Source organism: Vitis vinifera, chromosome 12 (assembly GCF_030704535.1).
Source record: "Vitis vinifera cultivar Pinot Noir 40024 chromosome 12, ASM3070453v1".
NCBI lineage: Eukaryota > Viridiplantae > Streptophyta > Magnoliopsida > Vitales > Vitaceae > Vitis > Vitis vinifera.
Genome location: NC_081816.1, coordinates 3,584,143 through 3,728,321, shown reverse-complemented (window position 1 = coordinate 3,728,321; position 144,179 = coordinate 3,584,143). Strand labels below are relative to the sequence as shown.

The following is a 144,179-nucleotide window of genomic DNA, read 5'->3' as shown; positions in this document are numbered from 1 at the left end:
CAAGACGTCACTGCACCTATTGGCATTCTTTTTCTTCATATATGTTTGTTTTCCTTTAATGCATTCTATACAGACTTGAAAGTCTGAGAAATCAAGTGGATCGAGAATTCCATCTGACACAAGTCTTTGTATTCGTTGATTTGAAATATGACCCAAACGTTTGTGCCATAACATTGATGAATTCTCATTCATTAATTTTCGCTTAATGCCATAATTACTTGAATGCAAGGTTTCATTTCCATTAGTGGCCTTTATGTTCAATTTATATAGTTTGTCTGTTAGACTACCTGTACCAATAATATTTGAATTTAGATAAAGACTAACCATTCCATTTCCAAATGAACAACAATATCCAAATTTGTCCAAACATGAAACATAAATTAAATTCCGTCTAAACGACGGTACTACAAAAGTCTCTTCCAAATCCAATGTACATCCAGAGTCTAACTGTAATCTGAAAAGACCAATAGCCTTGACTGCAACCTTGTTGCCATTTCCCACATAGATGTATCTTTCACCATCAGTTGGCATTCGGCTCCTTAGGCAACCTTGCATAGTGACACTTATGTGAGTAGTTGCACCCGTATCTATCCACCAAGTGTCAGTAGGCACTACAGCTAAATTAATTTCTGAACAAACAAAGTTGAGAAGTGTACCTTTCTTTTCACGCCAAGCAGCGTATTTGGTACATGTCTTCTTCATATGACCAGCCTTTTTGCAAAAGAAACAAGTGATCTCCTTATCTTGTTTCTTTTGCTCCTTTTGCTTTGATGTCCCAGAAACTGCAGTTTGTTTTCCTTTATTGTCCTTCTTTCTTTTCTTGTTGGTACCAAATCCCTGAGATGTGGAAGCCAAGTGAGCACTTTCTATCTTTTCTTGCTTCAATCTCTCTTCCTCTTGCACACATTGAGCAATAAGCTCATTCAAAGTCCATTTTTCCTTTTGTGTATTGTAACTGATTTTGAATGGATTGAATTGTGTAGGCAGAGAGATCAAGACCAAGTGCATGAGTATGTCTTCCGACAACTCTAACTTTAGTGCCTTGAGTCTCGTCACAAGATTAGACATTTCCATAATGTACTCCCTGATATTCTCTTTCCCTTTATACCGCATAGAGACAAGCTTACTAAGAATAGTGCTTGTCTCAACCTTTTCGTTTGCAGCGAATCGGTTTGCTATCTGGTCCAAGAATGCCTTGGCTTGGGTTTCCTCAGGTATTGCACCCCTTATTGCTTCTGGAATTGAGTGCTTCATAATCATTAGACTCATGTGATTGGATCGTTCCCATTTTTCCATAGTAGACCTTTGCTCAGCAGTGCTGGCACTAGTAAGATCTGATGGGCGATCGTCCCTTAATGCAAAGTCTAAATCCATGCACCCGAGCACAATTATAACGTGCTCTTTCCATTTCTTGAAATTTGTGCCGTTAAGCACAGGAATGTTATTAACATTTGCAGATATAGAAGATGTTGATTCATAATAATAAAGCTCACAATTAGTCACATAAGCATCATACATACATGAATAAATATACATCATGCAAGATACCTAGCACAAACATTAATATTCAGTCTTTGGACAAAAATATTAACTTGTAATTGGTATCCTTATACAAAATTAATACATAAATATTGACAATAAAATCAAACACAAAATGTTTGTCTTTGGACTAACATATCAATGCAAGATAAACAGTATATATCACATATTTATGACTACTTTATCTATTATTATTTCAAAATAATCTTCCTTTGGGCCGATTATTTTAAATAACAATAATATGTTTACATATTATAAAATAAATAAATTATATAATACAAGTCACTTTGGCAATTGACATACACAATTCATTTATTTTAAAATATAAAACACAAATGTAATAAGAAATGGTAAATTCTCTATATTTAACATGGTATAGAGAAGAGAATACAAAAATTTATCAAAATCATGATCATTTATGGTATAAAATCATATATAAACACAAAGTTCTCATAGCTTAGTTGGTTGAGCACAAGGCTTCCAACCATGTGGTCGTGGGTTCGAGCCCATTGGTGGCCTTACTCATTTTTCCACTTTTTTTTTTTTATTTTATATATATATATATTTTAAACGCCATTCATGGCGTTGGGAGCCTGCAACTGCACGCCACCTAAAGTGCGCCCTAAACGGCGCTTAAGAAGGCTTCTTAATGGCACCGGAGACTACGCCTTAACGGCACCGGCGACTGCGCCTTAACGGCACCGAGAATGGTGCCCAGAGAACACTCCGTCGGCGCTGCAGATGGCGCCTCAACGGCGCCTGGAAAAGCGCCCTAATGGCGCCAGAGTGGGTCGCCTGAACCGCACCTCAACGGCGCTGGAGACGATGCCGGAAGTGGCGCCTCAGAGCACGACCCCGGAATGGCGTCAAAGGCCACCCCTGCAGCGCGCACCAATAGCCACCAGCGCGCCTGAAGCGCCCCCTCGGAACGGCATCGGAGGCCACGCTTGCAGCGCGCACAGGCCACGCCTGAAGCACGCGGCCTGAAGTGCGCCGCCTGAAGCGCCTAAACGGCACTGCAATGACGCCATAACGGCGCCTCCGTTGGTGCCTTAACGGCGTCAGAAACGACGCCTAAAGTAGCGCCCTGAACCGCACCGGAGACGGCGCCTTAATGGTACTGGAGTGGCTCTTGAACTGCGCCTGAAACGCACTTGAACCACGCCTCAATGGCGCTGGCTGAAGCGCGCCCTAACGGCGTCTAAACAGGCGTCTGAGTGGCGCCTCTAAAAGTGCCTGAAGTGCGCCTTCAAGGGCGCTGCAAATTGACGCTTGAAATGGTGTCTGAATCCAATTAGAAGGAAAAACAAGCCACTGCAAATTGACGCTTGAAATGGCGTCTGAATCCAATTAAAAGGAAAAAACAAGCCAGTACAATTTTATTGCCCTTATATGCCAATTCTAAGTGATTCAACATTGGGCTCTGATACCAATTGTGAGATTTCATATTCTATTTATTCAATGATCATACAGGATCATATGTTGAATCACATGAAGAAATTATGTCATAAATACTATTAAAATTGTACCAACCTAATTCCATTTGTGTGTTTGATGAAGACGGTATGAATCTTCTAAGACTGATGGAGGGCACCACCTCTGGATTCTCTCAGGCAATGGGAGCGGGAGAGAGAGCGGTTAAGTTCTTTTCAAAAGATGTGATTGTGACAAAAGACACAAGCCAAAGCCCTTTTATACCCTCTTGCCTTAGGGACCATACCCATTGGTTATTGGGCCTCATGGGCCTCAGGCCCATCATCTAAAGCCCGTGATGGCATTGGGCTCTACACATTAGGTGGCCCATACTCAAGATTAAATCATAAATTGCATGTGAAAAGATAGCTTAATCCTAGACAATGTTTAATATATTGTCGGTCCACATTTATTCTATCAGAAGAATTTACAAGGCAGGAAGACATGTACTAATGATCGAAATCAGTTTCCAAATCAGGGTCATTTTCTTCTAGCATTGAAATGGTGTCCCCAGGTACTTTTGCTAATTTACTGGACTTTCCAGGTGCTAGCAAAAGAGATCTCACCGTCATAGCTTCCTCTGGTGATGATCTTGGACTGCACTTCCACTTCAGTGATTTCTGGATTAGTTGAGAAGCTTGTCTCAGCTGGGGGAGGGGGGGTGTCGGGCTGTACAGTTTCTTCTGAGATTTCAGGGCTTGCAAGAGAACTCGTGGCTGCTGAGGAATGGAGGTGGTCATGCTGGGGCAAGTATAAGGTTTGTCCATCTGAAAAAGAAGTCCTCGGTGAGGGTCTGGTTGAAGTGGATCTATCCCTTGAAAGGTTTTTCCTTGCAGTGCTGTGCCAGTGTCTGAGACCCTTAGCTACTCTCTCTGTGAACACCTCTCGTTTCATTTGAGAACCCATCTGTTACAATCATTGACCACAACAAACAGGGACAATCCTTACTTCAAAATTTTATCAGCATTATTAAATTTTGGCCTAAAATAAATACAGCATATGGGGGAGTATGTAGCAGATAGGGAAAGGATCCTCTCTTATGGATACAGGTGATATGTGCATTTTCTATACTGTAAATGTGTTTACCTGTGTGACAAGCGCATAAAGAGGGAGGGTCACATAACCGCATAGGAACTGAACAACCACGCCCATAGCAATCCTTAATGCAATGTCCTCGGTCCCTCGGTTGAAGCAAGATCTTAGGCCATACTCATACTGTTGCCAACATGGTCAGCTCATGATGAAATAATATATCCCATGCTTACCCAACTTAAGATACATACCCATGTCCACGCGAAGAATGCCAGCTGAAATGAGTTCTGCAATTATCAAACACTTTTCCTCAGAATCTCATTTCTTATATGCTGATAACAAGCACATATATGCATTCTGAAAGACATGGAATATAAGAAAATTTTTGTGAATGTGATATTCTTTACCTGGAATAGGACAAATTGGAGGAGATGGAGAAGCCACTTAGGTCTTCCAAACCAGAATAAATCATCATGAGGCTTCACAAGAAAGGTCCCTCGAATCACATCATTCTCATTAGAACTCGCCAAACACATTGTGGTTATCACAACTCCCAGCTTTGTCCCCACAACCAGAATAATCTTCAGTAGAAAAACATGGAAGCATGTAATGGAAGAATGTAATAAAACATCTCAGTACTTCAATTATTGTATGTAAATTAAAGATATCAGACAGGTTGGGCTGCAACCTTACCAGCAGAGGAATAAAAGGTAGCCAATAGTAGTTATAGAACCCTGCATAGTCACAAGGTTATACTTTGTGAAGCAATGAACATTAATTTTCTCTGCATATGATAGAAAATGACACGATGTTGTGTTTGTTTCTAGGGAAACCTAGAGATTGTCTTACCATGTGCACTGAAAAATATGAAAAGTATGGAGTAGATCCATATCCAAAAGCTGCAAAACCAAGTACCAAAGAGTTTTAGAGTCCAAAATTATTGTTCTATGACTTTGTTCTTTCTTTCCAATGAGGAATTGATTCTATCAAATTTATTTTTCATGAGTTCTCTAAGTGTTTATATGATTTTCTACCTATAATCTTATATGAACTCTGTGTCTGCATTAAGTGATCTTTACCTGAATCCAACCACCTGCTCAAAATCTTTGTCAAAAGCTCTGGAAAGGAACTTTTGGAAGTTGAAATTGCTTCCTTGGGCCAAGTGGGCCTATAAACCAAGCAAAAAAAATCTCAGATTTGAGTGATGAGGAAACAAAATTGTGCATGGTTTGAATAATGGGTAGAAGAGGTCCAGCTCAACCTTGGGCTGAACTTCAACCGGGCCCATTCATTTATGGGCTAGACCTGCCCAATCTACGGCCTTTCAAGTCCAGGCACAGACACAGGAAATGTGACCTAGATTATATATCTTGCTTACCATGATGAATCCATTTCTGAGAGTGAAGTAATCAGCTTTCAAAACTGGGCCAGTGAATTGTCTAACCAAACAAACCTAAACAAAAAGAATATGAAAATTTTAATGGGGGGTTAGAGAAAGAGAAGCATTTTTCGAGAATTAAATTCCCAGGAACTCTTAATTTGACTCTTAACTAATCTCCAATTAACAAAGCTTTTCTCCTTATGGTCCTTGTTTCCAGGGAACCCTGAAAACAAGGCATATGCTTCAAATAACCCTAGCAAAATTATCCTCCCAAACCACTGGACTCATTTTGAGTAGTTCAACTGTCACTAGTGACCATGTCATGGAGTTTAACACACTTACAGGCCAAATTAAGAGAGGATAATCACTCCAGAACTTCAAGTGTCGTCGCCCAAATGACGTTTGGCGCGTGAACCTGAACCTCATTGGATCTGCTTAAACAAATTTTCCAAATGAATTAGGTCTGCAAGCTTGTAGGAAATAATACATGGGTAGTAGATTCTATTAGTACTTTGCTGAACCAGTTGGCTATATTCAAAGTCTATCATGTTAAAACAAACAACACAACATGAATCAGATGTACCATTGGCAATCTGATACTCAAGAGTTTGTGTCTCCTTCTCCCATGCTTTCCATTTCCTCATCTGTTTGCAGGAAAATTTCAAATCAACCCATTGAAATTAAACAGCATATACTAAATGTGCGGCCATGTGTAGTAATGACACAGCTAGTTGTTTTACTTTTGTGTCATCGAAATTGAAATTTAGAATCAAACCTTACATGTCTATGTTACTTGAGGGAGAAGGGTTGTTTTGGTCAAGGATTTTAATTCAAATGAATGAAATAAATCGAGGGCTGCCTTCCATATATTCATATTCTTTTGACAGTGAGGAAATAAAAATTCAAGACCGGGATCGCTGGAGTCATGACTTTTGACAATATTGCAAATAAAGATGGCTCCAAATGCATTATTATGAGGTTGCCAAGATTTTGAACCGTTCCAGAATTTATGGAATGGTCAAACAGTCTAGCCCCATTAGACCTAATCCAACGATATGGCATAGTGGAAACGAGATTAAATTAAGATGGAAAATGATTTGAGGTAGAAAATTCTGAAAGAGCCCAGAGCCCTAGTGTTTGATATTGGTTATGCAGTAGTTGGACCTTTTGAAAAAATCCCAGATTGGTATGTAGTTAATAAAACCAAGCTGTAGTTTTCGAGAGAATCAGAGAGTATAGATTATATATGTTGGTTGATTCTTGGGTATACCTTGGCTATCCCAAGACACATTGTGAGTACACAGTAGAGAACATGGAAGACAGCCAACACTGAGATAAAGATATTGAGCTGCTCGATCCCTTCTCTTGACACCAGAGAAACCTTTCCCTGAATGATCAGACCCAAAGAAAACAAAATTGTTAGTAGTACTGGAACTTAAATTATCTGATAGCATACTTGGAATTAATACTGAGATTGATTGACTGTAAACAACTGAATATTGTCCTTACTTTTGCCTCACAGTAGGAATCATCATCTGGGGTTTCATGTGTAGGAGGGGTAGTAGTGTTGGATGTCGATCCTGAGACTTCTGTGTCCGATGAAACAGCTGATCCTACCATCTCAGGTGCATCCTTGCAGGGAAGAAAAGAGTTTGCCATGGATTGGGGGACACAGATTTTAGATATGGGTGTTTCTTCGGATATTGTAAGAAGCAAGGATATGAAGCCCAGTATCATCATTTCTGAGGAGGAAGCTAGTATCATGAATATCTAACTCTTGCTACAAGAGACAGAAAACAAAAACAAAACAAAACAAAACTCGCAGCATACTCTTCAGGCTTGTACCCACCTATTTTGATCCTTCCCAAGGCCCTATTGAGGGCTTTCCTTTTCCTTTTCTTTAGAAACTGAAACATGAAAAATCAAAACACTTAATTTGTTGCCTCGAAACATATATATCTATATATATCTATATATATATATATACACACACACATATATGCATAAAACTTAAATCACTTCCACCTTGGTTAATCTATGAAGACCAGCATCGATGGTGCCCGAGATAACAAAGAATGCCAAACAAAAAATTGAAACAGCCCATGTTGGTGTTTCTTCGAGTGAAGCTGGTTCTGGGTTCATCTTCAAGAAAGTGGTTAATGCTATACCTCCCTCACTTTCTTTCTTCTTCTGTGTCTATACGTGAGGAGAAGAAAGGCATAGTCATGTATTTAAAGATGCCTTTTTTTTTTCTTCCTTTTTTGTGTGTGAATGATTAGTCCATGGGAAAGGGTAAGGATTTCTCAAACACATCTCCATTTGACCGTGCTATCTCCGTACATCATGGGCTATTTCTTTTTCCTCCTTGGAAATTTCTCTGGTCATCGTCAGCTTTCCCCATTTGATGCTAATAGATACGCAACTTCTAAACAGTGATATCATCATGGACTAATCACTGTATTTTTTAAAAATGGTCCAAGATCTCATATTTACATCATCTAATTACTCGATCAAGTGTTTGTTTTTAAAGAAATATGGAAATCCAATCTTTCAATGGAGTCAGTATCAAAATAATGATAAAGTCATTTGCTTTGATGGTGACAATGGTTAAGTGTCTTTAGTCTTGGACAAGTTGTGATCATTTTTCCTTCAAATTTTCCAATTTCGGATCATAGTTTTTGGAAAGTTATCATCTCCATGTGGAAATTATTATCACACCCATTTCCTAAAGTCAACATTCTCATCAAAAGCTATTTTGTGTTAGGCATCCAATCTCATGGTGCACCCTCTTCAATTAACTTCACACAAATTTCTTTTTTTTTTTTTCATATTAAGGACTTTCACAATCAACTTATTAGCTTAGTTTGGAAGTAATTATTGAAAGAAAAAAAATAACTCCATGAAAATACTTTTATTAGTAAGATTTTTATTAAAATTAATATTTGTAAAATAAAATATGATTTTTGACCAAAAAAAAATCATTTTACATAGTTTTAAAAAATTTTTAAAGTAATTAATTTTTTAAATTTTGTCAAATACAAACATCACTTCCAAAATTCAGCTCCTTTCGGAGTAAAGATTAAATAATTATTATTTTATTTTAAACTATAAATAATCATAAATCATCGTGATCATAAATATAAACGAGTTTGAATGGGCTTATGCCTACAAAATTGAAATCATAATCTTTATGCATAATCTTGAAAAATAGTTTTCATTTCCATTTATTTGAATTTAAGCATACACATCGTTCAATGCATAATTATGAATGTTGGTCTTTTGACTCTTCCCGTGCAATAAATACCATCTAAATCTAAGTATAAATGCATCTTGTTTAGTCTAAAACTTATGTATCATGCCTATGGTATCATTTCAAAAAAATGTCTTCAAAGATGGCTTTGACCAGCACGAAGGCGTTTTACATTAACTACTTCAATTGTTAATATATATATATATAACTCTAATTTATTTCACTAATTGGTGAGATATATCACATTTACCTAGAAATGATAATAGCGAGATTTGGGGGTGGATCACCCCATCCCAAACCCATCCTATTTCTTTAAATCAATTCTCATCTCCATTAATTAAAAAAATTTAAGCAAGGTAGAGCAAGTAAAGAAATTCTCGTACTTATCTCGCCCCACCTTACTTCATTTTTTAATTCTTTTCAATTTTTTTACTTTTAAAATATCAAAATCTATTAAAAATAAACATAATTTACAACTCAATAAATACTATACATATTCATTATTTATTTTTATAAAATAAATATTATATATATATTAAAAAAGTTGAAAAAAACCAATTAAAATAAATTTTTATTTAATATTATATGTAATTGGAGTATGATGGGATGGCTTTGTACTTGAATATCGAGTTTAAAAAAAAAATTCAAATCCGTTCTAAATTTATTTATTTTTATCTTAATCTCTTCATAATGAATCTCCGAATAAAATCTATTTCATTGTCATCTTTATATTTACTCATAGAGTAGATATATGCATAAATTTATGATCACTTTAAGGATAGATTTTTCAAATACCAATTTTTTATTTTATCAAATATTGGTTGGATGGCGGTGTTAATACTTAAAACTTTGAGAACATTTCAGAGTCCCATGGCTTTACAATATGATATTCATAACTTGTATCATCAATTTCATCACTGATTATAATAAAGAAAGGATATCGGATAGAGACAATGAGGAATGACCCAACAATGGGTGAGATGATAGGATGAGGAGCGGCCGACTCGTTGCGTGAAATAACCAAAAACCCAAGTCAACGCCGTACACCTTCATTTTTTTAAAAGTTCCGTACTTGACTTCAATTGTCAATACATGTGCCTCACCTAATCCATTAGGTGCAACATGGACCGTAAAAGTTTTTTTATTTTTAAAGGTTGCATGTCGCTGCATGAATTAGATTCCTCTTTTTAATTAATTCATAGAAAAATATCAACAAAAATATATATATTAATTTTTTGGTGTTATATTAGTTGGATACGATGAATATGGGTTATATCAATTACTGAAACTTAGTCAAGCCGACGTGGAAATTACGTATGCCACGATCACTTTCTTCGATTTACAACTTTGGAATATGTTTCATTTTTTTTTCCTAACATGGGATAGAGGAGATGTGGTGTTTGTTTTTTTACTTAATTCTAAATAGAATATTAATGCTTAATAGTATTAAATATTAGATTATTTGTTTTTGTAGTATTTTATTTTTATTAAGTATTAAAAAAATAAAAAAAATTAATATGTTATTTTTTTTATTTAGAAAAAGCTATATATTTTGGTTTTTTTTATTTAGTAAAAAGTTTATAATAAGTCATGAAAAAGTAAAAAAACAAACAATCTAAATTTTAAAACTAAATTACTTTCAGTAAAAAGCCAAAAAAACAAACACCATCTAAATATAAGGTGTTATTTGTACAAAAGATCAACATCAGTGGGTATAATGTAAAGGTTGAATGTAGCATGAAGACAAAATGATTGCTTTTTTGCATCAACTCTTAGATTTGATTCGTAAACAAAGGCAATACATGATATGTAGGACGTGAGATGTTTTCTTCTCTTTTAAGTGTTATGTTTAAGTTCTTTTGAATGATTTTTCTTTGGACTTATTAAAAGAAAGAAAAGAAAAAAAATGGTTAAAATATGTATTAATATGCTTATTATTATTTATTATTTAAATTTTCATAACTAGAATGTAATGTATCTATTGTACTTAATATAAATGGAAAGATATGTAAATATGGGGAAAAAAAAAAAAGACATGAAACATTAGGCTTTATTTGAGAAGTATTTTAAAAAATAGGTTTGAAAAATAATTTTTGAGAATAGTTTTTTAAAATTATTTTTTGATGTTTTTTTGAATTTAGAAACCAAAATATTCTTTATATGTATTTTAAAAACAACTTTTATATATAAAACTCTATTTTTAATCATTTTTCATATTTGAGTAATTATTTTTTAAAATAGTCATTAAAAAATGAATAAAATAAATAAAAATAATAATTGCTTTAAAAAACATTTTTGAAAACAGTTTTTGAAAAAAATTGTTCTTAATGTTTTGTAAAACAAAAATTTATTTCTAAACCTAAAATATTTTTAACTTGTTTTAAATATTTTAAATATGTTTTAAAAATAATTTTTTTATCTAATGTTTTATTTTAAATTATTTTACATGTTTGTTTAATTATTTTTTAAAACAACTACTAGAAAATAAGTGAAAATAAAGAAAAAAATTAAAAGATGTTATCTGAAAATATTATAAAAAGTTTTTGGTTACCAAATATGTTTTCCTGATTTTTTTTTCTAGCAAATAAAAAATTGTTTTCGACAACAATTGACAAACAAACCCGTAATGTAAAACACACTATGTTTTATGTTTTTAAACATAAAAAATTGCTTTATATTTTTTTATTTATAATCAACTAGATTGGACCAGCCGTTGGTCAGTCACAGTTCTGATCCGGTCTGACCAATTGGATTGGAAAATGATTGAATTGGAATTGGACTGCTTGAACTGGCGAACCAGACAAATCAACTAGTTCCATTCGAACCTAGCAGCTCATTTTCCTTTCCTCTTCCCCATGCAGTTGGTACCTCCATTTTCTCTTGGAGTGTCGTCCTATTGGCAACAATACCTCCATTGTCGCCTGGAGCATCGTCCCACCGATAGCACCCCTCGGCATTGGGAACCCTGGCCAACCCCCCCCCCCCCCCCCCCCCCCCCGGCGTTACGAGCTGGAAACTTCCCAACCTCACCTCAAAACACTACAAATCCCCATCACCACCCCCCGCTTGCAAAGCCCCGTTGCCCCTCACCCCCAACGGCGCATTGAAAAGCTCCCCCAGCGGGAAAGAGCCCTCCTATGACGCTGGAAACCTCCCAAAGAGCCTTGCCTTCCATTTTTGTTTTTAAAATTTTAATTTTGATGTTTTATATTTAATTTCTTAATTTTTTTTATTGATTATAATTGTAGTGATATGTTTAATATATATATTTTTTGTTTTATTTATTGCACCTTGAAATTTTAATTTATTGAAATTATTGAAAATATTTGGTTGATTGACATCTACAGATAAAAAAAATTGTGAAAAAACTCAACAAACATAATACATACTAGCAAAATTTAGATAGAATTTATTATTTTTATTTATTAAAATTTTAATAATATATAAAATATATATTTATGATATCACTAGTTTGATCACGGTTCGACCGTCGATTTGATTGCGGTTCAATAATCGATCCAACCAGTGAACCGTGAGTCAATAACTTTTTTCGATTCAATGACTGAACCGATTTTGAAAACATTCAGAATTATACCCTATGATCCATGAGCAAGGCCCATAATTGGGATTCTCTATTCCCACCGTGGGATGGGCTACGAAGGTGGGCTAGATTGAAAAGCATAGTCAACTTTGATCCACACCTTTTCTCAATGTTAGCTCACGAATCATGGCTTGTTTCATATTGGACTCTTAATTTGGGCCTATACATGGGCTTGATTTCATGATTACGGTCCATGCCATGTTTGGTTTTCATTTTGAAAATTGGTCCTAGAATCAAATTACAAATGGCTCTATATTGTTTAATCGTGATTTAATGTATTAATTAGTCTGAAACTTCAGTGATATTTCAGTACAGTAAAAGAGTCTTTGACAATAGAAAGTATTTTTAAAAAGTGAAAAAATTATTTATACACTACCAAAAAAACACTTATAATTTATTTTACGGTATTTTTAAAAGTACTTCTAATTTAAAAAGTCTAGAATTGTTTTCTATTTTTTATATTTTTAAATATATTTTAAAAATTATTTTCAAAAATTTATTTAAAAAATAGATATCAGAAAGGAAGATGTGTTTAACATATTAACTTTTCTATTGTTTGCAAACAAAAATTGAAAGAAATTTTTATCGCATGCTGTAATATAAATATTTTAATTTTATAAAAAAAAAAGAATTTATTAAATTGATTGGATAAGCAAATGGAGAATAAAAAGACGCTTATCCATTTTTATTTTAATAATAAAAAGTTCATTAATTAAAAATAAAAATAGAAAAAAATCAGGGGGCGAAATCCTGGTTTCATAGGACCAAAGGAACATATATGTTACAAGAAATGGCCAGACCGTGGTTTTGAAATCCTAGTTGCCTTTTCCTTTCGTAGTTTGTGCCTCCTCTCAACTCTCTCTCTCTTTTCCTTCGCGTCGGTGGTGGTGGATGGCAACAAGAACCAACAAATACGCCTCCATCAATTTCAATCACCTCTTCCACAACAACTCCCATTCCACCGCCGCCACCACTGCCACCTCCGCCCCTTCTTCTTCTTCATCATCTCCATCAAATTCTTACAAATCGCATCTCGCTGCCACCCGAACACATGGAGGAATGCTCGTATTAAGCCGCCCTACCCCCAAGGCCCAGCCCCAACTACCGCCGCCACAGAAGCAGCAACCGCCGCCACCTCCCATCCAGGCCCGGCCCGAGCAGGATTCCTTGGCTCCTCTACCACTGGGCCGGGCTCAGGCCGGTTCACCATCTCCCTCGTCTCCGTCGAAGCCGGATCGGTTCGTTCCGCCGCATCTGCGGCCGGGGTTCGTGGGCAGGGAGGAGAAACCTGGGCTGGAGTTCCAGATCCGGCCTAACCGGCAAGGGAATTTCGGATCGCCGAACCGGTATGGGGAAGAGCAGAGGCCCAAGTCGGGTGGGCACGAGAGGATGCGGAGAGGTGGTGAATCGGATCAGGGGGAGCTGAGTCGGCCCAGATCGAGTGGGACTCGGCCGAGTTCGAGTGGATGGTACGGTTCTTCGCAATCTTTCGACTTTATATATTGAATCTTTCGGTATTTTTTTTCCTTTATCACAATTATCGTACTTCTACAATTTGATTATTTCTTTTACGGCCATTTCCGTCTGTTTGAATCACTATTAACATTCCTAATTTAACGATTCTTGTTTTTTCTTCTTTTTTTCCAAATAATAATTTGGATTTATGTTCTTAAATTCTTTGAACTGCCATGAGAATTTCTTTCCTTCAAATGTATGATAAGAATTTGGAATATAATAAACTATCAATTTTTGGTGGGTATTGATTCCTGCCCTGAGAAAGTGGGAATTCTCTAATTTACAAAAGCTTAATTTTTTCATTTTATTGGTGTTGGGGGAAATCTCCTCTGCTATTGTTTTTTCCTTTCTATGTATACTAATTCCATCTTCCTCTGTGTGTGTTGGATATGAATACTTTTGAATGAAGTGTAACCCATCAAATGTATGGCGAGGGAGAGAATAGGAGTTGACCCACTGTCCCATTTGGTTTCAGAAAACTGGATGTAATAATTTATGGAAGGAAAATGAAAGAAGTTGGATCATTTTCTCTTTGTTTGCTATTCAATGGAATTTAGATATGATCAAGTTTTCTGACAGTTCTTATCCTTCTTATTAAAATTGAGGGTAATGTAGATTTTTTTTTTCATTGTTAAAGTAATTCCACTCAAATTATCACATTTTGGGGAACAATAAACATGTAGTCAAATTCCCTAAATCCTTCCCATTTCGTCCTGTTTTGAATTCTGATTAGAAACAACTTGATTGAAAATTTTGATCAAATCTTTTTCTTTTCCTCTATCCCCTATTCCAAAGGAAATGCTAGCACTTTGTAAAATCAAAACATTCTGAAATTCCTACTTGGCCCGGATCTGTAATTGTATCAATATTTATGTAGTTGTATCTATGTTTATGTGTGTGACATGTAGAAAACAAATGGTGATCTGACGTGGATGGATAGAAAGCAAATGGTGAGTAGAGGTGGATGTATCTTCGACCTTTCCTCATATAATCTTCATTTCTTATTATCTAAAGGGTGGCCCTACTCTTAAGTCCAACTTCTACATTCTGTCACATCTGCTCCATCTTTTGTGGTTACGCAAGTGCCATCATCTCATTTATCAAATGGACCCCTACGAGAAGTGGGGTTGGCATGATTTCCCTTAACTAACTTGGGGGCTCCATAGCTACCTTGCCCATTCTTAATCCCACTTATGCGAACTCTTTAACTTTAAGCACTTCTCTCTTTCTTTTCCTATCTCTTTCTCACACACATATACGCAAGGTAAGTGGGACCTACTATATTGGTTTGGATGTACCTCTAGTTTTGTTCAAAGTATTATATGGTGGGTGTTGTGTGTCATGCTAGTTGACTACGAGCTTATATTTAAATAAGTGTTTATGTATGCATCTATAATTGATATTTTGCATATTTATATACAAGCCATTGGTTGAATCTATTTCCATCAGAAATTGATATTTTTAATTGTGAATAAAATAAAATCAAACAATATAAGCTTTGGTTTTTATGACTGACTGTTTTGAGAATAATATATTTGCCATGTTGCAGTTTGGCAGTTTGACCCGGCAGTTGTCCAGGGTCAACACTTGTTCTCTCTATAATAACTACGCCTGCACTACCTTGATGTGCTTGAAATTAAAAAGGAAATGTAATTTGTTTTGCAAATTGTGTATCCTGAAATAATCTTCTAGTTAGCAGTATGATGATCTTATGTTTAGTAGATGAAGCCCATTCTAGGTGAATGTATATTATTCGTCTTCCAAGGATTCTTGTTGTGAATTTTAGTCTAATTGTTTAATTGCTTCTTTAATTGAATGGTCAAGACGGTGAAATTTGAGAAGGAAGATTAGGTGCTCAAAATAAATTTTTTAGGCTTGGAAAATCACAGAAATAGGAATACATTTTGCATGGGTCTCTCATTAGATAAGAAAGTTCTTTACAGTATATTTGGTTTCAAGTAATACTAAGAAAAGAGAAAAAAAAAATTAAGGAAAATGATTTTCTCATTATTGGTTTTATTATGGAAAATACAAAATATATATAATTAAATTACTTAGGGACTTGTGCATTTTCAAATTATTTAATTTTTACGTAGAAGAGTTAGAATAAGTGAAATGATTTTGAAGTATCATATAAAAATAATTTATTTATTTTAAATCTATTTTTATTTTCCTTCTACTTTTCTTCTTTATTTTCTTTCTCCCGCATTTTGAAATGAAATATGTGAGCCTATGTTGTGTTCCTTTGCTGCTGCTCTGTACTTGTGGTGGCTTTTCCTCACTCTATGGATGAGGCTGGAATATGTCTTCTGCTCAAATCTTGATGCCTTAATGTAGTTAGATGTGTTAACTACATGATGCATTGTTATATATATATATCAGAGTATATGTTAGTATAGTTCAATGGTATTGAGCAGATATATGGACTCTTCTTGTTTCTAATTTCCACCAAATGGGGCCATTTACAGATTTTTCACATGAAGTTGGGCTTCTTTACAAAGATGAGGATGGACTCTATTGACTCAAACACTCTGAACAGCTGCAATTTTTAGTTCTGGAATTGGCTTAATCTCAAGAAGTTTGATAGATCAATTTGTGGAAGTCGACACCTGAGCAGGTACCTCCTTTTCAGGTACCTCCTTTTCAGTCTTTAATAACCCCAGGTGGGGATGTTTTCTTGCAGTGTTGTAAACAAAGACGGAAGGTTTCTTTTTCCTTTTTGTAGCACTTGTTTTACTGTTCACAACAGAAGAACCAAAATGCCAGTGGAATTTGGAATATACTAGTGTTGTTGTTGTGTTTGTTTATTTATTGCAACTGTCCTGAATAGGAGTAATTTGGTTGATTGTTGCCTTTCCTCATTATCTCCATTGCTTCTACTTTCCAATCCTCTCCCCCCTTCTGGAGGAGAATAATCTGGATGTTACTCGGTCAGTTTTCATTTTGACAAATCGTCTTTGTTGTATGAAGACTTGGAAGTTCACAAGCCTTTATGCACCCGACCAACACAGCTAGATCATTACCCTGAGGCCATGTTTGATATCTTGAAATAGAGAATGAGAAATCAATTTCATTTTTTCATGTGTGTTTGGATTGTTTCTTAGAACCAGAGGAGAAATAAAAAATTGTTCTTATTGAAACCAAATCCCATTCTTATTAGAATTTTGGTTCTTTTCCTTTATAAGATGTTATGATTCATCTTCTCTTTCGTCCTATTCCACTTCCTTTTTGTATTCTCACATCATAAAGGCACCTTGAATGTGTCCTCAATCAGGACCTGACCTCGACCCCGATCTGGAGTCGTGTTATATATAGTGAGTGACTCAGGCCAACGACCATACCTATTCTTTCTCTCCTCTTTCGTTTACCTTTGCTATGAACATCAATGGCTCTCCATTTATCTCCTTGCATCCTTGTCCTCACTCAAAATATCTTGTTTAAGTTCATAGAAAAGCGTTTCTTTCAAAATTAAAAATTTAAATTATTTTATTTTAAAATTTTAATAAATTGATTGTTCAAAACTAAATGATAATTTCTTTATAAACTTATTATATCATTTGTTTAATAATTAAATAAAAAATATTTAAATTTATAAATAAAATTGTTAATAGTTTTTTAAAAAATAATTATGCATGTCTTTATTTCTTGTATCTATCAAATACATCCAAACAAAATGTATTATCATTATACTATTAAATGTCTATTATAAATTTTATCATATATATGTCGTCTTTTTAGGAAAAAAAATTTAGTACGCCTATTATTGTTTATTTGAATTTTTTTTTGAAGTTTTTTTTTTAATTTTTTTTTTCTTTTTTATGATTTTTAATCAAAAAAAAATTTTATTGATATTTTTTTGTCTGAATTATCATATAATATTTTCACTATTTCTATAGAATCTAATCGTATATATTTGTCACAATTTTTAATATTTTAATCTTTAATTAAACCAATGTTAAAGAAAACTATTGACTTTTTTTTTATATTTTTTTTCAAAAATCTAGTTAAATTAGTTTTGTCTCCCTTCTCTCCTTCTTACATTCTAATTTCAAATTTTACGGGCGAATACTTTCTATTAACAATTTAACATTTAGGGAGAAATCATTAAATTTAATGAAAGAACATTTTCATTAATATTTTTGTTTAATTAATTAATTAAACAATTTTTTGACAAAAAAAAAATGAAGATTTTTTTTTCTTAAAAATGTATTTATTTTTATGAAGGATACATGTATTTTTTGAACAATCTAATTATTTATATAAAGTATATATATGAATATAATATATGCAATGAATAAAATAGGATCTCTCATCGTAAAATGACAAAAGATATTTGGAGACTTCTAGAAATAACTCATGAAGACATTAATCTAAGTAAAAATAATTTAAGATAAACATCATTGTGCATAATTATGAATTGTTTTCAATGAAAGTTTTTGAATTTATTTGAGAGATGTTTACTAAGTTAACGAAGATTGTGAATGAATTTCAAACTTTGAGAAAAACTAAAGATGTTGTGAAAATTTCAAGGTCTTTCCCAAATAAATGAAAAGCTAAGGTGGCCACCATTCAACAAGCTAAAGATCTCTTAAAACTCTTACTTAAAGAACTCATTGGTCACTTATGACTCATGAGATAAATATGAACAATCATCAACAAGTTCAAGAAAAGAAGAAAAATGGCATGTCATTCAAAGCTTCAACTATTGATGATGAAGAAGAGGAAAGTGAAAATGGAAAACTTGATCTTATCACAAAAAAATTCATGAAGTATATTAAATTTGAGAAGATTAAGGGAAGAAGATCTCAATCAAAGATGAGTCCTCAAGTTCTAAAAATAAAGGCAATGGTGGCAACATAGAGTAAAAGTAATAAAGACTATGGAAAAAGAGTGCACAAGTGAGGGTGGCAACATGTGCTTCATAGCTTTGTTAGATTATGACATTTTGTAATGTATTGTACTTTTAATATACTTATATTATAAGTTCAATATATTAGTGTAATACCTACAATTTGCATCTTTTTCTTTTCTAATTATTATTATTATTATTATTATCATCATCATCAATAACCTATCAACTAATAATAATATTAATACTAATACATATAAATAATATAATAATTAATTATAAATTATTGTTTTATTAATTATTATTTTAAAAATATTATAAATAACTTATCCAAAATAATAATACTAATATATAATATTACATAGATTTAATAAATTTTGAAATGTTTAATTTTTCAATATAACTCTTAATAGCAACAATTTTTATAACAAAAACCATAAGCTTTTTAAAAAAATTGTTTTCTAAGATTAATTTATAATAAAGAAAATTTTAAGGAGTATAGCATAAGGCAGTTATTCATAGGTGTTTGTTTAAAAAAACTAAAATAAAATAAAGTTATGTCATAATGTATTATATATTTAAAATATTAATATTGTAAGATTAATGTATTTTGTTGTAGTGAAAAGTGGGTTTTGACTCACTAATTTGAAAAAGATATAAAAAAAGAACCCCAACTTTTATAAATCAATTTTATTTTCATCAATTTAAAAACATTTTAAAATATATATACATTTTAACAAGTCATATATTTGTTTCCAAAAATAATCTTTACTTATCAGGTTAATAATATCAATTGACAATTTTTTTTTTTTAACGTGATAATGGATTCGAGATTAATAAAATAAGAAATTTTAAAAATTAAAAATACAATTAAAACTAAAAACAACTTCAAAGATAAAAATATAAAAATAAATATTAACTTTCACTTAGCTAAATCATACTAGTAGAAAATATAGGTTCAAGAAAGAGTTGGAAATATAATGAGAGTCAATATTTCATTTTTGTTTAATTTTTTAGTTTTTTTTTTGGTTTTAATTGTATTTAATTTTAACTTTTTTTTTTGTTTTAATTGTATTTAATTTTTAAGTATTTTAATTTTTATTATATTTTAAATTTTTAAAATTTCTTATTTTATTGTTGATGCCAAATAACAAAATTTTTATTCAATTTTATTAAAAGAAAATAAGAATATGAGTGGATTTATATAATACAAGATATAAAATCATTGTTAATTAGGGAATTAGAAAGATTTTATTTATCACTTGAGGATTTAGAGATTTTTTTTTTAAAAATAATTTATATATATATGTCAGATTATATAATAAAAAATTTAGAATATATTTATTTGTAAGATACTTTTATCAAATTAAAATAATAAATTAATTTTTTGATAATTTTATTTAATATTATCAAGTAAAATGGTATTTTAGAAAATAATTATAAACGATTATGTATTTTAAAATATTTTAAAATATTTTTAAATGGATGAAGATAAACTAATTTATAAAAATTAAAGTTATATAATTTTTTTATATTTTTTTTAATTAGTGAGTTAAAATACACTTTTCTCTTTGTTATGCTTATAACTTGAATATAATATTAGTTCTATTAATAATAAAATTAATAATATAAACTAATATCATAAATAATAATATTAATGAGGTGTTAATAATAATAACAATAATAATTTAATTCCTCTTAATGTAGTACATAAAGTATAAAAAGTAAAAAACAAAGAATATTTTTTTAATAAAACTTACAAACTTTAAGAAGTAAAAAAATAGAAATCATCTTCTAGGGTTTTTTGTAGTAGTAATAATCTAAATATAGTAATATTATTTTTAATATTAATAATTAATAGTAATAATGTGTAAAAAAGAAAAAAAACAATAAAAAGGTGAAGTTAGATAAGAATAAAAGGAAAAAAAAAAGTATAATTGAAATTCTAGATTGATTACCTTTTCAAATCATTATTTGAGAATTTGGAAGGAATTCTTAAACACGCTATCCCGTTTGGTTCATTATCATCCGATTTGGTTCATTATCATCCGTAATCCATTGCTAACATGTGAAACATATCTTTCGATATAATCACATGTATAGATTTCTTATTATAGAAAATATTTCTGCCAATTGGCATAAAAAGTTTTGTCCACATCCAAAAATTTATATTTGCTTTCGGCCACGTTTCTGCCATCTGCATCTGGACCAATTTTGTTGGTCCAATACCCCACAAAAGTATAAATTAATTAGACAAGAGGAAATGGTTTTCCTAATGAAAGATGTATAAATATACTAAACAAATAAAAGCTACAGCAAAAACGTTTGGCACGAAACTTAATCTTTTCGCCCTTAAATGATAGGACGGACTCAGTCTTGCGCATAGGCTAGTACTTACCTTTTATATCCACTAAACACGATGAACTTGTTGTGGGCTGCTGTAATTAAAATATTACTGGGAATAGTATGTACATCCCTTTCCTAGTCCCATTTAGGTGATTTCAGTCAATTAACCCAATAGAGAAAATTAATGATTAATTTATAAGTGAATATTGCAAAGCACAAGGACCCAACAGGAGTGGCATGTGCTGGCGGATTTCGAGTCTGCCACAGCGTAATCTAGTGGACGGAATAACCATTTTTTTGTATACATTTGAACGACCCACCTCTAGAATTCACACATGATTTTGAAATTTATATTTTTCACGAGGTCCAATGCCCAATGCTATATAAAGAGGTTAAGGTTCCAGGTTGGAATACGAAAAAATTAGCAGCGTAAGAGGTCAGTGTGAGGTACATGGATCCGGCAAATAGTGAGATGTCAAGTGAGCTGCTTCAAGCTCAAGCTCATGTCTGGAACCACATATTCAATTTCGTCAACTCTATGTCACTGAAATGTGCTATTCAACTAGGCATCCCAGACATCATCCACAACCATGGCAAGCCCATGACTCTTCCTCAGCTGGTTGCTAAGCTCCCAGTCCACCCAAAAAAGACCCAGTATGTGTACCGTCTCATGCGTGTTCTTGTTCAATCTGACTTCTTCGCTGCGCAAAGAGCCCAACAGAGTGAGGAAGAAGAGGGGTATGTGCTTACGCATGCCTCTCGGCTTCTCCTAAAGGATGACTCCTTGAGCGTAAGGCCCTTCTTGCTTGCCATGCTCGACCCAACTTTAACTAAACCATGGCATTATGTGAGTGCTTGGTTTCAAAATGATGATCCCACTCCGTTTGACACTGCTCACGAGCGGACATTATGGGATTATGCTGGCCATGAACCTCAGCTCAACTATGTCTTCAACGAAGCCATGGCTAGTGATGCTCGCTTAGTCACTAGCGTGCTGGTTAAGGAGGGCAAGGGCGTATTTGAGGGGTTGAATTCGTTAGTTGATGTAGGGGGTGGCACGGGAACAGTGGCTAAGGCCATTGCCAACGCTTTCCCACACTTGAAATGCACTGTGTTAGATCTCCCCCATGTGGTTGCTGGCTTGCAAGGGAGCAAGAACTTGAACTACTTCGCAGGGGATATGTTTGAGGCCATTCCTCCTGCAGATGCAATTTTACTCAAGGTACGTCTAAGTTTCTCTTATCAGTTACTTAGCTTCGTCAGGATTCAAATATGCTAAAAATTATGGCTCAAAACGCTGCTTGTCTTTACCCTTTTAAATAGTCACCAGTCACCAAATCTCGTTATTGTTTTATATCTTTCTACTTTGTAAATAGCCTAAACAGTCTTCCATTAGTTTTTGTCCATGGACATAGATTGAATTAATGATGTATACTTCCATTTCTAACTGGAATTCAAATTGCAAGCAGTGGATATTGCATGACTGGAGCGATGAGGAATGCGTGAAAATACTAAAGCGATGCAGGGAAGCAATTCCGAGCAAGGAAAGGGGAGGAAAGGTGATTATCATAGACATGATGGTGAAGAACCAGAAAGGAGACTGCAAGTCCAGGGAAACACAGCTGTTCTTCGATATGCTGATGATGGTTTTGGTCACGGGTAAAGAGAGGGAGGAGAAAGAATGGGAGAAGCTATTCTTGGAAGCTGGTTTCAGTCACTACAAGATAACACCCATTTTGGGTTTGAGGTCGCTCATCGAGGTTTATCCTTGATGTTGTAATTGCAGCTAATATGGAAAATCCAAGGGGATGGAATTAATAAAATCTGCTGAAAAAGATAAAAATTAATTAGGGTGGTTCTATTCGGATTATTTGGGCAGAAGAAATCTATGTTGTATGAATTTCAGTAATAATATTTGTCAAGCTACGAATTTCTTCATACAATAGATATGTCAGACTTCCAATAAGTGGCTTGTGTTTATATTTTTAGTTGAAAAACTTATTTAAGAATGCCAAGTAACCAAATGGGATCTAAAAAGGAGGCTAAAAAAAGGTGATAACCGATGGAAAAACCTCAATAGTACTCAGTTGTGTGTCGAACAATTGACCAGTCAATAACAGCAAGAATGGAAACCAATTAGAGAACCAGCTTCGGGCCTTGCTGCAGTGAAACAAAGTTCTAGCGTGCGAATAATGAAAAGCTTAGTGCACATATAATGGATCTTTATGATTCTTCCAGTCAACATACCGAAGCATTTCCAATTCCAAACTTTCAGTCATAGAGCAAGCATACTCCATGACCTCTAATGTGGAAGAGAAATCCATGAGGAACGGCATAATATGCACAACCAGAGAGAAAGGGACTTCGTGACCTCAATTCAACGAATTAAAAGCACGACTAGATTCAAGGAAAAACTTGAGCTTTCCCATCATACAAATTTGAAATTCACTATGCATACAACTTGAAAATTCTTGACCAAGAGATTCATTAGAACAACCTGTTGATAAATGACACAAGAACATGGCAGAAATTTTATGACAGCAAAGGAAAAACAAAACTTTTTCAGTAAAGAAAAGAACTTGGTATCTAGTATATTTTTATTCACTGCATTGCTCTTTATATAGAGCTGAAACATAATAGAAAGTCAAGAGAATTTGCTAATTTCAAGCCATGTCTAACCAATTCCTAATATCAAGCCAAATATATATATATAGAAAACATTTCCTAAATACTTGGTCTATCGACCAATTATTCAACAATTTTTTGTTTGCCTAGAATTGTAGCAACCTAAGGCACATTTCCAACACTCCTCCTTGCCTTAGTAGTTGCAGAGGCCTATTTTGCTTTTTTAAGGTTTCAAATCTAGCTTTTGGTAGAGCCTTGGTTAACACATCTGCAATTTGATCCTCAGTCTTGCAATAAAGCAGTTTAACTTCACCATCCTTTTGTTCTTCTCTTAAGTGATACAACTTGATCTTGAAATGCTTAGTCTTGCCATGAAAAACAGAATCGTTTGAAATTGCAATTGCAACTTGGTTATCTACATGAATCTGTGTTGGCTCATTTTGCTTCATGTGTAGATCTGCGAGTATTTTTCTGATCCAAATTGCTTGATTTACAGTAGCATTGGCTGCTACATATTCTGCCTCTGCTCTACTTTGAGCTATCACATCTTGCTTTTTTGAGGACCATGAAAAAATTCCGGATCCAAAGCTGAAACAAAATCCTGTTGTACTTCTCATGTCATCAATAGAACCTACCCAATCACTATCAGAATAACCATGAAGCTTAAAATTCTGACAATAAGAATATTTAATGCCATAATTTGTTGTGCCTTTGATATATCTTATAATCCTTTTGGCAACTTGAAAATGCACTTCACTGGCACAATGCATGAATCTTGAAAGCAAGCTTACTGAAAACATTATGTCTGGTCTGGTGGCTGTAAGATACATCAAGTAACCAATCAGGCTCTTGTATTGGTTTTCAGCCATTTTTTCTAGTCCATCATCTTTGCTAAATTTCTCCTTCTAATTCATTGGTGTGCTGGTCCTTTTGCAATCTTCCATGTGAAATTTGTTAAGTATTTCCTTTGCATACTTCTTTTGGCTTATGAAGACTCCATCATGATCTTGCTTCACCTCTATACGCAGAAAGTAAGACATGAAGCCAAGGTCTGTCATCTCAAATACTTTGAGCATTTCAGCTTTAAACTCTTTTACCAGTTTCTCACAGATCATCAACATAAACAGAAACTACAATTAAGTTAGCATCTGTTTCTTTTACATATAATGTAGCTTTACTTGGACTTTTAACAAATCCAAGACTTTGAAGATGTTCATCAATCCTGCTGTACCAGGCCTTGGGAGCCTATTTAAGACCATCTAAGGCCTTCTTCAACAAGTTGACCTTCTCCTCCTGTCCCTTGACTTGGAATCCCTTGGGCTGCTTTACATAAATTTCCTCTTGTAGATAACAATTTAAAAAAGCAAATTTTACATCCAATTGGTAAGTCTTCCATCCCTTTTGTGTTGTCAAAGCAAGCAACATTCTGATTGTATCCAAGCGTGCTATTGGAGCAAAAGTTTTTGAGAAATCCACTCCAAACACTTGACTGTACCCCTTCACAACTAATTTGGCTTTGTATTTATTTACAGAACCATCTACATTAAGTTTGGTTCTATAAACCCATTTGACTCCAATGACATTTCTGTGTTGAGGTCTGTCCACCAACTCCCAGGTGTCATTCTTTTCAATCATTCTAAGCTCCTCTTTCATTGGTTCAATCCACTTGTCATCCTTCTGCCTCTTCAAATTCTGCAAGCTAAAAAACAGCAACATTGCTTCTTTCATAAACATCAGATAAGGACCTTGTACCTCTAACTGGGACATCATCTATGTCTTCATCAAAGTATTGCGGAACCTTTGGTAGTTGCATCTTTATTGACTCTTCCCAGTTCCATTGTCTATCCTCCATGAACTTGACATCTCCACTTACAAGAATTTTTCCATTTTGTGGTTGGAAAATTCTGTAAGCCTTGGAAGAGTTGCTATATCCAATGAAAACTTCTGGTTCTGCCTTCTTATCAAGTTTGTCTCTTTTCACCTGTGGCACATAAGAAAAATAGAGACAACCAAAAGTTCTTAGATTCTACAAATCTGGTTTATAACCAAACCAGACTTCAAATGGAGTTTTTTTTTCTGCAAAACTCTAGTTGGCAGCCTATTCAGCAAAAAAACTGCAGTGTTTGTAGCCTCTGCCCACAATTTCTTTGGCAACTCCTTCTCATGTAGCATACACCTTGTCATCTCCATAATACTTCTATTTTTTCTCTCACTTACTCCATTCTATTGTGGAGTGTAAGGTGCTATGAGTTGGTTCTCAATATCGACTTCTTCACAGATATCAAAAATTTCATTTGTGTATTCTTTCCTATTATCTGACCTTATCTTCTGCATCCTGCGACTGCTTTGATTCTTCACCCATGCTTTATATTTCCAAAATACATTAGCAACCTCAGATTTGGATTTGAGGAAATAAATCCAACAAAATCTGGTATAATCATCAATAAATGCAATGTAGTACTTACTACCATTTAAAGATGGTGTTTTCTGAGGTCCTCCAACATCTGTGTGTACCAGTTGCAGCTTATGCATTGCTCTCCATGCTGTTTGAGGGAAGGGTATTCTAGTTTGCTTACCATATTGACAAGCCACACAATCAGCTAGCTTGTCTTCCAGCAATGGCACACCTTTCACCAAATTATGTTTCTGCATATATAGAAGTCCAACATGGTGGAAATGCTCGAGCCCTTTATGCCACAATTCTGCATTGCTTATAGTGCTTGAAAATGCTATTTGCTCATCCTCCATTAGATTTAGAGAAAAACTTTTAGCTCTCATTTTCACTTTGAATATATCTCTACCTTTCACATCTTTGATCATGCACCATTTGTCTTCAAATATGACTTTGAAACCTTTTTCAATCAGCTGTCCAACACTAAGTAGGTTTTGATCAATGTCAGGCACATATAAAACATCAGTAATATACTTCAAACCTGTTAAGCTTTCTATAGCCATAGTTCATTTACCCTTAACTGAAATAAATTCACCATTTCCAATTTTTACTTTGGAAATGATAGTTTTATCAAGCTCCTTAAAGAGCTCTTGGTCATTGGTCATGTGGTTTGTGCAGCCACTATCAATCAACCAGGAATCGCTAGAGCTGTTACTTGTTGTGAAGCATGTTGCAACAAAAAGTTGCTCTTCTTGATGTTGCTTAGTAGAAGCTTTTGCCTCTTCATGTTGTTGTGACTTGCAAATCCGCTCCATGTGTCCAATCTGACCACATTTCCTGCACTTGACATCAGGCCTCCACCAACACTTCATTTGTGGGTGATTTGTCTTTTTGCAGTGTGGGTAAGGTGGATAGGTTCCATCCTTGTTTTTGTTGTTTTTGTCAGTCTTGTTGTTCTCCTTCTTATTGTTGTTTTTCTTGTCTTTGCCTCATCCTGAATTTTCTACCTTTGCTTGAAGAGCACCCTCCATCGATTATTCTTTTCTTATCATTCTCCTTTGCTCTTGTGCCTGCAATGCATTCACCAATTCTGCCAAGGATATGCTTGACAAATCCTTAGATTCTTCTAATGAAGAAATTTTAGACTCATACTTTTCAGGTAGAGTTACAAGAATTTTTTGCACAATTCGTTCATCAGAGAAGTCCTTACCAAGCAACCTCACCTTGTTTACTATGCCCAACAACTTGTCAGAGTTGTCTTTGATGGTTTCTGTCTCCTTCATTTTCAACATTTCAAACTCCCTGATCAAGTTGAGTACTTGCATATTTTTGGTTCTTTCATTGCCTCGGTATTCCTTTTTGAGGTAGTCCCAAATATCTTTTGCTGACTCCAAGTTCATGATTCTTGTAAATATAGTGCTTGAAACAACAGAGAATAAGTAGGCTTTAGCTTTGGACTTCCTGGTCTTCCTCTCTTTGTGGGTCTTAAGCTGAGTCATCGTAGGGTTCGCCGGCAATGGGGGAATATCATAGTCTTCCTCTATAGCTTCCCAAAGATCTAATGCTTCAAGATGGTCTGTCATTCTAATAGCTCAGGCTTGATAGTTATCACTATCAAAAATCGGTGGTGCAACATGAGAGAAAGTTGTTTCAGTTTCCATTTTTGGATTCACTCAACTCATAGATCCCTCAAGAAGAATTGCTCTGATACCAAATTGTTGATATATGATACAAGAACAGGGCAGAAATTTTATGACAGTAAAGGAAAAACAAAACTTTTTCAGTAAAGAAAAAAAACTTGGTATCTGGAAGTATATTTTTATTCACTGCATTGCTCTTTATATAGAGTTGAAACATAATAGAAAGTCAAGAGAATTTGCTAATTTCAAGCCATGTCTAGCCAATTCTTAATATCAAGCCAATATATATATATATATATATATGTAGAAAATATTTCCTAAAGACTTGGTCTATTGACCAATTATTCAGCAATTTTTTGTTTGCCCAGAACTGTAGCAACCTAAGGCATGTTTCCAACAGAACCAAATATGGTATCATCAATATATAAATTTACACAATAAGAATGTTATCATTTTGTTTTCATGAGAAAGGTACGTTGTATCTACTTTTCCCATTTCAAACCAAATATGATATCATCAATATATAAATTTCATAAAAGAGTATCGTCATTTATCCTTTTTATGAGCATGGTTGTATATATCTACTTTTCCCATTTCAAAATCTATTTCCCAAAGAAGTTTTCATAATCTTCACGAAGCTCTTGGACCTTGTTTTGAACCATAGAAAACTTTCTTAATTTAAAGACATGATTAGGAAATATACACTTCTTCATTTATAAAAACATTTTTCACATCCATGACATCCAAACATGATCACACAAATCTGATTCATACATGATCAATAAACAAACAAGTACTAATTAAACCAAGAATTATCATGGGTAAACCTCAATGAGGGACCTTAAACTCAATGCTGGAGTTATCTTATAGTGAGTGAAGCCTGCAGCCAAGAATAGCTTCTCCCATTCTTTCTCATTTCTCTCTTTCCCTGCAACTACAACCATCCTAAGCATGTCTATGAAGAGCGGTGTTTCCACCGCCTTATTATCGCATTTGTTGCTCTCCACTACCATGTCTATGATTATCACCTTTCCTCCCTTATTTGGAATCACCCCTTTGCACTTCTTCAGTATCTTCACACATTCTTCGTCACTCCAGTCATGTATTATCCACTGAAGATCATGTCAATCAGAATTAGGGACACAAAACATAACAAGTCCAAAGGGGGGAAAACATTTATACTTGTGACTGGTTGTTGAATATGTGCCAATATGGCCTGTTTTTTTTTTATTCATTAATAGAGGAAATATGGTAGATCGAATGAATTTAGAGATGACTTTTGGGTGTATTAAAAACCTCTTGACTAGAGAGGAGATTGCTATAGTGTTTTCTCAACAAAGGAAACAAAAGGGAGATTTAAGCCATATTCTTTTAGTAAGATTGCATCGGCCGGAGGAATTGCTTCAAATATATTCCCTCCAACAATCTCCAAGTTTTCACCAACCTCCAAGTTAGAAACAACATGTGGTTGATCAAACACAATGCACTTCAATTGTGGAAATGCTTTAGCAATGGCCTTGGGCATTATTCCTATGCCGACCTCAACATCCACCAGAGAGGTCAACCCTTCAAACACCTCCTTATATTGTCTAACAATCATGTTTGCGATCAGCCGGGGGTCGCTAACCATGGTTTAATTAAATATATCGTTGAGCTTTGGTTCATGAATTGCGTAATCCCAAAATGACTTCCTACGTGCGGTATGAAATGGGGTGGGGTCTTCATTTTGGAACCAATCGCCCAAGAAATGCCATGGAGCGGTTAATATTGGATCCAGCTGAACCAGCAAGAATGGTACTCCACTGAAAAACTCATCTTTTAGTAGGAACTGAGAAGCAAAAGTAAGTGAATACCCTTCTTCTTCCTCACTGTTATGGAGTAGTTTTTGTTGAGCAAAGAAGCCAGAGTGAACAAGAACACGCATGAGTCTGTAGAGGCGTGGAGCCTTTGTTGGTTCGAGCGAGAGTGCAGTGATCAGTTGAGAAAGAGCCATTGGTTGGCTGTGGCTGCGGATGACATCTGGAATGCCAAGTTGAATTGCACATTTCAGTGCCATTGAGTTTACAAAGTTCATTGTGTGCTTCCATGTATGGACTCGTGCTTGAAGTAGCTCAGTGGCTCTTTCTCGATTTCCCAAACATTCCATCGATCTTAATCTTTTCTAATTTCCTTCCCTTTCTTTCATCCAAACCCTTACACACTGATCCTTTTATAACAATAGCTAGAATGTTCCCATACGATAATAATAATAAAACTATACAAATAAATTAATTAATTAATGCATAAGAAAAAGAAAAAAAAAAAAAAAAGGGAAAACTACAATACGAATTTTGACTCTTAGTGTATTCCTATGGTCGTGTACATCCTATATGTTTGCATATCGGGGGAACAAGTGTTGAAAAACATCTTATGATCCAAGAATGCTATACTTGCAAATTTTTGGGTGGAGATGGCTATTAGGAGGTTCAACTTAGAAGACCCTTGAAAGATTGGGAGATAAAAAAGGTGACCCAATTTTTGGATCTTGTTTACCCTTTGAAAGTGCAAGAAGAAGAGGACACTTCACTTTGGAAAGAGGATAGCAGGGGTTTGTGTGAAGTTGTACCACAAATCACTAAGTGTTGAGACTAATATAGTGTTTCCCTTGAGAATGTGTATTTTTTCTTGGGAAGATATTTGGGGGAGATTAACTATAGATAGGTTAATAAAGAGGGGATTGTCCATGGTCAATTGATGTAGCCTTTGTAAAGACAATAAGGAATAAATTGATTACATCTTGATTCATTATGTTATGTCTTAATGTATTATATATTTAAAATATTAATATTGTAAGATTAATGTATTTTTATCATAGTGAAAAGTTGGTTTTGACTCACTAATTTGAAAAAAATATAAAAAAAGAACCCCAAATTTTATAAATTAATTTTATTTTCATCAATTTAAAAACATTTTAAAATACACCTACTTTTTCACAAGTCATATATTTGTTTCCAAAAATAATCTTTTACTTATTAGGTTAATAATACTAATTGACAATTCTTTTTAATGTGATAATGGATTTGAGATTAACAGAATTAGAAATTTTAAAAATTAAAAATATAATTAAAGCTAAAAAAACTTCAAAGTTAAAAATATAAAAATAAATATTAACTTTCACCTACCTAAATCACACTAGTAGGAAATATAAATTCAAGAAAGAGTTGGAAATACAATGAGAGTCAATATTTTAATTTTTTTTAATTTTTAATTTTTTTTTGTTTTAATTGTATTTAATTTTTAGGTATTTTAGTTTTAATTATATTTAAATTTTTAAAATTTCTTATTTTATTGTTGATTTCAATTAACAAATTTTTTATTCAATTTTTTTTTTTAAAAGAGAAGATGTGTGGATTTATATAATACAAGATATAAAATTATTATTAATTAGGAAATTAGAAAGATTTTATTTATCACTTGAGGATTGGAGATTTTTTTTTTCAAAATAATTTATATATCAAATTATATAATAAAAAATTAGAATATATTTATTTGTAAGATACTTCTATCAAATTAAAATGATAAATTAATTTTTTGATAATTTTATTTAATATTATCAAGTAAATGGGTATTTTAGGAAATGATCATAAAAGTGCATGTATTTTAAAAAAATTTTAAATGGATGAAGATAAAACTAATTTGTAAAAATTAAAGTTTTTTTTTTAAATTAGTGAGTTAAAATCCACTTTTCTCTTTGTTATACTTATAACTTGAATATAATATTAGTAATAAAATTAATAATATAAACTAATATCATAACTAATAGTATTAATGAGGTGTTAATAATAATAACAATAACAATTTAATTTGTCTTAATGTAGTATATAAAGTATAAAAAGTTAAAAAAAAAGGAATTTTTTTTAATATGGTATCTCGTTCAAGTATCGAAGTCGAGTACCGTTCAATGGCACTTGCTACAGCTGAAGTCTATTGGCTTAGAATGCTTTTCAAAGAATTGGCTATTGGTTTAGTCCACATACCGACTATATGGTGCGATAACATTGGGGCAATTGCACTCACTTCAAATCCGGTGTTCCTTGCAAGAACGAAGCAAGTAGAGATTGACTATCATTTTATTTAGGAGAAAGTATGCAACAATGATATTAAAGTCCAACATGTCTCAATCATTGATCAAATAGCGGACGTTTTCACCAAAGACTAAACTGCACAACATTTTCGGTATCTAAAGAGCAAATTAATGGTTTGTCAAAACCCCATTAATTTGAGGGGCGTGTTAAACTATCAGAATCTTTAGCAAAAAATCCAGGAGTATCTGCACCAATTCTTCACTCCATCCATTTTGTTACCAATTCAAAATAATCCAACTATTAGCGTAACTTACTCCTACAAACGTGTATTTGATTGTTTCATTATTATACGCTTGACATTTCAATTGTACAACTATAAATATAATGGAAAACTACACAGCTTAGGTGTGTTAGCCAAGCTCAAGATATCTCATGTGCTCATCAATCTGTTGAATAGTTAAGATCTTATAGAAACCAATTAGAGAACCGGTTTCGGGCCCTACTGCAGTGAAACAAAGCTCTAGCCTGCGAATAATGAAAAGCTCAGTGCACAATTAACAGAACCTTATGATTCTTCCACTTGACATACCGAAACATTTCCAATTCCAAACTTTCGGTCATAGAGCAAGCATACTCCACAACCTCTAATGTGGAAGAGAAATCCATGAGGAACGACATAATATGCACAACCAAAGAGAAAGGGACTTCGTAACTTCAACTCTACGGATTAAAAGCACCACTAGATTCAAGGAAAAACTTGAGCTTTCCCATCATACTAATTTGAAATTCACTATGCATACAACTTGAAAATTCTTGACCAAGAGATTCATTAGTAGAACCATATATGATATCATCAATATATAAATTTACACAATAAGAATGTTATCATTTTGTTTTCATGAGCAAGGTGGTATCTACTTTTCCCGTTTCAAACCAAAAATGATATCATCAATACATAAATTTCATAAAAGAGTATCATTATTATTGGAAATCAAGCCCACGTCGCCTTCCTACCTTGCATGTTCCTCCCCATATTTAGCATCCTCTGTTTACTTCCCTGAATTAGTGTAATGTACAACCTTTATTATAATTGATTTAGGAGTAATTCTAGCAAGGTAGTTTATTCACTTTCCATGTAAGAGTAGTTTATTCGTTTCCCATGTAAGAGTTTATTCACTTTCCATGTAAAAGAAATTCCGTCCGGTGATAGTGTACCATTCCGAAGTTGTCTCATATCTGTAGGCTATTTATTTATGCTTTCATTCTTTGTAAAGAAAGGTATCACAGAATGAATTGAGGTGTTCCTCCATAGTTTGTCTTCAAATTCTTCATATTTTAGTCTTCAAATTCTTCATGGTATCAGAGCAGGTTTAATCCTGTCTCATTGTCTTCATCTTTAGTCAGTTTTTTTTTCTACTCAATTCTATTCTTCTAATTTATGCCTAAATACGGTCCAGCCTTTGGAATGGCTACCAACTCATCATCCTCTACTTCTGATATCATCATCTCATCGTCTTCATCCTCTCATCAGATGGAAACCTCTCATCTTCCAATCACAGCCAATAAACTGAATGGGCAAAATTATTTGCAATGGTCTCAGTCCATATTAATGTTTATACGGGGAAAGGAGAAAGATGACTACATCACCGGAGCTTCGGCGGCACCAGAAACCATAGCATCAACCTACAAAAAGTAGATAGCAGAAAATAATATGGTCATGTCCTGGCTAGTCAACTCTATGACCGCTGACATTGGTGAAAATTTTTTGTCATTTGATACTGCCAAAGAAATTTGGGACATTGCAAAAGAAACTTTCTCAGACAAGGAAAACACATCTGAAATCATCCAGATTGAAGGCATCCTCCACGATTTGCGTCAAGGAAACCTTACGGTAACTGAATATTTCAATACTCTTACTCGTCTATGGCGTCAACTTGATACGTTTGAGGTTCATAACTGGAATTGTGTTACAAATGGTTTTTTGTATAAAAAGATTGTTCAAGGGAAACGTGTGTTTAAATTTTTGTTAGGTTTGAACAAAAATCTTGATGAAATCAGAGGAAGAATCATGGGAGTAAAACCCTTACCTAGCCTCAGAGAGGCATTCTCTGAAGTCCGTCGCGAAGAAAGTCGGAAAAATCTCATGATGGGATCCCATCAACAACTGAATATGGCAGAAAACTCGGCTCTTAAGACTCAATTCGCTCCTTTTGACAACCGTCAAAAAATTAAAGGAGGTAGACCTTGGTGTGATCATTGCAGAAAGCCGGGACACTCAAGAGAAACTTGTTGGAAGATTCATGGAAAACCAATAGATTGGAAGCCACATCAACCACTTGAGAAAGAAGGACGAGGCAATCATGTGGCTATCGATGAACAATCGCCACAACCTGAAGCTAGCCCTTTTAATAAGGAGCAAATGGAGATGCTTCAGAAACTACTGTCTCCTCTTTTGTCAGTACAGTCACAAACTGGCTCATCTTCCAACCAGGTCATTGGTTCCGGAACCTTGGCTCACAAAGGTAATTTTTTGAGTGCCTTCACTGCTGGTAAGAAACGTAAAAAAACCTTGGATAGTGGACTCAGGAGCATCTGATCATATGACTGGAGATGCGACAATTTTTGATACATATAGCTCATGTCCAAATAATTTAATAGTCCGAATAGCAGATGGTTCACTATCAAAGGTTGCCGGAACAGGTTCAGTTGTGCTATCAAGGGATCTTACTCTCAACTCTATTCTCCTTGTTCCTAACTTGGACCGTAATCTATTGTCAATTAGTAAACTCACTAAGGAAAAGAGGTGTATTACTAATTTTTCCTCCACTCACTGTGAATTTCAGGATTTGGATTCGGGGAAGACGATTGGCAATGCTGAGGAATGCTCTGGACTCTACATCCTTAAGGAGCGCCACGATCCACAAGAACAACCTCAAATGGCAGTTGGTAGTAATTCTTTTTCGGTTTCATGTCAAAATAACGATACTGCAATTAGGTTGTGGCACTATCGCTTAGGTCATCCAAATGTTATGTATCTCAAGCATTTATTTCCTTCATTATTTAATAAAAATCCAAAATCCTTTGAGTGTGAAATCTGTCAATTATCAAAGCAAATCCGGTCTCATTTTCCCATTCAACCCTATAAAGAGTCTAGTCCATTCTCAATGATTCATAGCGATATCTGGGGTCCGTCAAGAATAAAAAATGTAACTGGTACTAGGTGGTTTGTGTCATTCATAGATGATCACACTAGATTAACTTGGGTATTCCTCATGAAAGAAAAATCTGAAACGAGTCAAATTTTCAAAAATTTTAAAAATATGATTCAGACCCAATTCCAGTCAAAAATACAAATTCTAAAGTCTGATAATGCTATGGATTATTTCAACTCCATTCTAGGAGAATTTCTAGCACAAGAAGGGATAGTTCACTTAAGTTCATGTGTTGATACCCCACAACAAAACGGAATCGCTGAAAGAAAAAATAGGCATTTGTTAGAGGTGGCTAGATCACTAATGTTCTCCATGAATGTTCCAAAATTATTCTGGGGGCAAGCTGTTCTTACGGCAACCTACCTCATCAATAGGATGCCGTCTAGGGTACTAAAATTCCAAACACCTTGTCAAACACTCCTAAAATCCTTTTCGACTACTCGTCTCATCTCCACCATCCCACCCAAAATTTTCGGGTGCTCTGTCTTTGTTCATATCAATCAACAACATAGAAGTAAACTTGATCCTAGCTCACTCAAGTGCATCTTTCTTGGGTATTCTTCAAATCAAAAAGGGTATAAGTGTTACTCTCCGGTCACAAGAAAATTCTACAATTCAATGGATGTCACCTTTTTTGAAACCCAGCCTTACTATCCCAAAAACGATATTCAGGGGGAGAATTCAACTCAGGAATATCAATTTTGGGATCTTGAGTCATTCAGTGAGTCACCCATCACCACTGAAAATCACATTCCTCCAGAGTCATTTAATCAGCCCGAGTCCATTGTTGACTTGTGGGATAAGGAGCACATCCAAGAGGAAACGGAGGAAGGAGCACTTTCTCAACAAACCCATGAGACAGAACCGGGTCCTAATCCAAGCAAACTTCCAGGTAACAACGCTCTTGATGGTACTGTTGATTCCGAGTTAGAAAATGATATTCTTAATATGCCCATAGCTTAGAGGAAAGGAGTTAGATCATGCACTCAGCATCCCATTGGAAATTTTATTTCTTATGATAAGCTATCACCTACGTTTCGTGCATTCACTTCTAGCATCACAAAGATACAAGTTCCTCAGAATATTCAGGAAGCTTTCAAGTATCCTAAGTGGAAGGCGGCAGTCGATGAGGAAGTTCGGGCGCTGGAAAAGAATGGTACGTGGGAAATTACTGACCTCCCAAGAGGTAAGAAACCAGTTGGGTGTAAGTGGATTTTCACAGTAAAGTACAAGGCAGATGGTAATGTGGACAGGTATAAGGCTCGGTTGGTCACCAAAGGATTCACCCAATCCTATGGCATTGACTATCAAGAAACTTTTGCTCCAGTTGCCAAGCTCAATACTGTTCGTGTACTTTTATCCTTGGCAGCTAATCTCGATTGGTCGCTTCACCAACTTGATGTGAAGAATGCCTTCCTCAATGGTGACTTAGAGGAAGAAGTTTACATGGACATTCCTGCTGGACTTGAGATGACATCAAATTTCAACAAGGTTTGCAGACTCCGAAAATCCTTGTATGGTCTCAAACAATCTCCCAGGGCCTGGTTTGAACGGTTCACTAAGGTAGTGAAAGGGTACGGATTCGTTCAATGTCAATCCGATCACACATTATTTGTGAAACACTTCCCAGAAGGGAAACTGGCAATTATCATTGTATATGTGGATGACATAATTTTGACAGGTGATCATGAAGAGAAAATTGACTTACTTAAAAAATTACTGACAAAGGAATTTGAGATCAAGGATCTTGGAAACCTCAAGTACTTTCTCGGAATGAAGATTGCTAGGTCAAAGAAAGGTATAGCAGTCTCACAACGCAAATACGTTCTGGACTTATTGAATGAAACAGGAATGCTAGGATGCAAGCCGGCAGAAACACCTATGGATACAACTGTCAAACTGGAAGAAAGTGATGGAAGTGCGCCAGTTGATAAAGGAAGATATCAACATCTTGTGGGGAAACTCATCTATCTTTCTCATACAAGGCCAGACATCGGCTTCTCCGTTAGTGTGGTAAGTCAATTCATGAATAATCCAACCGAAAAACACATGACTGCTGTGATCAGAATATTGAGATACCTCAAGATGACACCGGGAAAGGGTCTCTTCTTTCAAAGAACAACAAAGAAAGAGATTGAGATTTTTTTCAGATGCAGATTGGGCAGGTTCAATGACTGATCGGAGATCAACTTTAGGCTATTGTTCATTTGTCTGGGGGAACTTGGTTACATGGCAAAGCAAGAAACAGTCAGTGGTAGCCCGTAGCAATGCTGAGGCAGAATTTCGTGCTATGGCACAAGGTATCTGCGAGGGAATCTGGTTGAACAGGCTGTTAGAAGAATTACGGGTTCCATTGAAGCATCCCATGGTGTTATACTGCGACAATCAAGCTGCCATCAGTATCGCTAAGAATCCGGTTCATCATGATCGAACTAAGCACGTGGAGATAGATCGACACTTTATCAAGGAAAAGATTGAAGAAGGAGTTTTCAAAGTCAGCTACACTCCGACAAACTGTCAAACGGCTGACATTCTCACAAAAGCTCTTGCTCGAGTTAACTTCGAAGATCTGATAGAAAAACTTGGAATGATCAACATCTACAACGTGGCTTGAGGGGGAGTGTTGGAAATCAAGCCCACGTCGCCTTCCTACCTTGCATGTTCCTCCCCATATTTAGCATCCTCTGTTTACTTCCCTGAATTAGTGTAATGTACATCTTTTATTATAATTGATTTAGGAGTAATTCTAGCAAGGTAGTTTATTCACTTTCCATGTAAGAGTAGTTTATTCGCTTCCCATGTAAGAGTTTATTCACTTTCCATGTAAGAGAAATTCCGTCCGGTGATAGTGTACCATTCCGGAATTGTCTCATATTTGTAGGCTATTTATTTATGCTTTCATTCTTTGTAAAGAAAGGTATCACAGAATGAATTGAGGTGTTCCTCCATAGTTTGTCTTCAAATTCTTCATATTTTAGTCTTCAAATTCTTCAATCATTTATCATTTTTATGAGCATGGTTGTATATATCTACTTTTCCCATTTCAAAAACCATTTCCCAAAGAAGTTTTCACAATCTTTCACACGTACCAACCTCTTGGACCTTGTTTTGAACCATAGAAAACTTTCTTAATTTAAAGACATGATTAGGAAATATAGTGAGTGAAGCCTGCAGCCAAAAATAGCTTCTCCCATTCTTTCTCATTTCTCTCATTCCCCGCAACTACAACCATCATAAGCATGTCTATGAATAGCTGTGTTTCTACCGCCTTATGAAATCAAGAAATTAGGATTTATATTTATTTTTACATAGAAGAGTTAGAATAAGTGAAATGATTTTGAAGTATCATATAAAAATAATTTATTTATTTTAAATTTATTTTTATTTTCCTTCTACTTTTTCTCTTTATTTTCTTTCTCCCACATTTTTCCTCAAATATTTTCTGGGAATAAAACATAACCTTAGTGTTTTGAAATGAAATATGTGAGCCTATGTTGTGTTCCTTTGCTGCAGCTCTATACTTGTGGTGGCTTTTCCTCACTCTATGGATGAGGCTGGAATATGTCTTCTGCTCAAATCTTGATGCCTTAATGTAGTTAGATGTGTTAACTACATGATGCATTGTTATAATATATATATCAGAGTATATGTTAGTATAGTTCAATGGTATTGAGCAGTTATATTGACTCTTATCGTTTCTAATTTCCACCAAATGGCCATTTACAGATTTTTCACATGAAGTTGGGCTTCTTTACAAAGATGAGGATGGACTCGATTGACTCAAACACTCTGAACAGCTGCAATTTTTAGTTCTGGAATTGGCTTAAAGTCAAGAAGTTTGATAGATTAATTTGTGGAAGTCGACACCTGAGCAGGTACCTCCTTTTCAGTCTTTAATAACCCCAGGTGGCAATGTTTTCTTGCAGTGTTGTAAACAAAGACGGAAGGTTTGTTTTTCCTTTTTGTAGCACTTGTTTTACTGTTCAGAACAGAAGAACCAAAATGCCAGTGGAATTTGGAATATACTAGTGTTATTGTTTTTGTTTATTTATTGCATCTGTCCTGAAGAGGAGTAATTTGGTTGATTGTTGCCTTTCCTCATTATCTCCATTGCTTCTACTTTCCAATCCTCTCCCCCCTTCTGGAGGAGAATAATTTTTCATTTTGATAAAATTAATGAGGTGTTAATAATAATAAAAATAATAATTTAATATAAACTAATATCATAAATAATAATATTAATGAGGTGTTAATAATAATAAAAATAATAATTTAATTCCTCTTAATGTAGTACATAAAGTATAAAAAGTAAAAAACAAAGAATGTTTTTTTAATAAAACTTACAAACTTTAAGAATTAAAAAAAATAGAAATCATCTTCTAGGATTTTTTGTAGTAGTAATAATCAAAATATAGTAATATTATTTTTAATATTAATAATTAATAGTAATAATGTGTAAAAAAGAAAAAAAAACAACAAAAAGGTGAAGTTAGATAAGAATAAAAGGAAAAAAAAAAGTATAATTGAAATTCTAGATCGATTACCTTTTCAAATCATTATTTGAGAATTTGGAAGGAATTCTTAAACACGCTATCCTGTTTGGTTCATTATTATCATCCGATTTAGGTCATTATCATCCGTAATCCATTGCTAACATGTGAAACATATCTTTCGATATAATCACATGTATAGATTTCTTGTTATAAAAAATATTTCTGCCATTGGCATAAAAAGTTTTGTCCACCTCCAAAAATTTATATTTGCTTTTGGCCAAGTTTCTGCCATCTGCATCTGGACCAATTTTGTTGGTCCAATACCCCACAAAAGTATAAATTAATTTTGTTACACTAGTTAGACAAGAGGAAATGGTTTTCCTAATGAAAGATATGTATATATATACACTAAACAAATAAAAGCTACAGCGAAAACGTTTGGCATGAAGCTTAATCTTTTCGCCTTTAAATGATGGGACGGACCCAGTCTTGCGCACGTGCTAGTACTTATCTCTTATATCCATTAAACACGATAAACTTGTTGTGGGCTGCTGTAATTAAAATATTACTGGGAATAGTATGTACATCCCTTTCCTAGTCCCATTTAGGTGATTTCAGTCAATTAACCCAATAGAGAAAATTAATGATTAATTTATAAGTGAATATTGCAAAGCACAAGGACCCAACAGGAGTGGCATGTGCTGGCGGATTTCGAGTCTGCCACAGCGTAATCTAGTGGACGGAATAACCATTTTTTTGTATACATTTGAACGACCCACCTCTAGAATTCACACATGATTTTTGAAATTTATATTTTTCACGAGGTCCAACGCCCAATGCTATATAAAGAGGTTAAGGTTCCAGGTTGGAATATGAAAAAAATTAGCAGCGTAAGAGGTCAGTGTGAGGTACATGGATCCGGCAAATGGTGAGATATCAAGTGAGCTGCTTCAAGCTCAAGCTCATGTCTGGAACCACATATTCAATTTCGTCAACTCCATGTCACTGAAATGTGCTATTCAACTAGGCATCCCAGACATCATCCACAACCATGGCAAGCCCATGACTCTTCCTGAGCTGGTTGCTAAACTCCCGGTCCACCCAAAAAAGACCCAGTACGTGTACCGTCTCATGCGTGTTCTTGTTCAATCTGACTTCTTCGCTGCGCAAAGAGCCCAACAGAGTGAGGAAGAAGAGGGGTATGTGCTTACGCATGCCTCTCGGCTCCTCCTAAAGGATGACTCCTTGAGCGTAAGGCCCTTCTTGCTTGCCATGCTCGACCCAACGTTAACTAAACCATGGCATTATGTGAGTGCTTGGTTTCAAAACGATGATCCCACTCCGTTTGACACTGCTCACGAGCGGACATTATGGGATTATGCTGGCCATGAACCTCAGCTCAACTATTTCTTCAACGAAGCCATGGCTAGTGATGCTCGCTTAGTCACTAGCGTGCTGGTTAAGGAGGGCAAGGGCGTATTTGAGGGGTTGAATTCATTAGTTGATGTAGGGGGTGGCACGGGAACAGTGGCTAAGGCCATTGCCAACGCTTTCCCACACTTGAACTGCACTGTGTTAGATCTCCCCCATGTGGTTGCTGGCTTGCAAGGGAGCAAGAACTTGAACTACTTCGCAGGGGATATGTTTGAGGCAATTCCTCCTGCAGATGCAATTTTACTCAAGGTATGTCTAAGTTTCTCTTATCAGTTACTTGGCTTCGTCAGGATTTAAAAGAATGAGAAAGATTTTTTAAAAATGTCACAAAATCATTATTTCCATTATCTTTATTTCCTATTATTCTGTTTGAGATTTAAAAAAGAAAATCAGATTCTATTTGTTGTCTGTTAGTTAGGGTTCAAATATGCTAAAAATTATGGCTCAAAACGCTGCTTGTCTTTACCCTTTTAAATAGTCACCAGTCAACAAATCTCATTATTGTTTTATATCTTTCTACTTTGTAAATAGCCTAAACAGTCTTCCATTACTTTTTGCCTAAGTCTTCCATTAGTTTTTGTCCATTTCTAACTGGAATTCAAATTGCAAGCAGTGGATATTGCATGACTGGAGCGATGAGGAATGCGTGAAAATACTAAAGCGATGCAGGGAAGCAATTCCGAGCAAGGAAAAGGGAGGAAAGGTGATTATCATAGACATGATGATGAAGAACCAGAAAGGAGACAGCAAGTCCAGGGAAACACAGCTGTTCTTCGATATGCTGATGATGGTTATGGTCACGGGTAAAGAGAGGGAGGAGAAAGAATGGGAGAAGCTTTTCTTGGATGCTGGTTTCAGTCACTACAAGATAACACCCATTTTGGGTTTGAGGTCGCTCATCGAGGTTTATCCTTGATATTGTAATTGCAGCTAATATGGAAAATCTAAGGGGATGGAATTAATAAAATCTGCTGAAAAAGATAAAAATTAATTAGGGTGGTTCTATTCGGATTATTTGGGCAGAAGAAATCTATGTTGTATGGATTTCAGTTATAATATTTGTTAAGCTATGAATATCTTCATACAATAGATATGTCAGACTTGCAATAATGCATGTCATTTTCTGTAATATTAAATTCGCCGGTCCACATGTAAGATGCGGTTTAAATCATGCACAGCTTTTTGGTCGCCTGGAGAGAGAGAGAGAGAGAGAGAGATTCTTCAAGGTTAGAATTCCTAATTATACCCTTTCTATTTAAGTGGCTTGTGTTTATATTTTTAGTTGAAAAACTTATTTAAGAATGCCAAGTAACTGGGATCTAAAAAAAAGGTGATAACCGATGGAAAAACCTCAATAGTACTCAATTGTGTGTGGAACAATTGACTAGTCAATAACAGCAAGAATGGAAACCAATTAGAGAACCACATATTCAATTTCGTCAACTCCATGTCACTGAAATGTGCTATTCAACTAGGCATCCCAGACATCATCCACAACCATGGCAAGCCCATGACTCTTCCTCAGCTGGTTGCTAAGCTCCCAGTCCACCCAAAAAAGACCCAGTATGTGTACCGTCTCATGCGTGTTCTTGTTCAATCTGACTTCTTCGCTGCGCAAAGAGCCCAACAGAGTGAGGAAGAAGAGGGGTATGTGCTTACGCATGCCTCTCGGCTTCTCCTAAAGGATGACTCCTTGAGCGTAAGGCCCTTCTTGCTTGCCATGCTCGACCCAACTTTAACTAAACCATGGCATTATGTGAGTGCTTGGTTTCAAAATGATGATCCCACTCCGTTTGACACTGCTCACGAGCGGACATTATGGGATTATGCTGGCCATGAACCTCAGCTCAACTATTTCTTCAACGAAGCCATGGCTAGTGATGCTCGCTTAGTCACTAGCGTGCTGGTTAAGGAGGGCAAGGGCGTATTTGAGGGGTTGAATTCGTTAGTTGATGTAGGGGGTGGCACGGGAACAGTGGCTAAGGCCATTGCCAACGCTTTCCCACACTTGAAATGCACTGTGTTAGATCTCCCCCATGTGGTTGCTGGCTTGCAAGGGAGCAAGAACTTGAACTACTTCGCAGGGGATATGTTTGAGGCCATTCCTCCTGCAGATGCAATTTTACTCAAGGTACGTCTAAGTTTCTCTTATCAGTTACTTAGCTTCGTCAGGATTCAAATATGCTAAAAATTATGGCTCAAAACGCTGCTTGTCTTTACCCTTTTAAATAGTCACCAGTCACCAAATCTCGTTATTGTTTTATATCTTTCTACTTTGTAAATAGCCTAAACAGTCTTCCATTAGTTTTTGTCCATGGACATAGATTGAATTAATGATGTATACTTCCATTTCTAACTGGAATTCAAATTGCAAGCAGTGGATATTGCATGACTGGAGCGATGAGGAATGCGTGAAAATACTAAAGCGATGCAGGGAAGCAATTCCGAGCAAGGAAAGGGGAGGAAAGGTGATTATCATAGACATGATGGTGAAGAACCAGAAAGGAGACTGCAAGTCCAGGGAAACACAGCTGTTCTTCGATATGCTGATGATGGTTTTGGTCACGGGTAAAGAGAGGGAGGAGAAAGAATGGGAGAAGCTATTCTTGGAAGCTGGTTTCAGTCACTACAAGATAACACCCATTTTGGGTTTGAGGTCGCTCATCGAGGTTTATCCTTGATGTTTTAATTGCAGCTAATATGGAAAATCTAAGGGGATGGAATTAATAAAATCTGCTGAAAAAGATAAAAATTAATTAGGGTGGTTCTATTCGGATTATTTGGGCAGAAGAAATCTATGTTGTATGAATTTCAGTTATAATATTTGTCAAGCTATGAATTTCTTCATACAATAGATATGTCAGACTTCCAATAAGTGGCTTGTGTTTATATTTTTAGTTGAAAAACTTATTTAAGAATGCCAAGTAACCAAATGGGATCTAAAAAGGAGGCTAAAAAAAGGTGATAACCGATGGAAAAACCTCAATAGTACTCAGTTGTGTGTCGAACAATTGACCAGTCAATAACAGCAAGAATGGAAACCAATTAGAGAACCAGCTTCGGGCCTTGCTGCAGTGAAACAAAGTTCTAGCGTGCGAATAATGAAAAGCTTAGTGCACATATAATGGATCTTTATGATTCTTCCAGTCAACATACCGAAGCATTTCCAATTCCAAACTTTCAGTCATAGAGCAAGCATACTCCATGACCTCTAATGTGGAAGAGAAATCCATGAGGAACGGCATAATATGCACAACCAGAGAGAAAGGGACTTCGTGACCTCAATTCAACGAATTAAAAGCACGACTAGATTCAAGGAAAAACTTGAGCTTTCCCATCATACAAATTTGAAATTCACTATGCATGCAACTTGAAAATTCTTGACCAAGAGATTCATTAGTAGAACCTGTTGATAAATGACACAAGAACATGGCAGAAATTTTATGACAGCAAAGGAAAAACAAAACTTTTTCAGTAAAGAAAAAAACTTGGTATCTGGAAGTATATTTTTATTCACTGCATTGCTCTTTATATAGAGCTGAAACATAATAGAAAGTCAAGAGAATTTGCTAATTTCAAGCCATGTCTAACCAATTCCTAATATCAAGCCAAATATATATATATAGAAAACATTTCCTAAATACTTGGTCTATCGACCAATTATTCAGCAATTTTTTGTTTGCCCAGAATTGTAGCAACCTAAGGCACATTTCAAACACTCCTCCTTGCCTTAGTAGTTGTAGAGGCCTATTTTGCTTTTTAAGGTTTCAAATCTAGCTTTTGGTAGAGCCTTGGTTAACACATCTGCAATTTGATCCTCAGTCTTGCAATAAAGCAGTTTAACTTCACCATCCTTTTGTTCTTCTCTTAAGTGATACAACTTGATCTTGAAATGCTTAGTCTTGCCATGAAAAACAGAATCGTTCGAAATTGCAATTGCAGCTTGGTTATCTACATGAATCTGTGTTGGCTCATTTTGCTTCATGTGTAGATCTGCAAGTATTTTTTTGATCCAAATTGCTTGATTTACAGTAGCATTGGCTGCTACATATTCTGCCTCTACTCTACTTTGAGCTATCACATCTTGCTTTTTTGAGGACCATGAAAAAATTTCGGATCCAAAGCTGAAACAAAATCCTGTTGTACTTCTCATGTCATCAATAGAACCTGCCCAATCACTATCAAAATAACCATGAAGTTTAAAATTCTGACAATAAGAATATTTAATGCCATAATTTGTTGTGCCTTTGATATATCTTATAATCCTTTTGGCAACTTGAAAATGCACTTCACTGGCACAATGCATGAATCTTGAAAGCAAGCTTACTGAAAACATTATGTTTGGTCTGGTGGCTGTAAGATACATCAAGTAACCAATCAGGCTCCTGTATTGGTTTTCATCCATTTTTTCTACTCCATCATCTTTGCTAAATTTCTCCTTCTAATTCATTGGTGTGTTGGTCCTTTTGCAATCTTCCATGTGAAATTTGTTAAGTATTTCCTTTGCATACTTCTTTTGGCTTATGAAGACTCCATCATGATCTTGCTTCACCTCCATATGCTGAAAGTAGGACATGAAGCCAAGGTCTATCATCTCAAATACCTTGAGCATTTTAGCTTTAAACTTTTTTACCAGTTTCTCATTGCTACTTGTTACAAGCAGATCATCAACATAAACAGAAACTACAATTAAGTTAGCATCTGTTTCTTTTACATATAATGTAGCTTCACTTGGACTTTTAACAAATCTAAGACTTTGAAGATGTTCATCAATCCTGCTGTACCAGGCCTTAGGAGCCTATTTAAGACCATATAAGGCCTTCCTCAGCAAATTGATCTTCTCCTCCTGTCCCTTGACTTGGAATCCCCTGGGTTGCTTTACATAAATTTCCTCTTGTAGATAACAACTTAAAAAAGTAGATTTTACATCCAATTGGTAAGTCTTCCATCCCTTTTGTGCTGTCAAAGCAAGCAACATTCTGATTGTATCCAAGTGTGCTACTGGAGCAAAAGTTTTTGAGAAATCCACTCCAAACACTTGACTGTACCCCTTCACAACTAATTTGGCTTTGTATTTATTTACAGAACCATCTACATTAAGTTTGGTTCTATAAACCCATTTGACTCCAATGACCTTTCTGTGTTGAGGTCTGTCCACCAACTCCTAGGTGTCATTCTTTTCAATCATTCTAAGCTCCTCTTTCATTGGTTCAATCCACTTGTCATCCTTCTGCCTCTTCAAATTCTGCAAGCTAAAAAACAACAACATTGCTTCTTTCATAAACATCAGATAAGGACCTTGTACTTCTAACTAGGACATCATCTAATATGTCTTCATCAAAGTATTGCGGAACCTCTGGTAGTTGCATATTTATTGACTCTTCCCAGTTCCATTGTCTATCCTCCATGAACTTGACATCTCTACTTACAAGAATTTTTCCATTTTGTGGTTGGAAAATTCTATAAGCCTTGGAAGAGTTGCTATATCCAATGAAAACTTCTGGTTCTGCCTTCTTATCAAGTTTGTCTCTTTTCACCTGTGGCACATAAGAAAAACAGAGACAACCAAAAGTTCTTAGATTCTACAAATCTGGTTTATAACCAAACTAGACTTCAAATGGAGTTTTTTTTTCTGCAAAACTCTAGTTGGCAGCCTATTCAGCAAAAAAACTGCAGTGTTTGTAGCCTCTGCCCACAATTTCTTTGGCAACTCCTTCTCATGTAGCATACACCTTGTCATCTCCATAATACTTCTATTTTTTCTCTCACTTACTCCATTCTATTGTGGATTGTAAGGTGCTATGAGTTGGTGCTCAATATCGGCTTCTTCACAGAACTTATCAAAAATTTCATTTGTGTATTCTTTCCTATTATCTGACCTTATCTTCTGCATCCTGCAATTGCTTTGATTCTTCACCCATGCTTTATATTTCCAAAATACATTAGCAACCTCAGATTTGGATTTGAGGAAATAAATCCAACAAAATCTGGTATAATCATCAATAAATGCAATGTAGTACTTACTACCATTTAAAGATGGTGTTTTCTGAGGTCCTCCAACATCTGTGTGTACCAGTTGCAGCTTATGCATTGCTCTCCATGCTGTTTGAGGGAAGGGTATTCTAGTTTGCTTACCATATTGACAAGCCACACAATTAGCTAGCTTGTCTTCCAGCAATGGCACACCTTTCACCAAATTATGTTTCTGCATATATAGAAGTCCAACATGGTGGAAATGCTCGAGCCTCCTATGCCACAATTCTGCATTGCTTATAGTGCTTGAAAATGCTATTTGCTCATCCTCCATTAGATTTAGAGAAAAACTTTTTGCTCTCATTTTCACTTTGAATATATCTCTACCTTTCACGTCTTTGATCATGCACCATTTGTCTTCAAATATGACTTTGAAACCTTTTTCAATCAGCTGTCCAACACTAAGCAGGTTTTGATCAATGTCAGGCACATATATAACATCAGTAATATACTTCAAACCTGTTAAGCTTTCTATAGCCATAGTTCATTTACCCTTAACCGAAATAAATTCACCATTTCCAATTTTTACTTTGGAAATGATAGTTTTATCAAGCTCCTTAAAGAGCGCTTGGTCATTGGTCATGTGGTTTGTGCAGCCACTATCAATCAACCAGGAATCGCTAGAGCTGTTACTTGTTGTGAAGCATGTTGCAACAAAAAGTTGTTCTTCTTGATGTTGCTCAGTAGAAGCTTTTGCCTCTTCATGTTGTTGTGACTTGCAAATCCGCTCCATGTTTCCAATTTGACCACATTTCCTGCACTTGACATCAGGTCTCCACCAACACTTCATTTGTGGGTGATTTGTCTTTTTGCAGTGTGGGCAAGGTGGATAGGTTCCATCCTTGTTTTTGTTGTTTTTGTCAGTCTTGTTGTTCTCCTTCTTATTGTTGTTTTTCTTGTCTTTGCCTCATCCTGAATTTTCTACCTTTGCTTGAAGAGCACCCTCCATCGATTATTCTTTTCTTATCATTCTCCTTTGCTCTTGTGCCTGCAATGCATTCACCAATTCTGCCAAGGATATGCTTGACAAATCCTTAGATTCTTCTAATGAAGAAATTTTAGACTCATACTTTTCAGGTAGAGTTACAAGAATTTTTTGCACAATTCGTTCATCAGAGAAGTCCTTACCAAGCAACCTCACCTTGTTTACTATGCCCAACAAGTTGTCAGAGTTGTCTTTGATGGTTTCTGTCTCCTTCATTTTCAACATTTCAAACTCCCTGATCAAGTTGATTACTTGCATATTTTTGGTTCTTTCATTGCCTCGGTATTCCTTTTTGAGGTAGTCCCAAATATCTTTTGCTGACTCCAGGTTCATGATTCTTGTAAATATAGTGCTTGAAACAGCAGAGAATAAGTAGGCTTTAACTTTGGACTTCCTGGTCTTCCTCTCTTTGTGGGTCTTAAGCTGAGTCATCGTAGGGTTCGCCGGCAATGGGGGAACATCATAGTCTTCCTCTATAGCTTCCCAAAGATCTAATGCTTCAAGATGGACTGTCATTCTAATAGCCCAGGCTTGATAGTTATCACCATCAAAAATCGGTGGTGCAACATGAGAGAAAGTTGTTTCAGTTTCCATTTTTGGATTCACTCAACTCATAGATCCCTCAAGAAGAATTGCTCTAATCCCAAATTGTTGATATATGACACAAGAACAGGGTGGAAATTTTATGACAGCAAAGGAAAAACAAAACTTTTTCAGTAAAGAAAAAAAACTTGGTATCTGGAAGTATATTTTTATTCACTGCATTACTCTTTATATAGAGTTGAAACATAACAAAAAGTCAAGAGAATTTGCTAATTTCAAGCCATGTCTAACCAATTCCTAATATCAAGCCAAATATATATATATATATATATATATATATATATATATATATATATATATATATATATATATATATATGCAGAAAATATTTCCTAAAGACTTGGTCTATTGACCAATTATTCAACAATTTTTTGTTTGCCTAGAACTGTAGCAACCTAAGCCACGTTTCCAATAGAACCAAATATGGTATCATCAATATATAAATTTACACAATAAGAATGCTCATGAGAAAGGTTGTATCTACTTTTCCCATTTCAAACCAAATATGATATCATCAATATATAAATTTCATAAAAGAGTATCATCATTTATCGTTTTTATGAGCATGGTTGTATATATCTACTTTTCCCATTTCAAAACCTATTTCCCAAAGAAGTTTTCATAATCTTCACGAAGCTCTTGGACCTTGTTTTGAACCATAGAAAACTTTCTTAATTTAAAGACATGATTAGGAAATAAACACTTCTTCATTTATAAAAACATTTTTCACATCCATGACGTCCAAATCTGATTCATACATGATCAATAAACAAACAAGTACTAATTAAACCAAGAATTATCATGGGTAAACCTCAATGAGGGACCTTAAACCCAATGCTGGAGTTATCTTATAGTGAGTGAAGCCTGCAGCCAAGAATAGCTTCTCCCATTCTTTCTCATTTCTCTCTTTCCCTGCAACTACAACCATCATAAGCATGTCCATGAAGAGCTGTGTTTCCACCTCCTTATTATCCCCTTTGTTGCTCTCCACTACCATGTCTATGATTATCACCTTTCCTCCCTTATTTGGAATCGCCCCTTTGCACTTCTTCAGTATATATCTTCACACATTCTTCGTCACTCCAGTCATGTAGTATCCACTGAAGATCATGTCAATCATAATTAGGAACACAAAACATAACAAGTCCAAAGGGGGGAAAACATTTATACTTGTGACTGGTTGTTGAATATGTGCCAATATGGCCTGTTTTTTTTTATTCATTAATAGAGGAAATATAGTAGAATGAATTTAGAGATGACTTTTGGGTGTATTAAAAACCTCTTGACTAGAGAGGAGATTGCTATAGTGTTCTCCCAACAAAGGAGACAAAAGGGAGATTTAAGCCATATACCTTTAGTAAGATTGCATCGGCCGGAGGAATTGCTTCAAATATATTCCCTCCAACAATCTCCAAGTTCTCACCAACCTCCAAGTTAGCAACATGTGGTTGATCAAACACAATGTACTTCAATTGTGGAAATGCTTTAGCAATGGCCTTGGCCATTGTTCCTGTGCCGTCCCCAACATCCACCAGAGAGGTCAACCCTTCAAACACCTCCTCATACTGTCTAACAATCATGTTTGCGATCAGCCGGGAGTCGCTAACCATGGTTTCATTAAATATATCGTTGAGCTTTGGTTCATGAACTGCTTAATCCCAAAATGACTTCCTGTGTGCGGTATGAAATAGGATGGGGTCTTCATTTAGGAACCAATCGCCCAAGAAATGCCATGGAGCGGTTAATAATGGATCTAGCTGAAGCAGCAAGAATGGTATTCCACTAAAAGGCTCATCTTTTAGTAGGAACTGAGAAGCAAAAGTAAGTGAATACCCTTCTTCCTCACTGTCATGGAGTAGTTTTTGTTGAGCAAAGAAGCCAGAGTGACCAAGAACACGCATGAGTCTGTAGAGGCATGGAGCCTTTGTTGGTTCGAGCGAGAGTGCAGTGATCAGTTGAGAAAGAGCCATGGGTTGGCCGTGGCTGCGGATGACATCTGGAATGCCAAGTTGAATTGCACATTTCAGTGCCATTGAGTTTACAAAGTTCATTGTGTGCTTCCATGTATGGACTCGTGCTTGAAGTAGCTCAGTGGCTCTTTCTCGACTTCCCAAACATTCCATGATCTTAATCTTTTCTAATTTCCTTCCCTTTCTTTCATCCAAACCCTTACACATTGATCCCAAATGATAATAATAATAAAACTATACGAATAAATTAATAAATTAATGCATAAGAAAAAGAAAAAGAAAAAGAAAAAGGGAAAACTACAATACGACTTTTGACTTGGCGTATTCCTATGGTCGTGTACATCCTATATGTTTGCATATTGGGGGAAAACAAGTGTTGAAAAGCATCTTAATCCTTTTAGGTCTATTTCTATCAATATTGATATTTATTTTCAGTTTTTTGTATTCTTTTTATTTGGATAATATTTTGTTAGAATATTCCCATCGTTATAAAGAAAATGTTCTATGATTTGATTTTATTATAAAATTAGATTTCTTTACAAAGGATATTCTTATGAAATCAAGAAATTAGGATTTATATTTATTTTTACATAGAAGAGTTAGAATAAGTGAAATGATCTTGAAGTATCATATAGAAATAATTTATTTATTTTAAATCTATTTTTATTTTCCTTCTACTTTTCCTCATTATTTTCTTTCTCCCACATTTTTCCTCAAATATTTTATGGGAATAAAACATAACCTTAGTGTTTTGAAATGAAATATGTGAGCCAGTTTTGTGTTCCTTTGCTGCTGCTCTATACTTGTGGTGGCTTTTCCTCACTCTATGGATGAGGCTGGAATATGTCTTCTGCTCAAATCTTGATGCCTTAATGTAGTTAGATGTGTTAACCACATGATGCATTGATATATATATATATATATATATATATATCAGAGTATATGTTGGTATAGTTCAATGGTGTTGAGCAGATATATTGACTCTTATTGTTTCTAATTTCCACCGAATGGCCATTTACAGATTTTTCTATGAAGTTGGGCTTCTTTACAAAGATGAGGATGGACTCTATTGACTCAAAGACTGAAGGTTTGTTTTTCCTTTTTGTAGCACTTATTTTACTGTTCACAACAGAAGAACCAAATGGCCAGTGGAATTTGGAATATACTACTAGTGTTATTGTTTTTGTTTATTTATTGCAACTGTCCTGAAGAGGAGTAATTTGGTTGATTGTTGCCTTTCCTCATTATCTCCATTGCTTCTACTTTCCAATCCTCTTCCCCCCTTCTGGAGGAGAATAATCTGGATGTTACTCGATCAACTTTTCATTTTGACAAATCGTCTTTGTTGTATGAAGACTTGGAAGTTCACAAGCCTTTATGCACCCGACCAATAGATTGAATTAATGATGTATATTTTCATTACTTTTTATTGTTTTATATCTCGTTATTGTTTTATATCTTTCTACTTTGTAAATAGCCTAAACAGTCTTCCATTACTTTTTGCCTAAGTCTTCCATTAGTTTTTGCCCATGGACATAGATTGAATTAATGATGTATACTTCCATTTCTCACTGGAATTCAAATTGCAAGCAGTGGATATTGCATGACTGGAGCGATGAGGAATGCGTGAAAATACTAAAGCGATGCAGGGAAGCAATTCCGAGCAAGGAAAAGGGAGGAAAGGTGATTATCATAGACATGATGATGAAGAACCAGAAAGAAGACTGCAAGTCCAGGGAAACACAGCTGTTCTTCGATATGCTGATGATGGTTATGGTCACGGGTAAAGAGAGGGAGGAGAAAGAATGGGAGAAGCTTTTCTTGGATGCTGGTTTCAGTCACTACAAGATAACACCCATTTTGGGTTTGAGGTCGCTCATCGAGGTTTATCCTTGATATTGTAATTGCAGCTAATATGGAAAATCTAAGGGGATGGAATTAATAAAATCTGCTGAAAAAGATAAAAATTAATTAGGGTGGTTCTATTCGGATTATTTGGGCAGAAGAAATCTATGTTGTATGAATTTCAGTTATAATATTTGTCAAGCTATGAATTTCTTCATACAGTAGATATGTCAGACTTCCAATAATGCATGTCATTTTCTGTAATATTAAATTCGGCGGTCCACATGTAAGATGCGGTTTAAATCATGCACAGCTTTTTGGTCGCCTGGAGAGAGAGAGAGAGAGAGAAAGAGATTCTTCAAGGTTAGAATTCCTAATTATACCCTTTCTATTGAAGTGGCTTGTGTTTATTTTTTTTAGTTGAAAAACTTATTTAAGAATGCCAAGTAACTAAATGGGATCTAAAAAGGAGGCTCAAACAAGGTGATAACCGATGGAAAAACCTCAATAGTACTCAATTGTGTGTGGAACAATTGACTAGTCAATAACAGCAAGAATGGAAACCAATTAGAGAACCAGCTTCGGGTCTTGCTGCAGTGAAACAAAGTTCTAGCGTGCAAATAATGAAAAGCTTAGTGCACATATAATGGATCTTTATGATTCTTCCACTCGACGTACCGAAGCATTTGCAATTCCAAACTTTCGGTCATAGAGCAAGCATACTCCATGACCTCTAATATGGAAGAGAAATCCATGAAGAACTGCATAATATGCACAACCAGAGAGAAAGGGACTTCGTGACCTCAACTCAACGAATTAAAAGCACGACTAGATTCAAGGAAAAACTTGAGCTTTTCCATCATACTAATTTGAAATTCACTATGCATACAACTTGAAAATTCTTGACCAAGAGATTCATTAGTAGAACCAAATATGGTATCATTAATATATAAATTTACACAATAAGAATGTTATCATTTTGTTTTCATGAGAAAGGTTGTATCTACTTTTCCCATTTCAAACCAAATATGATATCATCAATATATAAATTTCATAAAAGAGTATCATCATTTATCGTTTTTATGAGCATGGTTGTATATATCTACTTTTCCCATTTCAAAACCTATTTCCCAAAGAAGTTTTCATAATCTTCACGAAGCTCTTGGACCTTGTTTTGAACCATAGAAAACTTTCTTAATTAAAAGACATGGTTAGGAAATATACACTTCTTCATTTATAAAAACATTTTTCACATCCATGACATCCAAACATGATCACACAAATCTGATTCATACATGATCAATAAACAAACAAGTACTAATTAAACCAAGAATTATCATGGGTAAACCTCAATGAGGGACCTTAAACCCAATGCTGGAGTTATCTTATAGTGAGTGAAGCCTGCAGCCAAGAATAGCTTCTCCCATTCTTTCTCATTTCTCTCTTTCCCTGCAACTACAACCATCCTAAGCATGTCTATGAAGAGCGGTGTTTCCACCGCCTTATTATCGCATTTGTTGCTCTCCACTACCATGTCTATGATTATCACCTTTCCTCCCTTATTTGGAATCACCCCTTTGCACTTCTTCAGTATCTTCACACATTCTTCGTCACTCCAGTCATGTATTATCCACTGAAGATCATGTCAATCAGAATTAGGGACACAAAACATAACAAGTCCAAAGGGGGGAAAACATTTATACTTGTGACTGGTTGTTGAATATGTGCCAATATGGCCTGTTTTTTTATTTATTCAATAATAGAGGAAATAAAGTAGAATGAATTTTGAGATGACTTTTGGGTGTATTAAAAACCTCTTGACTAGAGAGGAGATTGCTATAGTGTTTTCTCAACAAAGGAGACAAAAGGGAGATTTAAGCCATATTCTTTTAGTAAGATTGCATCGGCCGGAGGAATTGCTTCAAATATATTCCCTCCAATAATCTCCAAGTTTTCACCAACCTCCAAGTTAGAAACAACATGTGGTTGATCAAACACAATGCACTTCAATTGTGGAAATGCTTTAGCAATGGCCTTGGGCATTGTTCCTATGCCGACCTCAACATCCACCAGAGAGGTCAACCCTTCAAACACCTCCTTATATTGTCTAACAAACATGTTTGCGATCAGCCGGGGGTCGCTAACCATGGTTTCATTAAATATATCGTTGAGCTTTGGTTCATGAATTGCGTAATCCAAAAATGACTTCCTACGTGCGGTATGAAATGGGGTGGGGTCTTCATTTTGGAACCAATCGCCCAAGAAATGCCATGGAGCGGCTAATATTAGATCCATCTGAAGCAGCAATAATGGTACTCCACTGAAAAACTCATCTTTTAGTAGGAACTGAGAAGCAAAAGTAAGTGAATACCCTTCTTCTTCCTCACTGTTATGGAGTAGTTTTTGTTGAGCAAAGAAGCCAGAGTGAACAAGAACACGCATGAGTCTGTCGAGGCGTGGAGCGAGAGTGCAGTGATCAGTTGAGAAAGAGCCACTGGTTGGCCGTGGCTGCGGATGACATCTGGAATGCCAAGTTGAATTGCACATTTCAGTGCCATTGAGTTTACAAAGTTCATTGTGTGCTTCCATGTATGGACTTGTGCTTGAAGTAGCTCAGTGGCTCTTTCTCGACTTCCCAAACATGCCATCGATCTTAATCTTTTCTAATTTCCTTCCCTTTCTTTCGTCCAAACCCTTACACATTGATCCTTTTATAACAATAGCTAGAATGTTCCCATACGATAATAATAATAAAACTATACAAATAAATAAATTAATTAATGCATAAGAAAAAGAAAAAGAAAAAAAGAAGAAGGGAAAACTACAATACGACTTTTGACTCTTAGTGTATTCCTATGGTCATGTACATCCTATATGTTTGCATATCGGGGGAACAAGTGTTGAAAAACATCTTATGATCCAAGAATGCTATAGTTGCAAATTTTCGGGTGGAGATGGCTATTGGGAGGTTCAACTTAGAAGACCCTTGAAAGATTGGGAGATAAAAAAGGTGACCCAATTTTTGGATCTTGTTTACCCTTTGAAAGTGCAAGAAGAAGAGGACACTTCACTTTGGAAAGAGGATAGCAGGGGTTTGTGTGAAGTTGTACCACAAATCACTAAGTGTTGAGACTAATATAGTGTTTCCCTTGAGAATGTGTATTTTTTCTTGGGAAGATATTTGGGGGAGATTAACTATAGATAGGTTAATAAAGAGGGGATTATCCATGGTCAATTGATGTAGCATTTGTAAAGACAATAAGGAATAAATTGATTACATCTTGATTCATTATGTTAAGACAAGAGTTCTATGGACTTTTCTTTAGCAATCTTTGGTTTGACATGGGTATTTACAGTTTTAGTGAGAAACCTGCTTCTTAAGTTAAAATTTAAGGGGCTAGATAAGAAGAGAAGAACTATTTGGCACCTGGCTTTAGTTCGCTTATTTTGGTGTATTGTGTAATTAAAGGATTTTTGAGAAAGAAGAGCTCTAATTAGATCAAATATTGAAGGAGTTGTTCATTTAATCACTATTAAAGTGATCCCATGCTTCATTTGAAATAGGGAGCCCCTCTATATATATTTTGGATTTTTTAAATGCTCTTTTTTATGGATAGCTTGACTTGTTTTTGTAGGCTAACCTTTTATATATTTTTTGGTGTTGTTGTTGTGATGTTTTGTGTATATTATCTTATATACATTGGGTGCACACCTTCTTGTCAACACTTCTTAATACATGCTCTTGTTGTCTATCAAAAGAAAAAAAAAAGTGGTATCAAGGCCTCTATGATATCGTAAACTAAGTGTAAGATTAAAATCAAAATATAGGAATAATTTTTCCTACAGCAAAGGTGATCAATGAAGGATCTATTATTCAATAAGAAGTTCATAAGGCCTTACAACATGTTGACAAATCTCAAATATATGACAAATGATGTATTTTAAGAGATGGATGATTAGCAGGCTAATGCAATCCATCTAGATCTTTGGGATGTGGTAATACATAATGTGAATTTAACTTATAGGTAATAACCAAATATATTTGGAACAATTTGGAGTACGTGGTTATACATAATGAAAAACTTGTCAAATAAATTATATTTGAAGGAGTTGTATGATTTACATATGACAAGAAATGCAATATACTATAAACCTTTATTACTTTAAATCAATTGAGTTCACAACCATTACAATTTGGAGCAATATTTGAAAAAAAGAAGTGATTTTGTTCAAAGACGATGACCCCTATTAGTATTTTCATATATTTTTTATAATTATATTTAATATATTACTAGTAAAGGAATTTTTTTAAGATTTGAAGGCTTAGTGTGTAGGCCATACCCTAAAGTACTTGTGGGCTAGAAAAGAAAATTTAGAAAATGTACCTAGCAATTTATTGAAATTTCTGTTCTCAAATAGGCTCACTACTAATATAAAATAGACCTTTTGCTTAAAAAAAAAATAAAATTATGTTAATATGAAAGGTCATAAAATTAACTAGGGAGTAGATTTCATTAAAACAAATATTTATGTTAATGATCCACATATATGATAATGCGGTTGATATGTTGACCAAAGTATTCTTAGGGATAAGTTTAGACATTACCTGAACATTATTCATTTCTCATTATTTTATAAATATAAGGTTGGATATTCCTACTTATAAAATGAGTACAATTTATGATCAAAGATGAGTCCTCAAGTTCTTAAAAAAAAAAAAAAAAGGCAATGGTGGCAACACGGAGTAAACGTAATAAAGACTCCATGGAAAAAGAGTGCACAAGTGAGGGTACCAACATGTACTTCATAGCTTTGACTTATTATGGCATGTTGTAATGTATTGTACTTTTAATATACTTACTTTGTAAGTTCAATATATTAGTTTAATACCTACCATTTGCCTCTTTTCTTTTCTAATTATTATTATTATCATCATCAATAACCTATCAACTAATAATAATATTAATACTAATACATATAAATAATATAATAATTAATTATAAATTATTGTTTTATTAATTATTATTTAAAAATATTATAAGTAACTTATCCAAAATAATAACAATAATATATATTATAATAGTTTTACAAATGATCATTTCATTCTAATAATTAAATATATAAAGTTATTATATTTTTTATTACATAGATTTTATAAATTTTGAAATGTTTACTTTTGCAATATAACTCTTAATAGCAACAATTTTTATAACAAAAACCATAAACTTTTTTAAAAAATTGTTTTTTATATAATAAAGAGAATTTTCAGGAGTATAGTACAAGACAACTATTCATAGGTGTTTGTTTTTTTAAAAAAATTAAATTAAGTTATGTCTTAATGTATTATATATTTAAAATATTAATATTGTAAGATAAATGTATTTTTATTATAGTGAAAAGTGGGTTTTGACTCACTAATTTGAAAAAAATATAAAAAAAGAACCCCAACTTTTATAAATTAATTTTATTTTCATCAATTTAAAAACATTTTAAAATACACCTACTTTTTCACAAGTCATATATTTGTTTCCAAAAATAATCTTTTACTTATTAGGTTAATAATACTAATTGACAATTCTTTTTAATGTGATAATGGATTTGAGATTAACAGAATTAGAAATTTTAAAAATTAAAAATATAATTAAAGCTAAAAAAACTTCAAAGTTAAAAATATAAAAATAAATATTAACTTTCACTTACCTAAATCACACTAGTAGGAAATATAAATTCAAGAAAGAGTTGGAAATACAATGAGAGTCAATATTTTAAATTTTTTTTTTTAATTTTTAAGTTTTTTTTTGTTTTAATTGTATTTAATTTTTAGGTATTTTAGTTTTAATTATATTTAAATTTTTTAAATTTCTTATTTTTATTGTTGATTTCAATTAACAAACTTTTTATTCAATTTTATTAAAAAAAAAAAGAGAAGATGTGTGGATTTATATAATACAAGATATAAAATCATTATTAATTAGGAAATTAGAAAGATTTTATTTATCACCTGAGGAATTGGAGATTTTTTTTTTCAAAATAATTTATATATCAAATTATATAATAAAAAATTAGAATATATTTATTTGTAAGATACTTTTATCAAATTAAAATGATAAATTAATTTTTTGATAATTTTATTTAATATTATCAAGTAAATGGGTATTTTAGGAAATGATTATAAAAGTGCATGTATTTTAAAATATTTTTAAATGGATGAAGATAAAACTAATTTGTAAAAATTAAAGTTTTTTTTTTTTAAATTAGTGAGTTAAAATCCACTTTTCTCTTTGTTATACTTATAACTTGAATATAATATTAGTAATAAAATTAATAATATAAACTAATATCATAACTAATAATATTAATGAGGTGTTAATAATAATAACAATAATAATTTAATTTGTCTTAATGTAGTATATAAAGTATAAAAAGTTTAAAAAAAAGATTTTTTTTTAATAAAACTTACAAACTTTAAGAATTAACAAAATAGAAATCATCTTCTTGGGTTTTTTGTAGTTGTAATAATCAAAATATAGTAATATTATTTTTAATAATAATAATTAATAGTAATAATGTGTAAAAAAAGTAAAAGGGAAAAAAAAAACAGAAGTTAGATAAGAATAAAAGGAAAAAAGAAAAGAAAAGTATAATTGAAAATCTAGATTGATTAACTTTTCAAATCATTATTTGAGAATTTGGAAGGAATTCTTAAACACGCTAACCCGTTTGGTTCATTATCATCCGGTTTGAGTCATTATCATCCGTAATCCACTGCTGACACATGAAACATATCTTTTGATATCTTCAATTGTATAGATTTCTTGTTATAAAAAATATTTCTGCCATTGCCATAAAAAGTTTTGTCCACCTCCAAAAATTTATATTTGCTTTTGGCCAAGTTTCTGCCATCTGCATCTGGACCAATTTTGTTGGTCCAATACCCCACACAAGTATAAATTAATTTTGTTACACTAGTTAGACAAGAGGAAATGGTTTTCCTAATGAAAGATATATATATACTAAACAAATAAAAGCTACAACAAAAACGTTTGGCATGAAGCTTAATCTTTTTGCCCTTAAATGATAGGACGGACCCAGTCTTGCGCATGCGCTAGTACTTATCTCTTATATCCATTAAACACGATAAACTTGTTGGGGCTGCTGTAATTAAAATATTACTGGGAATAGTATGTACATCCCTTTCCTAGTCCCATTTAGGTGATTTCAGTCAATTAACCCAATAGAGAAAATTAATGATTAATTTATAAGTGAATATTGCAAAGCACAAGGACCCAACAGGAGTGGCATGTGCTGGCGGATTTCGAGTCTGCCACAGCGTAATCTAGTGGACGGAATAACCATTTTTTTGTATACATTTGAACGACCCACCTCTAGAATTCACACATGATTTTTGAAATTTATATTTTTCAAGTGTGAGGTACATGGATCCGGCAAAGGGTGAGATATCAAGTGAGCTGCTTCAAGCTCAAGCTCATGTCTGGAACCACATATTCAATTTCGTCAACTCCATGTCACTGAAATGTGCTATTCAACTAGGCATCCCAGACATCATCCACAACCATGGCAAGCCCATGACTCTTCCTGAGCTGGTTGCTAAGCTCCCAGTCCACCCAAAAAAGACCCAGTACGTGTACCGTCTCATGCGTGTTCTTGTTCAATCTGACTTCTTTGCTGCGCAAAGAGCCCAACAGAGTGAGGAAGAAGAGGGGTATGTGCTTACGCATGCCTCTCAGCTCCTCCTAAAGGATGACTCCTTGAGCGTAAGGCCCTTCTTGCTTGCCATGCTCGACCCAACTTTAACTAAACCATGGCATTATGTGAGTGCTTGGTTTCAAAATGATGACCCCACTCCGTTTAACACTGCTCACGAGCGGACATTATGGGATTATGCTGGCCATGAACCTCAGCTCAACTATTTCATCAACGAAGCTATGGCTAGTGATGCTCGCTTAGTCACTAGCGTGCTGGTTAAGGAGGGCAAGGGCGTATTTGAGGGGTTGAATTCGTTAGTTGATGTAGGGGGTGGCACGGGAACAGTGGCTAAGGCCATTGCCAACGCTTTCCCACACTTGAACTGCACTGTGTTAGATCTCCCCCATGTGGTTGCTGGCTTGCAAGGGAGCAAGAACTTGAACTACTTCGCAGGGGATATGTTTGAGCCAATTCCTCCTGCAGATGCAATTTTACTCAAGGTACGTCTAAGTTTCTCTTATCAGTTACTTAGCTTCCTCAGGATTCAAATATGCTAAAAATTATGGCTTGAAACGCTGCTTGTCTTTACCCTTTTAAATAGTCACCAGTTACCAAATCTCGTTATTGTTTTATATCTTTCTACTTTGTAAATAGCCTAAACAGTCTTCCATTACCTTTTGCCTAAGTCTTCCATTAGTTTTTGTCCATGGACATAGATTGAATTAATGATGCATACTTCCATTTCTAACTGGAATTCAAATTGCAAGCAGTGGATATTGCATGACTGGAGCGATGAGGAATGCGTGAAAATACTAAAGCGATGCAGGGAAGCAATTCCGAGCAAGGAAAAGGGAGGAAAGGTGATTATCATAGACATGATGATGAAGAACCAGAAAGGAGACTGCAAGTCCAGGGAAACACAGCTGTTCTTCGACATGCTGATGATGGTTTTGGTCACGGGTAAAGAGAGGGAGGAGAAAGAATGGGAGAAGCTTTTCTTGGATGCTGGTTTCAGTCACTACAAGATAACACCCATTTTGGGTTTGAGGTCGCTCATCGAGGTTTATCCTTGATGTTGTAATTGCAGCTAATATGGAAAATCTAAGGGGATGGAATTAATAAAATATGCTGAAAAAGATAAAAATTAATTAGGGTGGTTCTATTCGGATTATTTGGGCAGAAGAAATATATGTTGTATGGATTTCAGTTATAATATTTGTTAAGCTATGAATTTCTTCATACAATAGATATGTCAGACTTCCAATAATGCATGTCATTTTCTGTAATATTAAATTCGCCGGTCCACATTTGGTGAATAGTTGTTATTTGTTAATTTGTTTATTTCAAAATAGATCTGAAATGGTGGTCCACTGTAAGATGCGGTTTAAAGCATGCACAGCTTTCTGGTCGCCTGGAAAGACAGACTTAAGCGCGCTGTTGGATTATATGATCACATATTGAAACACCTTAAGGTATATTTATGAAGATTGGGGCCTAGAATGAGGGAAAAATTAAATAGAAACTCCTCACACGTTATTAATAAAGAGAGAGAGAGTTGATTTTTTTTTATTTTTTTTCACAATGAAAGGAGTCTCCCAAATCAATTATGAAAGAGAGACTCTTCAAGGCTAGAATTCCTAATTTTACCCTTTCTATTTAAGTGGTTTGTGTTTATATTTTTAGTTGAAAAACTTATTTAAGAATGCCAAGTAACTAATTGGGATCTAAAAGGGAGGCTAAAAAAAGGTGATAACTGATGGAAAAACCTCAATAGTACTCAATTGTGTGTCGAACAACTGACTATACAACAAGAAGAATGGAAACCAATTAGAGAACCAGCTTAGGGCCTTGCTGTAGTGAAACAAAGCTCTAGCTTGCGAATAATGAATTAATGGATCTTTATGATTCTTCCACTCGACATACTGAAGCATTTCCAATTCCAAACTTTCGGTTATAGAGCAAGCATACTTCGCGACCTCTAATGTGGAAGAGAAATGCAAGAGGAACGGCATAGTATGCACAACCAGTGAGAAAGGGACTTCATAACTTCAACTCAACGAATTAAAAGCACGACTAGATTCAAGGAAAAATTTGAGCTTTCCCATCATACTAATTTGAAATTCACTATGCATACATCTTGAAAATTCTTGACCAAGAGATTCATTAGTACAACCAAATATGATATCAATCAATATATAAGTCATTTTGTTTTCATGAGCAAGGTGGTATCAACTTTTCCCATTTCAAACCAAATATGATATCATCAATATATAAATTTCATAAAAGAGTATCATCATTTATATGAGCATGGTTGTATATATCTACTTTTCCCATTTCAAAACCCATTTCCCAAAGAAGTTTTCACAATCTTTCACACATACCAAGCTCTTGGACCTTGTTTTGAACCATAGAAAACTTCCTTAATTTAAAGACATGATTAGGAAATATACACTTCTTCATTTATAAAAACATTTTTCACATCCATGACATCCAAACCTGATCACACAAATCTGATTCATACATGAGCAATAAACAAACAAGTACTAATTAAACCAAGAATTATCATGGGTAAACCTCAATGAGGGACCTTAAACCCAATGCTGGAGTTATCTTATAGTGAGTGAAGCCTGCAGCCAAGAATAGCTTCTCCCATTCTTTCTCATTTCTCTCTTTCCCTGCAACTACCACCATCATAAGCATGTCTATGAAGAGTTGTGTTTCCACCGCCTTATTATCCCCTTTGTTGCTCTCCACTACCATGTCTATGATTATCACCTTTCCTCCCTTATTTGGAATCGCCCCTTTGCACTTCTTCAGTATCTTCACACATTCTTCGTCACTCCAGTCATGTAGTATCCACTGAAGATCATGTCAATCAGAATTAGGAACACAAAACATAACAACTACAAAGGGGGGAAAACATTTATACTTGTGATTGGTTGTTGAATATGTGCCAATATGGCCTGTTTTTTATTTTCATTTTTTTATATTCATTAATAGAGGAAATAAAGTAGAATAAATTTAGAGATGACTTTTGGGTGTATAAAAAACCTCTTGACTAGAGAGAAGATTGTTGTAGTGTTCTCTCAACAAAGGAGACAAAAGGGAGATTTAAGCCATATACCTTTAGTAAGATTGCATCTGCTGGAGGAATTGCTTCAAATATATTGCCTCCAACAATCTCCAAGTTCTCACCAACCTCCAAGTTAGCAACAACATGTGGTTGATCAAACACAATGCACTTCAATTGTGGAAATGCTTTGGCAATGGCCTTGACCATTGTTCCTGTGCCACCCCCAACATCCACCAGAGAGGCCAACCCTTCAAACACCTCCTTATACTGTCTAACAATCATGTTTGCGATCAGCCGGGAGTCGCTAACCATGGTTTCATTAAATATATCGTTGAGCTTCGGTTCATGAACTGCGTAATCCCAAAATGACTTCCTGTGTGCGGTATGAAATGGGGTGGGGTCTTCATTTTGGAACCAATCGCCCAAGAAATGCCATGGAGCGGTTAATATTGGATCCAGCTGAAGCAGCAAGAATGGTACTCCACTGACAGGCTCATCTTTTAGTAGGAACTGAGAAGCAAAAGTAAGTGAATACCCTTCTTCTTCCTCACTGTTATGGAGTAGTTTTTGTTGAGCAAAGAAGCCAGAGTGAACAAGAACACGCATGAGTCTGTAGAGGCATGGAGCCTTTGTTGGTTCGAGCGAGAGTGCAGTGATCAGTTGAGAAAGAGCCATGGGTTGGCCGTGGCTGTGGATGACATCTGGAATGCCAAGTTGAATTGCACATTTCAGTACCATTGAGTTTACAAAGTTCGTTGTGTGCTTCCATGTATGGACTTGTGCTTGAAGTAGCTCAGTGGCTCTCTCTCGACTTCCCAAACATTCCATCTTAATCTATTCTAATTTCCTTCCCTTTCTTTCATCCAAACCCTTACACACTGATCCCTTTATAACAATAGCTAGAATGTTCCCAGATAATAATAATAATAAAACTATACAAATAAATAAATTAATTAATACATAAGAAAAAGAAAAAGAAAAGGAAAAAGGGAAAACTACAATACGACTTTTGACTCTGACATATTCCTATGGTCGTGTACATCCTATATGCTTGCATATCCGGGGAAAACAAGTGTTGAAAAACAAGTGTTAATGATCCACATATATGATAATGCAGTTGATATGTTGACCAAAGTATTCTTAGGGATAAGTTTAGACATTACCTGAACATTATTCATTTCTCATTTTGTTGTAATTGTAGGGTTGGATATTCCTACTTATAAAATGAGTACAATTTATGATCTTGGGGAAAGAGTACATGTGAAGATGTTTTCAAGTTTAGGAATTTGAGTTATGGTGAAAATTATTGAGCATTGTCTCCTACTTTCTTTAGGGTCTATTTCTAAATCTTTGATATTTTCCTATTTAGATAGCATGTTGCAACGAATTTTCCAATTGTAACAAAGAAATTGTCTTTTTATGAGATATGTTTTTATTATAAAAATAGGTTATATATGGTTATATAAACTATTTCTATATAATCATTAAATCATATAATAAGATATTTTGATTCAAATGACGAGTCATTTTGGATGTAATTGAGACCGTAAGGATTTGAAAGTTTTAGAGTTGTAATTAGTACTTTTTGAGTATAACTCACTAATTTCCTCTTTATGTGATGTAGACATATTGCCAAGTTACTTATTGCTTCCATATGTGACAAAGTAAGATAAAAAAATGAGAGACAGACTATCAAATAATAGATTATGATATTATATATATATATATATATATATATAAAGGGAGAGAGAGAGAAAGAGATCTAATGATTGTATTAGTATATCATTTCATTTAATGTCAACCCTAAATTCTTAAATCATTGTATCATAGTAGTAAATATCATATATTATAAAATAGAAAATATTATGAATACTAAATGTGTAAATTGGCTTCATGTTTGATGAGGATGACCCCTATTATTATTTCCATTTTTATATAATTATATTTAATATCTTATGGTAAAGAAAAATTTTAAAGATTCGATGATAAAGAAAAAAGATTTAGAGGGCTTAGTGTGTAGGCCATGTCTTAGAAGACTTGTATGTGAGAGAAGAAAATTTAGAAAATGTAATAGACAAGGATTAAGATATTCTCTAATTTCATCTAAATTTCGATTATTAAATAGGCTCAACACGAAATATGGTAGAACTATTTGATTAAAATAAAATATGTTGATATGAAAGGTCATTAAATTAATTATAGTGGATTTCATTAGAACATGTATTAATATCAAAGATCCATGTCTAGGATAATGTACTTGATATGTTGATCGAAGTATTCCTAAGGATGAGTTTTGTTGCTTGAACATCATTCATTTCTCATTTTGTCATCCATGGAAGTTTGGATATTCCAACCTATTAAAGGAGTACAATTTACAATATGGGGAAAGTGTACATGTGAAGATGTAGAGAATTTGAGCCAAGGTGAAAATTATTGAGAATTGGCTCAAATTTTCTTTAGACTCTATTTCTAAGTCTTCGATATTTTTCTACTTAGATAGTATTTTGAGAGATTTTTCCAATTGTTACAAAGGAAGTGTCTAATAGAGAGATAGTATATTTTGTATGGATATAGACATTTTGCCAACTCATTAATAATTTCTGCTCAATATAACTCTTTAATTTCCTCTCTCTATTGATTTAGACATTTTGCCAAGCAACTTATTTATTACTTGCTTCCATATGACATGGAGTAAGAGAAAAATGATAAAGAGACTATCAAATAATAGATTATTGTTAATTTAGAAGACCAATCCATGGTCATGAGATTATTCATATATATACACATAGAGAAAAAAAAAAAAAGAGAGAGGGAGGATAATAGTATTATATTATTTTATTTAATCCCAACTCTAAATTTTTATAGTACTGCATGATAGAAGTAAATATCTTAAATCATGAAATAGAATAGGATATGAACATTAAATATGTAAGTTGACTATGAATTCAATGAGGATGACCCTAGCCTTGTATTATTTCTATATTTTTATATAATTATATTTAATATAACATTATTGAGAAAGGAAAATTTAAAGATTCGATGATGGAGAAAGAAGATTTGGAAGGCTTAGTGCGTAGGCCATGCCCTAAAGGACCAGTCGGTGGGAGAAAAGAAAACTTAGATAATGTAATAAACAAGAATTAAAATATCCTATAATTTTACCAAAATTTTTGTTATGAGATAAGCTCAATATGAAATATGGAATAGATATCTAATGATAACAAGGAATATTATTTTATTTAACCTCAACTTTGGATTCTTAAATTATACATTATAAAAGTAAATGTCTTTAAGTCATGTAATAGAAAAGGTTGTGAATATTAAATATGTAAGTTGGCTCCGTGTACAACGAGGATGACCCCTATTATTTTTTTCATGTTTTTAATATAATTATACTTAATATATTATTTGTAAAGGAAAATATTAAAGATTCAATAATGAAAAGACAAGATTTGGAAGGCTCTTTATAGGTCATACCCTAAAGGACCTCTTTGCGGGAGAAAATAAAATTTCAAAATTGTAGTAGGTAAGGATTAAAATTTCCCCTGATTTTGGCCATAAGATAGATTCGATACAGAATGTGTCAACTTAGCCGATTGAGAGTTGGCTTTGAAAACGTTTTACAATGGTGGGGGTCTGAAACTTTAGTCCTCTTGTATGAATTTGATAGCAAAGGAGCACCAAGGAAGTGTTGCTTTTATATATCTTGATGTATCTCGCATATTTTTCACATGTAGAAACAAAAAGTAAAATATTAAAATAAAACTTTAGTAAATAAATTAAAATAAAACTCATCTTTGAAAATATAAAAATTATAATCTTCTTAATGAGTGTTTTTTATTTCTTTTATAGGAAGTAGATGCGAGAGAAATATATATAACATTATAAATAAAATTATAAATTTTTTATATAAAAATTAATGATAAAGTCACCATTTTATTATTGGATATATTTTTAAGTTTTGTATATTATTATCAAATGTCACAAATTTCATCGTATATATAATATTTTTTCTAATAAAACCACTTTAATATTTATTATTAATTATTTTATTATTTTTAGATTTTTTTTAATATCACACTATGAATTTTGATCAATTTTAATTCCACCTCTCTCTCTTTATATACATAACTACCATCATCTCTGGCTATTATGATAAGCAATGGTGGTGCAAAATAAATACTATGATATCATATGACTTTGATCCTATTGATTCAATTTTGACGTAGTTGTGTACATACCTAATATTGCTTATGTTAATGAGTGGTCTATCAGTGCCAAACATTTAAAAATTTGACACATTAATTTTAAAATGGATCGTTAGGTAACAATATTGTTTATATTATCATGTTATAATATTGATCAAATGGTCATTGATTATTTAATCTTTACAATCCACATCAATTTTATTTCTATTTTTTCTATCTCTATGTTATGTAGAAGGATTTTGGAATGACGCGACTTATATATTTCACATGTCTCTCCTTGTTGGATTTTTCTCAAGATTTTGATGGTCACCTTTTGTTTTAAATAAGAGACATCTCCACTAAAGTTTTAAAAATCATTAAAAAAAATGCATAATTAATTGAAGTGGTTATGGTCATCATGTTGAATATAGAGTAATGTGATAAAAGGTACACATAAGATACGATTAAGATAAAAATGATAAGCAAGATATAAAACATGTAATAAAGATTTGAATAATGTGATTAAAGTGCGAGAATTGTGAATCGCATAAAAAAAAATGATCAAATATATTACACAATAACGAAAATCGACAAAAAAAAAGAAAAAGAACATATAGATTTATGTAAAATAAACTTAAACCCAGGCATAGAAGAAGGAAATCCATTACATCAAACGAGCGGTTACAATGGAAGTATATATATATATATGCTATAACAAAGCAGGTCCATATTATGGGGGTGAAGCCCTGCACTTCCAATAAGATCAATGGTGATAGTGGAGGGATTGGGCCAAATGTCGTACCATGAGCTTTTCAAGTCAGACCAAATAAAATTTGGGTCATCAAACTCTAACAACCAATATATAAAAATGCAAGATTGCATTAAATTTTTTATTATTTTTTATTTTCTTTGGAATAATATATTTGATTTGAAAAATACTTCATATATCAATAATCTTATATAGTAATGTGAGGCCAATTGGCCTAAAAAGGTGGGTAAAAGGTGTGGTAAAGGCAGTGTCTCTTATGATATTTATATTTACAATGATGGATGCATGAATCATATCTCAATTGTCAATATTTTATTATCATGCTTTGAAAAGTGACCCATGATCTTGACATCCACATTAATCATTAGTATTTATTATATTCTCTCTTGAAAGAAATTGAATCAAGCGATTGCGTTAGTGACAGCCCATCATTTATTTTACATGAAATTTTAATTTATTGCATTTAAAAAATAATTACAAATCATTGTTTGACATGGCATGCACCATCATTCATGAATAGAAGTGATGATTTGGAAAATAGTAATTTTTATGTTTATTTTAAGTAAACTTTTGAATAAATTAATGACATATGTTCACTTTTTTTTTTTTCTTTTCTATGCATTGCATAATATCATTGGAGACTTTTATTTAAAAAATTATCACTAAATTCTAGAAAACAGTGGTTGCAGGTTCTTAACTTGTGAAGGGTGTTCATGGACTAGGGTGCTTCCATGGTTTGTCAGAATTAAAAATATAAAATTAAAAATTAAAGGCCCTCAATTAAGAATCACACTAATTTTTCATTCTATTGGGTATATTTGGATGGGAGTAAATTAGCGGCTTTATGAAGAAAAATAACTTAACACAAGGATTTAATAAGTCCAAGTCTACCAATCCTCTCTTAGACTATTTGAATAGTACATTCCCATTTCAATTATATATGCACTTTCTGTATAGATACACTTGGGGTCAACACCATGCTAGATCTTAGCCATTTCTTAAAGCCCAATCAAAAAGAAAATGGAATAAAGCAATAACAAGAGAAGAATCGAAGAATTAGATTAATCATCAATATTTTGTAAGAAAACCTAATTATATCTCAAAACATAGTGGATTTTCTTTGTAAACAAATAATCTTAATTTAAAAAGGATAAGGAACACAAACGGAGGTGAATGACAACTCTTATGTTTCTTTTAAATCCTAATTTGGAAATTTGGCTTTGAATAGGAGTTGGGATAAATTCAATGGCTATGATTAAATTTGAAAATTTTCAAAGGGTTTTTACGGTTTTAAGGTTAAATGTAAAATTGTAGTTGGTAATTACGTTTTTTATCATTTAAAAAAAATTCAAAATTATAATCACTAACTATGATTTTATGATGTGAATGCTTACACAGTAAAAACGCACTATATTGAGAATTATTTTACAATCAAATCTAGTTTATAGATTACTAAAAAGGGGTATTTTTTGGTCAAAACTTTGTTATTGAAGACATGGAAGGTTTGGTATCAAAAACTTGTTTTCAATGCCATAGCTAGGCTTGTCCATATAATGGAGATGATTTGCATCAATTTTTTTATTTTCTTTGGAATAATATATTCCAAATCAGATTTGGAAGATGCTTCACATATCAGTAATCTTATATATAGTAACGCAAGCCAATTGGCCGGGCAAGGTAGGTAAATGCCTCCTCTGATATTTTTATTTACAATGATAGATTATATGAATCATGTGTCCATTGTCTACATTTTATTATCATGCTTTGGAAAGTAGCGCATGATAACTTGACATCCACTTGGGTTTGAATCAATTAATTATGTTAGTGACAGCATATCATTTATTTAATATAAAATTTTAATTCATTACATTTAAAAAATAATTACAATATGTTTATCATTGTTTGACATGACATGCTCCATCATTCATGAATAGAAATGATAATTTGAAAAATAATAATTTGTATGTTTATTTTAATTAAACTTTTGAATAAATTGACATGTATTCCTCATGTGACCTTTTTTTCTTCTCCATACATTGCATAATATCATGCCCAAACAAGGTGGATCCAATAGTGGGGCCTTTCCACTAAATAAAGCGGATACAAATCAAGCATAAAACTGTTTATATATGTTATCATAGTAGCCATTTGGTCATATTCAATAAATTTACTAAAGATATGCAAACTTTATATTCAACTTTATTTTATTTTTCTTATATTTATTTATTTTTTCTTTTTGGCAATGTCTCCATTTTATCACTTTCTAGAATTAATTAAAAAAAAAATCAAGTGGGCTTAATGAATTCAGCCTCTCAATAATGTTGGCAGTAATTTTCTGGGTTTCTTAAACAGGCCCTACTCAGATCAGGTTCTTTGATGAACTAAATGAAGAATTCCATATAGAACAAAACAAATACCTTATTATTTCATATATCACAATGAAGTTACATATTAATTTAATAATGCAAGTACTCAAAAGCTTAATCTTAAATCACATAAAATTCACACTTGCGAGCTTAATCACATAATTCTTTGCATATACATGCACAATATCTTGATTCTTGTCAAGGATAAACCTCAATGAGGGACCTTGGACCCAAAGTCGAGGTTATCTTATAGTGCGCGAAGCCTGCAGCCAGGAAGAGATTCTCCCATTCTCTCTCATTTCTCTCTTTGCCTGCAACCACAACCATCATAAGTATGTCGTAAAAGAGCTGTGCTTCTACTGCCTCATCTCCCTTGTTGTTTTCCATTACTATGTCTATGATTATCACCTTCCCTCCCTTGTCCTTTCTTGGATGTATTGCTTCTTTGCATTTCTTCAGTATCTTCACACATTCTCCGTCACTCCAGTTGTGTAAAATCGACTGTTTGTCATTTTTAATCAAAATTAGAAACACCAAAATGTTAAAAACTCCAAAGATAAAAAATGTTTTCTGTATGTCACCAAATCTATTGAGATTTTAGTCTAATTTGAAAATAGAAGAGAAGAGGAGATTTAAAATGCATATATGTACCTTAAGTAAGATTGCATCTGCAGGAGGAATTGCCTCAAATATATCCCCTCCAACAAACTCCAAGTTCTCACCACCCTGCAAGTTTGCAACCACATGCGGTTGATCAAACACAGTACACTTCAAGTGTGGAAATGCTTTGGCAATGACCTTGGCCATTGTTCCGGTGCCGCCCCCAACATCAATCAAGGAGCTCAACCCTCGGAATACCTCCTTACACTCTCCAACCACCACACTGGCTATCAGCTGGGAGTCACTTGCCATGGCCTCATTAAAGAAATTGTTAAACTTTGGTTCATGAGCTGCATAATCCCAAAATGGCTTCCCATATGCAGTAACGAATGGGGTGGGATCACTATTTCGGAACCAATCACTCAAGAAATGGCAGGGGTTTGTTAAATGCGGATCAACTTGAACAAGCAAGAGCGGCGCTCCACTGGTTGGCTCATCTTTTAGCAGGAACCGAGATGCATAAGTTAGCGAATACAGTTGTTCTTGCTCATTGTGGTCGGCCTGTTGTTGAGCAAAGAAGCCAGAATGAACGAGAACGCGCATAAGACGATGGAGGCAAGGAGCTTTTATTGGATTGATTGACAAGGCAGTGACCAGTTCAGAAAGAGTAATGGGTTGGCCATGGTTGTTGATGGCATCTGGAATGCCCAGTCGAACTGCACATTTCAGTGCCATGGAGTTTACGAAGTTCATTGTATGATTCCATACATGAGCTTGTGCTTGAAGCAGCAGACTAGCTCTCTTTCCACTACCCACATCCATATTATTCGTTTCAAAGTTTCTTCTCTCACCCAACTCCTTACATACACAATGATCTTTATAGATACTTGAAGCTAGATTGTGAATTACACCCGAAAGGTAACAAGAATCTACAGTTTTGAATTGTTGCACATCTTTTTTTTTTTTTCTGCTGAACCTTGGCCTATTCAGTATGATACAGAAACGTGAAGTGATGGCACAGGGGATGATATCTTTTTCTTTCCCTTCTTTGCCCCAGTTTAACTTTACATGCAGGTGGGGTCAACTATAATTAATTAACTAATTAAATTGGATTTGATAGATCTAATGAACTGATCTTTAAAGGGAATATATATAAGGGGGTGTTTGTTATGGTAAGTAGTGGGAATAAACATCTCATTTATTTCTCTTTTATTCTTATATTTGAATAAATATTAAAAAGACAGAAATTGAATAAAAAAGTATTCAAGCAGAAATCAAATCTAACTTATAAATCGGATTTGAATTCATAAAAAATAGGTGGTATTCTGATTCATTAAACCCATTTGATAATATAAAATAACCTAAATGTACTATTTTACCCTTTTATCTTATTCTTCAAGTTCGATGCTTATCTTCTTTGCAAAACTAGAAACTCATTCATTATCCACTTCTATACAACAAGTGATTCTCCCAAACTTAATCAACCAAAGCTTCCACGATATTTAGAAAAAAAGAATTTCAATTTCTAATTTTTAGGGTTTTGACTGAAATTTGAATTCTTTTATTTCCTCTTTTAGAAATAGGAAAAACATTTGCTAGCTTTGAGAATTTAAATATTAATATATATATATATATTGGTAAAATATAATTTTATGACTACTTAAGCATGACAAATTATTCAAATTTTTAATAAAAATGATAATTGAATATTTGTACATTAGGGTTATATGATTTTTTATTTATTGAGTAGATATATTTTTTAGTCTTATTATTTAATAACAAAAAACTCTCAAAATTTATTTTTTAAAAATAAAAAAAATTATTTTAAATTAGATGGAAGGATATTATTCTAAATTTATTTCTTTTTCATTTCTATTCCTATTATTATCAAACATTGGAATGGAAATAAATAATCATTCCAATCTTACATTCCTAAGTTCATCAAACTGTTAGAAATAGAATCATTAAATTCATTTCTATCCGTTAAGAAATAGGAATGAAAACAAAATATTCATTTCCATTCCCCTTATAGTATATGAAGTGGATAAGGTGGAATAACAATTGAGAATAATGGGGGTTGTTGACAATATAAATGCTCATTATGTATGGATTATTGCCTTAAACTTGGGGAAAATTACGTTTTAGTGCCCAGTTTTAAGAAGAATGGATGTTTGGTTGTTGCAATCCGGCTAAAGGTTGTAAAAGAAAAAATATTCCTCCCAAGGTGCTCAAAAAGGGTAGCATGTCTCAAGTACTTTACAAATCAATTCAGGTTGCTAAATATACCTATCTTCTTTTTTTTCTTAGTCGTTCTATATTTTCTATTTTGCAAATTCACTCATTGCTAAATGCACCCATTTTTCAATTTTTTTTTCTCTTTTTTATTGTAAAAATTCATCCATTTTGCTAAATGCACTAATTGTCTTCTTCATCTTTCTTTCTTTTTAAATTTAAATTTTTTTTATCTCTTATAAAAAGTTCCTCAACCTTTTTCCACTAAAACCTTAATCCCACTTTTCTGAAGAAGGTTTTAACTCTGTGTCTTACCTCAAGGTGTTCTAATCCATAAGATCAAATAAATTAATTGAGTAGCAGTTGGAAGCTTCTTTTAAGACAATTGAAGGTTGTATTAAACAAAGTTCAGATAATCTTCAACCTAACCTTGTCATGAAGTCAGAACCTGCTTAGTAAAATTTGGTCCTTAACAAATCATTAAACCCTTGTTTACAAAATATACAACATATATAAAGTTCAGCGATTCATTAGTTGATATGTTGGACCACAGTTGTCTGATTCAAAACAAATGGCAACTTATATACCAATTCTTGCCAGCCAAATATGGTACGGTTTTTTTCTGCAGCTGAAATTTGCCAAACTTCCACAACCAGCTAATACAAAATAAAACAATATGACAACAAATAATACTTCTTTATTATAGAACTTAAATATCAAATTACATAACAGAGATTATTCATAGCCTCAGAGAGAGATCATTATTCCTTCAAGCACACACAAACTTGATACGGTCTACAACATTCTTACCAGAGTTTATTTAGTGGAAATATATTTGCACATACTACTACCAACATATATATTGATCATGGGTAAACCTCGATGAGAGACCTTAAACCCAGCATGGGAGTTATCTTATAGCCACTGAAACCAGCATCAAAGAAGAGCTTCTCCCAGTCTTTAATGTTCCTCTCTTGGCCCGTTAGCACAATCATCATCAGCATATCCCAAAAGAGTTGTGTTTCGATGGACTCATCATCTGCTTTCTGGTTCTCCATCATCATGTCTATGATTATCACCTTTCCTCCTTTTTCCTTGCTGGGAATCGCATCTCTGCATCGCTTGAGTATCTTCACACATTCGTCATGGTTCCAGTCATGCAATATCCACTGCTTGTTGTTTGCGACAACATAAGAGACAGTTAGAAGTTTCAATTTCCTAAATTTATGTAACAATCCCATAAATATTATCATATGTATGTAATACTGTCCAATGTTGACCAATTATAATTGTTTTTATGTTTCTTTCTCAGTGATAATATAGAGTATAATGTGACAAAATAAACCTATATATAACTAACTATATATAAATTATTTCTTTAACATTTCTTCTTTCCTATTTTTCGTCTTTCTTAGCAAAAAGGTTAAGTCAGTATACCTTGAGTAAAATAGCATCTGCAGGAGGAATTGCTTCAAACATATCCCCTGCAAGGTAGTTCAAGTTCTTACTCCCTTCCAAGCCAGCAACCACATGGGGGAGATCTAACACGGTGCAGTTCAAGTGTGGGAAAGCATTGGCAATGGCCCTAGCCACTGTCCCTGTGCCACCCCCTACATCAACTAATGAATTCAACCCCACAAATATGCCCTTGCAGTCCTTAATCAGCACGCTGGTTACTAAGCGAGCATCACTAGCCATGGCTTCATTGAAGAAATTGTTGAGCTTGGGTTCATGGCCAGCATAATCCCAAAATGTCCGCCCATGAGCAGTGTCGAATGGAGTGGGATCATCATTTTGAAACCAAGCACTCACATATTGCCATGGTGTAATTAAAACTGGGTCGAGCATGGCAAGCAAGAAGGGCCTTGCACTCAAGGGGTCGTCCTTTAGGAGGAGCCTAGAGGCATGTGTAAGCACATACCCCTCTTCTTGCCCGCTTTCTTGGACTCTTTTCCTGGTAAAGAAGCCAGACTGAACAAGAAGGCGCATGAGACGGTACACGCATTTCGTCTTCTCTGGGTTGACTGGGAGCTCAGCAACCAGCTCAGAAAGAGTCATGGGCTTCCCATGGTTGTGGATGATGTCTGGGATGCCTAGTTCAATAGCACATTTCAGTGACATGGAGTTTATGAAGTTGAATATATGATTCCAGACATGAGCATGAGCATGAAGTAGCTCAGTCGATGTCTCACCAACTGCCAAAGCCATGTATCTCGCTGTGATATCTTGAGATTGTTGTTTTTTTGCGTAATCCTACCTTGAGACTTGATCTATTCATATAGCAATCGGCCTTGGACTGTGAAGCTATAAAATTTCCAAAAATGGTACGCTCACCCACAATAGGTCACACTAAAAACGATAAGGTAATAATCATTGAGGTCGACCCTTCAATAATGCAGCAGATGATCAGCCACCCAACTATGATTTTTCCTCATGCCCCACCCAACCACCCCCACCCCCACCCCCCCATCCTATTTTGTCTTTACCAATGGTTTCATTTTTTGGGAATTGGGTTATCCCCTGAACCCATGTGATTGATACCTTCAGTAAACGAAATCTCTTCTAAATCTCATGACATCATTGGAGAAGTAGAACGGTTCAAAGACTGGAATAAGGCAATGAGATTTGCAGATTTCTTTAGTCGAGCCATGTTACTTCGAAAGAGATGTAGATGATGTCTCATAAAACAAATTTAAACGCTATACAGGTAGTTTGGAAACAGGATTACGTATTCCTGCCTAAAAAGTTGTGGAAAAATATTTTCTTAATGCTGTATTCCTGCCTAAAAAATAGTATGACATAGAATGGAAGGATACTCTCAATCTGATCAACAATGGAGGTCAATTATAGATGACTTATTTTAAGGATAAGTGGATATATCCAAATCAAGGGTCCTTTATGAACATGTCTAGCTATCAATTATTGCTTGTAATAATTCCACTTTTATATTAATCATGGTCTTAAAACATATTTATTTGTCGGATTTAATAATCAAATTTTAGATTGATTCAAAAGATGCTCACCGTGACTGGCTTGCCAAATGGATGATTACAATGATTGGATATCCCCAACTCTAAAGAGGAGCAATTCATATGAGAAGCAATGACATTAGAAGAAAACGTAATATAACTCATTCAAGGTTACAAGTTAAGTAGAGAATAAGAGTTAGAGCTTCCAAGAAGTTCAGGGTATGCTTTGCAAATGTTTTCTGATACTTTTTTTTTTTAGTAGCAAGAAAATCAACTGTTTTTAAAATCACTTCTCAGAAAACAAAAAACAAAGAGCAAAAAACTCATTTAGATAATTTTTCTATTTTGATTTTATAAATAATTTGTAAATTCAATAAATACAATATTAAATCAAGTCTTATTAAAAATAAAATAGTTTTGTAATTATGCATAAATTAGAAAATAAATAGTTTGTCGTAAAATATAAATACTAATATTATAATAAAATCATAATTTATATATTTAATAAAAAAAATGATATTATTTTAATATATATTATAAAAATATGAATATTAACATCTTCATAAAATAAAGTCATAAGTTATTATGTACATGTTTTGGTCTATTATTTATTATAGTGATTGGATGTATTTTTTAGTTCCAAATTATTTTTAAAAATTATTTAACTTAGTAATAATTAAGTTTAACTTAATTTCGAATCTCATTTTTCTAGTAAGAAAACCTATAAAAATATAGATATGTAAAAGAGTAACAACAAAGTTATTTTGGACCAATTTTAATTTGTAAATTTTCAATGGTAATTATACTTTTGTAGTATGAAATTATTTTTTAAGATTAATAAATTTGCTAACGAATCTAATATATTAAGTCTTATTTAATTTAGGATCTATTTATCAAGTGAAAAAATTTGCAAAAACTATGCCTGGTTTTGAAGCAATTTTTGTTAATAACTTTTATAGTATTAACTAAATCACTAATTTTAAGTTTTAAATTATTTTTAAAAACTATAAGGCTCGTTAATAAATCTTTCCTCTTTGAGGCTTATTTGCTTAATTTGTACTTCTTAAGGTGTAAGCTTTTCAATTTGCACCTTAGCAAGGGCTCTTTGTTTATCAAGTTGGGATTACTAGCGCTTTTGTCTCCATAAAATATAAAATTTTTCTATCTATTTTTTCTTGTATTTTCCTCTTCTTATGAATTGTGTCTTTTAATCTAACAAATATATTATGCTGGCATATCTTAGATTAATTTGCTATGACATAGTTATATGTACATCAATCCATGTTCAAATATTTACAACTAAGGCACATGACTTTGTGACTTTCTTCACATTAATGAATATCTCTAGTAATTAATGTCCAAGCCTTTGAAAATGAATGATCATTTGAACTTTTAGTTCACATTAATTAAAATAAGAATTCAAATGAGTTAAATTTGATTCATTTTAAGAAATTTTTTGTTATTTGTCTAGAATCAACTTATCCTCTCCTACAAAGGGGCAAAAATTATTTCATCAAAATAGAAATCCACAAAGCGTGCTACTTAAGACTCAAAAATTATTGATCTTTGTACTTAAAATATGACTTTTATTATGATTTAATTAGTTATTTTTTTATTACCTTGAATGTGAACTAAGTCCTAATTGGAGCTGATATATGTTTTTGAGGAGTAAAATACAACAAAGAAAAAAAAAAAAGAAAAAAGGAAATAATAGTCTTTTGAAAAGTTTTGCAAGGAAACTATGTGCAAGGTTGATGGGAAGTAAAAAGGACATGTTTGATGATTAGAGATCACCTAAAAGAGAAGGGAAATGTGTAAGAATATAAGTAGGGAATGAATGAAAGAGGTAAAAAGAAAGTGAAAGAGTGAGTGCATGGGATGACAGTGTATGGATGAAAGATGAAACAATTTTTGGAATGTTTGGAAGCATTTGCAATAAGAAAACATTTCAATTTTGACTTCAATTTACAAATCTATTTTCAAAAACATTTGGATTTTCACTTCAAATATCTATTTTGATTTTCTAAATGATTTCCCTCTCACATTTCAATTTCTATGTTGAGAGAGTGTGGAGGATATTATAAATCGATTTGGCTATAGACAAAATCAAAGCTTTCACTTTTAGGCATGTGGAATCGAAATGGCTCTATAAAGTGAACCCAATAGCTACTTTTATGTAGAGGTAGTAAATTGAAATTTCAATTCCTGGTACTGCAAAAATCGAAATGGGGAATTGTGTAATTTGTTGACTATATTTTTGTTAAGTGACTATTTCTCATTTTGCTGCTTGTAAGCTTGATAACAGGTTGCTAAGGCTAGTAAGGGATTGCAACGTATCCATTTTGATGTCTATATATAGGTTAGTTATTGTTGGAATCCATGCAATGATTAATGACGAAAAAAATAGAAAAACGAGAAAGAAGAACACGGAGATTTAACGTGGTTCTGTTAATTGCCTGTGTCCATAGGAAGAGGATATTCACTATTTCAAATTAGGGTTACATAAAAGGGTATTTATACTAACTCCTAGGAATGAAATTCCAAAAATACCCTTGAACCGTATCGTGGGAAGCGTTGCCCCCCACACCCCCCAACCTATCATTCGTCCCATAACAAAAGAAGTACAAGCCTGAATGACAAATGCCCTCGCTACGCTCTCATTTCGCTTCGCTCCAACATTTTGCCCATTTTCCTCTATATGTCTTTTCGCTCAAATATGAGTCACATACTATAACAATTATAAATACAAAGAACAACAACATACGAAGAGGGATTGAGATCATGATTAATTTAAAAGGAAGATTTGGTTTTTCTCTTGAATATCAAATATTTCTCTCGAATTCTAGAATTTTCTTATTTTCTTTGCAACCAAACAAAGTGACAAAAAGAATTTTTTTTAAAAAAATAATTTCTTTTACCATTAATGAGTTAGAGTTTTGATATGGAGAATAATGTAGCAAGGAAGATGGAGAATTCACTTTGGAAATATAGAAATATGGGAAAATTCTTACTTGATTCTCTGTTTGGAGTTGTTGATTGAGATTTTGAAATTTTCTATGTAATTCCTCTTGGTTTAGATACAATCATTGCTTAACTTGGTTCCAATTATGTTATAAATATCATTGGATAACTTGTTTTCATTTATTATTATCAAAGTTGAGATCAATCTACTAAATGAGTCTATAGTTAAAAAGCTAATATGAGAAACAAAGTAATGAATTTAATCTAATAGAAATTAATTTGGAGATCTAGTCTACATTTTCAAATCTAAGTTTAAGATTTAAATCATTTTTCATATTTGATTTATTCTTGGATTGACTTTGGATCTCCAAAACTAAGATTTTTACTTATTTTCTCTCAATAAATTCAAAGTCTATCTAATTTGTGAAATTCTCTAACTACTTTTCCATTGATTTTTTGTTTCATTCATAAATTTATTTGTCTAATAATTCACAATGATCTCAATTTTTGGCTAATTAATATGAGTATTTATAGAAATTTTTAGTCCATTAATTACTTCATCTTAAATAACAAGATACTAAGAATGTTAGTCTCGAGAACAATAATTGACATATTGTAATCCATGAGAGCCTACTTTCCTTAATTGATGCTATTATGCCTAATTGCAAATCATATTTTTATCTAAATCTAAGATAGATTGGTCAAGCAAATGGTGTCCTTGCCAGTTATTGATGCTTTTTGAGTTGTTTTAGACAAAGTAATTGATTTATTTTGAGTACATTAGTTGATTTTAGCAAAGTTAGTTATTCTTTTTCTTTAGTATTTTTGTTTTATATTCATTTAGTTTTTTTTTTTTTTTTTAGTTTTGATATATGGAATTTGTTGCAAGTTTGTGTTATGATATTTTATGCTTGGCTAGATAAGAGATCATGTAAATAGATTATACAAACTCTAAAATCCTAAGCATCCAAACCAAGTACCAATCGAGAACTAAGAAGATCGGCATAGTCAAAATAATCCTAACATCATGTTGTTCAATGCATACAAATAAATGATATTTCATATTAATCCACTAAGAGTAAGCAGGCCTTCATATTTTGTCACTCTACAAGGACATGCCATTATAAGCCCCTAGCTAGTGTCAACAATTTTTAGAGAAAATGGGAATAAGAAGCCATATACACATCAACGATGTTGAGAATATTTGTTTCACTTTTCAAGAGGTGAATGTTCTAATAGAAATTCTAAGAATGAAGTTGTTTGTTGTTTGTTTTGACTTTGAAGGACAAGCCAAAACCTGGTTGAACACTTTGAGACCGAGAAGTATTAAGGAGCTTGAATATGCTAATATGCTAACTTCGTTAGTGTTTTTACATAAGTTTTTTTCCGCCTTATAACACAAATGTTTTAAAGAGAGATTTCAAACTTCATGGCTCATGAGAATGAGAAATTCTTGCCATACTAGGAGAGATACAAGGAGGTTATTGAATCCTTTCGGTATCATGGCTCTAATAATTAGATGCTAGTGTCATGGCTCTAATAACTAGATGATAGTGTCATATTTCTACAAAGGAATGACTTCTTGGATGAAGCAACTCTTGCAACCATGTGTGGTGAAGACTTTATAAGTAAAGTGTCTTATGATTGTACGATCTTGTCGCTAAGGAAGTGCCAAGAGGAAAAAGCATAATAATAGTTAAATCTAGTGGTAGCTTTAACTTATCTAATAGGCTTGAATTTTAGAGCTAGGATGGCAACCTTGGTGTGGAGAGTGAAGGAATTAAAGACTAAGGTTATGTTTGGTCCCAAAATATTGAAGGTAAAATAGGAGGGAAAAAAATGAAATAGAAGAAAAGAAAAAATGAAGGAAAATAAAAATAATTATATAAATATGGAGAGTGATTAAAAATAGAGATAAAAAAATTATTTTCAAAAAATATAGAAAATAGGTTAAAAACAAATCAAAGAATAATTTTCAAAACTTATTTTAAAAAATTGTTTTCAAAAATAATTCTCAAACATAGCCTAAATATATAAATATATTTTTTAATATTTAAAAAAAATAGAAAATAAACTAAACAAACAGGGCCTTAACTATGTGGCATAAAAATAAGAATTGTTAGTCTTGGGTCTCCGGCCACTCTTTGGCCCATTTCAGTACTTTGCCTATTATGTAGTATGGCCTCCTAAGGTGATGTAATATTTAGTGATAAGCCTGGCTATGTTAGACTAAAGTTGAGAATCTGTCTTTTTCAGTATATGCTTATTTTGTCATAATTGAACTTTGACTATATTTACCTTATAAGGTAAATCTAATAGGCTTTAATTAACGAATGACCTTAATTAATTGTGGTTAGAGGTTTAAATTACATTTCATGTGATTGCCACTGTTAACAGTCAAACTTAATCCTCATTTTAATTAGATATTTTTGATAAAATAATAGATGTGACATAAGATGTAATGAGAAACTTCCAACTATGGCTGTTAGAGGGGCAATCAAGTGTCAAGTTATATATATATGTTATGTTTCAGAGTTAAATGGTAGTTTGTCCTGAGAGCTATATATTTGGTGCCTGTAGGGACCCGAAGATGTTGTGATCTTGTCGTTGAACATTGAGGGCTGAAAGCAATCTAGGTGGATCGGATCACAGCAAACCAGTACTTCTAGGAGCTACTGACCAAGGAGGCATGAAGATACTAAAGCCATGAAAAGAGGCAATTCAGAGCAAGGAGGATTGAGATATTGTGATCATCAAGAACCAGAAAGGAGAAAATAAGAATGTCTAAACAGGATTCTTTTTTTTTTTTTTTAATATGTTGATGGTTGCTTTAGTCAAAGGTATAGAGGGGACTATGTTTAGAAGGAAAATAAGAAAGAGAGAAAGTAAAGAGAAAAAGTAAAAGTAAAATATATAGGTTTTTAACTAGTTTTAAGTATATGTGATATTTTTTCATATTATTTATGATATAAGAAAATGATTTTTTTTTAATATTTTCAGGGAAAACCATAGTTATGAAGATAGAAGATTTTTTTGGTTGCCGATTTCCAATGCAAATAGTGGGTTTGGTTGGATCTTAAGAAAAAAAACAAAATGAATCATTTTCAATTAACAAGCAAATGTTTTTAATTTAAAAAGTGCTTTTGAAAAAAAATTAGATGTATGATAAAATTTAAAAAACATTTTTAAAAATATGAAAAATGTGTTAGTAAAATTCATTGTAGTGTTTTTTGGAGAAACACTTGAGATATGATTATTCTAAAAACATTTTCATATAAAACACTTTCACTAAAAATATTTTTAATAAAAATACTTTTAATTGCACTCTTAGAGTGTTTTTATCAATATTTTTATACAAGATGTTTTTTGTAGAAGTGTTTATCTAAAAATGGTTTTCAAATAATTTCATATCAAGTGTTTTTTCAAAAAATAGTAGAAATGATTTTTAAAATTTTTAAAAATGTTTCTTACATTTTATGAAACAAGAATTTTTTTAACTAAAAACACTTTCTAAAATCGCTATTAAACGAATTATTAATTTGATAAATTTCTACAACTGAAATTCAAGTTCATTAAAGTTCCCCCAACATTCGACACAAAGCAAAACAATATTACAGCAAACACTACTTCATTATCAGACAAGTTAAATATCAAGTTATTTAACAGAGATTCTTCATACTCCCAGAAAGATTATTAATATGCCTGCATGCGAACACAAACTTGATAGGGTCCTGATCTCCAACATTCTTGCCAGAGCACTTTATTTAGATTTAGTGCAAACATACTTGCAAATACTAGTACCACTAGATATTGATCAAGGATAAACTTCAATAAGAGACCTTAAACCCAGTATGGGGGTTATCTTATAGCCACTGAAACCAGCATCCAAGAACAGCTTCTCCCATTCTTTTTCGTTCCTCTCTTGACCCGTGACTAAAATCATCATCAGCATATCAAAAAAGAGCTGTGTTTCCATGGACTCATCATCTCCTTTCTGGTTCTCCATCATCATGTCTATTATTATCACCTTGCCTCCCTTCTCCTTGCTTGGAATCGCCTGTCTGCATTGCTGTAGTATCTTGACACATTCTTCATCGTTCCAGTCATGTAATATCCACTGCTTGTTATTTGGGTCATGATAAGAAAGGGTTAGAAGCTTTAATTTCCTTAAAACTGTATGACAATATTGCCTATACATTTGGCATGAAGATTCTTAAGGATCAAAACCATGACTTCATCCATGACGTCTTTCAGCAATAAATTATCAAATGTACGACTTCCACATGCTCGTTCCAAACATAGGTTTACAACTATAATTGCTTTTATATTTCTTTCTCAGGGTTAATACGAAATGATACCAAATTTGTTACTCTAACCTCTCCTGTGTTTTTATTTTTATTTTTTTATGTGTATATATATATATATATATATATATATATATATATATATATATATATAAATTTCCTTCAATATTTCAGTTATTTGCTTATAAGCTTTAACATAGAATTTAGGTCATGCTAATTATTTTTTAAAACATTTTTATTCCTAAGAAACTATTTAATAACTAGAAAATAGAAAATATTTTTATGTTGTTAAAAACAGAAAATATGGTCTTTTTAGAAAATAATTTTTTAGTCATTTTTACTTATTTTCTTTTTAAAAAAAATATAAACATTAAAATGATTAAAAATACACTATATATACAAGTTACTTTTAAAATATATTTAAAAATATAAAACATAAGTTAAAAATATTTTAAATTTTCAAACGAACTTTTATTTTACGAAATATTAGAAAATAATTTTTAAAAATTATTTTGGAAAACACACCTTCCAAATATAACCTTATTTTTACAAGAAAAAAATTGATGGAATTTTTGTCAAAAGTGACTATTTTTCATGAAGAAATATGGGGAATTAGATTTACAAATTGGGGTTATTTGATCTCTTTTTAATCAAACAATGGGAAGAAGAATTAAGGTGATAACTCAATATGGCTGATGCAAAATTCACTTATAAATTTTGTCTTAATATTTTTGTTCTTACTTTTCCCTCTTTCTCAAACAAAGTTCAGAAAAATGGTCAAACAAGTTAATATACCTTGAGTAAAATTGCATCTGCAGGAGGAATTCCTTTAAACATGTCGCCTCCAAGGTAGTTCAAGTTCTTGCTCCCTTCCAAGCCAGCAACCACGTGCGGGAGATCAAACACAGTGCAGTTCAAGTGTGGGAAAGCGTTAGCAATGGCCTTAGCCACTGTTCCAGTGCCACCCCCTACATCAACCAATGAGTTCAATCCCTCAAATACGCCCTTGCAGTCCTTAATCAGCACGCTAGTGACTAAGCGAGCATCACTAGCCATGGCTTCATTGAAGAAATTGTTGATCTTGGGTTCATGGCCACCATAGTCCCAAAACGTCCGCCCATGAGCAGTGTCGAAGGGGGTGGGATCATCATTTTGAAACCAAGCACTCACATAATGCCACGGTTTAGTTAAAATTGGGTCAAGCATGGCAAGCAAGAAGGGCCTTACGCTCAAGGGATCGTCCTCTAGCAGGAGCCTAGAGGCATGTGTAAGCACATACCCCTCTTCTTGCTCACTTTCTTCAACTTTTTGCCTAGCAAAGAAGCCAGATTGAACAAGAATGCGCATGAGACGGTAAACGCACCAAACCTTTTTTGGGTGGATTGGGAGCTTAGCAACCAGCTCAGGAAGAGTCATGGGCTTGCCATGGTTGTGGATGATGTCTGGGATGCCTAGTTGAATGGCACATTTCAGTGACATGGAGTTGATGAAGTTGAATATATGGTTCCAGACATGAGCTTGAGCATGAAGCAACTCACTGGATGTCTCAACACTTTCCAAATCCATGTACGTACCTCACCCTGATCGGAGAATTAAGCTGCTTATTTTTGCATATCTCAACCTTGAGATGTGTTCTCTTGATATAACAATGAGCACTGCATAGTGATAGGATAAAAAAAATTAGAATATGACTCTCGTGCACCGACAATTGCATAAATTGAAAATGACCGGGCAACGAATGCAGAGGTGGACCCTTCAATAATAAGGCAGATATGGTCATCCACCCAAGGTATGATTTCATGATCTCATGTCCCCACGACCCATTTTGGCCTTATCAATTTCTTGTTCATTTCCTTTTTCTTTTTGGGCAATACGGTTTCTCTGGAAGTACTCACATGATTGATAAATTCATCAAATGATATTCTCTCAGCCTTGTGATAACATTTGAGAATAGTACAATACTGCAAAGCTTTTTATTCCCCGCTACAGGCATAGAATTAGAGGATGCTCTTAATCTCAACGATCGAGGAGGGTTGTCTATGTTTTGGATGAATTAGGGATATGCAAATCCATTAATTGCTTGTAGACATATCATATCAATCATTGTCATAAAAAAAAGTCCTTGTATCGATTTCAATAATGTTGAAACAATATTATTTTTTTATAATCCTAATCTTCAAACAAATCTAGTTTTGGATTAATATAATCAAATTTCAGATAAATACAAAAGATGTTCCTCTATCAAATTGAATGGACATTTATTCATTTTGGCTCGCTTGTCAAAGGAGTTCAATCACCTAAACCATAGGTATCCCACCCCAAATGGAGAGCGACTAAGGAATGATATTAGAGTAGAGGACTAGAGGAAATGACAATAGAGTCCATTTTACAGTGATTTAAGGAAGCATTTTTAGTTTAAAAAATATATTTCTAAAAAAAATTAGGTATTTAACAAAGTTTAAAAACCACTTTTAAAAATTTTAAAAATAATTTATAAGGATGAAAAATCACTTATAATATTTTCTTAAATAAACTCTTAATAAATAATTATTCTAAAAACACTTAAAAAAAAAAATACTTTTATTAAAAATATTTTAAGTAAAAATACTATCAAACACATTCTAAATATAAAAGTTCTTATTAAAGAATAAGAGATTGATGAGCTTCCAAAAAATTTAATTTTTACTAGCCAATTGTTAATCCTTTATGCCTAAGGTCCTTTTTATTAAAATTCAACAATATATTTGCAAATCATAGTACAAAAGATGATGTCTTGTGACGTATATGGGCCATTCTAGGATTATGCAACATGTGCACGAACAATGAAATGTCATTATATGCACAACATGAACTCTTGTTTTTGGCAAAATATTTTTAGAGTGTATTTAATATTGATTTTAAAAAATATTTTTAGGTTTTCTAATACTTAAATGAAAAAGAGATTTAAATGTTAAAAATGATAGAAACATTTTTTAGAATCACTGTTAAACGAGCTTTTAAAAAAAGATTTTATACATAATTCATACCGAACATCTCCCTCTCTCAATCAATTGGTCAAACAAGCTCAATTAGGAGACAAGCCCTCAAACTAATTAACCTACACATTTGGAGACAAGTCCACCGTGAGGTTATATACATGTGGAGATGAAAATTTGTAATAACTTCTTTCTTCATGATGTAGATTCTCTTCCTCATCTTAGCATGTTCGGTCACTATACATATACTTTTGACTGATGTCATATATTCATATTATGATAAATTGGTAATAAGGGCAACGATCACCTTTTAGGCTTGGATTGGACTCTGTGGAACTAGTTGGGGTAATATCCCGAAAATCGTGGGATGAGGTAGGTGGAGAATATGAGGGAGCAGGAGGAGGCAGATTTTGTGACACATGTTGGAAAGAATTTTGGGAATGTAGTGATGTAAGGGAACGAGAGCACATTTTGAAAGGGTAAAATCATTGACTTTGTCACGCTCATGGAAGGGAGCCAAAAAGAGGGAAAATGATTTTGAATAAAATGAAAATGTCTGGAAAAATAAGCCTTATGATATGTGAGTTCAAAACAGAGAAAACAAGAATTGTGGATGGTTGAATAACTCAAGAAGATACAAAGTTTTGACCGCTGCTCCATGTCATCTTTCTTGATATTTTGCCGATTTATCACTAATTTAATCCGCCATTTTTTGGAAAAAAAATGGCCATAATTATTTTTATTTTATATTACTGTTTAGTTTATATTATCCTTTTTTTTCTCATAATTATCACATTAAATTTTATCTAAAAAATTATAATTATAATTTTTTTATTTTTCAAATTTAAAAAAGATAAAGTAATCACAAAATCATTAAAATATTAAAATAATAATAATAAAATATGTTTTATTTTTTATATTTCATAAAATATAAATATTAAATAAAAATTAGTTTTATAATATAAATACAATAATGTTAATAATTTAAATATATTCACAACAAAAAAAAAATCAAACAATTTTGTTAATGAAACTTTCTAAATAAAATATTTTATACAAAATCTTATTTAAAATTTTTAAATGATTTAATTTTTTAACAAAATGTAACAAAAATATTTTAATAAAATAATTTAATAGTGTCATGTTGAAGCCATGGATAATACAGACACCTGAAATTTCTCAATTTCGAATAACGTGGTGAATTGTTGAATAAACATTCAAAGGGCGATTTATTTGCAAGTATCACTATAGGAAGTCGATCTATAAGATATATCGTAGCATTGAATGCATAAAAATAAAAAGAGAGAGGGAGAGGAAGCATGATATAATACCATAAGGCCTGTCTCAACAATGTGACAGTGTTGATGTTCAGGGGAAGCTACATGATGTGGTGTACGTGTATGGTGGAGAAATCAAATGTTGAATTCCAAGATTTTCATACATGATTTTTAAACCTTGGTTCTCTTTGCCACCATACGATCAATAAATTCTATTTATGGAGTTTTTGAAAAAAATTTCAATCATGGTTTTAAGTTTTGGAAGTTAAGAAAAGACATTTGATTTAGTTTCCATAAGAGATAACCATGAATATTTCGTATAGTGATAAGTAAAAGTGACATACTAAGAATAACCCTCCATCTAATGAATAGGAAATAGACCCCTAAACAGCCGTATATTGTACTTGACACATCAAAAGGAAGTTTTTGATGACTTTTATTACAATGATAAGAATTGTATACTACAAATCTGAAGGACATTAACTTTTTATGCTTGACACTCCAAAAGGAAGTTTGTGAGTTCTGTTATAATGATAAGACTACTAGGACATTTTTGACAGATTTTGACTCCATTGCAGAGGAAGCAATTGAAAGACACAATTTTATTAAGGACTTTCGACCATGAGAAACCAATGCAGCCATGCTAATGATGATCAAGAGATGTCTTGAGACACTTGCTTTGTCACTAAATGGATCTTCCTTGTGCTTGCTTCCATGCATGTTATTCTTACTCCACCCTTGAGTGAGAGGTCTCCCTATGGCTAGATCCTTAACCCAAAAGAAGAAGGGTAAAATGAAGTATTATTTGTTTTGAAAAACTGAGATATTGAAAGTAAATTATGTTGCATGGACGAAACACAAAACATTTGAAAGTGGAAAAGAATTGGTGTGTGGTAAGAGTGGATTTGCCAGTGTTGTAATATGTAAACTCATATTGTCACTAATTATAATATTATCAGGCCCTTCATAGGGCTACCTAGTTGAGGGGTTGTTTAAGCCAGTAGTGATATGGTAAGAGCTGTTGTGTCAAGGAGCCAATTAGAGCTTAATCCACAACCCCTACCTATGGTTGTGTGGTTCACTTTAAGTGGCATGTGGTAGTTTGAGTTATCATTTCAAGGAGTAGCAGTCATAAGCAATATAACCCCCTTTTTTATATTTTATATTATTGATAGGTCATAAGTAGAGCCTTTACTGAAGTTTGTTTCCCTAATTATTAAAGTCGTAGAATTGACCACCTTGATTGTTGTGCTTTACATAGTTATTCTTTTTCTGAGATTGATTTCCTCGTTATAGATTGAAATGTGCAACTTTGGAAGTACTCATACCAATAATTTTACTCTCTTCATGCTAGAGGAATGCTTTGTATGCTATAAGCTTGTCAAGAAGCTCCTCAAAGCCTATGACAATATCTCATGCTTTTCAAGCAGTTGCCAGTTTTTTAAACTTCGGGCCAACTTCATTTCAAAGCATGAAAAATGAGTTAGAGTGTGGTATTGGTGAGTTTATAAGAGCTCGTTCATCAGAGATCTCATGAATGAAGCCAAGATATGCAACAATAGATCTTGTTCCTTAGCTTTCAGATAATTGGTCTATTGGTTTCATAACTTGAGAGCATGACAAGTTAGCATAATATTTTGAGGCAATTCCATGCCTCAGTTTTTTTATGAATTATTCGTTGATGTTACTTTATCAAATCAGTATTACTTTATCAAATGGAAATGATAGAATGCCATGAAGGAGCATTTGTCTTATCTTTTTCATAGAGCAAACTTAGGGTTAGGAGTTTCCTTTTCTTTAATTATCAGCATAGAAGTAGACAAGGCTTTGACTCATTGATATATCCAAGCAAGTCATAGCCAAGGAATAGTGAATCAAATTGAGCCTTCCATAAAGGATAGTCCCTAAACTTGACTTAATGGGTAATTGCATTGAGTTGAAAGCAATGAAATTTTGGTTGGGATAGGTGGCAACAATTGGATGGCTAGGTCTAAGATGCTTAGACATTTACCACTTCATATGAATTTGTCTTAGGGTAAATGATAATGGCAAAATGTCATATAACTAGTAATCAAGAATCGCTAAGAATCCCTAATATCAAGGAATTGACAACTGTATCATCTCCTAGTTCAAACTAATCTTGAAGGGTATCTCTATTTTCATTCATTATGCCTTGACCATTGATTCATTCCATTATTAGATTTCTTTTTATCCTTTGTTTTCTTTAGGCTTTAACCCTAGGGTTTTACGTTTTACACCCCAATAAGGCCTTTTAACGTCTCATGGGTGTGTTGTCATATGCACAATTTATTAAAGAAAGACAAAAAAACCATTTTTGAAAATTAAAGAAATGAAAAACACTATATCCATTGATAATAATGGAGGAGAAAAATAAACCAAAATCTTCTTTCTATGTTCTCTTCTTTAACAAAAATCCAAGAACCTTAAAAACACCTAAAAGTTGAGTTTTTATAGTTTAGGCAAAAACCTAATATGTGACATGTTTCTATTAGCCAACTTATTACCTGAAAAGGCTTTAAAAAATATCTTAAATTTAATAAAAATAATTTCCCTAAACATTTGGCCCCACTTTGGGTTGGAAGAGTGTCAAATCTTAAAAATTCATAGGTGAACTCAAATTGGATTGATGCATGTCGAAATTCATTTTGACATGGATTTGACCAATTGAGTTGCTACATTCTAACATCAAATTGAATTTCACCTTGGATTTCAATCGAATTCATTTTTAGTTGGTGTTTCTCCTCACATCAATTCTAGGCCTAGGTAGTTTGCTTTGAATGATTGCAACTTCTTTATTTTAGCTCTAATTTGTGCATTGTCTTAAACATTAGATTCTTGACTTCTCGGGATTTGAGTTTACATATGACTTGCTTCAAAATGAGTTTGGGAAGTTTGTCAAAATTTAGCATTAAATCTCCTTTCTATAATTTTCTTTCCTCATTCGTCTTGCTATGCATTCATCCATTTGCTTTTGTTGCATCCTTTCCCCCTCTTAAACTGAGGATTTATTTCAAATTACATGTTAAAACACATGACTAGGGTTTTAAGATTAATAATAATTCAAGTTAGGTTGGGTGAGTTCTGCCTCTACGTTGAATAATTTATTCTCCTATCATGCCTTTTGAGCACAATTTATGACTCTTATCAAGGCAAAGGATCACATAATTATAAGCTATTTTTTGTTTAAAAAAATAATCAATTTTATCCTAGTTTACTCAACTGTCTCGCTCCGTTGCTTTCAACACAATTCATCATCCTCTTTTTTCAAACATTTAAGCTAAAGAGTTCTCCCTAAAAAAATTTCATCCAACTTCCAAATATTTCCATTTTCTTTGCAAATCTTTCCAAAGCCACAACTAAATCCCTATACTTGAGGATATCACACATTTGGGAGTGGTGGACTTCCACTTGACAATGGAAGAATGATAATAAATATCATCCATTAATTATAGGAACTATTGCAAAAAGACGATCCAAAGCCTCTCATTTGGAGACATACTAACCTTCACCTCCTTTTGGCTTTTACTTAATTAAATATACATGCACACGATGAAAAAAAATTAAGGAAATAAAAATCAATCAAATTACAAAGTAATCAAATCAATTAAATAAAACAATTATCTTACTTTAACCAATCAATTTTAGTACACTTCTTAAGAAAATGACATGAATCCTATCTATTTACAATACTAGGATGCTTTTAAATCACAATAACTAATTTTTAAGAATAATAACTTTCTACCTAATAATCCTATTATTATTATTATTATTATTATTGAATTTCAAGATAATCATCAAGCCTACTAAGCAAATTGTCACTAAAAAGCCTATCACTTTCAAAAGATCTCTCCTTTCACCAACTATTCTGGGTCCTTTGTGGCGAGGGAACATCGTTTGGGAGGGAAAACTAATAAATTCACATTTATTTCTTTATGGGGTAATGATTTGGGATTTATAACTAATAAATCAATTTTAGGGACCCCTCTCTCCCTTCATCCATGCCTTTGTGATATAATTAGAGTTCATAAAATAGTTTCCCCTTGATTTAAATTACTATCTTATTTTTTGTCATTAAAATCCATGCTAATGTAATAGAGTAATAAAGTAATTTAAAGTAAATAAACTTTACCGATAAAGATAAAAATTTGAAGAAACAACAAAAAATTCAATATTATGAGACATACAAACTACAATAGAGAAAAGAAAAAACTTGGGTGAAAATGATAAAAATAAATGAAGATAAAATCATTAATATTATTGTATTATAAAGTTTGAATCAGTCTTGCTGCATTACATAGGGGCCACCTGTGCCACTAAGGTTCGAGCTTCTTGTTGAGCTCATAGGGATTGAGCTGCCCGATCAACTCACAAGGGTTTAAGGTGGTAGCACCCTTGAAAAATATTTATTTATTTATTGAATGAGGATCGAGTTTACCCTTATTATATTTTTTTTTTAACTCTTTTATGATTTAAGGTTTTATTTTAGAGAGAAAAAAAGTTATGTGTGGTCACAATTGAAAGGAGTGGAAGCACATTCATCATTGTAACTTTTAATTTTCATTTAATTAGTGGATTCTTTAGTAGTGTGCTTTGTGAACATAGGGATCGCATTAATTGCCAAATCATGTTAAAATCTCTTGTCTTTTTATATTTCTATTTGATATATATATATATATATATATATATATATATATATATATATATATATATATATATATATTGTGTTCCATTCATGTTGGATTAGGATCTTTTTAAATTGTGTCTTACTCTCCATTGAAGACTCAAGATTGCAACATGATCAATTGGAATGACACTAATAAATATTAAGGCAATTAGTGTTTATTAAGGCATGGTGTGTGGACCAAGGTCGTCTAACCTAGCTAAAAGATCTTTAAAATGGTTTTAAATATCTTCTTGAGCACTCAAGCATTGCCAATAACACTCCAACTAGTCGGGGTGGAATTCTCCATAATTCTAGAGATTCATTTTTCCAATTTAAAAAAAAATATTTTTAGGAATTTTCTAGATCCGGTCCATCAAGTTTTTAGGCCTATAAATAGCTTGTCTAAAAAGGTTTTTGGTTTTATGTAAATGTTTTGAAAAATTTTATTTTCTCATATTTGGTCTCAACATAGAAAAAAAACCAAATGTAATTAAAATTAGTTAGAAATTTATAGATTTTTAAATTATTTAATCTTTATATAGAAATGGGAAATAAATGAAATGAGTTTGAAGTAAAATATAAAATGATTTAAGGATGTTAAATCTATTTTTTATTTTTTTATTTTTTTCCTTCAACTTTTCTCCTTTACTTTCTTTTCATTGCATTTTCCCTCACATTTTCCGAGAACCAAACATAACCTTAAGTATTTCAATCTACAATCATCTCACCTCACCAAAATACCTATGCAATTTTAAAACAACATAAACATTTTCATGTGTCAATTTCTTTGAACTTGCACATGGGTTTAATAAAGTAGATAAGTAAAATTTTTCCTTTTTCTGTTCTTGATAAATTGAGGGAAAAACATAAAGAATGAGATTCAAAGATGATCTAATGTCATATTAAACAATCATTTTTTATAAAATTTTAAACTTGTAGAATTTAGGCACACAATCATGCACTCTAACACTAATCAACTATGAACCACCAAATTTAATATTACAGAAAATAATAATTCATTACTCCAAAACAAACACATAGATTATATGAAGAAATTCATTATTATTATTGAAATTCATAGAACAAAGATGAATAGTACTTCTGCCCAATCAAACAGAACAAGAACCATCTTAATTATAGCAGACTTCGTGAATTAACTACGCATAAATGTGCCATACTACAAACAAATAGAGCATCAAGGATAAACCTCAATGAGGGACCTCAAACCCAAAATGGGAGTTATCTTGTAGTGACTGAAACCAGCATCCAAGAAAAGCTTCTAGCTCCCATTCGTTCTCGTCCCTCTCTCTACCCGTGATCAAAATCATCATCATCATATCAAAGAACAGCTGTGTTTCAATGGACTTGTAGTCTCCTTGATTCTTCATCATGATCATGTCTATGATAATCACCTTCCCTCCGTTTTCCTTGCTCGGAATTGCTTCCCTGCATCGCTTTAGTATCTTCACGCATTCTTCATCGCTCCAGTCGTGCAGTATCCACTAGTCATTTGAATTCCAGTTAGACATGGAAGCATATATATATATATATCATTTCCTAGGAGTTTTATCAGCTTCGATACATTTTAATTAGGTTCGGATGGAGAAAGCTTCACCAGAAATCCAATTCAATTCATGTCCATGGATAAAAACTAACTATGAAATAGCCACACGATGAATACGACACATAGTATTTTATGATTGGTGCGACCTCATTTCAGTTAGCTTTTCCAGCCGAACCCCTATAAAATATAACTTGTATCATATTTGAACCCGGACTGACTGACAACGTAGAATGATTTTTTTTTCTTTTTGAACCTTTAAAAAAAAAAACTTTCTTATTCTTTGTGATCTAGACAACGTTATGTAACTGACAAGAGAAACATGGGGTATACCTTGAGTAAAATTGCATCTGCAGGAGGAATTGCCTCAAACATATCACCTGCAAAGTAGTTCAAGTTCTTGCTCCCTTGCAAGCCAGCAACCATGTGGGGGAGATCTAACACGGTGCAGTTCAAATGTGGGAAAGCGTTAGCAATGGCCTTGGCCAGTGTTCCGGTGCCACCCCCTACATCAACCAATGAGTTCAACCCCTCAAATACGCCCTTGCCCTCCTTAAGCAGCACGCTGGTGACTAAGCGAGCATCGCTAGCCATGGCTTCATTGAAGAAATTGTTGAGCTGAGGTTCATGGGCAGCATAATCCCAAAATGGCCGCTCATGAGCAGTTTGGAATGGAGTGGGATCATCATTTTGAAACCAAGCACTCACATAATGCCATGGTTTAGTTAAAATTGGGTCGAGCGTGGCAAGCAACAAGGGCCTTATGCTCAAGGAGTCATTCATTAGAAGGAGCCTAGAGGCATCTGTAAGCACATACCCCTCTTCTTCCTCACCTTGTTGGACTCTTTGCGCAGCAAGGAAGCCAGAATGAACAAGAATGCTACAAGTTATGTGTATAAGAGTGGGTCCTAATATTATAAACATGAACGGGCAGAGAGAGTTCTCAGACAACTGTGGTGTACTTTTGTGGGCAGATGCGGGTTTCCGGTAAAAGTAGTTTTTTTGGAAAAAAAAAAAAAAAAAAATTATCAATCTAATCTCACGTTGAAAATATTTGTCAAAATAGTCTATCCGTACAACATTAATTCAACTTTTTTTTTTTTTCTTTTAAGTGCATAAACCCATACCAATCATGTGAGAGTGAAAACTAGTTTGGTAAATATCTTAAGAGAAGAGCTGCTTTGATCATTTTTTTCTTCAAAAATACTTTCTCGGCAGATGCAGCACGAGAGTGCCATCGTACTGTCCTTGAACTGACCAGGCTGCCGATTTGGACCCGTTGTTTATAAAGCTATTTTATTTCCTTTACACGGGGGATTCGTGGGTGGGAGGAATCAGAAACCGACCTCCAGTTCAAGAGGCAAGGACAACACCACACTGCTACTCCAGCTTTTTTTTGCCTATGTTCACCCAACAACAAATTATATAGCAATAACATTTTCAAAATTTTTATAATAATAAAATTTTAAATAATATAAATAAAATAATATAATATTTTTTACTGCCATAAATAACTTTTAATATATATAGTTAGGTAAATTAAATAACTTTCAACACATTATATATTTTTTATTTAACAAAATTTTAAAATATTAATATATTTATATATATTAACTTGATAATACTAAAGATGAAAAGAAAATTAAATATTATTGATTTTTAATTTCTTATAAATATTTTTAATTTTAATAAATATAAAATACATATTATGACATCACCCATGGTTTGATCATTCATTCGACTAGTGAATTATAAACATATAACTTTTCTGATTTAGAAAACATTGAAAAATATTATAAATTTTAGTCCTGCAAATTTGGTATAATATGTAATTGAATAAAAATATTTTGTGTATTTTTATTTGTTTTTTACTTGATCTTTTATATTATAATCATTTATTTATTTTTTTATTTTGTGTATTTTTTTTAAGTTTAATCAATATATTCTTTCAAATTTTTGCTTTCATTTTTTTTATAATAACATTTTATCTTTTATTTATTTGATGATCATATAATTAAGAAATTAAATTTTGCAAAAAAAAAAAATTACCCTTTCATATTAATCTAGCAATTGATTTAGAATGTGTTTGACAATAATTCTAGGAAACATTTCTATCATTTTTAATACTTAAATGATATAAAATTTCAAATATTAAAAATATTATAAACGCTTCCTAAAATCACTATTAAACAGACTTTTTAATATACTTAAATATGTTCCTTGGGCTATTGATTTAGTAATCGAGTGAATAAGCTTCCAAGAATTATCGAATTTATTTTCAATCAAATTTGTATATTAAGTTAAAATTATCAATTATGTTATCATTAATACGTCACTATTGCAATTCGAAATCAATCTAATTAAAGTTGTTTGTTGAAATAGTAATTACAAATGTTGACTTCTTTCATTTGAAACAAATAAAAGTTGTTTGTGAAACATGAGTTGATTTAAAAAGCTAAGAATGGTACAATGATACTCACATATCTATCTTGACTTCACTGGGATAATAATTAACAATTTTAACTCGTGCAAGATTAGGTTGCAACAACCATGCATAAATTTTAACTTCAAATTTTTTTCTTGAGTTTCACCAAAATTGGCAAAATGTGTCTTCTTTAAAAACATCATACACGTGTTTGTCTAGTGAAGGGCCAGAGACAGTCAAAGACTGCCATCTTACTGTCGTTAAAACTGAGATACGGACCTTCCTATGTAGGATTCGTGGGAAGGAGGAATGAGAAACCGGCCTCCAGTTCAAGAGGCAAGGACAACACCACAATGCTTGTGCTTCCAATCCTATTAAGAAGCCTTGCATGGTATTGGAAACATGGATTGTAGTACCAGAATGAATCACTTTCCGTTGGTTTCCTTTGCAAATTTCCCAAAACCCTAAATCCTATTTTGGCAACTTTGCATAGGAGGGATTTGTAAACCATCCATTTTGTCCTCTTAGTACTTGCACTATTAAGTGCTCTTTCAAAACTCCACGGTAGTTATTGGTGGCCCATCAACGCTCATACAACTTCTTTTTCTAAGCCACCTTCAGGGACCCTTATTGTGACCTTGGCTCTCTTTCGAGCTCAATTTAGGTCTCGCTTAGATCTTTTTGGGATAGGTTCCACTTAGATATTTTAGTAAGCCTAGTTCACTTAGGTTGTTTTCTTAAGTTTAATTGTCCGATTTTAGGGTTAGGCGATCTTGGGACTTGATTTTGGTTCTTGATTACTTGAGATGGTTTTTTCATTTTTTTTTTTAGTGGTGTAAGTTCAATAGTCTGTTTTGCATTATTTTTTGTTGCATTATATTAATTTTTAGATTTGATTGCATACGTGATATTTATTTATTTATTGTTAGTCCATTCATTTATTTATTTTCACAAAATTGCATGAGTTTGACGAAATTAATTCTTTTTAAGTTGCATGAAATAATATCTTATTTTTTTCTAATGTGCATATGATTGATATTTTGGTTTTAATTACATAATTTTAATTTTTAATTATAAGATCCTACTTTCTTTTAAGTTTCTCAAATTTTATTTCTTCATTTTATTAATGAATGGTTGCTAACTTTTTATTATTTTTTTTGTTTTGCATGAGGAAAACGGGTTGCCATCTCAATGGAAGGCATGATCCACTAGACTTTTTAAAGGTAAGAAAAGTTATCATCGAAGAAAGAGAAGATGAAAAGAGTTTTGGTGGGAAATGGAGTGCATGAGGAAAGAGCAAGTTGTGATTTTCGAAGAAATAGAGAGAAGCCTTCAAGATGAAGGATTCTGATGAGGAAAAAAAACAAGGTTGTGATTTTTAGAGGAAAAATAGAGATAGGGACAAAGAGACACAGAGGAAAAAATTCAAAGAGAGCTCGGGAAGAGAGAGAGAGGGAGAGAGAGAGATACCAAAAACAAAAGGAAAATAGAAAGGAAAATAAGGGAGATGACATTTGAATGAGAGAAAAGAATGGTTGGTGTTTTTATCAGCTATAGGAGGGGATGCAACTTGCTTGAAGCTTGGTCAACATAGTTTAGAGAAGTTGTTATAGGTATGGTTGTCGTAGTTTTTCGGTTCATTTCAATTATCATGCATTCCTTCTTCTTCTTTTCTGTCAATCAGATGTCATTTGATGTTTGGTGTGGACATTAAGAGTCATAGGAAGGTTTTGCTAAAACTAGTTGTTTGCATGTTTGCTCAGTTTTTGGTTTTCCTTTTTCTTATTTTGATATGTTTGAACGGTTAAGATATGGACTCACACATATTTAACAAAGGTACATGACTAAGCTATTCGTCTTTGATTTTATTTTATATCAGTTTTCCACAGTATGAGCCACCTTATGTGTAAAGCTCAAACCTTCACGGGCCTTAGATGATGGGCCTAAGACTCATGAGGCCCAATAACCAAAGGGTATGGTCCCTAAGGCAGGAGGGTATAAATCCATATCGTGTGTCTATTCATTAATAGATGACATCAGTTTTGGAATAAGAACAGACCTGTCTCTCTTTCGCTCCCATCGTCTGAGGGAATTCAAAAAGAAGGTGGTGCCCTCCACAGCCTTAGAAGATCCATACTGTATTCATTGCCGGAAAATAATGGACTCAGGTATGGTCTTAGACAATAGTGGAAGGCATAATTTGAACGCTTGGTATAGATATATTTTCTGTTTTTATTGTTGGTGATAATGGAGATAAAAAATGTTTATCAATTGGTATCAGAGCCCCCCATTTTTCACCAAAAACTCGTATTAAATCAGAAACAACAAAAAAAAATTGGGGCAATTTCAGGCACCGTTAGGACGCCATTCAGTCGTTCAAAATGGAAGTAGTTTTGGCATCATTTCGACGGTGTTTTCAGGCATTCAAAAGGCACCATTTGAGGCACCATTCAAGTGCCATTCAAGACGCACTTCAAGCGTCATCCAAGCGTACGTTACAGGCGTTACAGGAGCCATTCAGGCGTCCATTACAAGTGCTTCAGGCGCCGTCTTTAGGCGCCATACCAGGCGCTGTTCAGACGCCATTTAAGGTTCGCCTCACCCACCATTCTGACGCCGTTCAGGCGCCTTTGGAAATGCCATTTTCAGGCGTCGTTCGAGGCACCATTGGAGGCGCCATTTGTAGCATCGTTCAGGCGCCATATGAAGTACCATTGGAGGCGTCGTTCAGACACCATTGAAGCACCATTTTGGAGGCACTGCTGAAGCGCCATTTTCAAGCAGCGTTCATACGTCGTTCAGGCGCGATTGAAGGCGTTGCAAGCCTCGTCTGCCTTGCGCCGCTGACACCGAATGGAGCAGCGCCATTTTAGGCGCCGTTTAAAGGTGATCTAGATGGCGTGCAGGCGCTGTTCTTCAGGCATTTCAGATGCCAATGAGAAGCGCCGATTTTGGGCGTTGTAGGCATCCATTCCGACGCCGTGTTGGTGCCACTAATTCCCACTATTATGGTGTCATTTCACCGTTGGCGTCGTTCGAAGATCACTCTAGCCCCACTGTCGGTTGGATGCAAAAAGGATCCCTTTTACAACGTCTAAAATTTCTAAGTTTTTAAAATTATGCCATAATAAAATATGGATTAATTAGAGGATTAAATGCCTATACTCCTATTTGTGCTGTGGGAATTTTATATTATATGCTACATGTAAAGTAATTAGGTACCTTTTAATGTCTTATGAATCATGCAAAAAAAAAAAAAAAAAAATGGGCCACTAAATCATGCATTCATGAATAAAGCCTTATGAATGGTTATGAATTGTTATCTAGGATTGCGTATATACATGGGTTTGTGCATAATTTTTTTTTTATTGAATTACTGCTTGTTGTATTTATGTTTAATATTTTAAAATAAATGAATTGTGTATATTTGTTGCCAAAGTAACTTGTATTACATAATTTTATTTATTTTGAAATGTGTAAGCATGTTATTATTGTATAAAATAATCAACCCAAAGGAGGATTATTTTTTATATAATAATAAATAAAGTAATTATGAATATGTGACATATAAGGTTTATCTTGCATTCGATATATTAGTCCAAAGACAAACATATTATTTTCGGTTTTTTTATTGTCAATATTTATGAATTAATTTGTAAAATGATGTCAATTACAAGTTGATATTTTCGTCTAAAGACTGAATATTGATGTTTGTGCTAGGTATCTTGTTGTATGTCCACATGCATATATATGTTTAAATTTTATTTATTCCTGTATGTGTGATGTTTATATGACTGATTGTGAGCTTCATTATTATTTCAGCATCTTCTATATCTGCAAATGTCAATAACATTCCTATGCTTAATGGCATAAACTTCAAGAAATGGAAGGAGCAAGTTATAATTGTGCTCGGGTGCATGGATTCAGACTATGCATTAAGAGTGGATCACCCTTCAGATCTTACTAGTGCTAGCACTACTGAGCAAAGGTCTACTATGGAAAAATGGGAGCGATCTAATCGCATGAGTCTAATGATTATGAAGCACTCAATTCCAGAAGCTATAAAGGGTGCAATACCTGAGGAAACCCAAGCCAGGCATTCTTGGACCAGATAGCAAACCGATTCGCTGCAAACGAAAAGGTTAAGACAAGCACTATTCTTAGTAAGCTTGTCTCTATGTGGTATAAAGGGAAAGAGAATATAAGGGAATACATTATAGAAATGTCTAATCTTGTGACTAGACTCAAGGCACTAAAGTTAGAGTTGTCGAAAGACATACTCATGCACTTGGTCTTGATCTTTCTGCCTACACAATTTAGTCCATTCAAAATCAGTTATAACACTCAAAAGGAAGACATTGATTATAAGGAGACCTTTTCACCAATTTCGTCAAAGGACTCCTTTAGAATCATCATGGCACTTGTAGCTCATTATGATTTAGAGCTACATCAAATGGACGTTAAAACTGTGTTTCTTAATGGTAACATTGATGAAACAATATACATGGTGCAACAGGAGAACTTTGAGTCTAATGATTCAAAGCAACTTGTATGCAGATTAAAAAGGTCCATATATGGTTTAAAGCAAGCATCCCGACAATGGTACTGAAAGTTTGATCAGGTGATTATTTCATTTGGTTTTAAGGAGAACACCGTTGATCAATGCATAAACCTCAAGTTCAGTGGGAGCAAATTCATTATCTTGGTGCTATATGTTGATGATATTTTACTTGCAAGTAGTGATGTGGGACTTTTACATGAAACCAAATGATTTCTATCTAGTAAATTTGATATGAAAGATCTTGGTGATGCATCTTCTGTGTTGGGTATACAGATCTATAGGGATCGTCCAAGAGGTATACTTGGGTTATCACAAAAGGCTTACATTGATAAAGTGTTGAATAGATTTGGCATGAGCAATTGTGCACCAGGAGACACGCTTATAGCAGAAGGCGATAAATTTAGTTTGCACCAATGTCCGAAAAATGAACTTGAGAAGAAGGATATGGAGAGGTTTCCCTATGCCTCGACCATAGGAAGTCTCATGTATGCACAAGTTTGTACGCGTACGAATATTGCGTACATTGTTGGAATGTTAGGCAGATATTTGAGTAACCCAAGTATGGATCACTAGAAAAAGGCAAAACAGGTTATGCGGTATTTACAAAGAACTAAAGACTATATGCTCACATACAGCAGATCCAGTCATTTGGAAATCGTGGGATATTCGAACTCTGATTTCACGGGATGTCTTAACAGTAGGAGATCCACTTCAGGCTACATCTTCATGTTGGCTGGAGGAACAGTTTCATGGAAAAGTGTTAAACAAACACTTATTGCCTCTTCCACCATGGAGGCAGAATTCATAGCTTGCTATGAGGCATCAAACCATGGGATATGGCTGCAGAATTTTATCACTCAATTGCGAATTATTGATGGGATTGAGAAACCATTGAGAATCAATTGTGATAATAAGGCCACAAATTGTATTCTAAGAACAATCGAAGTTCGTCAAAGTCCAAACACATTGACATCAAGTTCTTGGTTGTGAAAGAAATAGTTCAGAGTCTTCAAGTATCGATTGAACACATAAGCACAAACTCCATGATTGGGGATCCGCTCACTAAGGGTTTTCCACCCAAAGTATATCATGAGCATGTCACATATATGGGTGTTGTACACATTGATGATGTGTCAGTATAGTAGGAGTTTGTATTTAGATTTTGTGTTTGTTTTCTTGATGTGATATCATGTTGTGTTATCTATACAGACCTTGATTTTAAAAGACTATTGTGTTTGAATACTCTGAATTGAAATGATGACTTTTAGAAGTAGTTTAGCATCAAGTGTTGAAAGTGGAATTTGACTATTTTTTAGTCATAAAGTGGGACCAATTGGAAATAGACATATTAGAGATCACATTCTATGTAATTTCCATGCTACACATCCATACTTGATCCATGTTGCTAATTTTGTTAATATTGTGATCATTGATGGGTCTAGTTATAATTATGATTAACGAAGACCGCTTTAATCCTACATTAGCAATACTGGTAGACCGGATTGTTTAAAGATATTAAGATAGAATAGTAAGATGAGCTCAATAAAGTCCTATCATGAACATTGTTTTGTAATATATGTGGTCTAAGTGGGAGATTGTTAAGATATAGACTCACACATATTTAGCAATGGTACATGACTAAGCTATTCGCCTTTGATATTTATTTTATATCGGTTTTTCACAGTATGGGCCACCTATGTGTAGAACCCAAAGCCTTCACGGGCCTTAGATGATAGATCTAAGACTCGTAAGGCCCAATAGGCAAAGGGTATGGTCCCTAAGGCAGGAGGGTATAAATCCATATCGTATGTCTGTTCATTAATAGATAACATTAGTTTTGGAATAAGAACAAACCTGTCTCTCTTTGACTCCCATCATCTGAGAGAATTTAGAAAGAAGGTGGTGCCCTCCACAACCTTAGAAGATCCATACTGTATTCATCGTCGGAAAATAATGGACTCGGGTATGTTCTTAGACAACAGTGGAAGGCATAATTTGAATGCTTGGTACACATATATTTTCTGTTTGTATTGTTGGTGATAATGGAGATCAAAAATGTTTATCATGAACTTGATGCACAAGAATCACACTTTTGTCCATTGTTTCTTTTACCTGTTTCTGGCCATTTGATTAAAACATAAAGAGGGACCTCATTTAGTAGTTTGTTTGCTTGCTTGGCCCCTCTTGGGTTATAGTCTATTTTTTGTTTGTGTTTTTCTTTCTTTGTACGTGGAAGCCATGGGGTCAAAATTTAAAATCCATTAGGGGGAGAGCACACTCAAGTATGATTGCAATGGATTCACTATTATTCTTCATTATCATGTAGTTCTTCATTTTCTTTCGCCATTTTTGGGTATTGTTTCTATGGTTTGGATGTGGATATACTGCATGATCGATTTTAATGGCTACATTTGTTGAATATGGTGGTTGGATATTATGGAAATTCAAGTGGATAGTTACTGAAATTTTAATGAAGATCATGACCGAAATTCAAATGATTATTTGCTGAATTTTTAATGAAAATCACGGTTGAAATTCAAGTAGAGGTTTGCTATGTAATTGGCTAAAATTTAAGGTTGGACATGGAGATTTAAGGCTGATTTTAATGGCTGAATATGCAGCCGTTAATGGAGCTTTGCGCAGCTGAATCATGGAAAATTTAATGGCTTAAAGTGACCACAATGCATGCGATGAATTAATGCTATAATGTATGATTAGTGGCCGAAGTTTAAGTGGCTACATATAGGGGATTTCGATGGCTAGAAATTCAATAGAAATGAAGACTTTACTAGTTGCATAGCAGAGATAAGTCAAACACAACTTGGAGAACATCAAGGCATTAATTGAATTTTGGACACCTTGAGATGAATTATCTAATTGTCCTAATTCTGATTTAATTTGTCCATATCTTCTTCTTTATTTGTTTCTTTTGAATACATTAGAATAGGTTGGGTGTGGATAAATCGGGCCACACATGAGTGTTGTTAGATTTGACATTTAGAAATTTGTTTGATTGAATGTTGATTGTTTGATAAATTATAATTGAGATTGAGTTAACTTTTCTTCAAACTCTTTTATTTGAATAAGCCATTGGAAAACTACATGACAATGGGCTTTGAATAAATGCATTAATTGGGTTTCATGCCTCCTTGATTTTTCATTTTTGACTAATGCAAGTTTTCGGCTTACCTATCACAATTCACATACGTTTGACACCAATTAATGATTACTTGTTTAGGCTTGATTAGACACACTTAGGACACTTTTGTATCATAATTTAAGACCCAAATTAAGACATAATTAGTTTTAAATGTAGCTGGACCTTAGGTTAATATTTAGGACACTTGAGTTTCACCTTGGCACACTAGATAATTTACATATACACACTTACACTTTTTCTTAATAGTTTGTGTTTGAGATTCTATGTGTTTTAATATTTTTTAAAATTGTTTTCAACTTTTCCTATATAGCCAAATTAATCTTCTAACTTCATTTTAAAATTAATCTTAGATCAATTAGGTAAAGAAAGGTCAATTTTCCAAAATTCATGCAACCAAATATTTGAAAAAAGGTTTTAAAATGAATTTTGGTTTTGAATATACATGAATTAAATTTCATAACTCCAATCAATGGAGTCTTTATGAATAAATTCGTGGAAATTAAAATGGGACTTAGTAGATCCCTACATGCAAAGTTTTTTTTCAAAACATAGTTTTTCATTGAAATTGTGGATAGTTCACTGTACTTCTGCATTCATAAATTTGAATATGACAATAGACAATCTTTAAATTTTTTCTAACTATTCTATGACATTCTAGACTCCTTGAACTTGATTTTAGAATCTTACTTGGATCAAATATGATTTTTCAATTAGAAGATATAAATCAATATTTTAGAAGGTTCAGTTTTCACTCTGTTTTTTACACTCAGTTTTGTTTTGCAAAATTAAATTAATAAACGATCACTTTAACTTCTTTGAATATTTTTCTCTTAATATATATATATGCTTCTTAAATTTAATTTGTGATACATAAAATATTAATAAATGATTTCTAAAATGAGAGATATTTTTTTTTCTTCTTACATCCGCTGCACAAGTGCTCTTTTGGAGCTAAGAGATGTTTATTTATTTTTAAATATGTTATGAATGTGACATTTTCCTGTAATTATCTTTCATATAAAATAAAATATTAAGCTAGTGTATGAATTTTTTTTATGATTTTAGTACATCTTTAAGTTAATTAGAAAAATCAATTGTTGAATACCTTAAAAATATGCCATGTTCTGGACTTATTATCATCATTATGAAATCTAGTACTAAATGAGGGCTAGTTAATTGATTTGGTCACTTAGATGATAAACTAGACATATAGGAGATGTTCTCTGAAAATTTCATGATAAAACTTAACTTCTAGATTTTTAGATTTATTTTGTAGAGTTTTCTGTTTTAATCATTTGCTGATTTTTTAGTAAAGTAACCCACTTGTGAATAAATTTGATATTAATCGGAATATAATTGATTAATTTGGCCTATTGGATGTTAATCTAGACATGTTAAAGATGTTACCTACTTTTTATTTTGGTGAGATAACCTTTCTTGATATTTATTTAGAGTTTATTTTATGAATCGATATTCTTCCTATTAATGATAATTCTTTTGCTTAATAATGTTTTGGTGAGATAACACTATTATCTCACCACAGAGTTTATTTTGGTGAGATAACCTTTTCTCTCTCTTAATAATGTTTAACAAATCTTTTTTATATCACTAAAAAAAAAATTGACTTAAACATACAAAAAGTATGGAGACCAAAAAAAATATTAAGAAAAATAATTTTAATTTTTTTCATATTTGGTCTCCATATAGAAAAAATAAATAAATATAATTAAAATTAATTAAAATTTTACATATTTTTAAATTATTTAATCTTTATTCAGAAGTAGAAAAATAAATTAAATAAATTTAAAATAACATATAAAATAATTTAAAATTTTTAAATCTATTTTTATTTTTTTTCCTTCCACTTTTTCTTTCTATTTTATTTTCATTATATTTTTCCTCACATTTTTAGAGAACTAAACATAACCTTAAGTATTTCAATCTACTATCATTTCATGAGTCAACTTTCTTTGAACTTACACATGGGTTTAATAAAGTGGAAAGGTAAATTTTTTTCCTTTTTTTTTTCTTTGATAAATTGAGGAAAAAACATAAAGGATCTCTCAAAGAGGATATAATACCATATTAAACAACCAATTTTTCTAAAATTTTAAACTTATAGAATTTAGTATTACAGAAAACAATAATTCATTACTCCAAAACAAACACAGATTATATGAAGAAAGATGAACAGTACTTCTGCCCAATCAAACAGAACAAGAACCATCTTAATTATAGCAGACTTTGTGAATTAACTACGCATAAATGTGCCATACTACAAACAAATAGAGCATCAAGGATAAACCTCAATGAGGGACCTCAAACCCAAAATGGGAGTTATCTTGTAGTGACTGAAACCAGCATCCAAGAAAAGCTTCTCCCATTCGTTCTCATCCCTCTCTCTACCCGTGACCAAAATCATCATCACCATATCAAAGTACAGCTGTGTTTCTACGGACTTGTAGTCTCCTTGATTCTTCATCATGATCATGTCTATGATAATCACCTTTCCTCCGTTTTCCTTGCTCGGAATCGCTTCCCTGCATCGCTTTAGTATCTTCACGCATTCTTCATCGCTCCAGTCGTGCAGTATCCACTAGTCATTTGAATTCCAGTTAGACATGGAAGTATATATATCATTTCCTAGGAGTTTTATCCGCTTAAATACATTTTAATTAGGTTCGGATGGAGAAAGCTTCACCAGAAATCCAATTCAATTCATGTCCATGGATAAAAACTAACTATGAAAGAGCCACATGATGAATACGACACCTAGTATTTTGTGATTGGTGTGACCTTATTTCAGTTAGCCTTTCCAGCCGAACCCCTATAAAATATAACTTGTAGCATATTTGAACCCGGACTGACTGACAACGTAGAATGATTTTTTTTTAACATTTTAAAAAAATCTTTCTTATTCTTTGTGATCCAGACAACGTTATGTAACTGACAAGAGAAAATTGGGGTATACCTTGAGTAAAATTGCATCTGCAGGAGGAATTGCCTCAAACATATCACCTGCAAAGTAGTTCAAGTTCTTGCTCTCTTGCAAGCCAGCAACCACGTGGGGGAGATCTAACACGGTGCAGTTCAAATGTGGGAAAGCGTTAGCAATGGCCTTGGCCACTTTTCCGGTGCCACCCCCTACATCAACCAATGAGTTCAACCCCTCAAATAATCCCTTGCCCTCCTTAAGCAGCACGCTGATGACTAAGCGAGAATCGCTAGCCATGGCTTCATTGAAGAAATTGTTGAGCTGAGGTTCATGGCCGGCATAATCCCAAAATGGCTGCTCATGAGCAGTGTGGAACGGAGTGGGATCATCATTTTGAAACCAAGCACTCAGATAATGCCATGGTTTAGTTAAAACTGGGTCGAGCATGGCAAGCAAGAAGGGCCTTATGCTCAAGGAGTCATCCATTAGAAGGAGCCTAGAGGCATCTGTAAGCACATACCCCTCTTCTTGCTCACCTTGTTGGACTCTTTGCGCAGCAAGGAAGCCAGAATGAACAAGAATGCGCATGAGACGGTACACGCACTGACTCCTTTTGGGGTGGACTGGGAGCTTAGCAACCAGCTCAGGAAAAGTCATGGGCTTGCCATGGTTGTGGATGATGTCTGGGATGCCTAGTTGAATAGCACATTTTAGTGACATAGAGTTGATGAAGTTGAATATATGGTTCCAGACATGAGCTTGAGCATGAAGCAGCTCAGCTGATATCTCACCGTTTGCCAAATCCATGTATCTCACACCGATCTCTTACCGCTGATTTTTACATATTCCAACCCTGAACCTCGACCTCTTTATATAGCCAAGGCACGTAATATTCCAAAACCACGCCATTGAAAGAGAAACGTTGCGTTCTGTGTATAAGAGTGGGTCCTAATATTAAAAACATGAACGGGCAGATGCAGCACAGGGCCGAGAGTGCCATCGTACAGTTGTTGTACTGACCGGGCCGCCGATTTGGACCCGTTGTTTATAAAGCTATTTTATTCCCTTTACACGTGGGATTCGTGGGAGGAGGAATCAGAAACCGACCTCCAGTGAGGCAAGGACAACACTACACTACTGCTACTCCAGCTTTTTTGCCTATCTTCACACAACAACAAATTATATAGTAATAATATTTTCAAAATTTTTATAATAATAAGATAATGTAATATTTTTTACAACCATAAATAACTTTTAATATATATATATAAATTAAATAACTTTCAATAAATATCTTCACATTATATATATTTTATTTAACAAAATTTTAAAATATTATATGTTAACTTGATAATATTAAAGATGAAAAGAAAAATAAATATTATTAATTTTTAATTTCTTATATATTTAAAATTTCTTATAAATATTTTAAATTTTAATAAATATAAAATATATATTATGACGTCACTAACGATTTGATGAATGCTTCTATTAGTGAATTATAAATAGATAACTTTTTTTATTTAAAAAATATTAAAAAATATTATAAATTTTGTTGGTGTAAATTTGATATAACATATAATTGAATAAAAATATTTTGTGTATAATATATTTGTTGTTTGGACTATTGATTTAGTATATCAATTATGTTATCATTAAAACGTCACTGAAGTTGATTTGAAACCAATGTTGACTTCTTTCATTTGCAACAACTTAAAAGTTGTTTGTGAAACATGAGTTGATTTAAAAAGCTAAGAATGGTACAATGATACTCACATGTCTATCTGGACTTCACTGGGATAATAATTAACAATGCATGAATTTTAACTTCAAATTTTTTTCTTCAGTTTCACCAAAATTGGCAAAATGTGTCTTTTTTAAAATAATAATTACATAAATATAAAAAATTATTATAAATAAATGAAGTACTACTAATGAAAGTTATTTTTAAAATATATTTAAATATATAGAAAATATATTAAAAATATTTGGAATTCCTAAATAAGTTTTTGTTTAACAAGATACTAGAGAATAATTTTCAAAAATTATTTAAAAAAATATTTTTAAATTTTGATTTTGGACACAGTTCCCAAAGTCTTAAGTTTTAATTATTATTTTTGAACTTTCAAATATTGTGTTATAAAAATCTCATAAAAAGAAGAGAGAATTGTGATGTAATTTAAGTAAATATATATGGATGAAAAAAAAATAATATTAGCCCTATCATGGAGAAAATGAGAGCAAAAAGGGAGTAAAAAACTATTTCTTTATGTTGTGTTTCGCATCATTCAATGAAAACTTTTTATTTAGTTATCAAGAAATGGAGGAAAATGAAGATAAAAATAATTCCTAGTACTCTTTCATGTTATTTAGACATCCCCATTTTTTACCCACACAAAATTTAGAAATCGTCATGTGAACCCCGTATTTTTACTCATGCGTTTTCACTCAATGGCGGGTTTGTTTTTTATTTGAAAATGATTTATTTATTAAAAAATGACTTGGAGTCGCAACTTATTTTTGTTTTATTTTAAAAGGGTAAACAAAATAAGAAAGAAAACCCTAAGTGTGACTCCTTATTTGGAAATGTGATATGTGAAAAACTAAATCAAGGCTCGGGGGTCAAGTTACTTATTGGGAAGGTACGGTAAAGACCGTAGCACTCTTTTAAGCCCCTACAAACAGGTCTCTACTAATAAAATGAAGCAAACATGACAATTGATTAGTAAATCAAGAGATACCAAAAAGATCGCATGCATGAGAGTCAAGACAATGCATAGAGAACGGTCAAAGTGAGTATGTGTGCGTACCTTAGCAACAAGCACTAATACACTATCATGAAATGGGGTTAGTGCACAATAATGGACACAAAGCATGTCACACATGCCACTAAACAAAGTGAGAAATCATCAGATATCACAATTCAATCAAATTTATTTTTAGAAGAAACATCCACCGATGTTGGGCCCCTACCAAAGCCCAATTTATTTTTGCATGAATCAATTTTATAAATTTCATTGCTTGGAATTATGAAATTTAATTTTTGCTTATTTTAAAACATTTTATAAATAGAGGAGGTATGAAAATTGTTTGCCAAAAGAAAGATGGCAACAAAATTTTATTGAAAATTGAGATTTTTAAGAACTAAAAACTCTAAGGGTGAAATATAGGAGAGTTGGAATTATTTGAAAACCAGAATTTGAAAAAATATTTACAAAAAATGGGGCTTGGGGAAATTATTTCCAAAATCAAGGAATAAGGAAATGGAAGATGACACATGGCCTAAAGATGGCCATGCAAATTGGAGATATGCAACAGTGGGATCCTAAGTTTGGGGTCTTGAGCTGGTCACTGAACTACATCATTGAATCTGCAATTTCTAGCTCTATCTCACTTGGATTTTGTCTTTCATGGTCTCAGCTAAGCACATGGGATAGCATTGGGATTGGTACTTTTGGTAAATCTATTTTCTTCTTACCAACTGTTCTTGTGAATCTCACACTCATAGGAGATGCACCCACTACCAGTAAACACCAAGATATTTTTCAAATCTAACAACTGTTTGCAACAAAAATGGAGATGGTTTCCTCAGAAGCCCCGCTGTAGAAATCAAAACCAATACCATGGAGGTAACTGTCAGTTGATTGCTTACACTATGAACCATTGTTGCCCTTGTTGCTGCCAAGAGAGAACACAACCTTTGGATGAGGTTCAATGTAGTCAAAATGCAAGCTCTCTCTGAGAATCACAGGGCCCTCAACCTGCAACGTCAAGCTGCGCGCCACCTTTGAGGGCACATTCTAGGCTATTGAATTTACATTGTCTTTGGCCTCCTCTGCAATTGAGTCTGGTAGAGCCCATATCATAGCGAGTTCTCGCATTACAGTTAGCTGGTTTTCAGCTGAAACAGAGGGAGCAACAAAAATATCTACAGCCTCAATGAGAACCAATTGAAAGAACTGAAGGATGGATGATTTCTCGACTGAAATTCCCCAAGTCGGTACAGGAAGACATAGTGAACCTCCTCAAAGGTTTCTATGAGTTTTCTGGTAAGAGGCTTCCATTCTGGATACCACATTTTCACTATACTTCGCAGGTCCTCATTGCTTGGGCGCCCAAATGGAAGCCAAATGAGAATGAGGAGAAGCAGGTAACAATGAACTCCATTAAAAATTGCACTCCCTTATAGCTAGTTGTTCTTCGCAGAGCTTTCCTTCAGTTGTTCCCATCACCAAGTCATCGTGATCTTTGCTAATAAACACTCCCCCTTACAGCCACCATAAAACCCGGCTCAAGTACCATATCAGCTTAGAGAGTTCATTGATTCTGATTCCTATCCGGGTTTGAGGAAATCAGGGAAGAAGATGGATGATGGATGAGATGAATAATGCTGATAAAATGGATGATGTCATATTGCATGGCTTCAGGTTTCATCCTACAGATGAGGAGCTTGTGAGGTTCTACCTAAAGAGGAAGATTCAGCAGAGGTCTCTACCCGTTGAGCTGATTAAGCATATAGATATCTACAAATATGATCCATGGGAGTTGTTGGGCAATGTATCATCTTCACTAAAGCCATTTTTGTGCCATTCGCAAGGCTCCTTTATCAAGAATTTCCCTGTTTGACTGCTAGCAGTTAAATAATCTATCTTAAGGATCCGTTTCCCAGCAACTGTAGCAGCAAAGAACTTCTCTGTCCTACGAATTGGATCTGGAGCAATAAAGTGTGTTGCCCATAGAGAGTGTGTAGAGAACACTGTTGTGGGGCTTCACCACAGAGGTTGAAACCTATGGTGATCGATAGACAGTGAACCCAAGCTTAGATTTTTTTTTTTATTCTCTAAATAGTGGGTTGCAAGCTGATGTAAGGCACGTAAACAACTAAGGCGTACACATTCTTATGGTGTTTATGCATTGGGTGAAATGGATTCCGCGACGAAGTATAACTGCTAGCAATAGAAACAGTCAAAAGAATGGCAAGTTGGTTATCTGTGGCACTGTCCTCATGACATTGGTCACGTCAATGACTCCGATATTCTGGGTCATATAAAACCCAAACAACAGCATGGCGTAGGAAGGCCATTTAGTCTTCAAACTCAAACCTAGGCCCGTCATATGAAAAATGGAAGACACAGAGCCACAAATACTTTGCATATGGAAATGGCAGAAATAGTGTTGAATGATCTTGAAGGCTTGAGCCATACTGGGCTATTCATTCTCGGATTGGCAGTACATATTCTCAGCTTAGGGCACAATCTACAACTTACCCAGAACAAACATCACCAGGATGAAGAGTGTTTATTGAACCTTGCTATTGGCTGAAGTAGAAAGTTGACTCTGGAATTTCCTTTAAAATTTCAAACTACACTGCAACTTCATTGCTCATCATTACCATTTTAGCTTACACGCAACAAAGGACTCCGTAGACAAAGCTATCCAATGCTTTGTGGCAGTAGGTTTCATGGTGGTGTCCGAAGAATAACGAAGTAATGGGGATGTGGAGGAGAAAATGACACAACAGCGAGGCTTCCAGATGTATTCATTCATTTCGGTCCATGCTGGAAAATGGCATGTGCGCCATGCAAATAAGGTAATAGAAAAAGTGACATGGAGATCGGGTAGAAGGCGGGGTATAAGTAAATAGTCGTGTAGGGACCATTGAAGGTGGTTACGCGCAAGGGATTAAGAAAATGGGTTTGAATGGAAAAGAGATTGAAAATATAGGTGGAGGTGTAGGTATGTGATGGGTATGGGAAGGACGAAGGTTGGGTAGTGAGAGAAACGGTATTGAGGGGTATGAAAGGTGGTCATGTAAATTGCAATCATGCATGTAGGCTAGGGACGCAAGTGGGATTATTCTGTTGGTTTTGTTGAGAGTGGCTTGAAGAAAACATAGACTTTCCAGTATACTCTAGGTTCTTGCTCCCCGCGACTCGCTACCTTCCATTGCAGCAGCTAGGTGTGCAAATGATTCTAGATAAGCATGAGAAATGTCTCCTTCACAATTTTTACCTAGGCGTTGCGCGATGATATGAGTATGTCTAAAGACATTAACCCTACTGGTACCAGCAATGCAGAAATAACAGTACCAATTTCCTTCAGGAATTCTTGCAAACGAAGGATTCAAGTAATAAGTATGATATGTTAAAATAACTATGGACACACATATGGAACATAGTTTATGATTAAGTTATTCGCATTCACATATTTATTTTCTATTTGTTCTAAAGTATGGGTCACCTCATGTGTAGAGTCCGATTCCATATGTGTCTCAGATGATGGGCCTAAGACACATATGACCCAATATTTAAAGGAAATGGTCCCTAAGGCATAGAGAATATATGAGATTGGTGTCTGTTCATAATTTGAGACAGTTTTTTAAAACAGAAAGAATGCAGTTTCTCCCATTTCTCATCGCCAAAGAGATCATAAGAAATGTGGTTTCCTCTCTACAATCTTAAAAAATCCATACCTCATTCAACACAAAATGGACTCAGGTTTGTTCCCAATCCATGGACAAAAAAGGCATGTTTTTTTTCTATGTTTGATATATATATATATATATTTCTGTTTTTGGGTGATCATGGAGAATATCACGATTGGTATCAGAGCCACACATGTTGAATCATTAAGAAATGCCTGGTGATTCAAAGATACATGATTTTTCTCCCATATGGCATATTAGGGCAAGAAATCACTTGACAGAATATGGGAATTTTTGGGTTCATTTTCTGAATATATATATATATATATATATATATATATATAAACAACCAGCGATTGCACCAGCAAACCTTGGCGGTGCTTATAGTGTCGATTGCATGGTTCTCTAACTGTGTTTGAGCACATGGCTCTTGAATAGATAGGCACCACTTTTGAGGATATGATTTAATAATAGTTGAAAAGTGTGTAGAGACTATGGCTATGGAATAGGTTCATTGCATATTCTTGGAACTATAACCCATTTTACTTTTTTGACTTAAATATATTTATTATATAACCTTGGGAATAAGACAACAATTTATGTGAATTTCTTTTGTAAAGCACTTTCTCCTGTGTTGTCCAAGTTTTTTTTTTCACTTTTTCTTTTTTTGAAGTCTCCCCATGTTGTTCATTTTTCTTCCCTGTAAGAGTCTTGTGGCAGTCCACGTTCGGCATTCCCTACAACGCCTTTTTTCGGCGTCATTTAGCAAAAGGAGATGATTGTTTTAGGGCACCACTATAGGCGTCCTCCGCCTTGCGTTCTCTGAGATGCCATCTTGGCATCGTTTGGGGAGCGGAGAAATGCCGTTCTGGTGTCGTTTCAATGATGGTGCGGCTACCGATGTCCCTTAGCGTCGTTTGGCGCTTATGTAACCTCATTTTCAGTTTTAAATAAATAAATAGATTTTATATTTTGAGTTTTTTCCTTTTTTAAGGAAATAACCCATTCCATTTTTAATGGAATGCTTGGGACCAGTTAATACAATATTTGGGAATAAAAAAACATCCACCATGGGGCTCGAACCAATGACCACAAGGTTAAGAACCTTGTGCTCAACCAACTGAGCTATAGGATCCTTATGTTTATTTATGATTCTGTATCATAAAAAATTATGATTCTGATAAATTTATGTATTCTCTTTTCTATACCACATTAAATATAGGAATTTATCATTTTTTTGTTACATTTATGTTTAATATTTTTTAAATAAATGAGTTATATATATATATATATATATATATATATATATATATATATATATATATTTATTGCCAAAGTAACTTATATTATATAATTTATTTATTTTGAAATATGTAAACATGTTATTATTGTATAAAATAATCAGTCCAAAGGAAGATTATTTTAATATAATAATAAATAAAGTAGTCATAAATATGTGACTTATAAAGTCTATCTTACTTGTTGTATGTCAGTTTGAAGACAGGCATATTGCTTCGATTTTATTGTCAATATTTATGAATTAATTAAATAATAATAATAATAATAATAATAATTTAAAAAATAAATAAATAAATAAAAAATAAAAGGGATACCAATTACAAATTGATATTTTTGTTCAAATACTGAATATTAATGTTTGTGCTAGGTATCTTGTAATAGGCCCACATGCATATATATATATATATATATATATTATTTGTTCATATATGTATGATATTTTTGTGACTGATTGTGAGCTTTATTGTTATGAATTCAGCATCTTCTATATCTGCTAATGTTAATAACATTCCTGTGCTTAATGGCACAAACCTCAAGAAATGGAAGAAACATGTTATAATTGTGCTCGGGTGCATGGATTTGGACTATGTGATTCGTCCCTAGCAGCGGCAGTGGCAACGACACCATTTGATTCGGGGTTTGATCCCCGGCAACGGCGCCATTTGATTCGTGCCCAATTGGTGTCTCAGCTGATTCGTGTCCAGCTGGTGCTCCTTGATTGAGGGAGTGATCAACAAAATTTATAACCTATAACACCATATACTAGGGTAGCAAAGAAAAAGCTACTATAGTATAGTGGCTCTAGGATCGTTCACTGGGATGGATTTTCACTTCACAAACGATATCAATTCAAAGCTGAATTGGTGCCTTTTCATTTCAAGGTTAGCTTTAAAAGAAAACATAAAGATGCTTGAATGAAAAAGGGTTTGGTTTTAAACTAACCACAAATAGCAACTGATTTTACTTACAAAGAAAAGTGTTTCTTGGAGTTCAGATCACTAGGCTCAGATTCCTCATACAAAAAGGAGAGTTCCGGTCACTTGTTTCTTTTCCTCGCATTAGAGAATTAACATATAGTTCCTTCTCCAACCGGTGTTGTACAGATGCTTTCCATTAATGGGTTCAAACACTAAATCCCTCTCACTGATGCAACTTGCAATGGTTCATGCCTCTCACGAGCACTTACCATTCAAGATGATCTTTAACCTTGGATTACCCGTCAAAAGCTCGCAAGAGATAACTAATGGATGTCTCCTTGGAGTCCAAAAGCTTACCAAGTGTTGGCTATTCTAGAAAATCCTACCTTCAAGTCACCTCCCAAAGGCTCGCAAGGGGTAAACTAGTGCATTTCCATGGTTGGAAATCACTTGCCTTACCAAGTGTTGGCCCAGGTGACTCTAAGGCGTTTTAAGTTAACTAAAAACATAGAAATCACTAACGGGTCACACTTTCTCTTCATTAAAAACTAAAACAACAAAACTTCCAAATTATGCATGTGGAAACTTACCCGGCTTTCCTCACTCCAAGAGACAAAAAGCTTAGCCTCTCATCCTCTGAGGAAAAATCCTCAGAGTTTGGTTGGCTAGAAATAAAACTAATGAGAAAACAAGAATATATATGAAAAACAGAGCAAGTGCTCTGTTCTTTGATTCTATATATGATATATCTATATTACATACTTCTCCGAGCGTCTCCTGAGAGTGTTTACAAGAGAGTTTATATAGGAAGGTAATTTACCCTTCCTTGGATACTTCCTAGCTAAGGAATTACATGAGTGGCTGAATACAAGGAGAAAATGGAAATTTATACAAAAATATCTGAAGAAAAATATCCAAAAGAGTCGGTGGAAAATATCGGGGTGCTTCAGGAACCATTTCGCAGGTGAAAATGAGGTCTGCGAGATTTCGCAGACATCCAAGAGGGCTGCGAAATATTTTCGCAACAACAAGTTGAACTCGCAGGGCTGCGAAATTGGCTTCCACCTTGAGGTTCTCAGCGTTCCAGCTTGCGGCATGTATCGGGTAGCTTCAGGAGGAATTCCATAGCACTGTACAAAAAGGCTGCGAAATTCTCGCAACAAAAGGCTGATTTCGCAACACTTTGGAGTGATCTTCTTGCAGTGGCTGTAACTTATTCGTTTCAACTCTGAATCGCGCGCCGTTTGAAGCATTGGATTCTTGACTTCCTGAGCTTTGAAATGGTATATAGAATGTAGAAAATGGACTTCGGGAAGTGCTCCAAAAGTGCTCATGAAGACTGCAGCTGCTTGTCCTCTGTTTTCTTCACTCTGTTTTTCCTTTCTCCTTGCTTCTCTCCTTGCATACTTTGAACGACTTTGGCAAAGGGCTATGGAGCTCCAAAGCTTGGTTCTTCATAAATTTGAGCTTCCATAAGCTTTGCCATGGATTCCAAATAACTCTCCTCACTCTTGGATTGTTTTGGTGATCAAATTACTAACAAAAACACCAAAACTTGCATAAAGTGATTAGAATTGATTGCAAGGGTCCTTAACATGTTAATTGGGTTAAAAGGCAATAACTACTACTCAAAAGTGTTTAAAAGAGTTAATTACAAGCTATCAAATAGCACTTTTTAAGTAGTAATCACTATGCATTAAGAGAGGATCGTCCTCTAGACCTTACTAGTGCCAGCACTGCTGAGCAAAGGACTGCTATGGAAAAATGGGAGCGATCCAATCGCATGAGTCTAATGATAATGAAGCACTCAATTCTAGAAGCTATAAGGGGTGCAATACTTGAGGAAACCCGAGCCAAGACATTCTTGGACCAGATAGTAAACCAATTCACTGCAAACGAAAAGGTTGAGACAAGCACTATTCTTAGTAAGCTTATCTCCATGCAGTACAAAGGGAAAGAGAATATAAGGGAGTACATAATGGAAATGTCTAATCTTGTAACTAGACTCAAGGCACTAAAGTTAGAGTTATTAGAAGATATACTCGTGCACTTGGTCTTGATCTCTCTACCTACACAATTTAGTCCATTCAAGATCAGTTACAACACACAAAATGAAAAATGGACTCTGAATGAGTTTATTCAGTGTATACAATAGGAGGAGAGATTGAAATAAAAAAAGATAGAAAGTGCTCACTTGGCCTTCACATCTCAAGGATTTGGTACCAGCAAGAAAAAAAAGAGGGACAATAAAGGAAAATAAACTACATTTTCTAGAACATCTAAGCAAAAGGTGCAAAAGAAATAAGATAAGGAGATCACTTGTTTCTTTTGCAAGAAGGCTAGTCATATGAAGAAGACATGTACCAAATACGCTGCTTGGCGTGAAAAAAAAGGTACACTTCTCAACCTTGTTTGTTTAGAAATTAATTTAGCTATAGTGTCTATTGACACTTGGTGGATAGATACGGGTGCAACTACTCACATAAGTGTCACGATGCAGGGTTGCCTAAAGAGTCGAATGCCAACTGATGGTAAAATATACATCTATGTGGGAAATAGCAACAAGGTTGCAATGAAGGTTATTGGTCTTTTTAGGTTACAATTAGACTTTAGATGAACCTTGGATTTGGAAGAGACTTTTGTAGTACTGTCGTTTAGACGGAATTTAATTTCTATTTCATGTTTGGACAAATATGGATATTATTGTTCATATAGAAATGGAATGGTTAGTCTTTGTCTAAATTCAAATGTTATTGGTACAAGTAGTCTAATAGACAAATTATACAAATTGAACATAAAGGCCTCTAATGGAAATGAAACCTTGCATTCAAGCAATTATGGCATTAAGCAGAAATTAACAAATGAGAATTCATCAATGTTATGGCATAGACATTTGGGTCATATTTCAAATCAATGTATTCAAAGGCTTGTATCAGAAGGAATTCTTGATTCACTTGATTTCCTAGACTTTCAAGTCTGTATAGAGTGTATTAAGGGCAAACAAACAAATATAAGGGAAAAAATGCCAACAGGTGCGGTGACGTCTTGGAATTGATACATACAGACATTTGTGATCCATTTCCTACCCCTTCTTGGAATGGACAACAATATTTTATCACTTTCATTAACAATTACTCACGTTATTACTATCTTTATTTGATTCATGAGAAGTCTCAATCATTGGATGTGTTCAAGAATTTTAAAGTTGAAGTTGAGAATCAACTAAGCAAGAAAATAAAAGTCGTTAGATCTGACCGTGGAGGTGAATATTATCTTAGATATGACGGATCCGGTGAATAACGTCTAGTGCCATTCTTCAAATATTTGATGGAGTGTGATATTGTTCCTTAGTACACCATGTCGGGGACTCCAAGCCAAAATGGTGTAGTAGAGAGGCGAAACTGTACTCTTAAGGATATGATAAGAAGTATGATCAGTCATTCCACCTTACCATAATCACTTTTGGGTGAAAATGTCAAAACTGTAGTTTACATTTTGAATAGAGTCCTAAGTAAAGTAGTAACCAAAACCCCATATGAGTTATGGACTAGCAAGAAACCTAGTATTAGGCATTTGCATGTCTAGGGTTGTCCAGCTAAGCCTAGGCCTTAGAAGCCAAATGAAAAGAAATTGGACTCTAGAACAGTGAGCTGCTACTTTGTAGGGTATTATGAAAGGTTAAGAGATTTCAAGTTTTATGACCCCTCAACTAGATCTTTCTTTGAAGCGAACAATGCTAAGCTCATTGAGGATGTTGAGTTAAATGGGAGAGAGGTGGTCTTTGAAGAGGAATCTATTAGTATTCCTATTATTGCAACTGGACATGGTCATATTATGTTTGATAACACTATCCAGAATGTACAACCAATAACAGAGATTGTAGACATACCTGAAATTCTTCCTACTAAAGCTGTGGAACCAGTTCAAGTTCATGAAGAGATAACTCAAGAACCTCAAGTACAAGTGCCACTGAGAAGATCCACTAGAGAAAGAAAAAGTACAATTTCAGATGATTATGTTGTATATCTCCAGGAACATGAGTTTGACATGGGTCTAGAAGACAATCCAATTTCAGTTAGTCAAGTCAAACAAAGTTTTGACTCTGAAAAGTGGATAGAAGCCATGAAGGATGAGGTGAAATCAATGAAAGACAATGGTGTTTGGGACCTAGTAGAGTTGCCTGAAGGTGTAAATTTGATTGGTTGTAAATGGATTTTTAAGACCAAGCGAGATTCAAAAGGCAACATTGTTAGGTATAAGGCACGCCTAGTCGTAAAAGGTTTCACTAAAAAAGAAGGCATTGATTATAAGGAGACATTTTCACTAGTTTCGTCAAATGACCCCTTTAGAATCATCATGGCACTTGTGGCTCATTATGATTTAGAGCTACATCAAATGGACGTTAAAACTACTTTTCTTAATGGTAACATTGATGAGACAATATACATGGTGCAACTAGAGAACTTTGAGTCTAATGATTCAAAGCAACTTGTATGCAAATTAAAAAGGTTGATATATGGTTTAAAGCAGGCATTCCGACAATGGTACCGAAAGTTTGATCAAGTGATTACTTCATTTGGTTTTAAAGAGAACACCATTGATCAATGCATATATCTCAAGTTCAATGGGAGCAAATTCATTATCTTGGTGTTATATGTAGATGATATTCTACTTGCCAGTAGTGATGTAGAACTTTTGCATGAAACCAAGCGATTTATATCCAGTAAATTTGACATGAAGGATCTTGGTAATGCATCTTTTGTGTTGGGTATACAGATCTATAGGGATCATTCAAGAGGTATACTTGGGTTGTCACAAAAGTCCTACATCGATAAAGTGTTAAGTAGGTTTGGCATGAGCAATTGTACACTAGGAGACACGTCTGTGGCAAAGGGCAATAAATTTAGTTTGCACCAATGTCCACAAAATGAACTTGAGAATAAGGATATGGAGAGGTTTCCCTATGCCTCGGCAGTAGGAAGTCTCATGTATGCACAAGTTTGTACGCGTCCGAATATTGCGTACATTTTTGGAATGTTGGGCAGATATTTGAATAACCCAGGTATGGATCACTGGAAAAAGGCAAAACGGGTTATGTGGTATTTACAAAGAACTAAAGATTATATGCTCACATATCATAAATCCAGTCATTTAGAGATCGTGGGATATTCGGACTCCGATTTTGCGGGATGTCTTGACAACAGGAAATCCACTTCAGGCTACATCTTCATGTTAGATGGAGGAGCAGTTTCATGGAAAAGTGTTAAACAAACACTTATTGTTTCTTCCACTATGAAGGCAAAATTTATAGCCTGCTATGAGGCATCAAACCATGGGATATGGCTGCGAAATTTTATCACTCAGTTGCGAATCGTTGATGGGATTGAGAAACCATTGAGAATCAACTGTGATAATAAGGCCGTAAAATTATATTCTAAGGACAACTAAAGTTCGTCAAAGTCCAAACACATTGACATCAAGTTCTTGGTTGTGAAAGAAAGAGTTTAGAGTCTTCAAGTATCAATTGAACACATAAGCACAAACTCCATGATTGCGAATCCGCTCATTAAGGGTTTACAACCCAAAGTATATCATGAGCATGTCACACATATGGGTGTTGTACATATTAATGATGTGCTAGTATAGTGGGAGTTTGTATTTAGATTTTGTGTTTGTTTTCTTGATGTGTTATTATGTTTGTGTTATCTGTATAGACCTTGGTTTTAAAGACTATTGTGTTTGAATACTTTAAATTGAAATGATGACTTTCAGAAGCAGTTTAGCATCAAGTATTAAAAGTGAAATTTGACTATTTTTAGTCATAAAGAAAGACTAATTGGAAATAGACATATTAAAGATCACATTATATGTAATTTCCATGCTACACATTCATACTTGATCTCTGTTGCTAATTTTGTTAATGTTGTGATCATTGATGGGTCTAATTATAATTATGATTAATGAAGACCGCTTTAATCCTGTGTTAGCATAATTAGTAGACCTGATTGTTTAAGGATAATTAGATAGAATAGCAAAGATGAACTCAATAAAGTACTATCATGAACATTGTTCTGTAATATATGTGGTCCAAGTGGGAGCTTGTTAAAATAACTATGGACTCACATATGGAGCATAATTTATGATTAAGCTATTCGCATTCACGTATTTGTTTTATGTCTGTTCTAAAGTATGGGCCACCTCACGATCTTGAGTGTCCTCTGGTTGGGAGTCTTTCTAATACCATAGGTGTCCACGAAAACTAATAAGGGTTCAAGCTTGCCATTAGCATAAGATACCTGCACGATGCACCTCCTAGCAAGTCCGCTGGCCACAATGCTCTTCACAAGTTATCCAACGATGTAAGCTCCGCTCCTATCAACTTTAGTGGGGTCTTTCCAAATTTATTAAGAACAATAAGTTCATCTTTCAACAAATGTCCAAGGAAGTTCTTCATTTGCAGCTTCTCATTGGTTAGTCCAACCAGTGGAGCCATTTTTAAAACCATACTGCCACCCATCCTCTCTCTCTATTATGCAAGGGTGACCATGCAAACAGAGACCGCATGCACATGAGGTTTATGGCCAGGTCGCCCTTCCCAACTACTCAAATCTTATAACTAGAGCTTTTTCTGGTAGTAGCCAATCCATCATCCTTGCTAGTTCATTATTTTGTGGGTCTTCGACCCTACACACAAAGCCTTCTCTTGGTTTCTGGTGGAAACTCATGAATATGCCCTAAGGAGGTGTGCCAAAGAGCCTTGCGAATTCATCTCACCTAGAACTCCATGCCCATGAACACTTAGAACCTCTTAACGCTTTATATTTATCGTGTCCAGCGCTCCATAGGTAGACATCAGAAATAGAAGAAAGAAAAAAAAACATAACAAGATAACAGAGCACGAGTGAAGGAAGCAAGATAGACCAACTATAGCCTCACGTTTCGTGTTTTAGTCAACGGGCCAAGAGCGGGTAAATGAAACAGGGAGCAAGAACATGATTCCCATATGTCACACAGCAGAAATAAACCATATTCAGGATGCATATCAAAGAAAAACCAAAGGAGCATAGACAAATATAGCAAGATCTAGTCTATCAATCACTTAAAAGGCAATAAGTAATGCATGGTCATATGATATTCGCACCAAAATCAACAGATAAAACTCAAAATCCACAAACATAGAGGAAGAAAATAGTGAAATGTACAGTGGTCATACCTGGGTTTCTCAAAGCTTGGTCAGCTTCTCACATTTTCTTATAATCCTAGACCAGTAAGACTCCAGCTTCCTTACTCTTCCATGTGCTCTGCTTTCGTTCTCTTCTCCTCTTTCCTCTGTGAAAACTCTCTAAGGCTCCTCTGTAACCAGCAACCCACCTACCTCTCTTCTCCCAGCCTTTCTTTCCAAGCCACTCCAAAAAAAACCAAAACACCCTCTCAGACAACCCTTTCCTTGTAACCAACCTACAACTCCCAGAAAAACTTGTTCCCCAAGCCAGCTAAAAACTATCCCCTCTCTCAGCAACAACCTAAAAAATATCTTCTCTCTCCCTCACCAACCAACTTTCCCTCCAAGAAAACCCCCAAAAATATTCCTTTGTAACCCTAAAAATATTCCTCTATCACCCCGCAAGCTTGTCCTCCCAGAAAACCAGCCTACTCTTCTCTATCTCTCAAAAAAACACTCCCAGACAACAACTCTACCCTCTATCTTACCTCCCCAGCCCACTCCTACTCTAACAGAATATGCTCCTCCAACAGCCTGCAGCTTTTCTCCAAATATTCCATGACACATGTCAACTTCTCATAGCGTCTTCAAGCCCCTAACATGATTCTCCACTAGCCAACCATGAGTCAACACATGGCTCCTTGAGAACCCTTCACCTGGCAAGAACGAGCTGCACAAAGGTGAGAAAAAATGAGCCCCCAAAATGGGGGTCTACACGTCATAACCTATTATAAATTAAACCATCTTCTTAATACTTTATATTATTGTCCTTAAAAATAAATTAATTAAGGTTATGTTTAGTTCTCAGAAAATACTAAGGAAATAAAAATATATAAAGAAAAATGATTTTTTCATGTTTAGTTGATCAAAGAAAATCAAGTATAATTAAAATTAGTTAAAAACTTGTATATTTTTAAATTATTTAATATATATATCAATGAGTTAAAATAAGTAAAATGATGAGTTTGAAATAACAAATAAAAATAATTTATCGATTGACTTTTAATCTATTTTTTATTTTCTTTTGTTTTTTATTTGCTTCTACTTTTCCTTTATGTTTTCTCTCTCCTACATTTTCTTTCAATTTTTTTTGGAATCAAACGTTTAACATAGTTTAAAAAATCATTTTAAAAATCTAATAATCACTTGTAGTGATTATTAAAGTAATAATTGATAGATGCGCATTCCAAAAATTGAATTTTTATTATGAAACACATGACCAAAAATACCATGAGAGCATTTTTATTGATTCATATCTAAACATTATCTTTAAAAAAAAATGTTTCTAATAATAGTGTTGATAGAAGCAAATTAAAAACAATTTTATTAAAATCACTCTGGTTCTAATAATACATTTTCATAGAAGTTGCATCTCGATGAGATAACAGAAATGATTCACATAATTTAACAAAGACGCATGGATTATTTTTCCTGCAAGCAAGCACAAACTTGGGATTGGTGGTCCTAATTCTCTGGCAATTAATTTTGTCAGAGTTTATTAAACACACAAATTTGGAAATGTTACTACCAATAGATATTTATCAAGGATAAACCTCGATAAGAGACCTTAAACCCAGTATGGGCGTTATCTTATAGCCACTGAAACCAGAATCCAGGAAGAGCTTCTTCCATTCTTTCTCCTCCCTCTCTCTACCCGGGTACAAAACCATCATCAGCATATCCATGAAGAGTTGTGTCTCCACTTTGGACTCATCCTCATCTCCTTTCTTGTTTAGAATCGCCATGTCTATGATCATCACCTTTCCTCCCTTTTCTTTGCTTGGAATTGCCCCTCTGCATTGCTCGAGTATTTTCAGGCATTCTTCGTCGCTCCAGTCATGCAATATCCACTGCTTGATATAATTTGCATTAATCCAATTATTAGAAAGCGTTAGTAGTCTCATTCATAAAAGTAATCAACTGTTGGAATCTATTAGCCAGGAGCTTAGGCAGACATATTGGAGTGTGCTTAATACATCGGAAGTCCAATCCAATCAATATCCTGAACAAATATTCTTAAAAATAAATAAAGAAGAAAACTTGGGTTATACCTTCAGTAAAATGGCATCCGCAGGAGGAATTGCCTCGAACATATCCCCTGCGAGGTAGGTCAAGTTTTTGCTCCCTTGCAAGTCAGCAACCACGTGCGGGAGATCAAGCACAGTGCTGTGCAAGTGTGGGAACGCGTCGACAATGGTCTTAGCCACTGTTCCCGTACCACCGCCAACATCAACAAACGAGTTCAGCCCCTCAAAAGCGCCCTTGCACTCCTTAATGAGCACGCTGGTGACCAAGCGAGCATCACTGGCCATGGCCTCGTTGAAGAAGTTGTTAAACCTCGGTTCATGGCAACCATAATCCCAAATTGTCCGCCCATGGGCAGTGAAAAACGGGGTGGGATCATCATTTTGAAACCAAGCACTTACATAATGCCATGGTTCCGTTAAATCTGGGTCGAGCATGGCAAGCAAGAAGGGTGTTGCGCTCAAAGGATGGTCCTTCAGGAGGAGCCTAGAAGCATTTGCAAGTGCATAACCCTCTTCGTCCGCACTTTCTTGGACTCTTTGCATAGTAAAGAATCCAGAATGAACAAGAATTCGCATGAGGCGATGAACGCACAGTGTCTTATTCGGACGGACAGGGAGCTTAGCAACCAGCTCATGAAGAGTCATGGGCTGACAATGGTTGTGAATGATGTCGGGGATGCCAAGTTGAATAGCACATTTCAGTGACATGGAATTTATGAAGTTGAATATGTGGTTCCAAACGTGAGTTTGAGCTTGAAGCAGCTCACTAGATCTCCCACCATTTGCCAAATCCATGTCTCACACCCTGATCTCTAAATAAAGCCTCTGATTTATTTCATATCCATCCTCCACTCCTAACCTCTTTATATAATACTGGGTTTCGACTGTGATAACATCAAAATGAAAATGATAACCTTTTAGTGAGTCATTAGTTACATGTGATGTTTTGGGTAAGGATAAATTACACTTAAATTTGAAAGTGAGGCCAACAAGGCATCATAAGAGTGGTCCTTCTATATACAATAATATCATATCCATTCGATAAGACCCCCACGTCCCACCACACCCTCTTTTCATTTAGGAATTGATTCTTTCCTTCCCTTTTCTTTTTGGCATTTTGCTTGGCTCACGCCGGGCGGCTTTCATTCAAAGTATACAATTTTAGTTGTCTCAATCTCTGAACGTCTTTTGAGAATATAACTGCAGTTCACTGGCCAAATGAGATTACGAGATCTCTTTATTGGACAAAGATCCACCTAATATTTGAAAAAGAAACGAAGAAATTAAGATTCATGTGTAAACCTTTAAAAATGAAATGTTCATGGAAAACGTTTAGGTTGTAATTAATTATTTGTTTGGTTCAAACTTAATAGGCTTTGATTACTTATTTATTTATTAACAATATTTATGATTAAAATATTTAAAATTTATAAATAATTTTCTTATTATACTAATCAATATATAAAAAAGTTAATATATATATATATATGTTAATATTATTTTAAATATATTTTATAAATATTTTTTAGTTCTTTTTTTAATTACAAATTTAATTTTTAATCAAAAAATTTTATTTTACAAAATAAGTAATTTTAAAATTAAATTTATGATATATGGGATAGTATATCAGACTCCCTTCAAGATTAACACATCTTATGTAATAAAGATATAAAAAACATGATGAGTAATATATTTTATCATTTATCATATCTCATATTTAATTAAACATATGATAGTATTATAATCAAATATGGGATAAAATCAAGGATGAAAATATCGGTAATCACGGATATATCTGTATTTCGATTTTACGGATATATCGGAGATATATCGGCGGATATTTTGGAAAAAAATATCGATAAGCCTAAAATTAATCAAAATTTATAAAAATATAAGAAAAACTTCATAAAAATGTAATTAGAAATATAATAGATATTTTTAAGTTGTTTTGTTAAATAATTTAATATATGTATCGATAAGCCTAAAATTAATCAAAATTAAATATGAATTTTATAAGTGTACATTTATTATTAAATTACATCAAATATTATTTCATAATAATATTATGATATTTGATTATAATATGTCTAACTTAAAAGTATATATTAATATTAAAATTATGATCCATTTAATTCAATTGTATTAAATGATATAAAATAAATTATGATATATGTACGATTTTTTAATATTTAATTAATTTATATATTAAAAACATTATGAAGAAAATTATTATGATAATTTTTATATTTTTTGTAATCAATAAAAAGAATTTTTTTTATTTAATTATAAAATAATTATAATTAATTTGCTCTCTAAAATTTTCTTTTAAAATTAATTATAAACTCCAACATTTAGGACTATATAACTCCAACATTTGGTTTAACGTCCCTCATTGAGGTTTACCCATAATAATTCTTGGTTTGTCCCTGTTTGTTAATTGATCATGTATGAATCATGAAAGTTTATACATCTTGCTTATAGAATACGTGGATGAATACATGTTAAAAAAACCTAGGATCTAGTAAGGTAATACCCAAAGAGGGTGAACGAGTGTTTTTCAAAAGAATTTAATATAAGAATTGAAAATACTAACCCAATTAAACCTATGAAAAGGATTTAAACCTTTTTAATCAATTAAACCTTGATAGATTAAAGATGATGAGTAAAACATCAACACACAAGAGACATAAGATTTTTACATAAAAAAAACCACTCACATAATATGCAAATGTAAAAACCATGGGGTTAAAGACCTCAAATCAACAATCCACTATTTAAGAAGGTAGTAAACAAACTTACCTAGTAGATGCTACCCTTAGATGCCTTAGCTCCCAAGGGGATCTAGATCTCCTTAACAACCAACAAATAGACAACCAAACATATTTGAGAGTTTTTTATTAAGTATAAAGAATAATAACTTAAAGGTTTAGGGACATTCACTCTATGAGAGAACTCCCCTAATAGGCATATATAAGAGAAAACCTAGTGGATTCCAATAACCTAGTGAACTTGGAATCAATTTAGAAATCATATTTTACCAAAATAATAATTTAGAAACTAAAAAATTTTAGAAAGATTTAGAAAGATTTCATATTTTAAATTCAAAAATAATGATAAGATTTTCTTTTTTAAATTCTTTTCCAAGTCTATTTTGGAAATTCCTTAAAAGATTTGGAAAGTTTTTTTTTTTTATTCTCAATTTAAAAAATTCTTTTCCAAATTAATTTTATTATTTGGAAAGATTTTTCTTTTTAAATTCCTTTGCTAATTTTATTATTTGGAAAGATTTTTCTTTTTAAATTCTCAATTTAAAATTCTTTTCAAATTAATTTATTTCTAATTTTTATAAGTTCACTCTATGTTTTTTATGTCATTATTCTCAAATAACTTAACCATACTTACCTCTTTAATTGGAACTTGATTCTACATCAACCTTGAATCTTCAAATAAGTGTAAATTATAAGAAAGTACACATACTTCTCAACTAAGATAACAAAATTGTCAACTTATTCTAAATAGCCTAATGCACTTTTTTTAAATCTAAAATTTAATATTCATAAAAATATTTGAAAATAAGATTTAACTTAAAGAGTACATGGTAGTAAGACATCTTAAATCTATTAACTCTTACAAAAAGCCTTAAACGGCTAAAATTCGGGATTTTCATTATCAACCATTAATATTATTTATTATGAAATGATGAGATGTTATTAGACCATTTTGCACTATGGCATTAACCATAGTATCTATGTAATGTAACTAAGGTTGAGGTGCATTAAGATAAGATTTCTTGCATATCTTTCAAAAACACCTTGTCTTACAATTTTTAGAAGATCCTCTTCCCTTACAATTTTTAGAAGATCCTTGAACAATATTTTGATCTTTTAATTGCCTTAATATTTTAAAAATTATAGCCCAAAACAATATGAACATACAAAAACTTAATCTAAAAACTCAAGGGCAACCCATCAACTACCCAATCGATCGATTAAGTGGTGGAAAAGGAGGTTGTATGCAATGTATATCGATCATTCAACCAATTAAGGCGAGCCTCAACTAACTGCCTGCTTCCTCTAACAATTACCTATAAAAGTGTAATGACTAGTTGATTGGTCAACCTCTTGGTTGATCAATTAAGCTATAACTTGTGTCAAATGGCTATTATAGCGTAGAACTCCTATTTAAAGCTATTGGAATTCATTTATAGGTTAAAAAAAGAGCTCTCATTCAATCCCTTAGGTTCATTTACCCCTAAACTTTCATAATCCATTTTAATGCCCCTTGATCCTAGCTCTCATTCTAAACTAAAGTTTGTACTCTTAAAAGGTCACATTCTTATACTTTAAGAGAAAGAGGATTAGTTAAATTTGGGAGAACACTTAAAATATCCTAAAGGTCCATTGGAATTCTGAATCTAGGTGTATGAAGATTGAAGGGTTTTGGTTGAGAAAGCATTTGATTTAGTCGAAGAGCTTGACATTTAGGAAAAAACAAGGATTGGATATGTAGGCAATCATTGAATCATTATAAAATCGTGTTTATATCTCTTTCTCTATTTACTTATCTTGATATTTATCATTCTTGCGGTAAGGGTCATCATTTGCATTAAATATTTTAAAAATTAAAATTTGACTAATGACAAATTTAACATCTCCATTCCCCTTCTCCTTCTCCTTATACCCAAATTGCATTAGTTTTAACTTCAAAATTGGTATTAGAGCTAGACTTCTTATTTAGGACTTACCCATTTAATAGGATAAATATATTATAGTCATATAAATCTCCATTACACCATAGATAGAAATAAGTACAATAAGGTATGCAATGTGAATTGACTAAAGAGATACGGAGATTCCTTGAAATCACTCATTAGGAAACCGAGTAAAAAAATAAAAAAATTACATTCTAATACATAATAATGAAATTTTTAGCATGAAAATCTTTTTTAAAAATCTTATTTTTTTTGTTATATTTATTATATGTTTTTATTATTATTATTATTATTATTATGGGTCATGAATAATTAAAAAAAGGAATAAGTAAATGAATAAAAATGTTGGCATCTTTATTATTTAAAAAAACAATTTATTTTATGTTGTATTTTAAAAGGAGGATCGGATATTTTTGTTTCAATTTTATGATTAATGATAAGTTTGAACAATTATAAAAATAAAATAAAAAGAACCTTACACTACAAATTCGGAGGTTTATGTGATCACTTCAAAGTTCCGTAATTTATCTTCCAAGAAGCTCTCGAGGAAAAATTGGAGACTTCAAGTTGATGAATAACAATAATTTACTTGGATAGTAACCTATATTTGTCATGGGCAAAATGAGGGGTCTACAAAGACAAAATGTATTTCTCTTAAGGAATCCATAAATGATGATGAAGATGAAGAAGATAATGAGAAAGATAATGACATAACAATCACAGAGAGAAAATTCAAGAAATTCATCAAATTTGAAAAAGGGATGGCAAAGAAGCATTATCTAAAGGAGTCTTCAAGTTGTGACAAAGAGAGAAAATAAATAAATAAATAAACAAACACACACATCATATACTCTAGTTGCAAGAAGGTAGGGCACATAAGATATGATTGTCTACTATTCAATAACAAGTGAAGAAATTAGGAAATAAGAAGGTAATGATGAACACATAAAGTGAAAAAAAAAAAAAGAAGGAGAATTATCCGATAGGGTGGGGTGGGCTGGAATAATTATTGGAAAAGATGGTCACTTCTAATAACTCTTGGGGAGGACTTTAATAGGCTTAAATACTAAAATTGTCCTTCAATTAAAACTTTTAAAATTCAAAACATTTAAAGCACTTCACTTGATTTGTCAAGACATTTATGGTGCATGGACCCCACATTTATTGTAATTATTGACATTCAAATTTTAAATCAAAATTTTGAGTTTAACCCTTACAATTATTATATGTAATGATAATATAATTTGTTATTTAAATTTACTATTTAAAACAAAAATGCTTCTAAAAAATATTTTCAAAATATCATTTATTGTTTTCTTTTACATTTTTTTATTCTAATTTTTAATTCTATTAAGAAAAAAATAAGTTTTATAATTATATAATAAAAATGATGATTTTTTTTCATATATATTAATTTTAAATTGATAAATTATGTTTTTGTATTAAATTCAAAGAAGATAAAATGTTTAATTTTTCCTTCAAATTATCTAAAAAGAATAAGAAAATGATGGAGAATGTTTAATCATTTTTTATTTTTTATTTTTTATAATAAAATAATTTTTTAAAATTTATATGATTTTTTTTCCTTTGCATAGTGTTTTTTTTCTTAATTTTCATATATAATTTTTTTTTCTCAATGCATCGAGTGGATAATGTTAATACATTTGATATATAGAATATTAATGAGGTATAAAAAGTAATATTCAAGATTATTACTTTTATTATAAAATACATGTACAACAAAAATATGTTATAATTACAATATAAATACACTTGCATTATAATACATTACAACAAAACCTAATTAGGAAAATTTTGAAATTTTTTATAAAAATAATAATTTTGTATGATCATATCATATTTCACAACATACTTATATCATAAATAATTTTTAAAACCAAATGAAATACTAATTTGAATTCGTGAGACTCATAGTTTATATATATATATATATACAAAAATTATTAAATAATTTCAATGCACTAGATGAATGTTGTTAATATATTGATACGATGTGTTAATACTAATACGATATGAATAAGCATTTTTAGAATTATTACTTTTGTAATTAAATATAGGTATGACACAAATGCATTATACTTACAATACAAATACATTATCATTACAATATATTATAACATAATTTAATTTATTTTTGTTTAATTTTTTCATGTGCTATATCACCCAATGAATAATTGTGAGTTATTTCATTTAATAGTTGTGTGTTAGTCAATTGAATATTTATATATTATTCAATTGATGAGTGCTCGTAAAAAAGAATTATTCATTCTATTATGATAACAAAGTTTTTAATTATATGTTCTATATATAAAATGATATAATAACCTTAAGATATGACTTTTTTATGAGATATTGAAAATTATTTTTTTTACAAGGTTTTTTAAAAAATCTCAATTTTTTGAAAAAATAAAAAAAAGAAAAAATAGCAAAATTTTAAGCAATCACTTGATTGTTCAAAAGTGAACAACAATTCTTAATTTTCATATTACTTGTTTTACAAAATAAAAAAATGATTAAAAATTAAATTTATGGCTAAAAAAAGAACAAAAAATATTTATAAAATCTATTGTAAAACAATATTATTATTATTATTATATATGTGCGTATATATAATACACTTTATTTTTATATATTGAATAACATAATATAAAATAGATATATTTTAAATATTTTAATTGTGAATATTGTTAAACATAAGCGAAATTTCATATTTTTTAATAGTAAATATTGAAATATAATATAATTTTAATAAAAATAAATATCTTTGAAAAATAATAAATATTTTATTCCATTTTTTTATTTTACAAATTAACTAAATAAGCATAATAATTAAAACATATTCAATTACATATATTACCTTAAAATTTCATATCCATGGGATATAATATCACATATTCAATTATATATACTATCTTAGAATTTCATGTATATTGGATATGATATCTAAGGATATTACATCTAATTGAAAATGATACGCATATAGGATATGTTTTTTTTTATCTAATGAAATATGATATTTTAAGATAGATTTAAGGTGCCGAAAAAGTTGTACATGCTTTAAACCTCATCGTACATGTGATCCACCACTTCAGATCTATTTTCAAATAAACAAACACATCAATTGGAAAACTATGAAGCAATATTGGAAAAACTAACACATCAATTGTAAGAAGAAATTCATAGCTTAACAACTATCATTTCTGAAATTCTTAGAATAAAGATTACTAAGAATACGCATCCTAATTAATATTCTTACCAGAGTTTGTTAGTTAAATACGCATTAATTTTTCATATTAGCTGCAAATATAACATCAAGGATAAACCATGATGAGCGACCTCAAACCTAGCATGGGTGTTCTTGTAGTGACTGAAACCAGCATCCAAGAAAAGCTAATTCCCCCATTCTTTCTCCCCCCCTCTCTCTACCCGTGACCAAAACCATCATCAGCATATCAAAGAACAGCTGTGTTTCTCAGGATTTGCAGTCTCCTTTGTGGTTCTTCATCATGATCATGTCTATTGTAATCACCTTTCCTCCCTTTTCGTTGCTACGAATTGCTTCCCCACATCGCTCCAGTCATGCAATATCCACTGCTTGTCATTTGAATTCCAGTTAGAAATGGAAGTGTGTATATATATATATATCATTTCCTAAGAGTGATCTTATCTGTTGAAAATACATTTCAATTAGGTACGGATGGAGAAAGCTTAACGAGAAATCCAGTTCAATTCATGTCCATGGATAAAAACCAACTATGAAAGGCACATGATGAATGAAGAGAAGGTAAGGCCAGAAGGCCAGTGGAGTTTAGGTGTTTGATCTCATTTTCCCCAACATTTTCTCTTATTCACCATAAATTTCAGACACCTAGTATTTTGTGATGGGTGACTCCTTTTCATAGGGTACGCCTTTTGAGCCATAATGTTTAGTATATTTGAACCATAATTTACGGACAAGGAATACAAACTGATTTTGTTTTTTGAATCTCACATAGAATAATAGGAAGAAAAAGATACTGGAAATTCTTTTCAAATTGGCTCTCTTTTCTCAAATGATTCTTTACATACTTAAAAAAAACCTTTCTCATTCTTTGAGATCCTGACAAAGTTAGTAACTGATAAGAGAAACTTAGGCATACCTTGAGTAAAATTGCATCTGCGAGAGGAACTGCCTCGAACATATCCCCTGTGAAGTAGTTCAAGTTCTTGATCCCTTGCAAGCCAGGAACTACATGAGGGAGGTCTAACACGGTGCAGTTCAAGTATGGGAAAGCGTGAGCAATGACCTTAGCCATAGTTCCGGTGCCGCCCCTGACATCAACTAATGAGTTCAACCCCTCAAATACGACCTTTCCCTCCTTAACCAGCACGCTGGTGACTAAGCGAGCATCACTAACCATGGCTTCATTGAAGAAATTGTTGAGCTGAGGTTCAGGACCAGCATAATCCCATAATGTCCGCTCATGAGCAGTGTGGAACGCAGTGGGATCATCATTTTGAAACCAAGCACTCACATAATGCCAGGGTTTAGTTAAAGTTGGGTCGAGCATGGCAAGCAAGAAGGGCCTTATGCCAAAGAAGTCATCCTTTAGAAGGAGCCTAGAGGCATTTGTAACCCCTCTTCTTGCTCACTTTGTTGGACTCTTTGCGCAGAAAAGAAGCCAGATTGAACAAGAATGCGCATGAGACGATACACGCACTGAGTCTTTTTTGGGTGGACTGAGGGCTCAGTAACCAGCTCAGGAAGAGTCATGGGTTTGCCATGGTTGTGGATGATGTCTGGGATGCCTAATTGAATGGCACATTTCAGTGACATAGAGTTGCTGAAGTCGAATATATGGTTCCAGACATGAGCTTGAGCATGAAGCAGCTCACTTGATCTCTCACTGTTTGCCCAATCCATGTATCTCACACCGATCTCTGACTGCTAATTTTTTTTACATATTTCAACCTTGAACCTTGTCCTCTTTATATAGCGAAGGCACCAGATGTTCTAGGACAACGCCATTGCAAGAGAAACTTAAAAAGGCCCGTTTTGGGCATGTTTTCTTATACTTGTTTTTAAGATAAAAGAAAAAAAAAAAAAAAAAACAGAAACAATTTTTAAAAATAAAAAACAAAAAACTTCCTTGAAAAAGTTGTTTCTAAGAATAATTTTTCTGTTTTAATTTTATTAAAAAAACTATAAATTCAATTTATATAACATTAATTAAATTTAATTCAATTTTTATTAAAAATGAAAAGAGTTTTATAATTACTAATAAATTTAAAATTAAATAGTTTTTAATAAAATATGAATAATAATATTATAATAAAATCATAAAAAAAAATTTATAGATATTTTAAAAATATTGACATTAACATCCTCACAAAGAATAATTAATTTATTTTGTTAAAAATAAATAATAATTATAATAATAATACTTTACAATTGATAATTATTAATATTATTTTACTTTAAATGAATTTAAAAGTAAATAAAGTTTATTTTTAAGGCATAAATAAGTCAAGTTTTTCATCACATTCATATATTTGGTATCCAATTGCAAATAAAATATTTTTAATTTTTATTTATTATGTAATTAATTGATCAATTTTTTGAATTCTAAATCATTTTTAAAAAATTAGAACAATCATTAAAGAATTTTAAATATTAAATATATCTCACTTAATTATTCTTAAAATTACTTTTCTTATTTTTTATATTTTTCTTTTGTCTTTAAAAATTTATGAAAATAATTTTTACTTATTTTTTAAAAACAATTCTATTTTATTTTTAAATAACAGCAACCAAATACTGATAGCTTAAATTTGGTTATTGACTTAAAAATAAATAAATAAATAAATAAAAGATATTTTGTTTTTCACTGCTCCTCTTCTTCGTCACCGCTGTCTTCCTGTCCAAATAAAGCGAAAATGGAAGTGAAGAACCGACCCGCTGCATCCAAACGCAAACATGCAAGAGTCTAAGAGTCAAAAGATCGAATAGGTGGTGTGCGACTTCAATCTCAGGTTCTGATATGATACTGCCGGTGGTGAAGCTAGGCACCCTCGTCCACAAAACCATGTGCAAACCCATTGCCGCTCGCCTCAAGAAAGATGCTGGCTTGCACCCCAAGTTTCGCCAGTTCATCATCAACATTGCCCAGGTCTTTTTCTTACTCTTTTAACTTTTTTTATGCTAGCTTTGATCTTCAACTTTATTTTTATACCATGTGAATGACGCTTTCCGGGTTTTGATTGTATTCTCTGTATGAATGATGGTTATTGGGTTTTGATTTTGTTGGGAATTCGGGTGTTTCTTCGTGCATTAGTTCTGTTGGTTGCTTGCTTGTGTGATCTTAAATTGAACTTCCAGCATTTCTGATATGATTTTAATTTTATTTTTCTTTTCTGTTTTTTGGAACTTAGATTGAGTTTTTGCATATTTATATGTAATTTGTATTGTTTCTGCTGTATTAATAATTCTTTTCTAAGCTTGTTTTCAGCTTTGTGGATTATACTTTCTGCATTTTTTGTAATATTTGACATTGATCGTGTTTTGTTTATGTAATTCAACTTAGGGGTTTGATCTTAAGCTTGGTGTTTAGTGTATGGATGTTGATTGTCTTCTATTTAGATGCTGGGTTTTGGTCTTTTTTGTAGATGTTGTCTTTGGTATCAATTCTTTTGGATTTTTGTGCAAACAACATATTAGTTTTAGTTCATTTTTTTTTTATGTAATTTTGGTGATTTTTTCCCATATTTTTCTTTGATCATGGGGCAATTGGAAGGGGCTATATGTCATGATCATTGGTCGATAAATCTTACTGTTCTCATTTGATTTGTACATGCATTAGAGCATCAAAGTCCTTTGGCATTCTAATATCTTCTGGCAATGTTTTGCTATAAAAGAGTATTCATTATGTTCTTTACAGCTGTAATTTTACCATTGAGTGCCACTCCAAAATTTAATTAAAAAGCCATTGAAAACTACATCTATCAGATACACTCACTAGGAAACAAAATGATACGTGAGAACTATGCCCTGTTGGACTCTGTCCAAAGTATCCAAGCAAGCCATTTTAGGACTACGCCCTAATGTCCAGTTTATTTTATAAATTAGGTAACAAGCACTTGCATAGAAGCTCATGAAGGTATTCACATGAACGAACATTAGAAAAGAATTTGTTTTCGTTGGCACATAAATCGAGCTATGTTCAGTTGAATAATTCCTCAGCATGGAGATCGGGAAATCGAAGAGATAATTGAAATGATTGGGAGTGGATTGTTTTGTGTTCTTAGTGCACTTGCAGCAGTGCCCGTTACTCGATGCCCTCATGGTGGGCCCGCAAGATGATTGCTTCTGTTGGTCTTCCCTTGCATTTGACATACACCTCTTGTCTCTACAATTCCTACTATTCCCGCCAGTACATTACACTCATTGGAAATATATATACAAAAAAAAAAAAAAAAAAAAGTTGGTATTTTTAATCCATGGCTATCATGACTCTTACTTTTGTTGAACGAGAGGACAAGGAGATATCAGTTCCCCTCACAGATTTGGCCGACGGCCATCAACCTTGTAGGCTAGCCTACATCCGATTAAGATTTCATTCCTACATGTACACCTTCAGAGTTGCCAAAAGATCATAGTTGGATTCGATTACCCTTTCAATAGTCTCATTATGATGTGATTAGAGATGTATATCAGATTTAGTACATTTGAGCTATATTATTCCTCCTTTATTCCCTACTAAAACATATTTGATTCAAGTACCAAACATTAAGTCTATGCTTGGTTTTCGAAAAGTACTAATCAAAGAAAAAATAATGGCAAAAAAAATGATTTTCTTATATTTGGTTTCACCATGAAAAATACAAAATAAAATAAAATATAATTAAAATTTGTAAAAAAATTTATATATTTTAAAATTATTTAGAGGGGTGCTACCTCCTTGAGGTACATTCCCAATAAGTAATTTGATCCTTGAACCCAAACTCGAGTTTTCGGTTTACAGCTTTCCTAAAAAAATGGGAGTCATTTATTTTTATTTTTTTGTTTTTACTTGATTTCCTTTTCAAAAATAAATAAAAGTAAGTGGCGCGCGACTCCAAGTTTTTATAAATGTACAATTTTTCACCTTAATCAAAAGTGAGTCTCTCCCCAATCGAGTGCATGATAAAAATGTGGGTCCATAGGATCGTTTCGTATAGACAGGCTTGCCCGTGCATAACCCTCCCAAAATTGTATTTCTCCTAATTTCTAAGCCTCATTCACTACAACTTTTTATTTTTCTTTTTTCTTTTTTCTTTTTTTTTTCTTTTTCAAATACAGGTCGCTCTTCCTCCTTTATTCCCTACTAAAACATATTTGATTCAAGTACCAAACATTAAGCCGATGTTTGGTTTTCGAAAAGTACTAACGAAAGAAAAAATAATGGCAAAGAAAATGATTTTCTCATGTTTGGTTTCACCATGAATAATACAAAAGAAAATAAAATATAATTAAAATTTGTAAAAATTTATATATTTTTAAATTATTTAATCTTTATATAATAGTGAGAAGTAAGTAAAATGAGTTTGAAAAAACATATAAAAATAATTTATTGAATTTAAATTTATTTTTTTTATTTTTTTCACTTTCCTTCCACTTTTCCTTTCTTCTCTCCTTCACATTTTCCCTCGAGTTTTCTAGAACCAAACGTGACCTAAACTTTCCTTCTATTTAGTATTCCAACAATTTGCAACTCCATTAAAATATATGACTTCAAAAAAATTCATACAAATGGGAACCCACAAAATTAGGGTTTGTATTTTCTCAACAACAATCTCCACACAATAAATTTCTTCATTGATCCATAGATATCTTAATAATATATTCAAGGAAATCAGGAAAATATATACATTTATTAACAATTTCTCATGCCTATTATGTACGTACTCTACAATATACAAACGATGGATTTCAATCCCAAAATACATACAAAATTCTTTACGTTACACTTTTGTCTCAATATAAATGGTTGGAAGAGAAGGACTTTTTTTTTACTTTGAAGGCTTTTCCATTCTTCATCACCCTTCGCATCCTTGTCTTTAAATTAGTTAATCCTCATTTTCATTTTTTTTTTACTAAGACAAAAATAAGTCCTTTAAATAAAAAGAGTGTAATAAACTTTCAGCCTTTAAAAGTCTCATTTTCATAATTGATTTGGAGAGGTTTTCTTTTGAAAAGAAAATTTCAACTTTTTCTCTCTCTTAATAATATTGTTTAACAAATATTTTTTATATCATTAAAAAAATAAAATTGATTGGACAAAAAATTATTAAGAAAAATGATTTTTTTCATATTTGATCTCCATATAAAAAATTAAATATAATTAAAATTAATTAAAAATTATATATTTTTAAATTATTTAATCTTTATGTAGTAGTAGAAAAATAAATTAAATGAGTTTAAAGTAATATATAAAATAATTTAATAATTTTAAATCTATTTTTATTTTATTTTATTTATTTTTTATTTTTATTTTAATTTTATTGTATTTTTCACATTTTTCGAGAACCAAACACGTATTTCAATCTACAACCATTTCATGAGCCAACTTTGTTTGAACTTACAGATGGGTTTAATAAAGTGGAAAGGTAATTTTTTTTTCCCTTTTTTTTTTCTTTTTTTGATAAATTGAGGGAAAAACATAAAGAATGAGATTCAAATAACAAGTAATTTTTCTAAAATTTTAAACCTGTAGAATTAAGGCACACAATCATGCACCCTAATACTACTCCCATGAACCACCAAATTTAATATTACAGAAAATAATAATTCATTACTCCAAAACAAACGCATAGATTATATGAAGAAATTCATTATTATTATTGAAATTCATAGAACAAAGATGAACAGTACTTCTGCCCAATCAAACAGAACAAGAACCATCTTAATCATAGCAGACTTTGAGAATTAAATACGCATAAATGTGCCATACTATAAAGAAATAGAGCATCAAGGATAGACCTCAATGAGGGACCTCAAACCCAAAATGGGAGTTATCTTGTAGTGACTGAAACCAGCATCCAAGAAAAGCTTCTCCCATTCGTTCTCGTCCCTCTCTCTACCCGCGGCGAAAATCATCATCGTCATATCAAAGAACAGCTGTGTTTCTATGGACTTGTAGTCTCCTTGATTCTTCATCATGATCATGTCTATGATAATCACCTTTCCTCCGTTTTCCTTGCTCGGAATTGCTTCCCTGCATCGCTTTAGTATCTTCACGCATTCTTCATCGCTCCAGTCGTGCAGTATCCACTAGTCATTTGAATTCCAGTTAGACATGGAAGTATATATATATCATTTCCTAGGAGTTTTATCCACTTAAATACATTTTAATTAGGTTCGGATGGAGAAAGCTTCACCAGAAATCCAATTCAATTCATGTCCATGGATAAGAACTAACTATGAAAGAGCCACATGATGAATTCGACACTTAATATTTTGTCATCGGTGTGACCTTATTTCAGTTAGCTTTTCCAGCCGAACCCCTATAAAATATAACTTGTAGCATATTTGAACCCGGACTGACTGACAACGTAGAATGAATTTTTCTTTTTTGGACATTTTTTAAAAATCTTTCTTATTCTTTGTGATCCGGACAACGTTATGTAACTGACAAGAGAAACTTGGGGTATACCTTGAGTAAAATTGCATCTGCAGGAGGAATTGCCTCAAAGATATCACCTGCAAAGTAGTTCAAGTTCTTGCTCCCTTGCAAGCCAGCAACCACGTGGGGGAGATCTAACACGGTGCAGTTCAAATGTGGGAAAGCGTTAGCAATGGCCTTGGCCACTTGTCCGGTGCCACCCCCTACATCAACTAATGAGTTCAGCCCCTCAAATACGCCCTTGCCCTCCTTAAGCAGCACGCTGGTGACTAAGCGAGCATCGCTAGCCATGGCTTCATTGAAGAAATTGTTGAGCTGAGGTTCATGGCCGGCATAATCCCAAAATGGCCGCTCATGAGCAGTGTGGAACGGAGTAGGATCATCATTTTGAAACCAAGCACTCAGATAATGCCATGGTTTAGTTAAAATTGGGTCGAGCATGGCAAGCAACAAGGGCCTTATGCTCAAGGAGTCATCCATTAGAAGGAGCCTAGAGGCATCTGTAAGCACATACCCCTCTTCTTCCTCACCTTGTTGGACACTTTGCGCAGCAAGGAAGCCAGAATGAACGAGAATGCGCATGAGACGGTACACGCACTGACTCCTTTTAGGGTGGACTGGGAGCTTAGCAACCAGCTCAGGAAGAGTCATGGGCTTGCCATGGTTGTGGATGATGTCTGGGATGCCTAGTTGAATGGCACATTTTAGTGACACGGACTTTATGAAGTTTAATATATGGTTCCAGACATGAGCTTGAGCATGAAGCAGCTCAGCTGATATCTCACCGTTTGCGAAATCCATGTATCTCACACCAATCTCTTAACGCTGATTTTTACGTATTCCAACCTTGAACCTCGACCTCTTTATATAGCCAAGGCACGTAATTTTCCAAACGCCATTGAAAGAGAAACGTTGCGTTCTGTGTATAAGAGTGGGTCCTAACATTAAAATCATTATACACGTGTTTGATTAGTGAATGGGCAGAGAGAGTGAAAGACAACTGTGGTGTACTTTTGTGTGCAGATGTCGCAGATGACCCAGAGTGACATCGTACTGTCGTTGAACTGACCGGGCCGCCGATTTGGACCCGTTGTGTACAAAGCTCTTTTATTTGCTTTACATGTGGGATTCGTGGGAGGGAGGAACGGGAAACCAACCTCCAGTTCAAGAGGCAAGGACAACACCACACTGCTACTCCTGCTTTTTTGCCAATCTTCAAACAACAACAAATTATATAGCAATAATATTTTCAAATTTCTAACATGAGTTGATTTAAAACAAATTAAAGTTTTTTGTGAAACATGAGTTGATTTAAAAGGCTAATAATGGTACAATGATAGTCACATATCTACGTTGACTTCACTGAGATAATAATTAACAATTTTAACTCCTATAGATCGGATTTCAAAAACCATGCACAAATTTTAACTTCCAAATTTTTTCTTGAGTTTCACCAAAATTGGCAAAATGTGTCTTCTTTAAAAAATATATATATAAATTTATAAATTATGCTGATACTAAAATTCTATTATATAAAGATGGATTTTCACATTTTTCTCACTTCCTGCATTAAGATGTATTAATTGTATTATTACCATCATTATCGTCATTATTATTAACCAATCTAAAAAGCATATATTTTTTTTTTTGGTCTTTTTGTGCAAAGAGACATTTTGTGAGTAAAACAAATTCTAGAAGACTTTTTTTTTTCCTTATTAAATTTATAAGATTTATAAGTTTTATTATAAAAATTATTGACAATAAAAACACATTAATCATGCTAATTGTATAAGACCCTGCTAATCATATTGGGTTTGTTAGAAGATGCATGTAAAAATATAATACATCACAACATGATCTAATTTCATTTTTAGCAATTACATACAAATATTTATTTATTTTTGTTACTATAATATTTTTCTTGACAATTATATTGAGAAATAAAGTAATTTCAACTTTGTGAAGTCAATATAATAAATATAATTTAATTACAAAAATGGAATAATATTTTGTAAAATTATTATATTATTATATTATAAATATAATGAACCCCCACGTCCCACTACATCCCCACCACACCCTGTTTTAATCTAGGAATTTATACATTCCTCTTTGGCAATTGGCTTGGCTGACATCATTCAAAATTGTCTCAATGAAACCAAGAATATTTAAAACGTTAGGAACATCTACCTATTTAATTATGATTTATGTAAAACGTGTGAACCTTTCTCTAGAAGATGTGGAATGGGTTTAAGTACAAAATTTTCATTTAAAACGTTTAGGTTGTATTTAATTATTTTTATTGGTTCAAATTTAATAGGCTTTGAGTGGACCTGCGTTTTTCACGTATGTTCCCACTTGAACGGTGAAACTCGTTTTTTTATTGTGAAAAAAATGATTTTCTTAAAAAGACTAAGAGTCGTAGTTTATTCTAGTTTTTTTTAAAAGGAAAATAAAAAATAAAAATAAAAACTTTGTGTGACTTCTTATTTAAAAAAGACATGTCTGTAAAAATTGAATTTAAATCATCGTACTTATTGAGAAGAAATGGTGATAAATCGTAATATTACTCTAAACTCATATACTTACGGTCTCTACTAAACGAATTAAATAAATTATGATAATTAATTAATTAATCATGAATACTAAGATAAAAAGAAGAAATCAATATATACAAAGATGACGATAAAATCTAATTACAAGAATATATAAAATAAATGACAAGAATTATGCAAAATGATTTATTGAACTAATTAAAAAAAATATTTCAAAAAATTAGTTTTCAAGAAATTTTAAAGGATTTTATTAAAAACAATTTTGAATTAGTAATTTTAATTTATTTTTAACAAATGATTTGATATAATTTTATTGGTTTTAATTTTTTTATTTAAAAAAATCTATTTACACTTATTGTTACTAAAAGAATTTATTAAAAACAATTTTATAAAAAAGAGAAATTTGATTTAATTTATAAGAAAATGGTTTTTAATTACCTTTGCTAGGAAATGAATTGTTACAATTTTATTTATAAAAGTATTTCAATTTAATTTTTATTGGGAAAAGTATCTTTTTATAAATTATTTAGAAAAAAAGATTTTTGTGACTTTATCTATAAAAAAAAAATATTTCAATTAAATAAATAAGACTTATTTTCAAAAATATTGAAATTCAACCCAATTTTATAAATAATAAAAAATTATTATTAGGCAAATGAAATATCTTACAACATGATGTAATTTCATTTTTAGCAATTACATACTAAGGTACAGTCCCAAAAAATATTTGGTGGACCTCTTAAGCACTCAAGAGAACCACATAATGGCATGGTTTAAGGGTCACAAAGGAAGACCCAAGACTTAGGAGAGGTTGAGTTCAGGTTTAGCTAAGGTAGTACCTAGGTCCCTTATGATAGTACCTAAGGGCCATTAAGGTAGTACCTAAGGGCTCTTAAGGTAGTACCTAAGGTACAATCCCAAAAAACCATTAGTGAACCTCTTGAGCACTCAAGAAAACCGCATAATGGCATGGTTTAAGGGTCACAAAGGAAGGCTCGATGCTTGGGAGATGTTGAGTTCAAGTTTAGTTAAGGTAGTACCTAGGGTCCCTTAAGGTAGTACCTAAGGGCTCTGAAGGTAGTACCTAAGGTACAGTCCAAAAAAACCATTGGTGGGCCATTTGAGCACACAAGAGAACCACATAATGACATGGTTTAAGGGTCACAAAAGAAGGCCCGAGGCTTAGGAGAGGTCGAGTTCAAGTTTAACTAAGGTAGTACTTAAGGTACAGTCCTAAAAAACCTTTGGTGGACCTCTTGAGCACTTAAGAGAACCACATAATGGCATGGTCTAAGGGTCACAAAGGAAGGCCCGAGGCTTGGGAGAGGTTGAGTT

At 33.2% G+C, this 144,179-nt stretch overlaps 14 protein-coding genes and 5 pseudogenes across 15 annotated transcripts in view; 5 read left to right on the top strand and 14 right to left on the bottom strand.

Annotated features, from left to right (window-relative positions):
• Window positions 1–7,692, bottom strand: part of MLO9 (MLO-like protein 9) — an 11,253-nt gene extending 3,561 nt beyond the window's left edge. Inside the window, 14 exon segments of one of the 2 annotated variants that reach the window (NM_001281153.1) lie at window positions 3,438–3,918; window positions 4,099–4,227; window positions 4,296–4,331; window positions 4,452–4,625; window positions 4,738–4,778; window positions 4,894–4,943; window positions 5,124–5,212; window positions 5,423–5,497; window positions 5,768–5,856; window positions 6,009–6,069; window positions 6,696–6,812; window positions 6,935–7,167; window positions 7,275–7,332; window positions 7,451–7,567. In NM_001281153.1, the coding sequence (NP_001268082.1) occupies window positions 3,541–3,918; window positions 4,099–4,227; window positions 4,296–4,331; window positions 4,452–4,625; window positions 4,738–4,778; window positions 4,894–4,943; window positions 5,124–5,212; window positions 5,423–5,497; window positions 5,768–5,856; window positions 6,009–6,069; window positions 6,696–6,812; window positions 6,935–7,167; window positions 7,275–7,332; window positions 7,451–7,567 (1,647 nt within the window). In that variant the 3' untranslated portion in view covers window positions 3,438–3,540. 2 annotated transcript variants of the gene reach the window in all.
• Window positions 7,693–12,954: 5,262 nt separating this feature from the next.
• On the top strand, window positions 12,955–16,602 carry LOC100262549 (uncharacterized). Its single transcript, XM_002277852.4, has 2 exons — window positions 12,955–13,745; window positions 16,260–16,602. Coding segments are annotated over exons 1-2 (579 nt in total). The 5' UTR covers window positions 12,955–13,167; the 3' UTR covers window positions 16,261–16,602.
• Window positions 16,603–21,417: 4,815 nt separating this feature from the next.
• LOC100257423 (trans-resveratrol di-O-methyltransferase-like) lies at window positions 21,418–22,857 on the top strand. Its single transcript, XM_002277891.5, has 2 exons — window positions 21,418–22,208; window positions 22,456–22,857. The coding sequence occupies exons 1-2, from the start codon at window positions 21,438–21,440 to the stop codon at window positions 22,756–22,758; spliced, it is 1,074 nt and encodes a 357-aa protein (XP_002277927.3). The 5' UTR covers window positions 21,418–21,437; the 3' UTR covers window positions 22,759–22,857.
• Window positions 22,858–28,458: 5,601 nt separating this feature from the next.
• On the bottom strand, window positions 28,459–29,789 carry LOC100252290 (trans-resveratrol di-O-methyltransferase-like; annotated as a pseudogene).
• A 10,424-nt stretch (window positions 29,790–40,213) lies between these two features.
• Window positions 40,214–41,870, top strand: LOC132254760 (trans-resveratrol di-O-methyltransferase-like). Its single transcript, XM_059741203.1, has 2 exons — window positions 40,214–41,095; window positions 41,460–41,870. Exons 1-2 carry the CDS (start codon window positions 40,325–40,327, stop codon window positions 41,760–41,762), a joined length of 1,074 nt encoding a protein of 357 aa, XP_059597186.1. The 5' UTR covers window positions 40,214–40,324; the 3' UTR covers window positions 41,763–41,870.
• A 626-nt stretch (window positions 41,871–42,496) lies between these two features.
• LOC100263651 (trans-resveratrol di-O-methyltransferase) lies at window positions 42,497–43,697 on the top strand. The gene is given in 4 exon segments (XM_059741207.1): window positions 42,497–42,613; window positions 42,616–42,673; window positions 42,676–42,977; window positions 43,225–43,697. Coding segments are annotated over 4 exon segments (684 nt in total). The 5' UTR covers window positions 42,497–42,592; the 3' UTR covers window positions 43,528–43,697.
• Window positions 43,698–47,831: 4,134 nt separating this feature from the next.
• LOC100247901 (uncharacterized) lies at window positions 47,832–48,458 on the bottom strand. Its single transcript, XM_010658843.1, has one exon. The coding sequence runs from the start codon at window positions 48,456–48,458 to the stop codon at window positions 47,832–47,834; it is 627 nt and encodes a 208-aa protein (XP_010657145.1).
• An 808-nt stretch (window positions 48,459–49,266) lies between these two features.
• LOC100242758 (trans-resveratrol di-O-methyltransferase-like) lies at window positions 49,267–50,590 on the bottom strand (annotated as a pseudogene).
• Window positions 50,591–53,618: 3,028 nt separating this feature from the next.
• Window positions 53,619–54,930, bottom strand: LOC100251689 (trans-resveratrol di-O-methyltransferase-like; annotated as a pseudogene).
• A 4,747-nt stretch (window positions 54,931–59,677) lies between these two features.
• Window positions 59,678–61,280, top strand: LOC100247173 (trans-resveratrol di-O-methyltransferase). The gene is made up of 2 exons (XM_002278021.5): window positions 59,678–60,489; window positions 60,760–61,280. The coding sequence occupies exons 1-2, from the start codon at window positions 59,719–59,721 to the stop codon at window positions 61,060–61,062; spliced, it is 1,074 nt and encodes a 357-aa protein (XP_002278057.1). The 5' UTR covers window positions 59,678–59,718; the 3' UTR covers window positions 61,063–61,280.
• Window positions 61,281–62,551: 1,271 nt separating this feature from the next.
• On the bottom strand, window positions 62,552–63,890 carry LOC100242033 (trans-resveratrol di-O-methyltransferase-like). The gene is made up of 2 exons (XM_003633197.3): window positions 63,114–63,890; window positions 62,552–62,848 (listed from the first exon to the last, which is right to left on the bottom strand). The coding sequence occupies exons 1-2, from the start codon at window positions 63,888–63,890 to the stop codon at window positions 62,552–62,554; spliced, it is 1,074 nt and encodes a 357-aa protein (XP_003633245.1).
• Window positions 63,891–70,582: 6,692 nt separating this feature from the next.
• On the bottom strand, window positions 70,583–71,806 carry LOC100264316 (trans-resveratrol di-O-methyltransferase). The gene is made up of 2 exons (XM_002278113.3): window positions 71,036–71,806; window positions 70,583–70,885 (listed from the first exon to the last, which is right to left on the bottom strand). Exons 1-2 carry the CDS (start codon window positions 71,804–71,806, stop codon window positions 70,583–70,585), a joined length of 1,074 nt encoding a protein of 357 aa, XP_002278149.1.
• Window positions 71,807–73,893: 2,087 nt separating this feature from the next.
• On the bottom strand, window positions 73,894–75,459 carry LOC100259140 (trans-resveratrol di-O-methyltransferase-like). The gene is made up of 2 exons (XM_002278154.4): window positions 74,654–75,459; window positions 73,894–74,385 (listed from the first exon to the last, which is right to left on the bottom strand). Exons 1-2 carry the CDS (start codon window positions 75,422–75,424, stop codon window positions 74,083–74,085), a joined length of 1,074 nt encoding a protein of 357 aa, XP_002278190.1. The 5' UTR covers window positions 75,425–75,459; the 3' UTR covers window positions 73,894–74,082.
• Window positions 75,460–82,757: 7,298 nt separating this feature from the next.
• On the bottom strand, window positions 82,758–85,063 carry LOC100254011 (trans-resveratrol di-O-methyltransferase-like). The gene is made up of 2 exons (XM_002278175.5): window positions 84,246–85,063; window positions 82,758–83,263 (listed from the first exon to the last, which is right to left on the bottom strand). Exons 1-2 carry the CDS (start codon window positions 85,014–85,016, stop codon window positions 82,961–82,963), a joined length of 1,074 nt encoding a protein of 357 aa, XP_002278211.1. The 5' UTR covers window positions 85,017–85,063; the 3' UTR covers window positions 82,758–82,960.
• Window positions 85,064–93,426: 8,363 nt separating this feature from the next.
• Window positions 93,427–94,665, bottom strand: LOC100248999 (trans-resveratrol di-O-methyltransferase-like; annotated as a pseudogene).
• Window positions 94,666–106,319: 11,654 nt separating this feature from the next.
• LOC100248917 (trans-resveratrol di-O-methyltransferase) lies at window positions 106,320–107,890 on the bottom strand. The gene is made up of 2 exons (XM_002278258.4): window positions 107,065–107,890; window positions 106,320–106,689 (listed from the first exon to the last, which is right to left on the bottom strand). The coding sequence occupies exons 1-2, from the start codon at window positions 107,833–107,835 to the stop codon at window positions 106,387–106,389; spliced, it is 1,074 nt and encodes a 357-aa protein (XP_002278294.1). The 5' UTR covers window positions 107,836–107,890; the 3' UTR covers window positions 106,320–106,386.
• Window positions 107,891–124,431: 16,541 nt separating this feature from the next.
• LOC100243765 (trans-resveratrol di-O-methyltransferase) lies at window positions 124,432–125,733 on the bottom strand. The gene is made up of 2 exons (XM_002278280.2): window positions 124,942–125,733; window positions 124,432–124,740 (listed from the first exon to the last, which is right to left on the bottom strand). The coding sequence occupies exons 1-2, from the start codon at window positions 125,710–125,712 to the stop codon at window positions 124,432–124,434; spliced, it is 1,080 nt and encodes a 359-aa protein (XP_002278316.1). The 5' UTR covers window positions 125,713–125,733.
• A 7,227-nt stretch (window positions 125,734–132,960) lies between these two features.
• Window positions 132,961–134,552, bottom strand: LOC100266084 (trans-resveratrol di-O-methyltransferase-like; annotated as a pseudogene).
• Window positions 134,553–139,479: 4,927 nt separating this feature from the next.
• Window positions 139,480–141,104, bottom strand: LOC100260877 (trans-resveratrol di-O-methyltransferase-like). The gene is made up of 2 exons (XM_003633200.3): window positions 140,320–141,104; window positions 139,480–139,937 (listed from the first exon to the last, which is right to left on the bottom strand). Exons 1-2 carry the CDS (start codon window positions 141,088–141,090, stop codon window positions 139,635–139,637), a joined length of 1,074 nt encoding a protein of 357 aa, XP_003633248.1. The 5' UTR covers window positions 141,091–141,104; the 3' UTR covers window positions 139,480–139,634.
• Window positions 141,105–144,179: the final 3,075 nt, after the last annotated feature.

Coding starts and splice junctions, on each gene's coding strand:
- LOC100262549 (XM_002277852.4), top strand. CDS start 13,168: ATGGCAACAAGAACCAACAAATACGCCTCCATCAATTTCAATCACCTC.
- LOC100257423 (XM_002277891.5), top strand. CDS start 21,438: ATGGATCCGGCAAATAGTGAGATGTCAAGTGAGCTGCTTCAAGCTCAA. Junction 22,209..22,455: donor CAGATGCAATTTTACTCAAG/GTACGTCTAAGT, acceptor AATTGCAAGCAG/TGGATATTGCATGACTGGAG.
- LOC132254760 (XM_059741203.1), top strand. CDS start 40,325: ATGGATCCGGCAAATGGTGAGATATCAAGTGAGCTGCTTCAAGCTCAA. Junction 41,096..41,459: donor CAGATGCAATTTTACTCAAG/GTATGTCTAAGT, acceptor AATTGCAAGCAG/TGGATATTGCATGACTGGAG.
- LOC100247901 (XM_010658843.1), bottom strand. CDS start 48,458: ATGGAAACTGAAACAACTTTCTCTCATGTTGCACCACCGATTTTTGAT.
- LOC100247173 (XM_002278021.5), top strand. CDS start 59,719: ATGGATCCGGCAAAGGGTGAGATATCAAGTGAGCTGCTTCAAGCTCAA. Junction 60,490..60,759: donor CAGATGCAATTTTACTCAAG/GTACGTCTAAGT, acceptor AATTGCAAGCAG/TGGATATTGCATGACTGGAG.
- LOC100242033 (XM_003633197.3), bottom strand. CDS start 63,890: ATGGAATGTTTGGGAAGTCGAGAGAGAGCCACTGAGCTACTTCAAGCA. Junction 62,849..63,113: donor CAGATGCAATCTTACTAAAG/GTATATGGCTTA, acceptor CATGATCTTCAG/TGGATACTACATGACTGGAG.
- LOC100264316 (XM_002278113.3), bottom strand. CDS start 71,806: ATGGATGTGGGTAGTGGAAAGAGAGCTAGTCTGCTGCTTCAAGCACAA. Junction 70,886..71,035: donor CAGATGCAATCTTACTTAAG/GTACATATATGC, acceptor AATGACAAACAG/TCGATTTTACACAACTGGAG.
- LOC100259140 (XM_002278154.4), bottom strand. CDS start 75,424: ATGGCTTTGGCAGTTGGTGAGACATCGACTGAGCTACTTCATGCTCAT. Junction 74,386..74,653: donor CAGATGCTATTTTACTCAAG/GTATACTGACTT, acceptor AACAACAAGCAG/TGGATATTGCATGACTGGAA.
- LOC100254011 (XM_002278175.5), bottom strand. CDS start 85,016: ATGGATTTGGAAAGTGTTGAGACATCCAGTGAGTTGCTTCATGCTCAA. Junction 83,264..84,245: donor CAGATGCAATTTTACTCAAG/GTATATTAACTT, acceptor AATAACAAGCAG/TGGATATTACATGACTGGAA.
- LOC100248917 (XM_002278258.4), bottom strand. CDS start 107,835: ATGGATTTGGCAAACGGTGAGATATCAGCTGAGCTGCTTCATGCTCAA. Junction 106,690..107,064: donor CAGATGCAATTTTACTCAAG/GTATACCCCAAT, acceptor TCAAATGACTAG/TGGATACTGCACGACTGGAG.
- LOC100243765 (XM_002278280.2), bottom strand. CDS start 125,712: ATGGATTTGGCAAATGGTGGGAGATCTAGTGAGCTGCTTCAAGCTCAA. Junction 124,741..124,941: donor CGGATGCCATTTTACTGAAG/GTATAACCCAAG, acceptor TATATCAAGCAG/TGGATATTGCATGACTGGAG.
- LOC100260877 (XM_003633200.3), bottom strand. CDS start 141,090: ATGGATTTCGCAAACGGTGAGATATCAGCTGAGCTGCTTCATGCTCAA. Junction 139,938..140,319: donor CAGATGCAATTTTACTCAAG/GTATACCCCAAG, acceptor TCAAATGACTAG/TGGATACTGCACGACTGGAG.